Here is a 144,179-nt window from a genome sequence, read left to right on the forward strand (position 1 = left end):
CTTTTTTAGCTCGTTGTAAATTCTGGATATCAGCCCTTTGTCAGACGGGTAGGCTGCAAAAATTTTTTCCCATTGTGTTGGTTGCCGATTCACTCTATTGACTGTTTCTTTTGCTGTGCAGAAGCTGTGGAGTTTGATTAGGTCCCATTTGTCTATTTTGGCTTTTGTTGCCAATGCTTTTGGTGTTTTGGTCATGAAGTCCTTGCCTACGCCTATGTCCTGAATGGTTTTGCCTAGGTTTCCTTCTAGTGTTTTTATGGTGTTAGGTCTTATGTTTAAGTCTTTAATCCATCTGGAGTCAATTTTAGTGTAAGGTGTCAGGAAGGGGTCCAGTTTCTGCTTTCTGCATATGGCTAGCCAGTTTTCCCAACACCACTTATTGAACAGGGAATCCTTTCCCCATTGCTTGTTTTTATCAGGTTTGTCAAAGATCAGGTGGTTGTAGATATGTTGTGTTGCCTCCGACGCCTCTGTTCTGTTCCATTGGTCTATATCTCTGTTTTGGTACCAGTACCATGCTGTTTTGATTACTGTGGCCTTGTAGTAGAGTTTGATGTCTGGTAGTGTGATGCCTCCTGCTTTGTTCTTTTTGCTTAGAATTGACTTGGCTATGCGGGCTCTCTTTTGGTTCCATATGAAGTTTAAGGTGGTTTTTTCCAGTTCTGTGAAGAAGGTCATTGGTAGCTTGATGGGGATAGCATTGAATCTGTATATTACTTTGGGCAGTATGGCCATTTTCACGACATTAATTCTTCCTAACCATGAACATGGAATGTTTCTCCATCTGTTTGTGTCCTCTCTTATTTCGTTGAGCAGTGATTTGTAGTTCTCCTTGAAGAGGTCCTTTACATTCCTTGTTAGTTGTATTCCTAGGTATTTTATTCTCTTTGTAGCAATTGTGAATGGCAGTTCGTTCTTGATTTGGCTCTCTTTAAGTCTGTTATTGGTGTATAGGAACGCTTGTGATTTTTGCACATTGATTTTGTATCCTGAGACTTTGCTGAAGTTGCTTATCAGTTTCAGGAGATTTTGGGCTGAGGTCATAGGGTCTTCTAGATATACAATCATGTCGTCTGCAAATAGAGACAATTTGACTTCCTCCTTTCCTAATTGAATACCCTTTATTTCTTTTTCTTGCCTGATTGCTCTGGCTAGAACTTCCAGTACTATATTGAATAGGAGTGGTGAGAGAGGGCATCCTTGTCTAGTGCCAGATTTCAAAGGGAATGCTTCCAGTTTTTGCCCGTTCAGTATGATATTGGCTGTCGGTTTGTCGTAAATAGCTTTTATTATTTTGAGATACGTTCCATCGATACCTAGTTTATTGAGGGTTTTTAGCATAAAGGGCTGTTGAATTTTGTCGAAGGCCTTCTCTGCATCAATTGAGATAATCATGTGGTTTTTGTCTTTGGTTCTGTTTATGTGGTGAATTACATTTATAGACTTGCGTATATTGAACCAGCCTTGCATCCCCGGGATGAATCCTACTTGATCATGGTGGATAAGCTTTTTGATGTGCTGTTGTAATCGGCTTGCCATTATTTTATTGAAGATTTTTGCATCTATGTTCATCATGGATATTGGCCTGTAGTTTTCTTTTCTTGTTGAGTCTCTGCCAGGTTTTGGTATTAGGATGATGTTGGTCTCATAAAATGATTTGGGAAGGATTCCCTCTTTTTGGATTATTTGGAATAGTTTCAGTAGGAATGGTATCAGTTCCTCTTTGTATGTCTGGTAGAATTCGGCTGTGAACCCATCTGGGCCTGGGCTTTTTTTGGGTGGTAGGCTCTTAATTGCTGCCTCGACTTCAGACCTTGTTATTGGTCTATTCAGGGTTTCGACTTCTTCCTGGTTTAGGCTTGGCAGGAGGCAGCTGTCCAGGAATTTATCCATTTCCTCCAGGTTTTCTAATTTATGTGCATAGAGTTGTTTGTAATAATCTCTGATGATGGTTTGAATTTCTGTGGAATCTGTGGTGATATCCCCTTTGTCATTTTTTATTGCATCTATTTGATTATTCTCTCTTTTCTTTTTTATTAGTCTGGCTAGTGGTCTGTCTATTTTGTTGATCTTTTCAAAAAACCAGCTCCTGGATTTATTGATTTTTTGAAGGGTTTTTCGTGTCTCTATCTCCTTCAATTCTGCTTTGATCTTAGTTATTTCTTGTCTTCTGCTAGGTTTTGAGTTTTTTTGATCTTGCTCCTCTAGCTCTTTCAATTTTGACGATAGGGTGTCAATTTTAGATCTCTCCTTTCTTCTCATGTGGGCACTTATTGCTATATATTTTCCTCTAGAGACTGCTTTAAATGTGTCCCAGAGATTCTGGTATGTGGTGTCTTCATTCTCGTTGGTTTCGAAGAACGTCTTTATTTCTGCCTTCATTTCATTGTTTATCCAGTCAACATTCAGGAGAAAGTTGTTCATTTTCCATGAGGCTGTGCGGTTCTGGGTTGGTTTCTGAATTCTGAGTTCTAACTTGATTGCACTGTGGTCTGAGAGACTGTTTGTTATGGTTTCCGTTCTTTTGCATTTGCTGAGGAGTGATTTACTTCCAATTATGTGGTCAATTTTAGAGTAGGTGTGATGTGGTGCTGAGAAGAATGTATATTCTGTGGATTTGGGGTGGAGAGTTCTGTAAATGTCTATTAGGTTTGCTTGTTCCAGGTCTGAGTTCAAGTCCTGGATATCCTTGTTAATTTTCTGTCTCGTTGATCTGTCTAATATTGACAGTGGTGTGTTGAAGTCTCCCACTATTATTGTGTGGGAGTCTAAGTCTCTTTGTAAGTCTTTAAGAACTTGCCTTATGTATCTGGGTGCTCCTGTATTAGGTGCATATATATTTAGGATCGTTAGCTCTTCTTGCTGCATTGATCCTTTTACCATTATATAATGTCCTTCTTTGTCTCTTTTGATCTTTGTTGCTTTAAAGTCTATTTTATCAGAGATGAGAATTGCAACTCCTGCTTTTTTTTGCTCTCCATTTGCTTGGTAAATCTTCCTCCATCCCTTTATTTTGAGCCTTTGTGTATCCTTGCATGCGAGATGGGTTTCCTGGATACAGCACACTGATGGGTTTTGGCTTTTTATCCAATTTGCCAGTCTGTGTCTTTTGATTGGGGCATTTAGTCCGTTTACATTTAGGGTTAATATTGTTATGTGTGAATTCAATCCTGTCATTTTGGTGCTAGGTGGCTGTTTTGCCCTTTGGTTGATGCAGATTCTTCATTGTGTTGATGCTCTTTACCTTTTCGTGTGTTTTTGGAGTGGCTGGTACTGGTTGTTCTTTTCTATGTGTAGTGCCTCCTTCAGGAGCTCTTGTAGAGCTGGTCTGGTGGTGATGAACTCTCTGAGTTCTTGCTTGTTCACAAAGGATTTTATTTTTCCTTCACTTATGAAGCTTAGTTTGGCTGGATACGAAATTCTGGGTTGAAAGTTCTTTTCCTTAAGGATGTTGAATATCGGCCCCCACTCTCTTCTGGCCTGTAGGGTTTCTGCTGAGAGATCTGCAGTGAGTCTGATGGGCTTCCCTTTGTGGGTAACCCGACCTTTCTCTCTGGCTGCCCTTAGTATTTTCTCCTTCATTTCAACCCTGGTGAATCTGATGATTATGTGTCTTGGGGTTGCTCTTCTAGAGGAGTATCTTTGTGGTGTTCTCTGTATTTCCTGGACTTGAATCTCGGCCTGCCTTGTTAGGTTGGGGAAGTTTTCCTGGATAATATCCTGAAGAGTATTTTCCAGCTTGGATGCATTCTCTTCGTCACATTCAGGTACACCTATCAAACGTAGATTAGGTCTTTTCACATAGTCCCATATTTCTTGTTGACTCTGTTCATTCCTTTTTACTCTGTTTTCTCTAATCTTGCCTTCTCGTTTTATTTCATTGAGTTGATCTTCGACCTCTGATATCCTTTCTTCTGCTTGGTCAATTCGGCTGTTGAAACTTGTGCATGCTTCACGAAGTTCTCGTGTTGTGTTTTTCAGCTCCATCAATTCGCTCATATTCCTCTCTAAGTTGTCCATTCTCGTTAGCATTTCGTCAAGTCTTTTTTCAAGGTTCTTAGTTTCTTTGCATTGGGTTAGAACATGTTCTTTTAGCTCACGGAAGTTTCTTATTATCCACTTTCTGAAAGCTGATTCTGTCATTTCATCACACTCATTCTCCATCCAGTCTTGTTCCCTTGCTGGTGAGGAGTTGTGATCCCTTGTAGGAGGAGAAGTGTTCTGGTTTTGGGTGTTTTCATCCTTTTTGCGCTGGTTTCTTCCCATCTTTGTGGATTTATCCACCTGTTGACTTTGTAGTTGTTGTCTTTCTGATTTTGGTAATTTTAAGTCTGCTGTGGCAGAACTCATAAACCCCCTGCTCTTCCCCCCAGGTGTTCTGTCCCAGGGAGTTACGGTTTTATGATGTTCCCCTGTGCGGTTGCTGTTTTCCCTGCCCACAAGGTGGCAGCCTAGTCACACTCAGGTTGCAGAGGCTTCGCTAAGCTGCTGTGGGCTCCACCCAGCTTCCGTGTGAACTTCTGGGTGTAGTTAGAACTGCTTCCGCTATGTTGGCCCGCCCCTGTAGTGACGGAGTCTCTGTGGTGGCGGATTGCCTTGGTAGAGAACAGCAGGGTGCCTATGGAGAACGCCCCTCCTCCACAGAGCTGGACCGTCCCAGTTTCAGTTGTGTTTCAGGTCTTCTTGCTGGGTAAGAGGGGACACCGTCTCATCTGATCTGCCTCCGGTGCCGCTGCGTTGGCTAAAGCCGCGGCTCTGAGATTCGTGGCGCTGGCCTGGCTCCCCGTTTCAGCTCCCCTTGCTGGCTTATAGGGGACTCAGACTCTCTCACTTTGTACAGTGAGCGGTTGCCTCAGGGTGCCGGCCCAGCGGCTGCACCGTTCAAGCCAGCGGCGCCAGCGGCGCTGGCGACCCGTGTGGCTTCTCTGCGTGTGAATCTCCTGGTCTGTGGGCAGTAAAAATCAGTCTGGAAATACGGCGTCCACTCACCCTCTGTGTTTTCTCTCGGAGCTGCATTCCCGAGTTCCTCCTAAGCGGCCATCTTGGATCTCCCGGATAAAATGTTCTATAAATGTTTGTTAGGTCCATTTTTTTTTTTTTTTTAAGTTCGGAGGTATATGTGCAAGATGTGCAGGCTTGTTACATAGGTAAATGTGTGCCATGGTGATTTGCTGCACAGATTATCCCATCACCTAGGTATTAAGCCCAGTGTCCATTAGCTATTCTTCTTGATGAACTCCCTTTCCCCTCACCCATCCAACAGGGCCCAGTGTGTGTTGTTCCCTGCAATGTGTCCATGTGTTTTCATCATTCAGCTCTCACTTATAAGTGAGAACATGTGGTATTCAGTTTTCTGTTCCTGTGTCAGTTTGCTGAGGATAATGGCTTCCAACTCCATGCCTGGGTCCATTTGGTTTAAAGTGCAGTTTAAATCCAAAGCTGCTTTGTCTTCTGTCTAAATGATCTGTCTAATTGGAGTCTATCTCCCTTTTGAACTAATAATATTTGCTTTATATATCTTGGTGCTCTAGTGTTGGGTGCATATATATTTAGAATTTTTGTAACATTTTGCTAATTGATCTATTTAACACAATATTATAATCCTCTTGTCACTTTTTTTTTTTAACTGTTACCTTTTTTTTCTTTTAAACAGTTTCTTTTTTGTACTTTAGGTTCTGGGGTACATGTACAGATCATGTAGGATTGTTGCATAGGTACATACATGGCAACGTGGTTTGCTGCCTCCATCCCTCAGTCACCCACATCTGGTATTTCTCTCCATGTTATCTATCCTCAACCTCTCCACCTCTTGCTATCCCTGCCCTAGCCCCCCAAATAGACCCAAGTGTGTGGTGCTCCCCTCCCTGTGTCCATGTGTTCTCATTGTTCAACACACACCTATGAGTGAGAACATGCAGTGTTTGATTTTCTGTTCTTGTGTCAGTTTTGCTGAGAATGATTTCCAGATTGATCCATGTCCCTGCAAAGTACATGAAATCATCATTTTTTATGGCAATATAGTATTCCATGGGGTATATGTGCCACAGTTTCCTTGTCCAGTCTATCATCGTTGGGCATTTGGGTTGTTTCCAGGTCTTTGTTATTGTAAACAGTGCCACAAATGAACATACATGTGCATGTGTCTTTACAATAGAACAATTTGTAATCCTTTGGGTATATACCCAGTAATGGGATTGCTGGATCAAATGGAATTTCTATTTCTAGACACTTGAGGAATCACCACACTGTCTTCCACAATGGTTGAACTAATTTACACTCCCACCAACAGTGTAAAAGTGCTCCTATTTCTCCACATCCTCCCCAGCATCTGTTGTCTCCAGATTTTTTAATGACCACCATTCTAAATGGCGTGAGATGGTATCTCAATATGGTTTTGATTTGTATTTCTCTAATGGCCAGTGATAATGAGAATTTTTTCATATGTTTGCTGGCCTCATATATGTCTTCTTTTGAAAAGTGTCTGTTCATATCCTTTGCCTATTTTCAATGAGTTTGTTGTTTTTCTTCTTGTAAATCTGTTTTAGTACTTTGTAGATTCTGGATATTAGCCCTTTGTCAGATGGGTAGATTGCAAAATTTTTTCCCCATTCTTTTGGTTGCCAGTTCACTCTAATGATTGTTTCTTTTGCTGTACAGAAGCTCTGGAGTTTAATTATATCCCATTTGCCTATTTTGGTCTTCGTTGCCAATGTTTTGGTGTTTTAGTCATGAAGTCCTTGCCTATGCCTATGTCCTGAATGGTTTTGCCTAGGTTTTCTTCTAGGGTTTTTATGGTGTTAGGTCTTATGTTTAAGTCTTTAATCCATCTGGAGTTAATTTTAGTGTAAGGTGTCAGGAAGGGGTCCCAGTTTCTGCTTTCTGCACATGGCTATCTAGTTTTCCCAATGCCATTTATTAAACAGGGAATCCTTTCCCCATTGCTTGTTTTTGTCAGGTTTGCCAAAGATCAGATGGTTTTAGATTTGTGACGTTGCCTCTGAGGCCTCTATTCTGTTCCATTGGTCCATTCTGGTAACAGTACCATGTTGTTTTGATTACTGTAGCCTCGTAGTATAGTTTGAAGTCAGGTAGTGTGACGCCTCCAGCTTTGTTATTTTTGCTTAGGATTGTCTTGGCTGTGCAGGCTCTGTTTTGGTTCCATATGAAGTTTAAGAATTTTTTTCCAGTTCTGTGAAGAAAGTCATTGGTAGCTTGATGGAGATAGCGTTGAATCTACAAATTACTTTGGGCCATATGGCTATTTTCACAATATTGATTCTTCTTAACCATGAGCATGGAATGTTTTTCCATCTGTGTTCTCTCTTATTTTCTTGAGCAGTGCTTTGTAGTTCTCCTTGAAGAAGTCCCTTACATCCTTTGTTAGTTGTATTCCTAGGTATTTTATTATCTTTGTAGCAATTGTGAATGGGAGTTAGCTCTTGATTTGGCTCTTTGGTAGTCTGTTATTGGTGTATAGGAATGCCTGTGATTTCTGCACATTGATTTTGTATACTGAGACTTTGCTGAAGTTGCTTAAAAGGTTCAGGAGATTTTGGGCTGAGAGAGGGCATCCTTGTCTAGTGCCAACTTTTTGATATGCTGTTGCAATTGGTTTGCCACTATTTTATTGAAGATTTTTGCATCTATGTTCATCATGGATATTGGCCTGAAGTTTTCTTTTTTTGTTGAGTCTTTGCCAGGTTTTGGTATCAGGATGATGTTGGTCTCATAAAATGATTTGGGAAGGATTCCCTCTTTATGTATTGTTTGGAATAGTTTAACAAGGAGTGGTACCAGCTCCTCTTTGTATGTCTGGTAGAATTCAGCTGTGAACCCATCTGGACATGGGTTTTTTTGGTTGGTAGGCTATTAATTGCTGCCTTAACTTCAGCCTTTGTTATTGGTCTATTCATGGTTTCGACTTCTTCCTGGTTTAGGCTTGGGAGGGTGCATGTGTCCAGGAATTTATCCATTTCTTCCAGGTTTACTGGTTTATGTGCATAGAGTTGTCTGTAGTAATCCCTGATGGTAGTTTGTATTTCTGTGGAATCGGTGGTGATATCCCTTTATTGTTTTTTATTGCATCTATTTGATTTTTCTCTCTTTTCTCTTTTATTAATCTGGATTGCAGTCTGTCTATTTTGTTGATCTTTTCAAAAAATAAGCTCCTGGATTTATTAATTTTTTGAAGGGTTTTTTGTGTCCCTATCTTCTTCAGTTCTGCTCTGATCTTAGTTATTTCTTGTCTTCTGCTAACTTTTGAGTGTTTTTTGACCTTGTTCCTCTAACTCTTTCAATTTTGATGATAGATTTTAGATCTTTCCTCCCTTCTCATGTGGGCATTTATTGCTATAAATTTTCCTCTAGACACTGCTTTAAATGTGTCCCAGAGATTCTGATACGTTGTGTCTTTGTTCTCGTTGGTTTTGAAGAACATCTTTATTTCTGCCTTTATTTCATTGTTTATCCACTTGACATTCAGGAGCCAGTTGTTCGTTTTTCATGAAGTTGTGTGGTTCTGAGTTAGTTTCTTAATCCTGAGTTCTAATTTGATTGCAGTGTGGTCTGAGAGACTGTTTGTTATGATTTCCATTGTTTTGCATTTGCTGAAGAGTGATTTACTTCCAATTATGTGTTCAGTTTTAGGGTAGGTGTGATGTGGTGCTGAGAAAAATGTATATTCTGTCAATTTGGGGTGGAGAGTTCTGTAGATGTCTATTAGGTCTGCTTGTTCCAGATCTGAGTTCAAGTCCTGGATATCCTTGTTAATTTTCTGTCTCATTGATCTGCCTAATATTGACAGTGGGGAGTTAAAATCTCCCACTATTAATGGGTGAGAGTCTAAGTCTCTTTGTAGGTCATTAAGAACTTGCTGTATGTATCCGGGTGCTCCTGTATTGGGTGCGTATATATTTAGGATTGTTAGCTCTTCTTGTTGCATTGATTCTTTTACCATTATGTAATGCCGTTCCTTGTCTCTTTTGATCTTCGTTGGTTTAAAGTTCATTTTATCAGAGACTAGGATTGCAGCTCCTGCTTTTTTGTTGTTGTTGTTCTCCATTTGCTTAGTAAGTCTTCCTCCATCTCTTTATTTTGAGCCTATGTGTGTCCTTGTACGTGAGACAGATTTCCTGAATATGGCACACCAATGGGCCTTGAATTTTTATCCAATTTGCCAGTCTGTGTCTTTTGATGGGGTATTTAGCCCATTTACATTTAAGGTTAATATTGTTATGTGTGAATTTGATCCTGCCATTTTGATGCTAGCTGGTTATTTTGCCCATTTGTTGATGCGGTTTCTTCATTGTGTTGATGGTCCTTACCATTTGGAACATTTTTGGAGTGGCTGGTGCTGGTTGTTCCTTTCCATGTTTAGTGCTTCTTTCAGGAGCTCTTGAAAGGCAGGCCTGGTGGTGATGAAATCTCTTAGCAATTGCTTGTCCGTAAAGGATTTTATTTCTCCTTCGCTTATGAAGCTTAGTTTGGCTGGATATGAAATTCTAGGTTGAAAGTTCTTTTCTTTAAGGATGTTGAATATTGGCCCCCACTCTCTTCTGGCTTGTAGGATTTCTGCCAGGATATCCACTGTGAGCCAGATGGGCTTCCCTTTGTGGGTAACTCAACCTTTCTCTCTGGCTGCCCTCAACATTTTTTCCTTCCTTTCAACCCTAGTGAATCTGATGATTATGTGCCTTGGGGTTGCTCTTCTTGAGGAATATCTTTGTGGTGTTCTCTGTATTTCCTGGACTTGAATGTTGGCCTGCCTTGCTAGGTTAAGGAAGTATTCCTGGATAATATCCTGAAGAGTGTTTTCCAGCTTGGATTCATTCTCTCTGTCACATTCAGGTAAACCTATCAAATGTAGATTAGGTCTTTTCACATAATCCCATATTTCTTGGAGGCTTTGTTCATTTCTTTTCACTCTTTTTTTCTCTAATCTTGCCTTCTCATTTTATTTCATTGAGTTGATCTTCAATCTCTGGCATCCTTTCTTCTGTTTGGTTGATTTGGCTATTGAAACTTGTGTATACTTCATAAAGTTATTGTGCTGTGTTTTTCAGCTCCATCAAGTTGTTGATGTTCTTCCCTAAGCTGTTTATTCTAGTTAGCATTTCATCTAGCCTTTTTTCAAAGTTCTTAGTTTCTTTGCATTGGGTTAGAACATGTTTCTTTAGCTCAGAGAAGTTTGTTATTACCCATGTTCTGTGGTCTGCTTCTGTCAATTCATCAGACTCATTCTCCATCCAGCTTTGTTCCCTTGCTGGTGAGGAGCTGTTATCCTGTGGAGGAGGAGAGGCATTCTGGTTTTTGGTGTTTTCATCCTTTTTGCACTGGGTTCTTCCCATGTTTGTGGATTTATCTACCTGTGGTCTTTGTAATTGGTGATTTTTGGATGGGGCCTCTGAGTAGGCGTAGTTTTTGTTGATGTTGAAGCTATTTCTTTCCAGTTTTTAGTTTTCCTTGTAACAGTCAGGCCCCTCTGCTGCAGGACTGCTGGAGGTCCACTCCAGACCCTGCTTGCCTGGGAGTCACCTGCAAAGGCTGCAGAACAGTAAGGGTTGCTGCCAGTTTCTTCTTCCATTATCTTCATCCCAGAAGGGTACCCGCCAGATGTCAGCTAGAGTTCTCCTTTATTAGGTGTCTCTTTGGATATACAGGGGTCAGGGAGCAGCTTGAGGAGACAGTCTGTCCCTTATCTGAGCTCAGGTGCTGTGCTAGGAAGCTCCATTGTTCTGTTCAGACCTGCTGGGCAGGTACATTTAAGTCTGCTGCAGTGGAACTCATAACCACCTTTTTTCCAGGTGCTCTGTCTTGGGAACATGGGGCTTTATTTATAAGTTCCTGACATGCTCCTGCTTTTTTTTTTCAGAGATGCCCTGCCCAGCAAGGAGGTAGTCTAGTCACGGTCTGCCAGCAGAGGCATTGCTGAGCTGCCATGGGCTCTGCCCAGCTGCTGTGTAAACTTCCTTGTGATTTTGTTTACAGTGGTACAGTTAGAACTCCCTCGGTAATGACGGTCTGCCTCAGTAACAGTGGACTGCCTCGGTAATGGTGGACTGACTCAGTAGTGTTGGACATCCTTGGTAATGATGGATGCCCTTCCCCTCACAGAGCTGGACTATCACGGGTTGAGCTGCACTTGCTGTGAAACTCTCAATCCTGAGCATTTAAGATTGCTGGTCTTTGTGGGGGTGGGACCCGCCAAACCAGATCACCTGGCTCCCTGCTTTCAGCCCCCTCTTTTTCATTTGAATGGGCCACTCCATCTCCAAGGTGTTCCAGGCACCAGTTGAAATGGCTGTCCAGATTTGTGTGAGTTTTTGTGCAGAAACCTGGGGCATGGTGTAAACAAGCGTGCTGGAAACTTGTGGCACCTTTTGGCCTGGGAATCTCCTGGTCTGTGGGTGGTAAAAACTGCAGAAGAAGCACAGTTTCTGAACCAGAGTGATGGAGTGGATGGAAAAGCCCCTGATGGCCTCCGCTGGGTAGGGAGGGTGGTCCTCTGGGGATTGCACTTCCGGAGTGAGGCAGTGCCCTACCCTGCCTTGGCTCACTCTTCTTGGGCTACACCCACTGTGCAAACAGTCCCATTGAGATGCACCCAGTACCTCATTTGGAAATGTGGTGATCACTCACCCACTGTGTTGCTCTTGCTGGGAACTGCACTCCAGAGCTGTTCCTATTCAGCCATCATCACTCCACTTTTTATTTACTATTATTATTTTTTACTTAAAACCTGTTTTATCTGATGTAAATATATCTAATGTTTGCTTTTGGTTTTTCTTTGTGCAAAGTATTTTTATCCATTCCCTTTACTTTCAGTCTTGTCCTGACTATATGCTGCTTAACAAAAAACTTACTTCATATGTTTCTTTACACATGAAGTAAGTTTTTTGTAAGCAGCATATAGTCAAGTCAGGTTTGTTTTTTAAATCCATTCAGCCAATTTATCTCTTTTAAGCAGGGAATTTAATTCATTTTCATTCAAGGTTACTATTTATAGGTGAGGACTTATTTCTGTCATTAATTGTTTTCTGGTTATTTTGTGTACCATTTTTTCCTTTATTTCTCTTGTGTTGTTTATTATTGAAGTTTGGTGATTTTCTGTAGTGGTAACATTTGAAGTCTTTCTCTGTCTCATTTGTATCTCTGTGAGTTTTACACTGCTAGTGAGTTTTATATTTTTGTGTGTTTACATGAATTTAGATATTGTCCTTTTGCTTCCAGATATAGGACTCCCTTAGCCATTTCTGTTGGACTGTTCTAGTGAAGATAAATTGCCTCAGTTTTAGCTTATCTGGGGAAGACTATTTCTCCTTCATTTTTGAAGGATAGCCTTGTTGTTTTCACTGACAATTTTTTTTTTTTTAACTTTCAGCACTTTTAATATATCATTCCATTCTCTCCTGGCCTGTAAAGTTTCTGCTAAGAATTTGCTGTTTGTCTGATGGGTATTCCCTTTTCTGTGATTTGACACTTTTCCCTTGCTGTTTTTAAGAGTTCTTTCTTTCTCTTTGACTTTCAACAGTTTCACTATAATGTGCATTTTTGGGTTCAGTCTGTCTGAGGTACTTTGTTGTATCTAGATATTTATATCTCTGCAAGACTTGAGAATTTTTCACCTATGATTTTGTTAAATATGTTTTCTGTGCCTTTGTCCATCTCTTCTTCTTATGGAACATTACAATTTGAATATTTGGTCACTTTATGGTGTCCCACATGTCACATGGGGTTTCTATTATTTTTTATTCTTTTTCTTTCTTCCTTTTCTTTTTTTTGTCTGAGTTATTTCAAAAGATTTGTCTTCAAATTCAGAAAGTATTTCTTCTGCTTTAGTCTATTATTGAAGTTATCGATTGTATTTTTATTTTATTTATTGAATTCTTTCATTCCAGAATTTCTGGTTTTGTTTTTCTTTTTTTTCAAATGACATCTATCTCTTTGGTGAATTGCTTATTCACATAATGAATTGTTTTTCCACTTTATTCATATGGTTTATCTGTTTTCTCTGGTATCTCACTGAGCTTCTTTATTATTTTAAATTCTTTTTCATGCATTTCAGTTTTTTCTTTTGTTGTTGGAACCTGCTGCTGGAGAATTATTGTGTTTCTCTGAATGTATCATGTTTTGTTGCTTTTCATGTTTCTTTTGTACTTATGTTTATATCTACTCATCTGTTATAACAGTCACCTCTTTTAATTTTTTGGACTGGCTTTCACAGGTAAAGATTTTTTTCCTGTAGATGTATCTATAGTGTTGGTTGGGTAGGGCACTTTAGCTTTTATTCTGGGTAGATGCATCAGTGTAATCTCTGTATGATTTTTGTGTGTGTGTAGACAGCATCATGTGATTTCTTCAGTGGCTTAGGCTACAGTTGTTAGTGGAGGCTGTCATGAGGCTTTCCTGGGGATGAGGATACCAAATGGACCTGACCTAAGGCCCCAGCAGTGGTGGAAGTAGGCCAACATGCCTTTCCTTGGGTTCCCAAGTGCAGTTTTAGCTGGTTCTGGGGGGACAATTATTGGACCTCGAGGTTGCTTGTTTGTGTACCAGCAATGACAGGGGTGAGTTGGGTGGATGGTCAGGTTCTTGGGCCCCTGGACAGTATGCAATGGCATCAGCAATTGCAGTAGTGGTTGCAGGTCAACCCTTAGGCTTCCAGTCAGCACACATTAGCTTCAACGGTGGCGGCAATGGGCTGAGTGGGCCAGTCCTCCAGCCACTGTGGGATACTGTAGGTGGATACTGGTGGTGGTGGTGGCAACATGCTGGGCAGGCCCATCCTCAGGCCCGTGGAAGGTGTGTGTGTATGTAGTGGTGGTAGGCAGGATATGACAATCCTCATCTGTCTGGACAACATGCTTGGGGACATGGGGGTTTGAGTAGTACATGTGTGGTGGTCTTGTCCGCCAGCCCCTGATGATGTGCTCAGGCACAGCCTATGGTGGGCAGGGTGGAATGATTTCTAGTCCTCTTGGATAGATGCTTGCATGCTGGCAGCAGGCAGTCTGGGCCTGTTATGAGGCCCCTTTATGGTGAAGGCACATATCAGAAGTGGCAGGCAGGGCTGGTTGATCCCCAGACCCGCAGATGGCACATTCAGGGAGTGGAGGGAGCTGTGTCAGGTAGAACCAGTCTGTCTTCAAGTCACTGAATAGTGCACACAGGAGCAACCTGTGGTAGCTGTGTTTGGGCATTCTTCAGGCTTCTGTATGACACTGCATGGTTGGATGCTAGCAGCAGGCAGACTGGGCCTGTGTTAGGCCCCCAGATGGTGCATGCATATGTCAGATATGACAGGTAAGGCAGGTTGATCCCCAGGGCCCTGAACACTCAGGCACTGTAGGGGGTAGCACAGGGCAGGCTAAGCCTGTTGTCAGGTACCCCGATGGTGCACATGGGCCAGTCTGTGGTGGGCAGAGCAAGGCAATCTCTAGGCACCTAGTGGTGGTGGCAGTGAGCAGAGTAAGGCTGTCCTCAGACCCCAGGATGGCATTTGGGCAGGTCAGTCCCCGGGCTCACTGCAGGCATGTGCAGGTGCATGGCAGCCCCACTACTGGGGGTAAGGGAGAGCAGAGTTGCTGTCAGTGGCCATGGCCTCAGGTTCTGGGAGTGCCCAGTTTAGCTCTTTTTGTCCTGGAGGCAGCTTCTCTAGTGCACTATGCTGCCCATTTTCTTGGGTGTAGGACACTGTGGGCTAGAGTGCCAGGAAGCTGGCCACACTGCTGGGTCTAGCCAGCATTGTGCCACTGTAGTTCTCCAGGCAGTCTTGGGAGGGTGTCAGTGGAGCTCCATGAATGTGGAGATGCAGGGATTGTTGGGTCCCAGGGCAGGATGCAGTCTGGTGGGGGCTGGGCTCTCAAAATGGCACGGTGCTGCAGCCGCTTGGGGTTTTTGTTTGTTGGTTTTTGTTTTTGAGACAAAGTCTCATTCTGTTGTTAAGTCTGGAGTGTAGTGGTGCAGTTATGGCTCCCTGCAACTCAAGCAATCCTCCCACTTCAGCTTTCCAAATAACTGGGATTACAGGTGCAGACCATCACATCTTATTAATTTTTGTACTTTTTGTAGAGATGGGGTTTTGCCATTTTCCCACACTACTCTCAAACTCCTGGGCTCAAGCAATCTGCCCACCTCAGCCTCTCAAAGTGCTGGAATTATAGGGATAAGCCACTGTGCCTGGCCTGCTGCTTGGGTTTTGAGGGATATCTGGTACCCAGCACAAACTATCTGTCTTGAACAATGCTGTGATATGGACCTTAGGAAGTTCCCTACTCTAGTCTCAGGGCCTGTGAGGGCTGAGGGGCTTTCCTGTGGCTAGCATTGTAGGAGTTCATGGTGAGAATGTGGACCACTGGGAGTCTCTCACTTGCCCTTTTGATGCATTTCCTGGCTCCCAGCTGATGCCAGCTGGACCAGCTGCCTTACTTCTATTTCCTTCCATGCCTCAGATGTTCCCTGTCATTTTCCTAATTAATTCCAGTGTTCTCTCATAGACATGCTATTTGATGTGTGATTATCTACTTGCTGTTTAGGTCCTTCCTTTAGGAGGAGGTGAGTGCCTGGTACTTCTATGAGCCATCTTGAAGCCACGCCTCCTGTATCAGGTATTTTTAAATGTTGCTGTTTTAACCCTATAATTCTACCTCCAGAAATTTATCTTATGGAAATAATCAGAGACAGGACAAAGTATTATAAATGTTTACAAAAAATGAAAATCTGAAATTAATAATCATTGTATAACTATATGGTAGAACATTTTATAGTTATTAAAATTTATGTTTTTGAAAAATTAATGATATTATAAAATGATTATAATTTAATGTCATATGCAAATAAAAAATTAGACATGATTCTGAATGTAAAAAAGACATGCAAGTAAAATGAACTAACAGTAAACAATGGTAACCGGTATATAAATTTATGGATGGTTTTGGTTTTCTTCTTTACATTTTGCTGCATTTTCCAAGTTTTCTACAGTGAGAATAAATTAATTTTGCGAGTGTGTGTGTGTGTGTGTGTGTGTGTGTGTATTTAAAGAGTGAATGGGAAATAAAGATTTAGAGACATATATTATTAATTATTCCTTGGAATATCTTGGCTCTTAAACAGAAGAAAGATGAGAGTTATAATTAGTGAGAAATTTAAAATCAAAGGAAATTACCTCTCTTTTCCTGTCTCCCCTTTCCTCTCTTCTCCCCATCTCTTTCTTTTTTAATGATAGGAGAGGTTTCTCTACTTTACAGTAAATAGAAAAGAGGATGAAAATACAGAATCAAAAAATAAATTAAGGAAGAAGTTCCCAGTGGAGACAAGAATCAGATAAAGAATGCTGCAAAAAGAATTAGCTTGGAATACATTCACTGAATAAATGAATAAATAAATAAACAGATGAAAAATGCCAAGCTGTAAAATGGTTATCTAGCCATCACTAAAAGGAAAAGGAGAGACGAGTACATTTCTTTTCTGATCAGAGTAACAACATTGGATATAGAGAAATAATTGTTGACTTCATTTTTAAACTGATATTGCAAAAATGGTTCATATTTGAACCACAGTATTATTCCTAAATACTAATTGTTATAAAAATAGCAAGGAGATACAACAGAACAAATTAATTTGTAAGTCTTCTTTTTAGCACAAAATTTAATTAGACTCCATTTACAAATGTTCATTTCATACCAAGGATGTGACTTGGAGAATGCTGGCACTTATCCAGATGATTCTGGAAGCCAAAACCACACTTACTCTTATGGAAGGTAATCTTTTGGTGGTTGGGGTTCTGAATTTTCCAGATAATTTGCATAAACTAGAAAACTGTTAAGTATGTTACTTTTTAAATAGAGACTGAGGTTTCTTTTTTCCTTTTAAAAAATGACATTCAGTGGGCACTTATTCTTGATGTTTTAAAATTGTAATTTATTCATACAAGATTCCAAAAATAGTTACAGTTCCAAAATTTGCTATTCATTTGATTTGTGCATATAGGCTACTAACCTTTAAAAATGTAGCTAAATGTATATTTGATATTTCATATTTTTTCAATTCCTTCCCCTCTAAAGACTTGAAATTTAAATATAAAATAATTAAAGCTACTTAACTGTAAAAATATTCTATTTACTCATTTATTCATTCAACAAATATTTATTGAGCTTCTGTAATGTGCAAGTTTCACAAAAGTAGATGTCATGTTCTTATTCACATACTAATTATTAAGGATAACCCTCATTTAAGTGTACGTTTGCAGACTAACAATGAAAAATAAGTAAATCTTTGTAAATTAGTGAATGAGATTGAGAAATAAATGGTTTCATTTGGGAGGTATAGCCAATAGGGCACTGCCTCTGTTGGGTCTCTATGGGGTCCTTTTTCAGCTATGACAGCCATTAAATGAAAGAATCAAAATAAGCCAAATTTGGAAGTAGATTTGTCAATTGCTGTGTCACAGAGTATTAAACTAAGATTTTAAAAAATGATATGGTATAGTAAAGCAAATTTTTCTAACATGATAATATCTTATCGACAATTAGGAATATATGTTTAGTAATATATTTAAAGTATTGTTATCAAATAAATCTAAAATGTAAAATCTTACCATTTGGATTTTTAATTTTTTGTGAATACTCTTAATATATGTAATAAATAGGATAGTAATCCATATATAGTCAAATACATACATGTACATATTATGTTGGGGAGGTATAATGATGTGGTATAGTTTTAATGAGATGTGTTATCAGTGCCCTTTGAGGGAAACTTCCCCCACAGTGAGCTGATGGAGGCCCATGCCAGTGAAGGTCATGAGGATGGAGGAGAGGGAACAGATGTCAGAAATATTTAGGAGGTGAAGGGATAGGACTCGTGATATTCCTCTAAAAATGTACACTGGATCATGTCCATTACCTGCTCCTTATTAAAATTCTTAGCATAAAGAGAATAGAGTCCAAACAAGGGTTATGTCCTCAGGGAAGTCTTCCTTGATTCCTAGGTCAGCATATGGTCCTCTGTTCCTCTTACAGAGTCATGCTCCTTTTTGCAGAGCACTTATCTCCACCTGTAACTTGTACATTCACTGGCAAGATCATTTGAATAGTATCGGTCTCTCACTCTAACTCCAAGCTTCAGGAAAGACTAGCAGAAGTCCTGGCACTTAGTAAATGTTACTCGAAAGAGTGAATTAATTAGATGTGAAGAGTGAGGGGGATGAGCCATATACCCCCATCCTTTTAGCTTGAGCAACTGTACCCATGGTGGTGGCATTTCCCAATATGGGGTTTATGGGAAGAGAAGAGGGCTTGAGTTGGGAAAAAAAAATGCAATGAGTTCAATTTTGGAAATGTTACATTTAAATCAAAAACTTTGAACATTTTATTTTAGGAACACTTAAATATATAAATAACTATAAATATATATCAATAGAAGACAATCAATTCTAAATCTTGTTAAATTACCTTTGTGATTATCAAATAGCTTCAAATGCCTAAAATATAGCCTTTCAAAATCAAGCATACTGAATATTATGTGGTGTTTCTTATTTTAAGAACAATCATGTAGAATGAAAGTTTATTTTAGTAAAGCATGTTACTCCACTCAAGTAATGAATAGAATTCTTCCTCCTAAATACTGCCAGCAGAAAAAGAAATTTTTTTAAATGCTTCTTCCCAAAAGGTACCTTTTTAGAAGAAAAGACAAAAACCATGTTTCTGCCAACTAAGATCTTAGCATGACACAGCACCCCAAGAGTGTGCCTTGAACATCGTGGGATGATTCTGCTCTGGTCCTTACCTGAGAGCTCATACTATGCATTTGTGACTTGTTTCAGATATTTCTGTCTTCTGATCTTGTTTTCTCATCTGCATCCTCACTTTGCTTGATGCCTTTCATCACTCCTGCTATCGACTGTATTTCTCCTGGTCTTGGATGAAGATACTTTATCCAGCTATATTGCCTTTGGATGTCCACTTATAAATGGGAAAGTAAGGATTATTACACAGGATCAGAACTAAGGAACAGTCAGCCCTGTATCCTGTTTTTCAAAGTATCTCTAAGGGCTTATGGAAGTGTTACAGCTCTCCTCAAGCCTAGTCATCTGCATATTTAATTTGGACTGTCATTTATGAATTTATGTTATACTTGCTTTGGAGAAACATTTTAAACATGCTTTTTACCTTTACTTGACTTATTCCAAAGCCTGTGCTTGTAGATCCTGTGTTATTAGGAAATTTCTTTGTGCATTATTTTTAGGGTGTAGAGTCCCAGAGGTGACACCAATGGTATCTAAGTTCTTTCTACTTATTGCCAAACTGATTTCCACTAATAATAATTATTAGTGACTGAGTACTTAAGATATGTTAATTATTTTTAATGCTTTACATGTATTAACATATATATTTCACAAAGCCTTATGAGGTAGGTATTATTGTTTATTTCCATTTTAAATATGAAGAAACTGAGGCATAGAGAAGCAACTTGCCCAAGGTAACAAAGCTAATAGGCTGTAAGAGCCAAGATTAGAACTCAGCAAATCTGGCACTGGAGCCCACATTCTTAACCCCTAAATTGGCTACCTCACAAAAAGTCATACCAATTTATATTGCCACCATTAGTAAATACCAATACTCCAAATGCCATACTCCATTTTGGAACATTTCAACTTCTTAATTAAAACATTCTTATAGATTTAAAACTTATCTTTCTCACCTTAAAGTTAAGATTGAGAGTTGAAGTGGAGGCCTAACTATTCTTTAATACCTTCTTTCTCCTCATTTTCACAGTAGGAGAAATGGGAGTAGAGATGTGGGCTTAATAGCTGTTTCAGCATGAAGTGAACATAATAGAATACTTCGTGCCTATAAACTTGGACTTTGAAACGTCATTGCCCATTTTTATTCCTGCAAAGTGTGCAAAATATTAAGAGATACCATTTATTGGGCACTTATTATATACCAATCATTGTGCTTAGGTACTCTGTAGGCATTGAGTCATTTGATCACCAGATGGGTATCTGTATTAGTCCATTCTTGCATTGCTATTAAAAAAAGCCTGAGACTGGGTAATTTATAAAGAAAAGAAGTTTAACTGGCTCACAGGTCTGCAGGCTGTACAGGAAACATGGCAGCATCTGCTTCTGGAAAAGCCTCAGGAAGCTTTAACTCATAGCAGAAGGCAAAGCAGGATCAGGCATTTCACATGGTGAAAGCAGGAGCCAGAGAGTGAGAACAACCAGATTGCTGGAGAACTCAACTATCATGAGGAAAGCACACAAGGGGATGGTGCTAAACCATGAATCAGAAAGCCACCCCCATGATCCAATCACCTTCCAGCAGGCCCTACCTCCAGCATTAGGAATTACATTTCAATATGAGATTTGGGTGGGGATACACATTAACTCCACTCCCAGCTTTCCTAACAGATAAAAAATAAATAAGTGACCTTACAAATACGACTCAGGCCAAAATCAGAGACAGCAGACATTTTTAAAGAGTCTCGGGCTGGGCATGGTGGTTCAGGCCTATAATCCTAGCATTTTGGGATGCCAAGGCGGGAGGATGGCTTGAGGCCAGAAGGTTGAGAGCAGTCTAGGAAACAAAGTGAGAATCTGTTTCTAAAATAATAGAATAAAAAATAGCCAATCATAGTGACACGTACCTGTAGTCCCAGCTACTCAGGAAGCTGAAGTGGGAGGATCCCCCGATTCCAGAAATTTGAAATTTGCAGTGAGCTATTATGATTGGACCACTGCACTCCAACCTGGAGAACAGAATGAAATACTGTCTCTAAAAGTAATTAACTAATAAGATAATAAAAAACAATTTTGTTCTGGGATTTTAGTTTAACTTCAGTTTAGAATCAGTGGGGGTATTTGACCTCTTGCCGGAACCAATTATCAATCTGGTGAGGCAGAATGTTCATTTCAATGATGGAAGAGGTGACAGTAGCCCCCGACACAGTGCTACCTACCAAGGAGCATTAGGGTGCACAGTGCCATGTATCTGCATAAGGCTGGCCAAGACAATTTGGGAGCTCTTTTCATTGCAAATGTACTTTTTGCTCTGGCCACTTTGCTAACTTCTAGTGTCAAAATATTGTCATCTGTGGATGAGATTCAGAGAACATCAAGGATGATAAAAAGAGTTAATTAGGCAAAGAAATGTGAAAGTGAAGGAAAACCAATAATCTTAAAGACCTTTTGTTGCTTAGAGTAGACTCTATAAACAGGAATAAAAGACTGCAGAATAAACAATTTATTTTCTAGTGAGACTGGATTTGTTCACCTGACGGCTGCACTGTTTCTGTTACAAGTAGGAGATATGTAGGACACTTGTTCTGAGATAACCTCACCAGCTGACTTTCGTACCTTTTCATCATTGTTAAAAATCAGATTTTCCAATGACAGTCCTTTACAGATTTTTAAAAAACACTATATTCAGAAAATAGTTTTGATCCTATTACCCAAAAATTCTTATGCAAGAATACTACTGGTATCAAGCCAGATGTATTTGGAAAGCCTTGAAAACCCATGCAGGAAAGCACATAGTCTCTGTAGCCGCACAGCTGGTGGTGGCCCCTTCTTCAGCTGTCCTACTGGGAAACCCAGGTGGAGTGCAAGTGCAACCCAGGTGAGTACAGGGTGAAGCTGGGATGAGAGCAGATGTGGCTTTAAGTTCAGGCTGAATCCTCTTTGGGGTATCATTGATCTTTCTTCACAAAGCTGCCCCACCTTCTTAGAACCATACAAAAAAGAGCTATGGGGTTACCAGAAAACTCCCAGGTGACCTAAAGTTATCCAATTCTCCTTTCATAGTACAAATTCTTTCCCTAGCCCCATTTTCAGAGCATATACAGAATTTTCTCAGTTCTATACGGCAGCCTGCAATCAAACCTGATAATGTGTCCTAAATACCTTAAAAACATATTGAGTAATCTGTTCAAATGGGAAAGGTCCACAAACAACATTAGATACTATCAACAAGGCCCTTGGACCTCACAAGGCTATTATTGAGAAAACTAACTCCCTGGACTCTACTGAAACAGGACAGTGGTTCCTATCCAGAGGCAGAGTGACCCGAGACCCTTTCCATCTGCTAACCCTCCAAAGATGGTTATTCCAGAATCAGGGAACATTTTAGATCCAGCCACAGAAAACCAGCTTAGCAGTTAGCTCTGGATGCAAGATTTGGATGTGCCAATTAGAGCTGTGTGGACTTAGGATAAATTCTCTAACCTTTGAGTCAGGGATTAGGATAGTCTGCCCTATTAGGAATGTCATGAGAATTAAATGAGAGACCATCTGTGAAGTGCTTAATCTGCTGCTTGTCTCTCAGTAAGCACAAAGCGAATAGAGGAATCATCCAGACATCCCTGGCCTCAATTTAAGACCACAGTAGTCTCCATATTGACGTTTACTCTGGTTCTAGGTTGTCAGCTAAAATCCAGGGGAGGGGGGAAGATCCTTCAAACTCTAGACCCAAGAATGTCCGATTGCAAATGGTTGTAGCACCACTGTAAAGACTGAGAAGGGATTTTGAATTCAGACCTGAATGGGAATCTCTTCTCCTTCACTAATTGCTGTCTTAGACGAACATGGTCAGTTCAACCTTTTAACTTGTTTGCTTGTTTATACAAAGAGAATAATATCTAGTTAAGGGGTTGAAAGGTTTACCCTGTAAAGTCCTTAGCACAATAGCTACCATATCATAGGAGCTCAGTTCATAACTACTGAATCCAATCGAAAAAGTGCTAAATAACTGCAGTCTTTTTTGTATATAGAAACAAGCAGGTAAGTTAAAACTGGGACCAAAAGATAAACTTGGATCAGATAATCTTCAAACACCGATGAATACACACATTCTGCCTTTAATAAGGTAAATGTTCCAACAAGCCTATTAAGCTATGGCTCACAGTTCATCTACTTCACCTATTCAGATTTCTTACCCTATTCATAAGAATTGTGCCAGGTAAGGTGCACACTACTTAAAATTATTAATTTTACACTAAATTAGCTTCCTCCAATAAGGTAGAAAAAAACAACTTTTTGATAACCTATAGAATACTGCTATGTTGTGTGTACCTTTTCCCCCCACCTTTTTTTTCCTCCAAATTTAGAAAACAGGATTAGGACAAAAGCTAAGCAGGTGAGGGAAGCAGTGTCAGAGGAAGAAATTGAATGCAGGTGTGTCTGAGCTAGGCTACCTGTGTTTTTGCCCTGTTTGCTGTGAACTTTCAGTTTCTCAGGATTACTCAAGAGCATGCCTTCTAAAGAGGATTTTCAGGAAGCCACTGTTGAACTAATAAAGGCCATTTACTGCCATTAGAAGGAGATAACAGGTTTAGTCCGTGATGAGTTTCAAATTAGGTTATCACTTTGCTTTTCCAGTGGTGATGAAAAAGCAAAATTCACTCCAATACAGTGGCTACTCTCTGCTTGAAACGCTCCAGGTACTTTTTGAATTATGATTCACCTTCCTTTTCCTGTGTTGATGAACCATGAACATGAGACTGAACCATCCCGGAGGTCAGCAAAAAGCTCGCGCTTCCACCCCGCAAATTCGCTCTGTAATGACAGTCTAATTGGCTGAAGCGCAGGTGGGATTTCCTGTCGCCATTTTAAGAAGACACAACTCCTATGCAAGGAAATGCCCAGCCAGTGAAAGGGGGCTGTGTCTGACACAAAGAGTAAGCGGGAAAAAAAAAAAGGGAACCAGGCCCAGTTGCCCCCGCTCCCCTCTATCCCGCTCCCTCGTCCCCCGGACTTGAAGTGCCCCAGCTCCGTTAACCTGGACGCTCCAGGTCCTTCGGGCGGAACCAAGTGGGGTCACCAAGCCCTCCAAGACTTAGCCCCCTCCTCTTCGCGCCTAGACAGGTGCTCTCTCGGCGCTCAACAAATCCTCTTGGTCGCTTCACACTCAGCCCCCAAAGCAGAGCTCCACAGGGCAGACCTCAGGGAGGGCTCGCCAGGTCTGCGGGTGCTGGATCCGGAAGAGGAGAGGTGCCTCCCGTTCAGGTTAGGGACAAAGGGTTTCCAAAGGTGCCCGAGATCCGAGCTCCGAGCTCTCCCTGCCACTTCGGTCCCCTTCCCGCCAACCCGGGCCATCTGCGGGCCGTCCCCAGCGCCAACCCTCCGCTCCAACGCTACGCGTAGTCCCGGGCGCTGCCCGCGGCTCTCGGGGCTGCGCTCGGACCCGCCACTCCGGCGGCCATCCTCATGCAGCTCTCCTTCCCACAATGCAACTCCCTCGCTCCTTCGGCCCCAGCGGGGCTCTGGAGTACCCAAAACGCAGGCCCCAGCCGAACGCACAGCCCTCCTGTCCTCCGCCAGTGTCCCTTTAGCGGCCTCACCCCCATCCCTAAGGGCTCGCATTTTCCAGCTGCCTCCGCAGCTGGGTTCCGAGCACGCCGCCGGGCCCTAGGAGGGCGAGGGCAGGTGCCAGGCGGCGCGCAGCCTTCTCTCCCAGTGCCACCTTCCGTGCGCCGGGCACACGCGCGCCCCGCAACCCCTCCCTCACCCTTTCCCCGATGCTCAGTCTCCGCCAGTCGCGGTCGCTGCATCGTCAGGGAGCGGCGAGAGGGAGGCAGCAAGGCGCGGCCGCCAGCAGTGACACCATGTGACGGGCACGGCTCAGTGACACGCAGCTTTGGTTAAAGAGCGGGCGCACAGGAGGGGAGGAGACGGCGCGCGGGACGGGGAGGAATGGCCTGACTGTCCCCGTTCAACCATCACAAGCCATGGTTGCGGAAGGGCGACGTGCCCCCCAGTAGGAGAATGACTCCGATTCGTGACCCTCAGCGCCCGTGCTTGTCGCTGTAAGTGCGGGGCCGGAGAGTAGAGTGTGAGTGGGGGTTGCTGGTGAGGGGAGGTTCTGATGCAATCGGCCCCGAAAGGAGAAGAGCCGGGCGAGCGCGGACTGGGGCAGCCACGCCACTCTGCCTGAAGGTCGCCAGGAGCCTCCGCCCTTCACCTTCCTCGGAAATTCGCCAGGCCACGCCAAGCTCCCTGCCCAGCCCTCACTAACGGGGGCCACCTTTTCCCGGCCGCCGCAGCCAGACTTTGACACAAAGGACATCAAACTGCCGAGGGTGAAAATCCCGGAAGGGCGGACACCTTCACATCGCCTTTCGCCACCTTTCCCCTTATTTCCGGAGGTAAGGTGCTTTTCAGTTCCTGGGAGGGCTGGGAGAGCGGCGGGGGGATGTTTAGATGTGGGAGAAAACGGTAACGTAGAAATCATCCCTGCGGGCGTGAAAGCAGGGAGAGCACGGCTGTGCCCGAAGCGTTTGGATGCTGCTTTTAGGAGAAGAAAAGTCCAGGTCCCCTGTATTTCCCGAACGCACGCGGTAGCGCGAGGAAGCGCCAGGGCCCCCTAGTTCACCTTTGCGTGGGCTATGGCTTACTTTTTGGTTTGTTTTCCTGTGGCTTTGGTCTGTTTCTCCGTGGCTGTGGCAGCGTGTGGGACTAAATCTGGTTCAATTTTTACAAGGGCCAGAACGACGCAGGTCTGGAGCGAGAGCGCAGCTTACTCGAGGCGCGACCGTGTTCTAGGAGTGTTTGAATCCCCGACCTTTGGGGGAAACTTCCTGTGTCCGCAAGGCCCAGAGGAGAGTGTGTGATGTCCCAGGGGTGCTGCGTGCGGCCGGCTGGGTAGCCGCCGCGGAGCACCGGTAAACGGGAGCACGTTTGCCATCCCTCCTGGTGCTCTACCCCTCTGTAACGCGGGGAAATAGGAGGGCGCGGGGAGAAATTACTAAGGAATGCTTGCAGTGACTCACTGTCCTTTCCTGCCCTGAAAAGGTTTTTTTCTGAAATGCAGAGCGTGGCAGAGGATAGGAGTAGTTTTTTTCGAGAGCCGGAATCTGCTGGAGCCAGCGAACAAAAGGCCACCTCCTGCGCGGGCTTGGTCTCAGACTGTGCTCGCTTCTAGTCCAACCTCCTCCCCATCCCCCGGCACCTAGATAGCGTCCCTAAACATTGCCACAGAGGCCTTTAAACGCGTGGGTAGGTGTTGGGAGGAGAGCGCACCTTCGCCCTTGTGCGAGCTCCTTGCCCCCTAAATTATTTACCTCCCGGCGCATGGGGCTCCTCAGCACCTACTGGCACCCTGCAGGTTACCGGGTTGCCTGGGCACCGATTCCCTGACAAATAGCCCGCCGGGGGTTTGTGCTGAACTGTAGTCAGAGAAGGCATAAGTGCATATGGCAGCAAAAGGAATTTCGCGGTATCCGCGTCACGCCGTTCCCAGTGTCTTTCACAGGCTGCCTTGGTCTGGGGAAGGTGGTGCTACAATTGAGAGTCCTTTGTCTTGCTCTGCGGCGCGGACCGGGTGTTTTAACAACCCTCTTTCTCCGTTAGAAACCTAACTGCCGCCAGGATCACGTACTTTCTCAGAGGAATCCACAGTGATGTGTGTAGTAAAAGTGAAAAAAGACGCCTCTGCTAGGAAACGGTATTCATTTGCGTTTGGAAGGGGTTTTGACATCTCTGCAGTGGGTTTTTACATTTTTCAATATAAAGGGGAGGAGGAACATAAATTTATGGTTTGCAGAATGCACGGCCCAGCGAGGGTGTAATTTGTCTCCTTGATAAAAGAAACTGTGCAGCAACTCGTGCTTTTTCTGACGTCAGAAGGACAACGGAAATAAAACCTGAGCTCGGTGCATGGCTGGCCTCGTTGTCAAACATCTCATGCCCGTTTGGTACTCCTGAAATCTTGCAAAACCGTCAGTTCCGGGGTACTGATCTGGCATAGACCCTGTGGATTTTGGTTCGACCCCAGCCTCAAAATAGCCTTGCTCTTTAGAGTCACTTGAGTTCTCAGTATGGTCGTAAGCAACTGGAAACCAGCCTAGTTTGGTTTGAGGTCTTAATCTTGAGGTTTATTTGCTTTTTTTAAAAATGTAGCCAATAAACATTTTCTACAGAGGGCTTACTGTGTGACTGGCAGCAACTAACAAGATTTATTTCACCTTCTGTGAAGCTTCCGTTCTCGGGGAGAAACAGACTAGATAAATGTAGGCATATAAATTTCAGGTATTCTTAGTGCAATGAAGAAATAAAACCGGATCATGTGATGGGGTAGGATGCCTGAAATAGAGGGACTCACCAGGAGGGCCAGTGTGAGGGGATAACATTTGTCCTGAGACCCGAATGGTGAAAACGGGATCAGCTATTTCCATAATTGAGGGAAGAAGGCCAGCAGAAAGAACAGGAAGAAGGAAAAACAAGTACGTACTGCACTCTTATTTGACTGTAATATAATTGAGCTGATGCGATGAATAGATTTTAAAGATGTTTTGGATTCTTTAAAACTATATGTATGTTGTTTACATATATTTTTTACGATGCTCCATGAATTAAGGCCATTTAATGAAAGGAGCACCATGCTTAGGAGGTCTGACATCTGGCTGTTGCTACTCTTTTCTTTACTCTGAGTGATGCCTGAGGACAAAAACCGATTTTACCCATTGTTCACCTAATCCAGCACATAGTAGCTGCTTAATAAATACTTGTTGGATTGAGAACTTGGTCAAGCCACCTTGTTTATCTCTTTGTGCTATTATTGACCATCCCTTCCTTCTATATCTCATCTGTTCCCTTCTCCTAAGTTTGAAATACTAGAGTCTTTTTCTTCTCTGCTTCTCCTTCTCTTACTGCCTTCCCCACTTCGAGCAGTGACCAGGCCCTTGCAAATACCCCTCACACTTGTCCTCTTGTCTCCATTTCTGCTGCCCAAGTTCAAGTCCCTGTCACCTAACCTAGATTTGTAGACATAGGAAACAGATATAGAGGTGCCTTGAACAATCTAGGGGCAGTGGGGGTGGGCAATGGAGAAAGATACAAGCACAACACATGGTTAACAGTGAAACAGCCAGTTACTGAGGTGGAGCTGCACCCCTGTTGGTTTCCTTCATACCAAGTTGTGCTCCCCTAATTCAATCTCTGTTCTTTCATGAGATTTATATATCTAAAATTCAGTCACATTTTGTTAAAGGATCTTGCTTTAAAAACCTCTGTGGGTTTCCATTGCACACAAGGTCTAAATTCCTTAGCCATACACTTGGGAACCTTCGCAATCTGCCTCCTTACCTCTTTCCAGCTTTTTCTCTTGACATGTTCTTTCTCACAGTTCACCCTATTTCCTCCTTATCACTTTTTTGCTTCAACATCTGTATGGATTGGATTCCAGTCGAGAATGCCTACTGGAATCCTGTATACTTGTGATGGCCTATACCTGATGCCACTTTTCCACGTCTTGGGAGAAGTACTCACTGATCACCTCATTGGCATTTTCATAAGGATTTGTTTATCCTTCACATCTTGCACTGTTGTTACTCCAGATGATGGAAGGTGGTGAATAAGGACTTAGGCTCTGTGTCAAATGTAAATATCAGGCCTCAACTTACTCACCCAGGAACCTTGGGTAAGGTGTTTGGCATCTCTAAGCCTCAGTTTTTTTCATTTGTTAAATGAGATTGATGATGGTGGTGGTAATGTTGGTGGTACCCATTTTACTGAGTTATGGTAAGAATTTAGATAATGGATGTGAAGTATTTGGTACAGTGTTAGCATTCCATATATATTGAATTAAACAAGACTCATCTATCAGAGGAGGGAGAGAAAGTTGATCAGTAAAATTCCCTTTACCTCTGAAATTCTATGACTATGTAATCTTTTAAAAATACTTTTCTGAAAATAATATCTTAATGGAAACTACCTGAATCTTTTTAGTCTCTGGGAAAATATACATCTATGAAAGGTGGTGAGGAGGTGGGGGAAGTATGTATGCAGAAGTACTTTGAAAAACCTGTGATAGACTTCAGAAAAAGACATCTTGTATGCAGAGGTATACAGAGTAATATAATGGACTGTGGAGACTCAGAAAGGGGAGGTTGGAGGGAGGATGCAAGATAAAATGCCACGTATTGGGTACAATGTTTACTACTCGGGTGAGAAGTGCACTAAAATCTCAGATTTCATCACTTTCAGTTCATCCATATAACCCAAAATCACTGATACCCCAAAAGCTACTGAAATAAAAAAATTAAGTAAAATTAAAAGATTAGCTTCAATAACCTAAAAAAAGACACTGACCCTAAATTTAAAATAAAATTCTAAATTTAAAAATATGGTACTTATTTCTGAAAATTGATCCCATTTGTTTTCTAGTGAAAACCTGTGTGTGAGGGTTACTTACTAATAGTAGAGGAGTTCCCCTAACCATGTTACTTTCCCAGTCACTGAATTCCTCTACTATTAGTAAGTAACTGTTTCAAGTGAGGTTACAATGTGCCTTTGCCAATAACTAGCTGGGTACCCTTGAACAACTCATTTCACATTTTTATGCCTCATTTTCTCATCTGTCCAATGCTAATAATAGCATCAGAGCTGCCTACCTCTCTGAGTTGTGAAGATACAATGAGAGCAAAGCTGAGAAAGTCCTTGAACGAGTTTAAAAAAACTATTCAAGCTGATAGTCATCTGGCGTTAAGCACACTGCTAGTCTGCAGAATCAGGTGGTGGTTTCAGATTATAAGTGAGTCTCAGACAAGAGTTCACATTAGACTCATCTAGGATCTTTTAAAAGCTATCAATGCCAAGACGTCATCTCCCGAAATTCAAATTTAGTTGGCTTGGGATCGAGCCCAGATATGGGAGCTTGAAAAAAATTGGGTGATTTTGGTATATAGTGGTTTAGATTTAAAGCAAGGAAAACAAAACAAAATCAGAACTTAAATGAGGACCTCCAAATGTTACTTGAAAAAGTCTTAATAGTGTGAAATTATGAGGCTGACTGACATTTGCCCTGATTTTACTAAACTAACCATTTGTTGACATCATGGAACCACAGCCTCAGGTTACAGTTTATAACCTGGATTTTCCCAGGCATATAAAGAAGCCTGTTCAGTGATACAGCTAGAGCCACATGAAGAATTAATGTGTGGATCTCAGTTTCCATCTCTTAGGAATGACAAAGGTTGGAAAAGAAAGAGACAATTGAAAGGAAAAAGAAAGGGATAGGCTATGGACCAAGGTATAGAAGAAAGGAGCTCTGAGCAGGAGACAGGCAGGGCAGAGCACAGAGAAAATGCTGTTTGATTTATTAAACTGGATTTCTTTAGGTTGCAAAATGGTGGCTAGAGGGCCAAATTAAGCCTGTGGGCATATTTTATATGACTTACACTTTCTTTTAATATTATTTGAAATTAGCTGCCAACTTTTAAATATCAGAATTTCACTTAAAATTTTGATTTCTGGCATTTTTTGAAAACAAACAAACAAACAAACAAAATCAAAAGACCTGGCTCATTCCTCACACTAAGTGGAGGGAAATAGATGGGACTTGAGTTCTCTAGTTCCTTATGCCCAGTCTGCTTTGTCCATTTATCTTGCCTACCTGAGCACTGGCTGCTTTTGTTTTAACTTTTATTCTAAATCCGGGGATCTTAACACTGGCTGCACATAAGAATGCTCTCCCCTGGAAAGCATTTAAAATACCGATGCTTGGATCCCGTCCTATACCAATGAAGTCAGAGACTGTTGTGTGTTTAGTGTCCCCTTATCGGTTTTATTTTTCTTAAAGCTCCCCAGTTGGTTCCAATGTCCTGTCAGTACTGAGGACTATTGGCCTACTAAGGCAACTATTCAAGAGATTTGTCTACAAGTCTGCCTTCTTATCTTTGGAAGTGATCCATAAAGAAATAGTGTATAGAATCATTAATTCAGAGGACTTTAGAATTGGGAGAGATCTTTGAGGGAGCAGCCATTAATCCAATCTTATTTTAAGGAGGGGAGACAGAGAGAGAAAGGAAAGAAGAAAAAAATTGTTCTGGGACTATAACCATCATCTAGTATTGAATTATATAGTGTCTTTTATTACATTTTCTCTATTCAAATAAAAGTCTGTTTTTTAAGGTTTCTTTTTACAAATGATCCTCTTTACATCCACCACTTTGTCATGCTTTAAAGTTCTCATTATTCCTGTTTTTCCTTGAATGTTTTGTTAGGAGTCATAATTTAGCTAGGGCTTAAAAACAAATATACAAAACTGTATCCATTGCTTTTTAGTACAATAGCAATCCTTGATCAGAAATATCCTTAGAACAAAAAACATATATATGCAAAGAAAGGAATTTTTCTCAAGGGCTGAAATATTCCAGGCTGTTTCCAACTACATGAGTTTTTAGTAATTATTTAAATCCATTAATTTTCAATTGATGAAAAAGATTTTTAATTTTGTTGGTATTCACACTACTCACATCCTCTCACTGTTGTAATCAATTAAAATTCAATTCTTTTGGTGTCTTTTTTAAAAATGTAATATACAGTATGTCCTCCTATATCCAGTTACAGGTTGACTTCATTAACGTTAGAGTTTATTGATATTTTGTGCCTTAAATAAATTGGAGTAGTTTCAAATTTCTGAAATATAGATCGGTTAGTGACCAACAGCATTACTGGTCATGTTGGTAACAGACGTTTTAAAGATCGTATGGGAACCTGAAGACAAGAGGAATTATGGAGCTCTTGTAAGAGCAGGTGTTGGGATCCTGTTAAGATAGGATGCAGTGGGCAATTTGTCCAAGGAAGTTAGTGGCCCATCTCCATGCCCCATGAAGAGAGGGTTCATACGCATCCCCTGTGAGCTTCTTGTAACACAGGGCTTCTTGCCCTTCACACTATTGACATTTGGGGCCAGATAACTCAGTTGTGGATGGCTGTCCTGTGCCCTGTATGATGTTCAGCAGCCTTTCTCTGGCCTTTCCCTTCTAGACGTCTGCAGCACCCCCTCACTTATTGTAACCAAAATGTCTCCAGGCATTGCTAAATACCTCCTGGGGGCAGGGAGAGGGACATAATTGTCTCCAGTTGAGAGCCACTTCTTTAATACAACTCTTTCCCTGGGCTTTTAGAAATCATGCCAAGAATTCTTAAACATTCCAGGCATAGTGGCTGGGACAGTAATGATAAATAGCTTCCATTTATATAGTACTTTACAATATTAAATGTATTTTTACATAAATCCCACATGCCCAGATCAAATGTAAATGAAATTAGGTAGTAAACTTAATGAAAACAATGAGGTAGGTCTATCCACATTGCTTCATGTTCCCATTTTTGTTTTGTTTTCCATGGGAAGATGGTGTTTGTGATGTTCACTGAATATGTTGTCTACAGCAGGTGATCATAGCTTTCTTTTTAAATTTAGTCCTCATTTTCATTGTCAGCACATGTTTATTGTCACCATGTACTAGACCTTTGAGGTATATGGTCCTTGTCCCAAGGAACTGAAATTGTAAATAAAAAGATTACTAAAATATTGGAGCCTTTGCTATAAGTCAGTGAGTAATCTACACAAAACTGCTCAAAGAATTCATCACAGGTAAACAGTCAAGCATGAGTTAGTCATTGGAAAAGGGCATCACAGAAGAGTTGGCTTGAATTTTTTTAAAAAGGCAAGCAAGCTGGGCTTTGAAAAAAAGGTCATACTTTGGTTAGCATAGGCTTCATGGGAAGGTGGAGAGAGTGTGTCCAGGACCAGGGAAATGGCATAAACAAGCAGAAAACTGTGTAAAAGTAGACCCATGGCAGAAATGGAAAGTTCAGAAGGAATGTAGTGGGAGCATAAATTAAAGAGAAAGCTGTCTGAGGTTATAGTGATTAGACCTCATCCTATAGACATTAGGAACAGTTATAATTGGCAAGGCAGAAAGAGAAATATCCAAGACACACATTTTCAGGAAGAATCTGCTCCTATAGGTGGGAGAGGGCAAGAGGCAGGAGGTAGCCTGGAGGAGAGGGACTGTGGCAAAGTTCAGGCTGTGAAACTAAGGAACAAGGGGAACGGAAGGGACTTTGTGAAGGAATGTTGGCAGGACTTGGCAACTGATTAGATATGAAGTTGTATGAAAGTGATACCCAAGTTTCAAGTCTGAGTGACAAGAAGAATGAAGCTTATCTTTAACAGAAATAGAATGCTGGCATGTGAGGTCAGGTGATGCGTTCTGCTTTAGGCATGTGAAGTTTGAGGTAATGACAACCATCCTCATGGAGCAGTCCAGAAGGCAGTGGGAGTCTGAAACGAATTTATGGAAATGTTTCTGAGAAGAAAAGAACCTGAGAGATCACCTCTCCCTTATGACCTCTCATTTTACAGATGAAGAGACATGTGATGTGTTACGTGGCATGATCATGATCAAGTTGATTTATGAGGGAGATCCTATTTCATAATGCAAAGGAATTCTAGTTTTATAAAATGAAAAAGACTGGGAAGAAAGATCTGAAAGATGCCTTTGTGTAATGAAACTTGACACTACAGGCTTGAAGCCCTAAAAAGAAAGAATTTGGCATGTGTGGAGCAGGAAGAGTGGAGGCCCAAAGAGCTACTTCTACACAGAAAGTTGGGAGGAGGGATCTGGCAGAGGAGACCAAGAAGCAGCTCTTGGGAGGATGCAGTGTGGAGTTATTTGGGAGAGGTCAGAAAACAGGAACGATGGTCATAGTAACTTACAAGACACAGACACTGTTCTAAGTTCTGCACATAGACCCAAGTCATGGAATCTTTATGACTGTGTCAGATGGGTATTGCTTTAAATCCATTTTACAGGTGAGCAAACTGAGGCAAAGAGTGGTTAATCTTTTTGCCTGGGGCTACACAGCTCCTAAGTGGTGGAGCCAGAATTTACTAATCAGGCATGATTTTAGGGGAATGGTGGCAGGAGTAAGTAGCTTAGAGACTGCTGGCAGTAAAGAGAGGGGTGTGGTGATAGTTCAAGTTTCTAGACAGAGTTATGTTCCAGATAAAGAGCTCTGAGAATGAGCTGACGTCAAGAAGTCAGGGAAGGCAGAGAGAGAAAGTAGAGATACAAGGTCCTAGCAGAGGAGCCAGGACCTTAAGCACAGGTTAAATCATTAACCTTGGGCAAGAAAAGAGAAAAACCACTTATTTGTCTGAGACTGCTCACTAGCTTCCCAGGTTTTTCACTACCAAAGGCCATTTTTATTATTCCCCACCTTCCAAGAGCTGCAGGTTTTCAAAGATTTTGATTATCAGTTTTAAGCTTTTAATTAGAATATAAATTATATCCAATGCAATGTCCAGATATTAAGTATACTGTTTAATGAGTTTTGAGTATTGACTTTAATATATTAATTCATTTCCCATTTTTATTACTCAAAGGTATAGAAAATTGCCAATCAAAATTCAGGATTATCATCACGTTAATATAGTCTTGCTAAGAGTATGGATACTTGACCTTTTAGTTAACCTGTTTAGCCTGTTTGAGGCCTTTTGAAATATAGATCCATATTAGTTCATAGATCTGTATCACTATCACCTATGAACCCTAAGAATCCAAGAACCCCAAGTGGGGAAACAGACACAATCAGTTATAGGACTAGCTGGTCCGGAATTATAGTACCATTGTTGACCTTAGGCTTAACACTTTCTTTCTCTGCTTCAAAAATTGTTTTTAAGGTGTGCAACATGATGTTCTGGTATTCATATGCATGATAACATGGTTAGTAGAGTCAAGAAAATTAATATATCCATCATCTCACATGGTCGCTTCTTTTTTTGTGGCAAGAGCATCTAAAATCCACTCTTTTAGCAAAAATCCCAAATATACAACACAATATTACAGGTTGAGCATCACTAATCTAAAAATTCAAGACCCTGGCTGGGCACGGTGGCTCATGCCTGTAATCCCAGCACTTTGGGAGTCTGAGGCAGGTGGATCATCTGAGGTTAGGAGTTCAAGACCAGCCTGGCCAACATGGTGAAACCTGTCTCTACTAAAAATACAAAAATTAGTTGGGCATGGTGGTGTGTGCCTGTAATTCCAGCTACTCAGGAGGGCAAAGCAGGAGAATCTCTTGAACCTGGGAGGCGGAAGGTGCAGTTAGTGGAGATCTCGTCACTGCACTCCAGTCTGGGGGACAGAGCGAGACTCCATCTCAATAAATAAATAAATAAATACATTTTTTAAAAGTCTAAAACCCACAATGCTCCAAAACTTAAAACCTTTTGAGCACTGACATGATGCCACAAGTAGAACATTTTACACCTAACGTCCTGTGATAGGTCACAGTCAAAATGCAGTGAAAACTTTATCTTATGGACAAAATTATGAAAAATATTATGTAAAATTACCTTGAGGGTATGTTTGTAAGGTGTATATGAAACAAATGAATTTCAAGTTTGGACTTGGGTCTCATACCCAAGATATAATATGTATGCAAATATTCCAAAATTCAAAATATCCAAAATCTGAACTACTTCTGTCAGAGGCAAGTGAACCACAGCAACTCCATCTTAAATAGGAGCTGGGTAAAATGAGGCTGAGATGTACTGGGCTGGATTCCCAGACGGTTAAGGCATTCTAAATCACAGAATGAGATAGGAGGTCAGTACAAAATACAGGTCATAAAGACCTTGCTGATAAAACAGGTTTCAGTAAAGAAGCTGGCTAAAACCCACCAAAACCAAGATGGTGATGAGAATGACCTCTGGTCGTCCTCACTGCTGCACTCCTGCCAGCGCCATGACAGCTTACAAATGCCATGGCAACATTAGGAAGTTACCCTATATGGTCTAAAAATGGGACACATGAAGAACGTACCCCTTGTTTAGCATATCATAGGAAAATAACCATAATGAGCAACCAGCAGCCCTAAGACTGCTCTGACTATGAAGTAGCCATTCTTTTATTTTTTTACTTTCTTAATAAACTTGCTTTCACTTTATGGGCTCACCCTGAATTCTTTCTTGTGCAAGATCTAAGAACCCTCCTCTGGGGTCTGGATTGGGACCCTTTTCCTATAACATCTTTTTGGCAACCACAAAGGGGCTATAGTGCAGAAACCCCCAGTTAAGTGTTGGGGTCCTGTAACATCTTTCTGGCGACCGTGGAAGCGACTATAGTGAGGAAACCCCGCACCCAAAAGTTAACTTTGGGTAAGTGGGTCCTGTAACAACTGGCAACCACTGAAGCAACTATAGTGAGGAAACCCCCAACCCAAAAGCTAACTTTGGGTAAGTGGTAAGGGCTGGTAACATTTTTCTGGCAAACCCCAAAGGTACAATACTGAAGAAGCCCTACAACCCAAAGGTAATAGACTGCAGTACTGATCAGCTGACTTTGGGTAAGTGGGGGCGGGGGGGTACCCAGGTAATGAACAGGATTGGGTTAGAGGCCCAACTTAAGAGAATTAGAGTCTCTCCTAAGAGAGAGAGGGTTAAAGCCTCCTCTCAGTAAAAGACAAGGACACTTGACCAACTTTGGCTTAGAGGCCCAACTTAGGAGGCTTAGAAATCCTCCTAAGATTTAGGGGGTTATAAGTCCCTCTCAGTAAAGTCCTTCTTGGCTAAGAATGGGCTTGGTATTACAGCATGTTAACTGCTATTCTCTTTGGGGTAATCTGCCTTCCAGTCCCTGCTGATGGCTGTGGGTGACAGGATTATGCATGTTCAAAATCGTGGGACATGGAGAGCTTTTTCTTAACTAAAAGGGGAAACTTGAGAGCTGATGGGACTGCTGCAAAAGATCTCTTGTCGACTGACAAGCAGGTACCTGAACTTTTCAGTGATGCTGCAGTGGGTGGGTCTTTTTCTGGCCTCCCTGAGCATTTCACCTTCTCTACCCTGCCACAGGCAATGCTTTTCTCTCTCTCCTTTCCATTTCTTATCTTTTCCGTTACTCAGGGTGACCATCTTACCCAGAGACCACATGTTGAAACTCTTGGTTGGAGGTTGGGTTAACAATGATGGGGGCAAGTTTGAGCCTTGCCAGTTTGATATTGGGTGTTAAGCAGAGTGGCTAATATCTATGTTTTGTCACATATATTTTGCTCTGGCCAGAATGGAAAAAGATAAATTTCCTTTGTGTTGTGGCTTGGCCCTTAGGGCTGTGATGCAGCCAGCCAGGTCTGAGGGAGGGGGAACCCAGAAACCTGGCAAGCTGGCAATAGGGCAAGAATTTCTTACCAGTCAGACTTCTGGTCTCTCTCTCCCTCTCTGTGGGTGTGGTTGTGGGTGCACGCAAACTTGATGAGGTTTCCTTCTGGTCAGTCACCTTGGGAGCTTGACCTTGTAACCATGTGGCAGTACTCTCCCTTGGTCTCTGCCATCACAATGGCAGCCCAGGTTCAAGATTCAATTCCTGGCTTAGAGGGATGATTATTTATCTTCTGTCTATGTATTTATATGTATTATGTGTGTGTAAAATAAAAGAACTTTAATTAATTGGTTTAATAATAATGAACTTAAATATTTTGTCAGAAAAGTAAAAAGTGTCATGCCTTTTAGTTCATGTGATTTAAGTAATCTTTGGGAAATAAAAATAGTTTTAAAGATTGTTGGTAAAATAAAGACATTTTGTCTAAATTATGCAGGTCAGATATTAAGTTTGCTAAATGCTTTAAGGGCATAAACTGCTTCTTTGACTTTCGAAAATTGTTCAATTTACCTACTTTGGAGCATTAGATTCTAGATAAGTTCAGAGACATGTGGAGTTAGCCACACCCCCAGCTATGCTGGAAAAAGCCAGCCCTTATCTGCACTTCCATGTACTATCCTAGGCTCCACACCTACTACATAATTAAAATCCTGAACTTACCAAGGTTTTCATCAAAAGTAAAAGTTGCTAAGAGTTAACATTGTAACATTTAATTAAGACTACTGACAAAACGGTTCTACATGCAAAGTGTGTAAGAAAAGCGAAATGTGTTTTTGGTGAAAGATGATAGGAAGGTATGGGAATGTGGATTTTTCTTGCCCAAATTAAAGGGTTAATGATTGTTTTAAGTAAGATAGAATAATGCTGAAGGTTAAGAAAGTTATGGAAAGTTTGTAAAAAATTAATCTTGTAAAAAAATATTGTATATGTGGACATGGGCAAAAATTAAAGGGGTATTATTCAGTTTTTTGATAAGTTAAACATTGGAATAAAAGCACAACTGTTTTTCTTAGAGCAAAACCTGCTTATGATCTGCTCTTTAACAAAAATTTGTAAAGGGTTATAAAAGGTTTATGAAAATCTTACCTTATGGTCAAACTGATTAAATGCATTTATCTAGAAGGTTTCATTAAGAATTGGGTTTGACTGGCCAGGCATGATGGCTTATGCCTGTAATCCCAGCACTTTGGGAGGCCGAGGCAGGCAGATCACGAGGTCAAGAGATTGAGACTATCCTGGCCAACATGGTTGAAACCCCGTCTCTACTGAAAATACAGGCATTAGCTGGGTGTGGTGGTGTGTGCCTGTAGTTGCAGCTACTAGGGAGGCTGAGGCAGGAAAATCCCTTGAACCCTGGAGGCAGAGGTTGCAGTGAGCTGAGATCACACCACTGCACTCCAGCCTGGCGATAGAGGGAGACTCTGGGGAGGGATAACATTAGGAGAAATACCTAATGTAGATGACGAGGGGATGGATGCAGCAAACTACCATAGCACATGTATACCTATGTAACAAACCTGCATGACCTGCACATGTACCCCAGAACTTAAAGTATAATTAAAGAAAAAGAAATTATTTCAGCATTGAAAAAAACAGAATTGGGTTTGACATCAATAATGCACTAATGCAACAGTGACATTTGGTTTATTTGCTATAAAAGTTATGTAGGAAGCATTATCAAATATAAAATGGTGTTTGGTTTTCTTTGGGCTATATTTGTATAAATATGTTATTGGTATGTGTTCCAGAATATGGGAAACTTCTATAATTCTGATATAACTTAGTGTATGTTATTAATATTATAATTGTTACATAAAATCATTGTGTGCCACAGAGGTAACCCAAATTTTCTAGCCAATTGTGGCTTTAATAGTGGCTGTTCTAAAAGATTTTGTTATCCACAGACAATTATTGTCTGGTTTTAATCCTCTTTAAAATGTGGTTTTATAATCAGCTATAGGACTTTGACAGAGGTTCTTAAATGCAAGTTTCTGATACCTTTGGAAATTGTGATATTAGAGTAGAAGAAAATACTTTCAGAACTCTCATAGAGGCTGAAATGTTCATGAATATCGAGTAGAACAGGAGTTAATTAAATTAACTGAAACAATAGAATACTAAAGTAATATTTTGACTTTGCTTAAAATGTTGCTGACCCTTTGTTTTGTTTTTCAGAGTCAAGGAAACTTTTCTTTTGAGCTATTTACAGCTATTTTTGAGCTATTTGTATTTATATGCAAAAGTATACTCCTCTGAACAAAATTTGGAGTATGTTTGTTTCTCTCTACCTGATTTTTCCAGAATCTGGAAACTATCTGTGAGTATTCTTAATTTATAGCAATATAGTTGTTTGCATAAGTGCAATAAGAATCTGTTTTCTTTTGTAACAGGACACACCTGGAGATACTGGTTATTTTACCAAGCTTTGACTGGAATGACGTGCTTTCCTTTAAGGAATCAAACTTGACTTGTAAAGCCAATAAAAGCCCTTTGGGGAATTGGCCTCATACTTGCCTACACAGTCCCTATATGGGATTTATAACCTGTGGTAAGAATGTCACTTTCTAACAGGTCCAGGAGTCCCAAGTTATCTTGGGACCTCAAAAGGAGAGAAATTTACCCAATTCACAGGTATTTGAGGGTCAAACCCATTGCAAGTCTTGGCTATAAAAAAGTCTTATCTGAGATATCTTCTATGGAGCAGAGTTCCATCAAAGCCCAATTACAAAAGGCTTATGTGAAAAATAATTATTCTTGCTGCACTTTATACAAAAAATCAGGCCAAGTATAATAAAGCAAATCAGTGTTACTATGATTTGTCTTTAGTTAAAAATGGGAAACTGGAGAGAGAAACTATGTTTCAAGAACTATGGTACACTTGTTATTAAATTCTAGTCTCATCAGTTGTTTTTAAGTTTGTTTCTGCAATTTAGGCTAACCTTGCTTATTCCTGTGAACCAACCAGTGATCTCTAGCTGCTGCTCAGAAGAAACAAGAGGGATGGATAATGTAAAAATCTAGATAAATATTCTAATTCTGGACACACTGCAATCATCTAGCAACACCATATCAGCTTGGTTCCAACAGTTGCTCAGTTCAGGGAAAGCCTTATAATTTTGTTTACTTGATAATTTTACTTATTTTGCTTTACTCTCATGGAATACATTGCTATGGTACTCTGTATAGGAATAAGGATAAGCTTACTCAATGTTTTCTTGAATTAAACATTAATATTTACACTATTAATATTCCAAACATCACTTTTTGTCAGAACTTAAGTCATGAATGTCCTTCTCCATACTGATGCTTTCTGAATGAGCTCTTCTCTACCCTGAATAATTAGGCAGGCATATCATCGCCCCTATTCAGTCTGAGGAAGTTACAGAAGATGGATCTTTGTCCCTCTGCAACCCTTAGGATTAAGGGTTCTCTTATAAAAGGGAGGGGGGTATGTCAGAGCCATGTGAATGAGAGCAACTCCATCTTAAATAGGAGCTGGGTAAAATGAGGCTGAGGCCCACTGAGCTGCATTTCCAATCGGTTAAAGCATTCTAAGTCACAGAATGAATTAGGAGGTTAGCACAAAGTGCAGGTCATCATGAAGACCTTAATGAAAACAGGTTGCAGTAAAGAAGCTGGCTATAACCCACCAAAACCAAGATGGTAATGAGAGTGACCTCTAGTCTTCCTCACTGCTACACTCCCACAAGTGCCATGACAGTTTACAAATGTCATGGCAATGTCAGGAAGTTATCCTATATGGTCTAAAAAGGGTAGGCATGGATAACCCACTCTTTGTTTGGCATGTCATCAAGAAATAACCATAAAAATTGTCAACCAGCAGCCCTCAGGGATGCTCTGTTTATGGAGTAGCCATTCTTTTATTCCTTTACTGTCTTAATAAACTTGGTTTTGCTTTGCACTGTGGGCTTGCCCTGAATTCTTTTTTGGATGAGATCCAAGAACCTCCTTTTGCGGTCTGAATCAGTACCCCTTTCCTGTAACACTTTTGGTCCCAAGCATTTTTGATAAGGAATACTCAAACTGTATTAACTATAATCCTCATGTTGTACCCCTAGACTTGTTCATCCCACATACCTGCAACTTTATATCCTTTCACCTACATCTCCACATTTCCTCCCCAAACTCTTTGTAACAACTGTTTTATCTATGTCTGTGTATTAGACTTCTTTTTTAAAAAGATACCATGTATACATGAGATCATGCAGTATTTTTCTTTCTATCTCTGACTTATTTTACTTACCATAAGGTCCTCCAGATTCATCCATGTTGTGGCAAATGAGAGGATCCCTTTCTTTCTTAAGGTTGAATAATACTCTATTTTATATGTGCCTGTGTTTCTTTATCCATTCACATCAATGGGCACATAGGTTGTTTCCATATCTTGGCTATTGTGAATAATGCTGCAATGAACATGGGAGTATACATGTCTTTATGAGATGGTGATTTCATTTATATCCAGAAGTGGGATTACTGGGTCATATGAACAAGTAAAGTTGTACTTTTAATTTTGTTAGGAAACTTCATACTGTTTTCTACAATGGCTGCACCAATCTACCTTCTCTCCAACAGTGTACAAAGATTCCCTTTTCTCCATACCCTTGCCAACACTTGATATCTCTTGACTTTTGATAATGGCTGTCCTAAGAGCTGTGAGGTGATAGCTTATTGTGGTATTGATTTGCATTTTCCTGATGGTTAATAATGTTCAGCACCTTTTTCACACACTTCTTGGCCATTTTTATGTCTTCTTTGGAGAAATGTCTATTAATACTTTCTCAAAATCACTGACCTAGCTTTCATAGATTCTCAGGAGTTGAGCTAGGAGAGGTCTGATTATATTAGTTCTTCATAATAAAAAACCAATGATGATTCATGACAAGTATTAAAATTAAGTGTATGTGGCAGGATATGTAGTATTATTTAAAAATTTTTGTTATATTTTTAGGTTTCATAGCGATGTCGTGGTATTGTTTAAGAAAGAGGCTCTTGCCTTTCAGAGATTCATGCTGAAATATTTACAGATGATATGATATCGGGGACCTGCTGCAAAATAATTCTAGGTGATGATGGGCATAAAAAATCCAAAAAGACAGGCCTGAATTGATAATTGAAGTTGGTATATGGGGATTCATTATACCATTGTCTACCCTTACATATGTTTAAAATTTCCAGTAATAGAAAAAATTTAAGGGAGAAATAAAATTAAGGATATCAGTCAGGATTTAGTTTCATTTAACAGAAATCTGTTTATGCTAAGGAAAACAGATTTAACACAGGGAATTCAGTGTCTACAAATTTGTTAAAATTATTGGCAGTGCAGGCTCTAGGCTGGGCCTCTAGAAATAATTAGCATAACAACATATTCAACTCACTTGCTAAGGTTAAATGCTATCTGTGCCTCCTTCAAGAAGTCAGGAAATCAGGAAGCCATTAGCTCAAGGCATGCTCCAGAAACACATCACTTGAGCCAAATCTGATGATCAAAAATCATAACCACAACTGTTGACTATAGGGCCACCTGCTGCTGCAGCACCTGCTAGAATCATACGAGCAAAATGGATGCCTTGCTCTGGCCACCAGCACTCTTTCACTGGTGGAATCTAAATTATATCTAGAACCCTAGCTGCAAGGGAGTGTGGGAAATACAGTTTTCAACTTTCTATCCTTTGTAGAACTGGACTAAAAAGAGGTGGGAACAAATATTGAGTGCATCAGTCCACCACAAAGTGTTAGCAATTAGGCTGTCAGTACCGTCCCTGGTATAAGGAAAGCCTTCCCTCTCCCCCAGTCTAATATTACCTGTTTTTAGACACAGTTCAGATCCTATCTCTTTCTTAAATTAAACCTTACCTGATCTCATTGGTCTCATTGATTTCTCCACCTTTCTACTTTCTTTTCCTCTTTCCTTCCTTGCTTCCTTCTCTCCTTCATGCATGTATGCACTATGTAGATACGTGTATCTCTGAAATCCTTCTGGACTTATTATTCATTCTGCCCTGTAGTTTGGTCTACATCATGCAAATATTTTGAGGTACAGTGTCATTTTAGATGGGTTTGTCTTGCTTGCTTAAATAGGCTCTAAGTGACTTAAGGCCAGATAAGTTTCTTTGTGTATCCTCTCCTCTGATATATAACACCATGCAGTATAAATAGCAAGATTATGTATTTTACATTGGTTCTTTTAATAAAATGTACCAATAAGCATAACAAGAAATTGATGCCTTCCTTAAGTACCTCACAAGATTGTGGTAAGAATCAGAAATATTCTGTGCTAAATTGTCATTTGTAACCTATTATAAATGTTGACAGATAGTAATTATGGTTGTGTTAACACCAAGACCTTCACATGATGACCCTAGTCTGCCTTTTAATTAATCATATAGGCTGATGATTATTTCTCTCTTTCAGTGAAACTATAGTTCTTTGTTTCTTGAACTCAATCTGCACTTCCCGCCTCTGTGCCATTGACCATGTTCTCCCTCCACTGAAAAGTCTCAGCTCAGGCCCCATTTCCATCTGTCAATCTCCTCTCCACTAAGCAGTCTGAATGTAGAGCAATAACTGGTTAGATGTCAGTTTCTGGCAGAGTTAACCAAGCATCAACAGTAATGGTGTAGACTTGTGCTTGTTGACATAACTCAAGATAGGAAATAATATCTTGTTAAGTGAAAAAAATGTTTTAAAAACTCAATGTTAGGTATAATTTCCATTTTTTGTAAATATGTATATATTTTTATTTGTGCTCATTCTTTCATTAAACAGATATTTATTGAGTGTCTACTGTGTGCCAGGCACTATATCTGTGCATAGAAAAACCGTGGAAGGCCATACAGCGATACATATACAGTGATCGTCTCTGCTTGCTGAGATAACAGGTGAACTTTTTTTTTGCTTGTTTTATTCCATTTGAAAAATTGTATTTTCTAACTTTTCTACCAAATTATATTAATTCATTTATTCATTTTTAAAATAAATAAATTAGCATTTATTAATAAAGAACTAATCTTTTTTAAAAGAACCACTTCTGTTCTTCAAAATGCTTACAATATAATACTCAATGAAAAAGTAGGTTAAAAACAATCTAAAATCACCAATGCTAAATTTAAAAAAGAGAAGGAAGAGGAGCTAGAGAAAAGAAAGGAGAAGGAAAATGGAAGAAAAAAAGGAAGGAAAAGCTTAACAGCAGCCCATTTGGGCATTTGGGAGTGGCAGTATTTCTTTTACAATATCTGTTCTAAAGATCCTACAATCGCTTCTCGGCCTTTTGGCTAAGATCAAGTGTAAAGATCCTACAGTGAGTATGTGTTACCTTTACTTATTTTTTGAGACAGCATCTCACTCTGTTGCCCAGGCTGGAGCACAGTGGCATGATTACACCTCAGTGGAGCCTTGACCTCCCCAGGCTTAGGTGATTCTCCCACCACAGCCTCCCAAGTAGCTGGGACCACAGGCACGTGCTACACACCCAGCTAACTTTTTTTTTCTTTTTTTTTTTTTTTATAGAGAAGAGATTTGACATGTTGTGTCATATTCTTGGGCTTAAGCGATCCGCCTGGATGTCCCAAAGTGTTGGAATTACAAATGTGAGCCACCATACCCAGCCATTGTATTACTTTTAGTATTAGGAAAAAAATTTTTCAGGGTCCAATCCAAATGTGACTTTTCTCTGAAGCTGCCTGAGATCCCTGCATTTAACATTTTTCAACCCCTTTCTTTTTTTTTTGTTTTTTTAAATTGCATTTTAGGTTTTGGGGTACATGTGAAGAACATGCAAGATTGTTGCATAGGTACACACATGGCAGTGTGATTTGCTGCCTTCCTCTGCTTCACCTATATCTGGCATTTCTCCCTATGCTATCTCTCCCCAACTCCCCACCCCTCGCTGTCCCTCCCCTATTTCCCCCCGACAGACCCCAGTGTGTGATGCTCCCCTCCCTGTGTCTATGTGTTCTCATTGTTCAACACCTACCTATGAGTGAGAACATGTGGTATTTGATTTTCTGCTCTTGTGTCAGTTTGCTGAGAATGATGGTTTCCAGGTTCATCCATGTCCCTACAAAGGACACAAACTCATCGTTTTTTATGACTGCATAGTATTCCATGGTGTATATGTGCCACATTTTCCCTGTACAGTCTATCATCAATGGGCATTTGGGTTGGTTCCAAGTCTTTGCTATTGTGAACTGTGCTGCAATGAACATTCATGTGCATGTATCCTTATAGTAGAACGATTTATAATATATACCCAATAATGGGATATATTGTATATATATCCAATAATGGGATTGCTGGGTCAAATGGAATTTCTATTTCTAGGTCCTTGAGGAATCGCCACACTGTCTTCCACAATGGTTGAACTAATTTACACTCCCACCAACAGTGTAAAAGTGTTCCTATTTCTCCACATCCTCTCCAGCATCTGTTGTCTCCAGATTTTTTAATGATCGCCATTCTAACTGGCGTGAGATGGTATCTCAATGTAGTTTTGATTTCCATTTCTCTAATGACCAGTAATGATGAGCATTTTTATCATATGTTTGTTGGCCTCATATATGTCTTCTTTTGTAAATTCAAACTTTTTCAATCCCTTCATCACTTAGTACTAAATAAATATATGATAAATTGAATTGATACTATTTTTTCAAGTGTAGCCTCGTCGATGGGTGCCATTAATTTTGTTAATTTTTCCTTTCAATTTCCATTTTGATTTTCAAGAACAAGTTAGGTTTCAGAGATGTTATTTAATAATAATAAAAATGTATTCTTTGTGATTAATTTGTAATGGTATTTGCATAATACTGACCTAATTTTAGTGGCTAAGACTTCATCTATTGTTTTTATTCTTCTGACTTTTCTATTTTTCACTAGTTTTATGTGTGTGTGTGTGTGTCTGTGTGATATGCATACACACACTCACACATATATACAGACATGTATTTTTAATATGAAAATTTAAACAGTAGACTTGAGTTCTATTATTAGTCAATCCTTTCTCACCACAGAAAATTTTTGTCTGCTGCCCTATTTCCTTCCATTTCGCAGAGAAAAGTCTCCTTAACCCAGATTGGAAATGCCATCCACTGAATTAACTTTCTATCAGCCCTGTAATATCACTTCAGTAGCCTGTGATGTAGTCACACAAGAGGGAGTCAGTGTGGCAAGACTTTTAGAAATTACCCAGTCTAGCCCATCTGGACAGCTTTCATCAAAGAGGGCCAAGGGATAAGAGTGGGGCTTAACCATTTTAATTCATTTCAGCTTTTGCAAAATAAAGCAGATGGTAAAACACCACCACTGCATGAAGGTACTAGAAACAATCACAGATGGGCCAGTCTCTAGCACCACCACTGTGGTTAGAGGAATCAGCCTCAGACCAGGAGTCATAGGGCTCAAATCTCCCTGCCTGGCTCTCCTCCATCTTGAGGAGGTCCCCTACCCTGAAGAAAAGATGAGGTTCCTATAACCTGAAATATTAGAAACATGTGTATGTTGTGGCACATTAGAGGATCCTGAAACCAGGGCAGTTTTATTCTAGATAGGAGACTGTGTGAATGAAAATAATAATGTGTGGCCTGGCTATGGAAAGAGGAAAAGAGAAGGATGCCTGGAAAAGTTATTATTCTAGAGTACTTTCTGTAGGTCTTCAAAATAATAGAAATTAGTAAGATGCTTCTTGAGATACTACTTAGTTGGGCACATTGGGGTTTGACCCTTAACTAGGCTACAGCCTTCTTACAGAATTTAGGATCAGACAAAATACAAAACATTGTCCAAGGGGATTGGCTAATGACATTTAAAAAAAAAAAAAAACCAGCTAATTGACATTCTACTTCATGACATGGTCCCCATCACTTTGCTGAGAGTATCACAGTGAGGCTCCTGATGCATTATAGGCCTTGCTTTTGAAGTTGCATTTGCCTCTGTGGCCATTGCTTTTTAGATGAGACTGGGCATGTTCAGGATGGTATGGCTGTTGACAAGCCATCTGCTTTTTAATTTGTGAGGCTGCTATGCCCCCAAAATTTTTTTCCTCCCTGCTTACTATGGGTGATCCCTCAGAAATTTAAACCACAGTCATCCATATGGGAGAAAATGTGAACTCTGGAAGTTTTTCATTTCTGATGAGTAATATAGTAGCAGTTGGATTAAACCAAATCCTTTGAGTATGAGTTTTTAATTCCCTAATTCCCTGACATAAAGTGATTTCATTGAAGAGATTGGTTTAATCTCTTGCAGTTGATGGATAAACTACGTGCAAAATTTCAAAACACAAATTTGTTGTTTGCTGGTTGACTACCAGGTTGGGTACTTGATCCCCGGTGATGCCATTTATTGAGGATTTGCATTTTTTTAAAGCTGGGATTGCTAAACTAAAGGTGCTTTTGTGTCTGTGCAGTTTGTACCCAGCTATATGTGTGCTCTGTGATCTGACATATTAAAATAACTGAATTGTTTTTATTTTAAAAACACTGCTTCAGGCCGGGCTCAGTGGCTCACGCCTGTAATCCCAACACTTTGGGAGGCTGACCGAGGTGGGAGGATCACCTGAGATCGGGAGTTTGAGACCACCCTGTCCATGGGGAAACCTGAGTGTGGTGGTGCATGCCTGTAATCCCAGCTACCTGGGAGGCTGAGGCAGGAGAATCGCTTGAACCTGGGAGGTGGAGGTTGCAGTGAGCTGAGATCGCGCCATTGCACTCCAGCCTGGGCGACAAGAGCAAAACAACATCTCAAAAAAAAAAAAAAAATCACTGCTTCATAAAAGAGAATCTCTGTTACCTACAGCTAACATGATATTCCTATAAATCTGATCACTAAGATTATGGGACATGGTTCACTGTATAGTTAAAAATGGAGGGCAATTTATAAAAGGCATAAAATTTAGGTACACCTACATAACTTGGTAGACAAAGATTGCTTTAATGCCTCTAGTAGTAACATGTAAAAGTTGTATAGTCAGTAAATTAACTACTCGTTTACTTATGGTAATTTATTTTTAATCAGTAGCATTTTCATATGTTTATTTTTTTATTTTGCTATATTTTAGGGGTGTCAAGCTTCCATTTTTGCTATCTCCTTCTAAATACACTCAGAACAGGAGAAATTTGGACTAATTTTCGAACTACAGATACTTTCTAATCATGATGCATTTCAAAAGTGGACTCGAATTAACTGAGTTGCAAAATATGACAGTGCCTGAGGATGATAACATTAGCAATGATTCCAATGATTTCACCGAAGTAGAAAATGGTCAAATAAACAGGTGAGTATTTCTCCACTAACACTTCCTGTCCAGTGACAGAAATGGCTCATGGCTCACTCCTGTAATCCCAGCACTTTGGGAGGCCAAGGCAGGCAGATCATTCAACATCAGGAGTTCAAGACCAGCTTGGCCCACATGTTGAAACCCCCTCTCTACTAAAAATACAAAATAAATTAGCCAGTGGTGGCTCATGCCTGTAGTCTCAGCTACTCAGGAGGCTGAGGCAGGAGAATGCTTGAACCCAGGAGGCAGAGGTTGCAGATTGTGCCATTGCACTCCAGCCTGGGCAACAGAGCGAAACTCTGTCTAAAAAAAAAAAAAAAAAAGAAAGAAAGAAAGAGGGCTGGGCGCGGTGGCTCACGCCTGTAATCCCAGCACTTTGGGAGGCCGAGGCAAGTGGATCACGAGGTCAAGAGATCGAGACCATCCCGGTCAACATGGTGAAACCCCGTCTCTACTAAAAATACAAAAAATTAGCTGGGCATGGTGGCACGTGCCTGTAATCCCAGCTACTCGGGAGGCTGAGGCAGGAGAATTGCCTGAACTCGGGAGGCAGAGGTTGCGGTGAGCCGAGATCGCGCCATTGCACTCCAGCCTGGGTAACAAGAGCGAAACTCTGTCTCAAAAAATAAAAGAAAGAAAGAAAGAAAAAGAAATGGCTCTAAAAATTATTCTGGTTTTTAGTTATTCTGTTGAATTATTCATTACTAAAGTTATGTTCCATTTGAAGATACAATTTGAATTTCTTATGTGACATCTGTTGGGTATAGTCTGCAATAGCAGATGAAGCAAATAGGAAAGTAATTTATTCATCTTTTAAAATCTTTCAATTGAGACTAATAAAAATGTATGAATACATTGAACCCCAACCAAGCTCTGTGTTATGAATTAAACAGAGTATTGGAATTTCACTGCATGCCATATCAAAATGTGTACTACAGTCATCTGTTCATATTTTAATCAAGAAATGGTCAACGTTGCATTTTACAATGAGTCTGTGTTAAAACTACAGGTGTGGCCGGGCGCGGTGGCTCAAGCCTGTAATCCCAGCACTTTGGGAGGCCGAGGCGGGTGGATCACGAGGTCAAGAGATCGAGACCATCCTGGTCAACATGGTGAAACCCCGTCTCTACTAATACAAAAAAAAATTAGCTGGGCATGGTGGCGCGTGCCTGTAATCCCAGCTACTCAGGAGGCTGAGGCAGGAGAATTGCCTGAACCCAGGAGGCGGAGATTGCGGTGAGCCGAGATCGCGCCATTGCGCTCCAGCCTGGGTATCAAGAGCGAAACTCCGTCTCAAAAAAAAAAAAAAAAAAAAAAAAAAAAACTACAGGTGTATCATCCTTATAAGCATCATTTGTAGTGTGGATTGTAAATAATAATAATGGTTGAGCCCAAATGACTCTATGAGGAACTATAATAGAGACATAGTATATAAAAGAAAAGGAGAAGGAAAGAGACCACTACTGAGGGGAGAAGCAATGGGGAAGAAGTAGAGGGTCAGGGTAGGAAGAGTGCTGGTCCGGAAGCTCTGGCCACTAGCTGTGACCTCAGGCAAGTCCTTCCAACCCTTAGGTCTTTCTTGCTTATGTTGCAAGAGTAGAACCAAATGTCTTTTTACAAAAGTGATTTAGGACATTCTTAGACTCACTGATTGTCTAGCTGGCTTAGCAGGAAGCCCTCCAGCTTGGGAGTTAGTGTCACAGCCTCCTAAAAGATTAGGAGAAGAGAGTGGTATATGCAGGACTATTAGAACACCTACAATGTTACACTTTGGGAGGGTCAAAGGAAATTGCAATGGGGGAGGATAAGAACATTATGCCAACTAACCAGGCATCTTTGTAGAAATCATTTCTGATAGTCTACATTCTGATAAAGTGTGTGATTAAAAGCCCAGCATAGCATTTAGCTGCCATCATTTATTAATACATATGTTCAGAAGTTCCAGCCCTGTCTCTCCTTTCTTCCTCCTTTAAATGTTCTTAGAGGTTAAGTCCCCAACTCAGACACTTTTCCTCATTATTATCCAACTATGGTCAACTGTGATGTGTCTTACTATGGGACTCAAGTGTACTTACTTTTTTCACAATTTTTTGAGTAACTATGAATAATAATTACCATTTGTTGAGTGCCAGGTATTTTACATATGTTACCACATATCCTTATAACCAGCATGCAAAGCAAATATTTTGCAAATGAGAAAAATGTAAAATTTCCATTTACAAATAAGGAAACTAAGGTTCAGAGAAAGAAAATAACTTACCCAAGGGTACACACAGGTCTGTCTAAAACTTATGTATTTCTACTTTACCCTCCTCCGTCTGATTATAATGCTTGCGCATTGGTAAAAAGCTAGTCTTTAATAGTTCTATTAAATGCTACCAGGGCCATTTTATGTGCTGTACTCCTGGAAGGTTCAGTAGTCCCTGCTGACCTCCACTGAACAGTGGAAGGAATTCTCACCATTTCACAAGTAGGAAATTGTGGTTTTATAAAATTATCAAAGCAATCCATTATCAAAGCATTCCAAACTTCAAGGGCCTTAAAGGTGGGAATCATTTATAATAGTCAGTTTAGAATCTAAACTTGATTTTTAAAAGTGTTACTTACTAAAAATGTCTAGTTTTTAAGATGATTACCACTTGCAGTAGATGGAGAGAGATCCATTCTCACCCACGACTTAGGCACTTGCCTGGATGAGCTCACTTCCCTGTAGGCTCCAACCAGGGCAAGCGTTGGTACAGACAGAGGTCTGTTGGGTTTTGGTTCCTCTATTGCAAATGTAGTATGATGAGTTTATTTTTTTCTTTATTTCCCCTCTTTCTCTGACTGAGTTCATGACTGTTTTTTCATTTCTGGCTCTAAGACAATTAAATTAAAAAAAAATGTTACAGCATGAAGCTAATAAAGAAAAAGACCCTTGCCAATTTTACTGAAGGTCTCCATTGGGTGGTCTGGCTTACTGTATTGGCATATTTTTTTTTTCAGTTTTTTTTAAATTTATTTTTTTATTTTTTATTTTTATTTTTATTGCATTTTAGGTTTTGGGGTACATGTGAAGAACATGCAAGATTGTTGCACAGGTGCATACGTGGCAGTGTGATTTGCTGCCTTCCTCCCCTTCAACTATATGTGGCATTTCTCCCCATGCTATCTCTCCCCAACTCCCCACCCGCCGCTGTCCCTCCCCTATTTCCCCCCAACAGACCCCAGTGTGTAGTGCTCCCCTCCCTGTGTCCATGTATTCTCATTGTTCAACACCTGTGTATTGGCATATTTTAGTAGTCCATGATTCCTGTAAAAACTACACCTAAATACCCCTTATTCTCCCTGCAACTTTCTCAAACTTGTGAAAAGTCCAATTATATGAATCTAAGAAAACTACTTCTCCCCAAACAGTAAACTTTTAGGCAACAGTGCCTCTTTTTAGGAAGCTAGAGAAAATGCTGAAAACAAACATTGATACTGTGTTACCTGGCATCTAGCTGATAGCTCTGCTCTGCCTGGAAACTCCGCAATTAGATACAATAAGAATTATTTTAAAATATCCATTAGACCAGTGCTGCCAATGTTTTAATGTGTCTTTGAAACACTTGGAAACTTTGTTAAAATGCAGATTCTGATTCAGTTAGTCTGGGGTAGGGCCTGTGATTCTGATTTCTAGCAAATTCCCAGGTGATGCCCATAACTGCTGGTCCATGGACCAAACTTTGAGTAGAAAGCTCTAGATTTTTCCTATAAATGTGAACTTCTTGAGAGAAAGGACTGTCTTAATCATCTTTATATTCCTTCTGCCTATGCTAGTGTCTAGGCAGAGTGAACTGCCTATCCTAGTGTCTAGGCAATCTCTACAGGGTGGACATTACAAATTATGTGTTGACTCAGAGAGAGACAGAGAGAGAGAGAGAGAGTAGTTAAGTACATGGCTTTGGATTTAGACTTGTATTGAATCTTGGCTCTATCAGAGATCTTATGTGATCTTGTTTTCTGAGCCTCAATCTCATCCCTTTAAGATAGGGATAATAATAATAATAATAATACCTTATCTCATGAGATTGTTGGGGAATATTTAATGCAATATTATCTGTAGGTTAAGAACACAGGCTCTGCACTTAGCCTGCTTATGTTCAAACCCTGCCACAACAGTTAGTCCATTTATGCCTAGTGTTCCATTATTGGAACACTAAGCTTGTGGGAGTTATTTATATCCTACTGCTTAAGGTCATTGCCAAAGTCTGATATTTCACACCAAAAAATTTGCAACCTCTGGCATAAATGGCTTAATAGTAATGTAACTTTGGACAAGTTACTTAATTTCTCCAAACTGGGCTAAAAATAATACCAACCACATGTAATTATTTGTGAAAATAAATGAGAAAACCCACGTAAAGTACTTGATGTCTGGCAATAGTAAGCCTCTTAGTATGAGAAAAGTCTATCAGTAAAATTGCAGTCCTCTTTCTTTGGCAAGCACTTCTTTCTTCTCCACCTCAAGAAGCAATAATATTGCTCTAAGTTTTGGATGATTGCTGATTATTGTCACCTTAAATTTGGTGAAACATTAGTAGATTATACTAGGTGTACCCAGACAAATATGCATATATTTTAATATTTATCTGTTATTGTTATTTTTGTATAGTTATTGCTGTTATGACCTAGGAACTATTTAACAAGATTTAAGATTATTTTATTAAGATTTGTTTTTAAAAGAATTTGAGGCAACTATTGTCACTACACCCTGAATCCACTTGTCTTTCTATATCTTTTGGAGTTTGTGGGCTAAATTTTTATCACTTGAGAGGATCCTTGAAAACTTATCCCTCTTCTTCTTCTATTTTTCTATATCTTAGGGAAGAAGATTTCATAACTTCTTCCTATATTCAATTTTCATGTCAGAAAATTCTTCTCTTGCTTTCATTTCTCCTGTTACAATTAAAGTCTTTTTTTTCCTTATTTACAGTGGAATTTGTCCACCAGTAAGCCTTTGCTTACCTCTCAGTCTTCTCTTTAGATTCCTGTTTCTTCAATTTTCCCTTTTCATGTTCTCCAATCTCTTTGTTCTTCTCTTTCTTTTTTTTTCTTCTCCTATCTAATAGAATGTTAGCGTTTCAGGGAAAGAAGTAGGAAAGGTCATTTAAGTTCAACTACTTATCTCTTTTATGTTATGAATCCTCAGATGAAACAGTATAATCTAGTAAGAACTGATTGGTAGAGATTAAAACAGGAAGATTATCTTTCTGTTGTACAACTCATCCTTAATTAGATTGTTGCTGCTGATTTGTTTCTGGTTTTAAATAACAGCTTTCTGTTGCTTGCCTTTCGTCACACTGTACCTCAGTATAACAGCTTACATCATTTTTTAAGGCTTTGTTCAGGGTCACCCAATCACCCATTGTAGGGTTTATTTGTTTTGTTTTGTTCACAGAGCAATTGGCTACCTAACGGTTAATAAAATTCTGTTTTATGGATACAGACTCACTCAGTGAGAACTCTTTTTTAATACCTTTATCATCCTGAGACCACATGTCAAAGGCACCTTCTTCCATAGCACATTTTAAGTCAATGAAGAGAAATATTACATCAATTTTATTGCCAGAGATTGTGCTTTTTAACAAGCAAATGCATCTTTTAAATGGTGAGATAACAGAAACTTGTGATAAGCTGCTTAACCTAGTTATTTTGAATGGAATTTTCTATTACAAAAGGTTGGTTTTATATATTTTTAAATGTATAGAAATGCAAAGCAAAGATTTAAAGACTTAAAGAGAAGAAAAAGGTGAAACACCATAAAGAGATTCGGAGGCTTTAAATACTTCATTCTTATCGAGCTAAATTTCCCTGCAGCTTAAGCGACTCCCTAATTTCTAAACAGAAGATGCATATTCAGTTGGTGGAGAGCTCCTCTGAGTTGCTAATATGTGGGTAGGTACACATTAGAAGGAGCTGAGAGACAGCTCTGGACAACCACAATGCAAGATGAGTTCAGTATTGATAGTATACAGTACAGATAAAGAAATAAGTAGGTCAGAGTCCAAAAACTCCAAACCAGAGTGTGGAAGACTTGTGGATGATGAGGGTTTTGAACTGATAGGAAAAGATTGGCTGAGAGGAAGAAAGAGGACCTCCTCAAGGGAAAGTGAATTCCTACTGCCATCTTGCTTTTTATTCTCTGCTCTCAGAATGCACTGGTCTTATCTCAGCCCTCAGCTCCTCTCAGGAGGAGCAGGGGGAGCTAAGATTGGAATACTGAGGCAAAATCAAATTAAGCAGTACCTGGAATTGCAGGGTGAGGAATTTGTGCTTGAAGTTTATTCAGTGGGGGAGCCAGTGGAGATTTTTGGGAAAAACCTATTAAGTCTTGTTGCAGAAAATGGACTGAAAGAGAGAATTGAGGAGGCACTCTACAAATAATGTGTTTTAATGTGCTCTCTAATGGTTATTCATTGAAACAGCTCTGTCAGTCAGTATCATTATTCTCATTCTGCAGAAGTTCTGCAGGAAACAGCTGGCAGTCATACAGGGACTTTATCTGCTTCAACTGCACAATGTTTGACCTGACTGAATGTACCCTCATGTCACAGTGCCTGTATCTCTTTCTTCTCTGCTCACCTATACTTTGCCACCAACCCCAGGGAGTATTACCAGGCCTGGAATTTAGATCTGCCATAACAGGCAGTTTATTGGTGGTTTGTTTGGTTTGTTTGAAAATGTTCACACTTTTCTTTTAATTTAAATATAATAGAAATTCTCTCTGGAAAACAAGTCCACAAGAAAGGCAAAGGGAGACTGCTGGATAGACTTGGTAGAATTGAGTTGGTTATTAAAATTAGCCAGATTAGGTCAAGCACAGTGACTCACACCTGTAATCCCAGTACTTTGGGAGGTGAGGCCAGAAGAATCACTGGAGCCCAGGAGTTCGAGACCAGCCTGGGCAACACAGCAAGACTCCATCCCTACACAATTAAAAAAAAAATTAGCTAGGTGTGGTGATGTGTGCCTGTTGTCCCAGCTACTTGGGAGGCTGAGGCAGGAAGATTGCTTGAGTCTAGGAGCTCCAGGTAACAGTGAGCTATGATTGTGTCACTGCACTCCAGCTTGGGCAACAAAGCAAGAACTTGTCTCTAAAATAATAATAATAATAAAATTAGCCTGATTAAATACAGTTGGCTGTCCATATCCTTGGGTTCTGCATCTGCAGATTCAACTGAGGATTAAAAATATTTGGAAAACAAACACAAATTGACAATACAACAATTAAAAATGCAAATTTTAAAACATGGTATAACAACTATTTACATAGCATTTGTATTAGGTATTATAAGTAGTCTAGAGAGGACTATTTCTCAGGCTTCTGTCTTTTAGTTTTCTCTGGCTAATCCCAGTTAATGCTGGTTTTTTCCTTTTCTGGACTCTTCACCTCATCTTAATCTGCACAGCCTGATGTTCCTATACTGGTGTTAGCTGGTATGGTCTCTCCTTACTCACAATGTCAGCTCCTATGTTTCAGGAGACCAAGGTTTTTCTTCCACATCCTTTTGATCCCTAGTAGGTCCTAACCAAAAGCAGTGTCCACAGATTGTAAAGCTTATACCAAGTGATACTCCCAGAGTAAGTTTGTAGTAAGTACATTGCATAACTTTAGTATATCCTGATGAAATAACACAAATTTGGAGAAATAATGCCTGAAAGAACCAGATCACTTGGATTAAAGTTGAAAAACATAGATGAATTAAAATGAACATCAATGATACATGTTTCATCAAAAAATACTTTCCTATGAAATACAGCATCATTGAAAAAAGTATATGAGGCCGGGCACAGTGGCTCATGCCTGTAATCCCAACAGTTTGGGAGGCCAGGAGTTCAAGACCAGCCTGGATGACAAGCAAAACCATGTCTCTAATAAAAATATAAAAATTAGCTGGGTGTGGTGGTGCACAGCTGTAATCCCAGCTACTTGTGAGGGTAAGGCACTAGAATCACTGAGCCAGGGAAGTGGATATTGTACCATTGCACTCCCGCCTGGGTGACTAAGTCTCTGTCTCAAAAAAAAAAAAAGGTATACGAAAATATAATATACAGCTTAAATATGCATGCTTCATTAAACTAGTCCAGTTCAAGTGGTTTTACATTTATTAATGAAAAATTCACTGTCATTAGTTGTAACCATGATCAGGTAATTGAATTTCCAGACCTAGAAGAGTCACAAAGCATCCCTAACATATCTTACTAATACATGCAGCAGTTTGCCTATGCATGGACTTTTAATTTAATTTTATATTTTTATAGATTTAGGAGGTACAGGTGCAGTTGTGTTATACAAATATATTATGTAGTGGTAAAGTTTGGGCTTTTAAAATAGTAAACATTGTACCCAGTGGATAGTATTTCATCCCCTGCTCCCTCCCACCTTCCCACCTTTTGGAGTCTCCAGTGTCTACTTTTCACTGTTTGCGTCCACATGGACCTATTGTTTAGCTCCCACTTATAAGTAAGAACATTCAGGTTTTGACTTTCTGTTTCTGAATCATTTCATATAAGCCTTCAGCTCTATCCATGTTGCTGCAAAAGACATGATTTTATTGTTTTTTATGGTGAAATAGTATTCTGTGGTATATATCTACACTATATTTTCTTTATCCAGTCATCTCTTGATGGACACTTAGGTTGATTCCATGACTTTGCTAAAGTGAATAGTACTGCGATAAATATATGAATTCAGGTATCTTTTTGATATAATAGTTTCCTTTCCTTTGGGTAGATACCCAGTAGTAGGATTGCTAGACGGAATGGTAGATCTATTTTTATTCTTTGAGGAATCTCCATGCTGTTTTCCATAGAGATTGTATTTATTTAAGTCCCTACCAATGGTGTGTAAGCGTTCCTTTTTTTCCACATCCTTGCCAACATCTGTTGTTGGATTTCCTTTGACAAAATCATTTGTTTTCTAATCACAAATTTTTTAAAATTAAATATTTAGGCTATAAAGTTTTGATATTCACCCTGAATGTAAGTGGTGGTTCTTAAAGCATTTTAAATTCTTACTTCTATGTTTGTACATCATTTACTCCATGTAGCCTGTCTGAATTGCTGCCATCTCAAGTCCCATTTCCCCGATGGAGAGGAATATCTAACATCTATTGCTGTTACTCTGTGCTAGGTGCTGATGTTTAACATGTGCTCTCTCATTTAATTCTCTAAATAACTTGGTAAGATAATGTAATAGTGTTAACTTCTGTTTCCCAGATGAGGAAACTTAGGTAGTATGCTCAGGCCCTCCAAGATAGTGAGGATTTGAAATCAAGTTCTAAGTTCCTTGCTTTCTTAAAGCCCTGGCTCTGACCCTAACCATGGACCATGTTCCCCTCTCCCCACCATAATTTCCTAGTCTGAACTCCCATAACCTCCTACTTGCATCATTTATTACATACCCCTAGGTTTCCCCAATGCCTGTTCCAGTGACTTGCATATAGCAGATGCTGAAGGAATATTTGATGGTGAAACAGTTGTTTTCTTTTCTGCAAGGGAGAGGGAATTCCTGTTTAATAATTTTGTAGTCCAAGAACCTGAGCTCAAAAGAAAACCTGCTTCTAGTATCCTTTTAAATGCCAGGTTTATAGTAGTCTTGATATTATCTAATTTTCTACTAGAGGAAAAACTATACAAAAATTAATTTGTGTTATATATATAGTATTTAAATTTATTGTTAAAATGATTCAAAATGCATAGCTGTTTTTGACTTATGGTTGTCTTTTATTTCATCTGAAGATGAGCACAGATTATTGGCATTGTTTTGTACTAGGTAGAGTGAAGGATATAAAAATGAATGAGGCAAGGTGCCTGCCCTTGGGGCACTTAGAGTTTATTTGGTAAAACGGGAATGTGTACAACTCATACTGGCAAAAAAAAAAAAAAAAAAAAAAAAAGCTGGAGGCAGTTGGTGGTTGAATAGGGCTGTAAACTCTTAGAGAGCTGACGGGTAACTGTTCATGTATGTTTTGGTGAGTAATAAATCATTTAGTCAAGATGTCAAGCTTCAAATCATTATCATAAGGTTAAATATGTTATGCATATCTTTACAGCAAGTTTATTTCTGATCGTGAAAGTAGAAGAAGTCTCACAAACAGCCATTTGGAAAAAAAGAAATGTGATGAATATGTAAGTATCATTATAATGAAGTATTTTTTTAATCATATAAATTGGGACAGATCTTTTTAATTCAAGTAGCATAATACCAAAAGAAGCATAATTACCTGTATTCACCAAGATATTCCTCATACCTAATGTATTTTCTCTTGAAACCCATTAAAGGAAATAACTAGATCACTAAGAAAGGATTTTCTTGAATTTTATTTCCATATTGATTCCTGAGAGTGCATTAAAGGCTTTGGCTTGATGAACTTTCTTGGGGATTATTTTCCTTAGTGTCAATGTTTGTTTCTTTATTCAGATTCCAGGTACAACCTCCTTAGGCATGTCTGTTTTTAACCTAAGCAACGCCATTATGGGCAGTGGGATTTTGGGACTTGCCTTTGCCCTGGCAAACACTGGAATCCTGCTTTTTCTGTGAGTATTGACGTGCCAGTACTTTCCATTTTAAAAGTGAACTTTTCGTATGTTTCTGTTATTACATAGAAGAAATGTGAAATATTTATAAATAGTTTTTTTTTTATTAACTTGGCTAAGTTACGAGTACATACTTTGATATTTATTGCTTCAGTGATTTTCCAAAATGTACCTAATGCTTACAACAAAGAAGGAGAAAATCTTTTTATTAATCAAAAATACTGGAATAAGCATTTGTAAAAAGGATTAAAACATTAGGAAATAACTTTTTTTGATATTTTTGGAGTCTACCTGTTACTTTAAATCTCAGTTAAAATATTAAGAGGTGTTTAACTCCCACCAGTCACCACTTTGGCATTTGGATTGCTGTGAAGTGTGTACTACATTGAAGGGCAATTACAAATTTGTTTGTAATAAATACTCAAGAAGTATAGAAATTTTCAGTGTTTTGAAGATGAGAAATTAGCATGTACTTTCCCATTGAGATTCAATGAAAAGAAAATGGGCAATTTTCTTTTTAAATCACTTTATCTCAAACTCAAATAACTTTATCTCAACAGTTTGAGATAAAGTTATTTAAAAAGAACTTTACATGGGACTTTCTAAAATGTATGGAGAGCTTATTTTTAGTTGGAACAAGATTAAGACAGATGATAGAATTCGTGCTAAGAAATTTCTCACCCAGCCTGATTCCCTCTCAAGCGTCACATGAGTGTCAGTGGTGAGGTGAGGGAGAAAGCACTTCTCCCAGGATCTTGCCTTTTTTTCCTTGACTGGAAACTCATGCTCTTCATTGGCCTGGCTAGATAGTCCTTGTTGCCATGTCCTTTTGACAGGAGCATCATTTTCTTAGAAGCAGTGACCGAAATGGTTACTAATCCTACAAACTGTGGATAACCTTTCAAAAACGCATCAAAAATATTACAAAAAACACATCAAAAACGCAGAAGAATATTACTGCCCATCCCATTATTCCGGGAACAGAAATGTCCATCCACGCTGCCCTGTGTTAGGCATTAATATTCTTTTGTGTGTAAACTAACATGTCTTTTCCAAAATTAACAGACTGTGTAAGATGGTGAATTTGATACACTGTCTTCCATATTGTCAGCCTAATTCAGAGAACCTAACTCTAGCCTCCACTGCCATCCTGAATGCATCTTTCTAAGTTGCCTTTGCTGCTTGAACTGAGTGCCAGGTTTTAGGATAATATGGCAGAATTGCATAACATATTTCTATGGTGATTTTTTTTTTTTTGGTATATGTGAAATTCTGACTCTCTGAGGACAGTAGATAGCTTGAGGAGCTACACTTCTGGTTTTCAGTGTATTTACATGACACACCTGAGTGCTAGTCCCAACTCCTAAGTGGCTATGTAGTTTTTTTTTAAAATTGCATTTTAGGGTACATGTGAAGAACATGCAATATTGTTGCATAGATACACACATGGCAGTGTGATTTGCTGCCTTCCTGCCCATCACCTATATCTGGCATTTCTCCCCATGCTAGTAGTTTTAAGCAAGTTTCTTAGTCATTCTGAGCTTCAGTTTCTTCCTCTTCAAAAAAAGGAAATTGTGCAAGAAAAATTTAAGAACCAGGCCAACCTCCAAAACACTATGATTCTGTGACTATTTTCTGTCATTCCAAAGCTGGGAATATGTTCAGTTCAGAATGTGTATTACATTGATTTTTTAAAGTTACTATAATATATCAACTTATAAGTTAACCTAGAGTAAAAAGTCAATTCTTTGATGATTTTAACAACAGTAACAATCATCAGTAACTCTCATAGCTCTCACTTTGTGCTAGGCACTACTCCAAGTGTTTTATGCAGAATCCTTAACAATAATTCTATGAAGTAGCTGCTATTGTTAGTTTCCTGTTTCACAGATGGAAACTGAGGCATAGAGGGTAACTTTAATTAGGGAATCTCTCTTGATCACCCTTCTGGGGATTTCCTTTACCTCTCTTTTTTTGCTAGATCCATTGTTTCCTATATTCCATTTATTCCTCTTTCTGGATTTACTTATTGCTGTTATCGCTCAGAAAAGGTGACTGAAAATAAAATTTTTGAGACCTTTATGTCTGAAAAATATTTTTATTCTACTTTTACCTTTGATTTGTAGTTTGGCTGGATATAGAACTTTATACTAGAAATAATTTTCCTTCAGAATTTTGAAGGTATTGCTCTATTTCCTTCTAGCTTTTTTCTATTGTGAAGTCCTATATGCTTCTGATTCCTGATCTTTTATGTATAGTCAGGTTTTGTTAGTTTATTTTTTTTTTCCTGGAAACTTGTCACATCTCTTAGTTTCCAATATCTTGCAGTTTCACAATAATGTGCCTTGATGTGGGCCTGTTTTCATCACTTGTGTCAGGCACTGGCTGCATTCTTTTCTTTTAGAAATCCATGGCCTTGGCCTTGGCCAGGCACGGTGACTCACACCTGTAATCCCAACACTTTGAGGGGCAGGTGGATCACCTGAGTTTAGGAGTTTCAGACCAGCCTGGCCAGTCTGGCCAATGTGGTGAAACGCTGTCTCTACTAAAAATACAAAAAATTAGCCAGGCATGGTGGCAGGTGCCTGTAATCCCAGCTACTCTGGAGGCTGAGGCAGGAGAATCACTTGAACCTGGGAGGTGGAGGTTGCAGAGAGCTGAGATTGCGCCACTGCACTTCAGCCTAAGCAACAAGAGGGAAACCAAAAGAAAAAAAAGAGAAAGAAATCTGGGGCCTTCAGTTTGGGGAATTCTTTTTATATTATTGTGTTGATGGATTACTCCCTTCTGTTGTTCTTTGCTGTCTCTGGAACTACTACCCCCAGATTTTGGACCTTCTGTACTGGTCCTCTAGTTTTTTAATCTTTCCTTTATTTTCATTTCTATAATGTTTCACTGTAATTGTTAGGATATGTCCTCAAATTTTCCCCTCTTTATTGAATGTTTTTTGTCAGTTACTATTTTTTATTTATAGGAGTCTGAAAACTCTAAGAATGTTCTTTTTTAATATTATTTTGGTTCTGTTTTATAGTTTCATTGTCTTCTCTGAGGATTCTAATGATAGTTTTTTCTCCATTATGAAAAATTTCAAACATAAAGTAGAGAGAATAGTAGAAAAAGATTTCTATGTTTCCTTCCTTCTATGGATGGTTGCTTTAGTCAATTCCCACCAAGATTGTCTTGAAGCAAATCTCAACTATTTTATTATTTCATCCCTAAATATATTAGTATATATGTATAAAATATAAGGACTCTTTTAACTCAATATGTCATACCTAGAAACAAGTCAACAACAGTTCCCTAATATCATAAAATATATAATCAGTATTTAAATTGCTCTGATCATGTTATGTTTTTAAACAGCTGGGTTGTTCAAATCAGTATTCAAATAAGGTTCATACAATGCAATTGGTTGATACATGTTTTAAGTCTTTTAAAATTTATATTTTCCCATTTCTCTCCTTTTATTTGGTGCCATTTATTTAAGAAACTGTGCCATTTGTGTAAAGTTTTCCACAATCTGGATTTTGCTGTTTGCATCCCTGAGTTACAAGCTGATTTTTGTTTGTTTTGGGCTCTTTCACTTTAGACTCTTTTCTCAGATGTCAGATGGGTCTTCTTTGTCTGCTACCTTCAAGAATGGGGAAAAACAAGGCTGATTTGAGCCTGGCAAACATGAATGGGGCTCATTCACAATAGCTTCACTTAGGATGCTCTCGAGCCCTTTACTTGGGAACCACCAGGGTCAGTTTGTCTAGGACCCTCCTCTTTGGCTGTTCAGATCACCCAGAGAAGAGCTTCCAATCCCCTGTTCTGGGGAGCTGGACCTCACTACCATCCTTCTGGGAACCAACTGGAGGAAAGGGCTGGAATGATTATCCCAATTGACATGTGTTCACCCAGTTCCCAGTTTTCATTAGAGTATGAAAACTTCCTCACAAATTGTGCCTAATCTCTCACCTAGAAACATACATTTTATACTTTCCAGAGAACATATCTTCAGATTGTTGCCAGGATGGGAGCGGACCAACCACTCAGCTTCATAGAGTAGAACCTGGTCTAGGGAATCTAGCTATTTCTTGAAAGAAGTTCAACAGAGCCTCACTATTTTAGCTCATCCCTTTCATTGTCCCCTACTTTCAGTCATGCCAGCAGTGCCTTTTAGAGATTCTGTGAGGTAAACTGAGTTGGTCTTGGCTTTTTCCACTGTCAATTTATGGTTCAGTTCTGTCTGCTTTCCAGCTTTCAAAATTTCATTATTTTCTACTCTTATGTTCTATCCTAGAAGCTTTATGGCTTAAAGAAGAATTAAATCTTTTTATTGGGAGATCAAGGGAGCAGGAGTAAGTTCTTGTATTCAATTTGCTACTCCTGGAATTCAATTGATTTTTAACTATACTGGCTGAGGAATAACTGATCTCCTATCTCATGACACTTTAGTGTCTAATTAAAGTGGGGAATTGGAAAAATTTGATTTTATAGTTGAAGGAAGATTTCTCCTGGATGAAACTATCATAGATCATTTAGTTATTTGCAAGATGCATGGATAACAAGTGCAACACACCAAGACCTCAGGCTGAAGCTCATGAAGTTCGTTGTACAAAGACTCAAATTTTAAGTTTCTTACTAAACTTAGGACTCTCCTACCTCAGGACAAGGACTCACTCTGGTGACTGTTGTAAAACCAGCTGTTCCTACAGCTGCTCAAAGCCAAGAAGCAGTTGGCAGGATTAAGATATTTTATCTGGTACAGGGCTCCATTCCAGACTCACATTGGCCAACACAGGAAAGGAGTCCAAGACTGTCCAGGCTTCTTTGGACCAGCAGCTGGGAAGGCTCCTCGGTGTCTCCCTGAGGCTGGGCATGGAGCCTTCTCTGGGGTCCTCTGGAAACTTGTTGGTGTGATTTCTTTTTCTTGGATGAGGTTGCGGCTCATTTTTTTGACCTACTTATAATGGCTGTCCTCCCTGTTTAACACACTCTAATTCAGTTAGATTCAGTGAGTCCTGCCCTTTTGTAAGAATGGTGCTGGATTTTGCATTTTCCTGAATTCTGAGGATGCTGGTGGGGACTCTGGATTTATCATTGTTCTGCAGATATATATGCTCTACAGGGAACAAAGTGGGGCTGGACCCTGAGGCTGCAAGTCAAGGATGTACTGAGGCACAAGTATCTCAGAGTAAAGAGTTCTTGTTGAACTGTTTTCCTGGGAGTGAGGACCCTAATAAAAGGCAATAGATGCTGAAGAAATTTCCTGCCACCATAACTTCCTCTTTATTTGAGTTTTCCCCATAGCTCCTTCATAGCAGAAGCAGGGATTAAAAATCAATATTGACATAGAAGAATAGTAGATTTTATTTTGTTATATTTTCTAAAGATTTCTAGTAAAGGCAGACATTTTATAGGAAATTAATGTCTAGAACACATCTCTTCACATTACTAGGTAAGTGTGATGTTTATTACACTACCCAGAATCTGATAAAACAATGAATGCTTTTTATTTTTCCATAACTTCTTAACATGTATTGTTACTTTAATAATGTAGTCATTAAGTTGAAAGCCATGAAAAGTGAAGGTAGAATTCATGCCACTTTTGAGATACCAGTTTATTATTAACACCGAGTTTGTGAACAATCTCTTTGAAATGTTAATTGTGAAACAACAGTACAATGTGTGTAAAACAACAGTTTAAATTTTATTTGGTTGACTATAATTTCAGACCTTTTGGATTCTTGTTTTCCATTTTCTATCTGATTTGTGTTGTGGTTGTGGGAATGAAAAAGATAATTTATCTAAAAACAGACTTTGAAAAGTGGCATGCAAGAAGACTTTTATTAGTACTAATGCATAGAGCTGCTATGAGGAATAAATGAGTGGGATGTGTGTGTGTATGTATGTGAATATGAGAGAGAAAGAGAGATAGAGAGACTAATAGTAGTGTGTGGTATGCAGTACATACTGTGTAGTAGGTATTTGTTAAAATACTACAGTTAGTATTAGGTAGTCACTAAATAATGGTTAACATTTATTGTACAGTATCTATATATGCTACCCTTTCTTAATCCCTACCAACAACATTATGAGGTAGGTATTAGCCCCATTTTACTGATAAAGTAACTGTAAAATAAGGCTTAATAACTTACCTGTGATCACACATTAGAAGGTAGGGGAGCCAGGGTCCCATCCAGGCTTGCTTGATTCTAGAGCCATGTGATCTAAAACACTATACTGCCTTTGGTGATGCCTTCTTCAGACACCAAACTTGCATTATTAGTATGCAACTTGAGAAAAACGTTATTATTATCAATGGATGCTTGCAAGTTGGTACTTCCCTTTTACTTTCCAAAATAATGGAGCTTTAAAATCACCTTATGAAATCAGTCAGTGTTCCTGAATTATCTTGCTAGTGTTCCACCAATAACCATCCCCTCTACTGTCATGAAAACAGCTTGGCAATATCAAGTGTACCGAACTGTGGACCAGGGATGTCAGGTTCCTGTTCACAACAAGTAAAATGTATGCCTAAAGTATATTGCAAAACAATAAACCTCTCAGCTGCTTCATATTTGTCATGTGGGTTCCTGCATGTGCAATTTAAGATTTCCCACTGCTTTCAGGAGCCCTTGAACTCAATTCCTTTCAAAGAAGTAACTAAACATTTTGTTATTAAGAATTAAACACGAAGTAATAGCAAAATCAAATAATTCCAATCTAACTCTAGGAAACTTGTTAAATAATCATGGTACTTTCATAAAATAGAATATTAGGCTACTATTTAAAAGAGTAGAATAGATTTATATGGACAGGTGAGGAAAAATTTCCTAGATTGTAGCTGGGAACATAGTGTGTAACACTGTGTTTCTGTGTAACATAGTATTATTAATACTGTGTAGCACAGTACTATTACATGAACACAAACTGAATATTGGGTGGAAGTAAGCACGGAAGGAGGATGTGTCTATATGTATACATTATATAGCCCAGAATATGTGGGGAGGGTACATAAGAAAACTGTTGACATTGGTTACTTCTGGAGAGTGAGAAAGGGTCTAGGTGGAGTAGAGAGGGAAAGCTTAGACTCTTTAAATTTATTTTTATCATGTGCATTTAGAGGAAAAAAAACTATTTAGAAAAAAATTGTTTTTTGAAGAACTTAACACCAGTGCAATAAGACTTTTTCCTTTTCCTTTTACCTAGTAAAAACCTGATAAAGAAAATTTATTTTTGGTGTAGACAGTTAGACCATGAGAGCGAGCATGAAGACTCTGTCAATGCTGTGCCACTTGTTCCAGACTGTGTTTTCAACCTCTTCTCCCTTCAGATGACCTCAGCTTCTGCCACACTAATCTTCCCTTTTCTGTAGCAGCTGCCTGCCTTGAAATCGTTATCTTGGTCTTTCCACCAGCGCACCCCTACCCAGTCTCATCTCTGTCTTCTGAATCTTCATGGTCCTGGAAGGCCTAGATCAGATGTTATCTCCTCCAAAACTGCTCGTCTAATCCTCCCAGGTGGAAGGAAAATCTCTCTTCCTTTTCTTTCAGTGTAATTTTTATCTTTTTAACAGTAAGTATCACTTCCATTATTTAGGCATACATTTTACCTTCCCAATTGAACACTGAGCCCTACAAGGGCGGGATTAATGCCAAATTCTTTCTTGTTGAAATAATCCTCCTCCTCGTAACAAGATCTAGAACAGTGTTTGCACTGCTTCTCAGTAAAGTCTTACTGAAATTAGTGAATGGATATGTAAGAATTAGATTTTGCAAAATCAGAAACAAGGCTTTAGGGCAAAACAGTGGCTCTCATGATTGGTGCAAATTTATCAGGGAGGAAAAAAATCAACTGAAAGGTTTAGTTCACCGTCAAACTTTTAGTAGGCTGTGGAAATGTGGTGATAACAATCACAAAGTCAGGATGGGACTGGCTGCTCATTATTTACTTTCCTAGGAATGCCTCCTTCATTTGAAACTTTAAAATAGTTCTGAGACTGCTAAGAAATACTAGATGAGGTTGGTGTTGCAAAACAGCATTTGTTGTTGAATTGCTTGAAAGGTCTTTTAGGTTGACTGACTGCACCATAGACTATGCCATGGTAACCTCTGTGACCTGCACATACACTCCAGATGAGTTCCTGAAGCTAGAAAGTGTGAAGTAACTGGAAAACCACAAAAAGGAGAATGATCAACCCCTGAGGCATCTAATTAACTTTGAGATATTCTTCTATTTTTCCTTTTTCCTGCCTCAACTGATAAGGTAACTAGACTTTGTAACTGACCTTCCTCATCTGACAGGTCAACCTCGTGACTCCAGACCCTATGACCCCCTCCCAGCTTGCAAAAACTGCCCCGAACTGTAACTTCTGTAACTTTCCACTGCCTACCCCAAACCTATAAAACCAACTCCTATCCCACCGCCCTCCACTGACTCTCTTTTTGGACTCAGCCCACCCACACCCGGGTGAATAAACAGCTATGTTGCTCACACAAAGCCTGTTTGGGGGGGGTCTCTTCATTCAAAGCACGCGTTTAACATTTGGTGCCGAAACCCGGGACAAGGGTACTCCTTTGGGAGACCTATCCCCTGTCCCCGCTCCCACTCTGGGAAGAGATCCACCTGAGACCTCAACACATGAGACCAGACTAGCAGCTCACACTTAGCATGTCGAACAGCTCTCTCACCATCTTCAGATTGGATAAGCAGTCTCTCTCTCTCCCTCTTTCCTTCTCTTTTCCTTTAGAGAAAGGAGAAAAGTCTCTCCCTGTTTCTCTCTTTTCCTTTAAATGCTTCTCCTTCTAAGTAGAGAAAAGGAGGCAAGTCTCAGAGACAAGTCCCCCTCTCTTAGTAGAGGCAAAGGAGACACTCTTTATCTGTGCCCTCAAAACCTCCGATGTCGGTCATGGAGTCGAGAAGTCAGTCTTCCCTTGGTGTCTGGTCAATCGTGGGGACACCTGCCTTGATCACTCACCCACGTTACAGCTGAGGAATCAGTCAGGGATGCCTACTGAAAACCCTGGTAGCTGCTCGCTCCTTCTTCTCGTTTCTACTCCTTTCCTTGAAACTTATCTCCATCGCTGTGGGCAATATTCTGCCCTCTATTCCTCTGTCTTCACCTCTAGGCTCGTCCTAAAAAAACCTAAAACCTTTTCAACTGTTGTCCAATCTGAAACCTAAACTTCTCTTTTTTTTTTTTTTTTTTTTTAATGTAACACGGCCTGGCCTCGATACAAATTAGACAATGGTTCCAAATGGCCAGAAAATGGCATTTTCAATTCTTCTATTCTGCGAGACCTAAACAATTTTTGTCAACAAATGGGCAAATTGTCTAAGGTGCCCAACATCCAGGCAGTTTTTTACACTCCAGTCCCTCCCTAATCTCTGCTTTCAATGCAACCTGTCCCAAATTTTCCTTCTCTCCCTTCTGCCTGCCCCTCCTCCCTCTGCTGGTGACCCAGAATCCTCCTTGTCCATCGACCCTTCTGACCTTTCTCCTCCCTGCCTGCCTGAACCAGACCCCAATCCAGGCCCTAAACCCCAAGAGCCACCCTCCTCTTCCTCTGCCCACAACCCACCTCCTTATGCCCCTACTGCCACCTCTCCACCTCATACCTGGTCCAGCTTACAGTTTAGTCCCACCGCTAACTCCTCTGCCCCTGCCCAAAAATTCCCCTTTCAAGAGGTGGCTGGAGCTGAAGGCATAATTAGGATGCACATTCTTTCTCTTTATTCAAACTTTCCCAAATCGGCTCCTTTTCATCAGATCCTCTGATACTTAATCCAGTCCTATAATCTCACCTGGAGTGACTTAAATGTCATCCTTACTTCTACTCTCACCCCTGAAGCCCTGACATTAAAAAGTTACAGAAATTAGAATCTGGTCCTCAAACCCTACAACAGGAATTAATCAACCTCGCCTTCAAGGTGTTCAATAATAGCAAAGGGGCTGCCTGGTGGCAGCACATCTCAGAACTACAGATGCTTGCCTCTGCTGTAAGACAAACCCCAGCCACACCATTGGCTCATAAAGACTTCAAAGTACCCAGACTGCAGCATTCAGAGGCCCTCCTGGACCTTGCTTCAAGTGTCAGAAACCTGGCCACTGGGCCAAGAAATGCTCGCAGCCCAGGATTCCTCCTAAGCTGTGTCCCGTCTGTGCAGGGCCCCACGGAAAGTTGGACTGCCCAACTCAAACCGCTGTCACTAAGGCTCCAGGAGCCCAACCCCAAGGCCCTCAGGCCGACTCTTCCTGATACTGGCTTAGCGGCTGAAGTTCTTATACCATGCCTGAACATCTTGGAGGCCCCCTGGACCATCAAGGACACCAAGCTTCAGGTAACTCTTATGGTGGAGGGTAAGTCCATCCCCTTCTTAATACAAGGACCACCGATTCCACGCTACCTTCTTTTCAAGGACCTGTCTCCTTGGCCTCCATAACTGTTGTGGGAATTGATGGCAAGGCTTCCAGGCCTTTCAAAACTCCCTAAGTCTGGTGTCAATAAGGCCAGCACTCCTTTCCACATTCTTTCCTAATCATCCCCACTTGTCCAGTTCCCCTGTTAGGCCGACATCCTAACAAAATTGTCTGCCTCCTTAACTGTTCCTGGGCTACAGCCACACGTCATCGCCACCCTCTTCCCCGAACCTATACCTCCCTCAATAGCTCCCCTTATGTCCCCCTGCCTTAACCCTAGGGTGCAGGATACCACCTCCCTATCTCTTGCTACAAGTCATTCAAAAAACCTAACCAACCTCATCCTGTCCAGCGCCAGTACCCCATCTCAGCACAAGCCTTAAAAGGCCTGAAGTCTGTTATTACTCATTTACTACAATATGGCCTTTTAGTTCCCACTAACACTCCTTACAATTCCTGTATTCTACCTGTCCAAAAACCAGACAAATCCAACAGACTAGTCCAAGACCTCCGCCTCATTAATCAGATTATATTTCCCATCCATCCTGTTGTACCAAACCCTTATACCCTCCTGTCTTCCATACCCGTTTCCACTATTCCATTGAGCTGAAAGACTCCTCTTTCACCATCCCCTTACACCCCTCTTCTCAGCCTCTTTTCACCTTTACTTGGACTGACCTCGACACCCACCAGTCCCAGCAGTTAACCTGTACCACTCTTCCCCAAGGTTTCCAAGATAGCCCTCATTACTTTTGTCAAGCCCTTTCCCAGGATACTTTTGCTTCTGTATAACAGGTTTTGCCCTCCTAACCAAACCACTTTATAAACTTACAAAAGGAAACTTAGCTGACCCCATAGACCCCAAATCCTTCCCCCATTCTACCTTTTGTTCTCTAAAGAAAGCCTTAGAAACAGCCCCTACACTAGCATTCCCCAACTCCTTCCAACCCTTTTCCCTTAGCACAGTAGAAATAAAAGGCTGCGCAGTCGGGGTTCTTACACACGAGTCAGGCCCACGACCAGTTACCTTCTTGTCTAAACAGCTTGACCTCACAGTCCTAGGCTGGCCATCATGTTTACGTGCCACAGCTGTAATACTCCTAGAATCCCTTTAAAGTATAGGCTACACCCCACTTAACCCTCTACAGCTCTCACAACCTTGAAAGTTTAATTTCCTCTTCACACCTTACACACATACTATCCGCCCCTCACCTCCTCCAACTCTATTCACTATTCATTGAAACACCCACAGTAACCATTGCTCTTGGTCTGGACTTTAACCCAGCCTTTCACTTAATACCCAGCACAAACCCTGAACCCCATGACTGTATCTCCCTAATCCATACAGCATCCTCCCCATTTCTCCATATTTCTCTTTCCTATTCCAGACCCAGGCCACACATGGTTTGTTGGTGGCAGTTCTTCAAAGCCCAGTCGGTTGACACTGGCCAAAGCTTGTTATGCTGTTATATCCCACTCATCTATTATCGAGGCTGCCATACTCCCCACTCCACCACTTCTCAGCAAGCTGAGCTAATTGCCTTAACCCATGCTCTAACTCTTGCCAAAGGACTACGTTTCAATATCTATACTAACTCTAAATACGCCTTCCACATCCTACATCACTATGCTGCCATATGGGCAGAAAAAGGTTTTCTCACTGCACAGGGATCCTCTATTATCAGTGCCCCCTTAATAAAGGCCCTTCTTAAGGCTGTTCTCCTCCCAGCCAAGGCTGGAGTTATCCACTACAGAGAACTCCAAAAACCATCAGATCCCATTGCCCAAGGAAATGCCTTAGGCAACAAAACAGCCAAAGAAGCGGTGAACACCCCAGTATCTTTCCTACAAGGCCAGTATTTTTCCTTCTCATCTATCTCCCTTACCTATTCTTCCTCCAAAAACTCACTTTGCCAGTCGCTTCCTACACAAGGCAAATGGTTCTTACACCATGGGAAGTTCCTCCTCCCTGCCTCACAAGCTCACTCTGTTTTCTCATCCTTTCATAACCATTTCCATGTAAAGTACGAGCCCCTGACTCGTCTTTAAAACCCCTTCTTTCTTTTCCATCATGGACATCCATTCTCAAAACAATCACATCTCAATGTTCTAGCTGTCACTCTACTGCTCTTCAGGGCTTTCTCAGACCCCCTCCTTTTTCTACACATCAGGCCCATGGATATTTCCCTACGCAAGATTGGCAAATAAACTTCAAGTTTTGCCTAGGTAGGCATTTACCCTGTCTCTCACTCCATCCTTGGCTGCCCTCCCTTTGTTCATCATACTCTCCTCCAGACCCCTCTTCCTGCCTGCTTATACCTAGCCTTGCTAATAAAGATGAATGATTGCCTCTCCTATCAAACCCCACTACAACCTTTAACAGCTGCAGCCCTTGCTGGTTCCCTTGGCATGTGGATCCAAGGCCCCAGCCCCCTCAGAACACTTTCTATTTTCAGTTTACACTTTCAGTTTGTCTAAGCCAAGGACTTTTTTTTCTCTGTGGTTCTTCTTACATCTGCCTTCCTACCAACTGGATAGGCATTTGTATCCTAGTTTTCTTTACTCCCAAAATTCAGCTTGCCAACAGAGATGAAAGCCTCCCTGTCCCTCTTGTGGTCCTGACATGACACAAGCAGATTACTCCATTGATCCCCTTACTTGTAGGGTTACTCGGTACAGGCATAGCAGGCCTTACCACTTCAATTGTCACTTTCCGTAGCCTCTCTAATGATTTCTCTGCTAGCATTGTAGAATTAATTCAATCATTATCCCTTCTTCAAGCTCAACTAAATTCCCTAGCTGCAGTTTTTCTCCAAAACCACAGAGGTCTTGATTTACTGACTGCTGAAAAAGGAAGTCTTTGCCTATTCCTAAATGAAGAATATTGTTTTTATGTAGATCTGTCCAGCCTTGTATATGATGCCATCAATAGATTAAAAGACAGAGCCCAAAAGCTTGCTAATCAGGCAAATGGTTATTCTGGACCTGGCTGGACTCACTGGACACTCTCTAACTGGGTGTTATGGCTTCTTCCAGTCCTTAGTCCTCTGATATCTAACTTTCTTCTTCTCTTGTTTGGACCCTGTGTTTTCAGATTAATCTCTCAATTCCTACAAAATTGTATACAAGTGATAACTGTCAGTCAATATGACAAATGCTCCTTCTAACAACCCCACATTATCACCCCTTGCCCTGAGATCTCCCAGCAGTCTAAATTCTTTCCTATTTTTAGGTTTCTGTGCCGCCCCCAATGCTGCTCAGAGAAGCCCTGAGAAACATCGCCTCATCACCCCTCTGTGCTGGCCTTCCTAATATTCCACTGCCCTTCACTTTTCATTTCTTTTCCTTTATATTACTAATATAAAAAAAAAAAACAGGAAAAACATGGACTATGCCATGGTAACCTCTGTGACCTGCATGTACACTCCAGATGAGTTCCTGGAACTAGAAAGTCTGAAGTAACTGGAAAACCACAAAAAGAATAATCAACCCCAATGGTGCCTAATTAACTTTGAGACATTCTTCTATTGTTCCTTATTCCCGCCTCAACTGATAAGGCAACTGGACTCTGTAACTGACCTTCCTCAACTGATAGGTCAACCTCGTGACTGCAGACCCTATGACCCCCTCCCAGCTTGCAAAAACTGCCCTGAACTGTAACTTCTGTAACTTTCCACTGCCTACCCCAAACCTACAAAACCAACTCCTATCCCACCACCCTCTGCTGACTCTCTTTTTGGACTCAGCCCACCTGCACCCAGGTGAATAAACAACCATGTTGCTCACACAAAGCCTGTTTGGGGGGGTCTCTTTGTTCAGAGCACACGTTTAACATTACTATTTGGGAAAAGGACAGTGGTGATTGTCATTGTCAGTTATAGCAATTACCTTCTCTTTGGTGGATTATTTACGTAATTGTAGGTGAATCCTCTGGCTTTCTCTCCCTCCCTGTCTCTCTGTCTGTCTCTCAATATTTGCCTTTGTGGACCATTTGTAATTATTCTATCATCAAAACAATGCACCATTGTATTTGGCTATGATTCATGTTTACAAACAAACCAGTAAAACCCTTTCCAGTAAGGATAAGTCTAAAAATATGAGTGTCTCTGCAAACTGGGATTAGACTACCAGGTCCCTTGTCTCTTTAAATTTCATGTTTTACCACTGAGCCTACATAGAGGTAAATAGAAATAGAACTATAGACCCATCAACATATTGCCCTAACTCCTTGTTCACACATTATAGAAATTTGATCATTATTATCCCATCACAAAAATAGTCTTCTCATTCTATCAGGAGAATTATATTCTTAACCAGCTGCACCAGCATCACTTTCTGATTCTCTAAATATTTTTCAGCAAATTCCACTAAGTAACAGTGAGATTGCAGTGTACCTTTATAATACTCTGCCTGTTCTTGAACTGTCATTGCTTTACTACTTTATGTATATTCCAAAAAGTTTGAATGACACCTACCAAGATAATAATTTTGCTCTCAGTAGCAACGAAGATGGTCTGTGTGTTATTTATCAAGTTATTCCTTATAAATGGTAAGTCATCTCCTCTGTGCGTTCCTAAGTGAGCAGTTCTTTGCCTCTTTAGGAAGGACCAAACTGAACCTTGTGATCTAGAGACAGAGCAGTTAAGAGGAAGTCAATAAGGAAACTCTGCTTTTCTGGATGATCCTAGGAGGTCCATGGGGCTAGTCACATTCATCCTTCCTCTGGTCAATCGGTTTCTTGTTTTTAAAATTCTTTCAGTTATAGTTACAGTTCCTTAGAAATGATTTGAAGAGAAAATTGTCCTTTGGCTGGGAGCAAAAATCATTGGCATCAGAGTCTCTTGTTTGGGAGTAATAACCCGGGAGAGGGAGAAATGGCACATTCAGGCTTGCCAACATTTGAAATACATGGAAAAAGGACAGTGGCAGTGCCATTGAACTCTATTGAAATCCACTGCGTTAAGAAGCTTTTCAGAAATAGGGAAATGGGAAAGTGGTTAGTGTTGTGCTAACAGCGAGTGCCTATTTTGTAAACAGAAAGAGCTGGCATGAGTAGGAGATGGGTCCCACCCATTGTTTTTAAAAGTTGAGCAGCTGTTGCTAGTTTATGAGACACCTGTGATGCGTCTGATAAGGGGGTTCCAAGAATTCAATTCTCTTGGCCCCAGAGAGGTAGGGGTGTGTGTGTGTGTGAGTGTATGTGTGTGTGCATGCACGCATGTGCGTGCATGGCCAGTGAACAAGAGTATATACACTTCATTCACTCAGTCCTATTTATGCTGAGTTACATCAGGTGCCTTGGTGCTATCCAAGGACAACAGTGTGACCTGTATTTTGGTACAGTGTATTTTTCTTAGCCTGCAACAGACAACTATACTGGCTATGGTTTTAACAGCATTATTCACTTCCATGATTCGTAGAATGCCTTCTCTGTTCACTCATCTGGTTTACAGTAGGCCAGGTGCATGTTAGCACAGTAGAGCAGGTTAAATATGGTGCAGAGTTGGATTTTCAAGGTTAACTTGACAATTACTACTCACAGAGTGGTAGTTGGTTTAATTGGAATACAGCTCCTTTGTGGGTCAGTTAGTTTTGCTTTGTTCTCTGGCCACAGACTTCACATTATGTCAGGCACATGATATCAAAGATGTGCATCTATATCAGGGGTCAGCAAAGGACAGCCTACAGACCAAAGCCACCCGCAGCTTCCTTTTGTGTGGCTAGCTAGGTAAGAGTGACTTTTAATTTTATAAAGGAGTTTAAAAAAGAAAAGATAGTTATAAAGTATACATTGTTCCATGGGATCTTTATAACAACCCTGTTTATCACCCCCATTTTATAGATAAAGAAACTGAAACCACCTTTGCAAAATTATGACCAAGGAAATTATGACAGTGAAGAAGTAAGACCTAACGAACTCCATCTTGCTTCTAACCCTTAAGATGTCCTTGTTCATTCCTGGGCGTAGGCTGAACTAACTTTGGGAAGGAATTCAGTTCATGGTTTGACTTTGAACCAAAATTGATAATAGCCCTTTCCCAAAAAGACCCCCTTCTTGCCTGAGGTCCAGTCTGCCTTTGCAGGACTAACACATTAGCTGCAAGATTAGAAATTACAGTTTAGGGGTCATGCAGCCTCTGGCTCCAAGAGTCTGAACCTTCCCAAATTTCTCCTGGGGATAACATCATTATTTAAAACCTAAGATCAGTGCTTGCAATGTTTTGGAGAGCTGTACTTAATGGATCAGCTGACACCACCCAGACTGGTAATCTGGCCTAACCAATTCTACCATCACACCCAGGAACAGAAGACAGCAGAAAAGTCTCACTTTGACCCCCTATGATTTCATATCCAGCCTAACCAATCATCACTCCCCACTTCCCAAGCCTCTACCTGCCAAATTATCTTTAAAGAACTCTGATCCCCGAATGCTCTGGGAAACTGATTTGAGTAATAATAAAACTCTGGTCTACCGCACAGCGGCTCTGTGTGAATTACTCTTTCTCCATTGCAATTCCCCTGTCTTGATAAATTGGTTCTGTCAAGGCAGTGGGCAAGGTGAACCCACTGGGCAATTACAAAACTAAAATTAACAGAAGCTAAGTAACTTGCCCAAGATGACTGACGTCTGTGGGGAGGAGAGCAACAAGTCCATTGGCTGCTCCTCTTAAACCTCCTATTTCTCCTTAAATGTGCTTTGTTACCACAAAAACAGAATGGAAAAATATGAATGAAGCTCCCAATCCACCTTTCTACTGGAACAAAAGTCCAAATACCCACTGAGAACAGCATATATTTTTATTTCAACAGTCATATGGGATTTTTCTGTCACTCAAGAGTTAACATCTTTTGAGTATGGTAAAGAATAAGGATCTAGGTTTAAGGAGAAGAAAAATGAGTTGTCTTTGTGGAATGGGAGAAGAGGAACGAGGACACATCGAGAGTGTCAAGAGTTATAAGTGGAGTGCCCACAAAACCCACAGCCCTCTACCCACTATAGGTTAAAAACAGGAAGTGGTAGTAGAACATGGCTCTCTTTCTTACTGGTACAACTTCCTCATTTAAGCTCAGACCTCTTTAACTTTTTTTTTTTTTTTTACAAAGAACCAACTAAACTAAAATTTTATTTTTACCAGCATACTTCTTTTAAATTCCTCTTTCTTTTTAGGATTATATTAGATACTATTTGAATTGGCCATCAGCAATGCATATTTCTTTTTCTAGACAAAACAAAATACCTAACTGACAGTGAGGCTAATTTAAGAGAAGGTTTGCACCAAAGAACTTAGATTTATCTACAAGGAAAGAAATGGAAGGAACTGTACAAATAATTGCTCTCCACCTGTTTCCTGCATGGCCTTTTAAAACCACCTGTTTAATTCCCTAATCTAATTTGTAAGCATTATACGCGATCACATGCTACAAGGTCACCGTGTGCTGGTTTTCTGAGAATTTTGAAATTTGGTCAGAATTTAGTCACTAAGAAATCCACTTTGGGACTGAATAATTATATGTTTCTACTCCTTTCTGTAAGTATTTTGTGAGCTTCTTAATGAAACAAAGACTCTATTAATGAGCTTCGGAGTTAAACAAATGCAACTCTCCCCTAAAAATGGGTTAAAATAAGAATTCTGTCACTTGAAAAGTTCTTTATATTTTTATTATAAAACTAAGATAATCATTAAACCATTTTGAAAATGCATAAAATAAATAAAATAAAGTATAAAGAAATCACTCAAAGTCTCTCTGTTCAGTGTTCAGGCTCACCTTAGATAAACTCTGATTTTTAAAATCTTAGAATGAAGTACATTGAAATGTTAGGTCTCATTTTTTAGTGTTATTCCTCTCTGGATGTTTGACTTTGACAGACAATGCAGCATGATGGGTAGGGACTCTGGAGTCATACTACCAGGATTTGAGAGCTCTGACAATAGCTGTGTGACCTTAGGCAAAATACTTAACCTTCCAGGGCTTCCATTACCTTATCTGTAAAATAAGGATAGTAATAGTACTACCCATAGTGAAGTGTTTTTAAAAGTGCTTAGCATGGGCCTGACATATAGTGAATACCCCAACATTTGATATGATTAATTATCAATGAAGTGTTTTGTTAATTATATTGAATCCCCTTAAGGTAAATTAAAGAGCTATAAAACTCATTTTCATATAAAAGATTATTTTTAATTTTTCAAAATATTTAACATTTTCATATGAATTTAGGGACTCAGAACACCTTGTCCCTCTCTCTGCACTTTTGGGCCTGCCTCTTTCCATTTGAGCTCTCATTAAATAAAGGAGTCTTCTTCTATGTCTCTTTCCTCTTCACTTTAGTCTCCACTGGCATGGCTTCCCCAGGCCACAAACCACTATTCCTGTCCTCAAGGCAGGACTGAGAGCCTCTGGTCCTTCACTTAAATGCTCTACTTATGCCCTATTTCCTGTTTCTACTGGCTGTCTGTCACACTGGCCTGGAAAACCCCTGAAGCTGAGCTTTCCAACAACATAAACAAGGTGACACTAAACTCTTGGTCTTCATTCTTAGTAGGGTCCTCCCCATCACCCAGCTCCTCCATCATTTTCAGCTAGTGTTCTAGTCTCTTCAACAGTGTTTTCAAATCTTTACACAGGTATTTCTCTTAGAATAATTGGGGGTAGGATGGAGAAGCAGGGAGAGTTGACAGAGGTGAAAAATGAACAGGAAAGTTCAGGGTGAAGATGAAGGAGGGTTGAGATCTTTCAGAAAGGTTGACAGGAAGTTAAAGGTAGAAAAGGGTAAGGGAGAGGCCAGCAACAGCAAAAAAGAGTGGAGAAGGATGGTTAGGCTAGCCCAGAACCAATGCATTTCCTATGGTTTGTCTAAGTCCCTTGTCCTGGATTTAAAAATTTTTGTAAATACTCTGCCTCAACCAGCAGTATGTCTGTTAGTTTTGGAGTGAGGGCTGTGGGTTAGTAGGAGACAGTGATAGATCAAAGGAGGACTAGTAATAAAGACCACTTTTACTCCAGCTTAAGGAGTTTTTATATGTACTATCCTGCTTGTTTAATTGAGGATGGTAAAAGTTTTATACTTCTAACTGGATTTAGAAGAGGAAGAATTAGAGGTTTAGTAAGGATCCCTTTTGGGATCTTCTTGCTCTAGATCTTCTTGCTCTAGATCTTCTCCTCAAAGTTGAACATAAGTCTGAACTATCAACATCTCAACAGCCCTATTACCAATTGCTGAGCTGTAGTCCTTACTTAAGGACTCCTTTTGGAAGGAGTGAAACATGGGGGAGGGGAGGCTGAAACTAATGTTTAAATATATATCCTGACAAGCAAATAATGCTTGAGGTGGGCAGATCACCTGAGGTCAGGAGTTCGAGATCAGCCTGGCCAATGTGATGAAATCTATCTCTACTAAAAAATATAAAAATTAGCCTGGTGTGGTGGCACGCACCTGTAATCCCAGCTATTTGGAAGGCTAAGGCAGTAGGATCTCTTGAACCTGGGATGTGGAGGTTGCAGTGAGCAAAGATCACGCCACTGCCCTCCAACCTGGGTAACAGAGCGAGACTGTCTCAAGAAAAAACAAAAGAAGTAATGCTTGAAGGAGTCAACTAAAAGAAGTAGACAAGACCTCACTTTTCACACTGGAAGCTAGTCAGCATCCCACAGCAATGAGAATGATTCAGCTCTAAGTGCTTTTCTTCACTGCCACCTTATCTGGGTAGCCATGGGGTCTGTGTTTACAGGTAACTCAGCTGCAGTGTTGGCACAGCATCTCAAGGCAGACAATGTGGTGGGTGATACAACAGCACAGTGCAGTGAGAAACAGAAAGAACTGGGATGTATATGCCACAGGGCCAGAGCTCAGGGTTTTCAGTCTTGCTGCTCTAAGTGAGGTCAGTGGACCAGTAGCAGCAGCAGCATCTGGCAGCTTGTTAGAAATGCTGTATCTCGGGTCCCAACCCCATGACCTGATCCGTTTTAACAAGATCCTTATTCGCACACACATTAAAGTTTGAGAATAGCTGCTTTCAAGTTTGCAAGGGAGAATCATGCTAGGGAGGGCTGGTAATGATTTTCTCTTCTTTTGGGAGGAATGGGTACTGGAGGAGTTGAAAGCAGTCAGCTGCATGGCAGCCCCAAACACCCCCATCTGAACTATTTCTGGATCTGAAGCAGTAGCGGCTGCTTTACCTCCACCCCTACCAAAGGCTCTGATGCTGTGTTGGAAGGATGTCCTATGATTTGTTGCTGTGTAGCTAGGCTTTTAAAATATAATCTTATCTCCCTTAAAGTGTCCTGAGGTTGGTTTTTGTTGTTGGTTGGGTTTTTTTTTCGGGGGGAGGTTTGGGTTTTGGGTTTTGGGGTATACTTTATATACAATAAAATTCTCCAATTTAAAGGGTGAGATTTGTTAAGTTTACCCAAATACAGTTGTGAAATCACCATCACAACCACGGTATAGAACATTTCAATCACATTAAATGTTTTGGTTTTATTTGTTGTCACAGCTTTCCACTTTATTAGCATATAGTAATTTTAAATATGAAATTAATAACAACATTATTCATATAATCTTTGGGTAAATTTTGGAAAACCAAATAATTACAATCCTGTTAATATGATTCAAAACAATGACAAACAACGTTTATTAAATAGATGTTTAGATGTTCATTATTTAAAAGATGGGTCAAAATTTTCTTGCAGCAAAAAGAATAAATATATCTAGGACTACTGTCAGAAATCTTTTCCTTTCTTTTTCTCTTCATGCCACTTTGTCTAAGATACTATCAGAAATCTTTTTAAAAATCATGGATATCACAAATATCCTCAGAAAATTAGAAATAGGCTAATTTAATTCCAACTTTCACAAATAGCAAAAAGTAGATGCCAGGCAATAGTGTAAAGAAAATTATTAATCAGCTTGTGAATGTGCAATGACTGCAGAAAAGATTGCTCTGTAGAGGCCAACAGAGTGTTTCTAGATAGCTAATAAACTAATATCTTTTGAGTTAAGAGTGAGCTAAGTAGATCACGAGACTATCTTAATAGAGGGAATCTTGATTTTAGTTAAGATATTTGGCATAGTCTCACATCACTTGCCAATGAGGTTCTAATGTTTGTAAATGCACTTATTCTCAGCAAAGACTGTTATGTGTGTGTTTGATGCTGACTGTAAATAGGTGAATAGGTCAATTAAACTGTCATGGCCTGTCTTACAGTCTAGTGATGGAGACACATAATAAAGCATTAAAATAAAAAGATTACTTTGGCTGCTGGGTAGAAGATGGATGTGAGGAGGCAAGACAAGGGAGATAAGTAAAGATGATCACAGTTATCCAGAAATTAAAGACAATAGCTCACACTAGAGTGGGGTCAGTGGAGATGGGGAAAATGACTATGGATTTGGGATAAATTTTGGGGGTAGAAATGATAGGACACTTGCCAATGAACTAGATATAAAGGGTGAAGGAATAGGTGAGAGATAAGGATGACTTCCAGGCTTCAAGCAGTTGGCTGAACAATGGGCCATTTCCAGATGGTCTTATTCAAAGTTGATGCCAGTGACTTGGATGAAGGTACACTCAAGATATGAAGTTGGATGCAGTGGTTGAAATGTAAGTAAAAAGGATCAACAATTTAAGAAGAGATCATGAGACTTGAAAGATAAAATGTAATGGAAATAAATATAGGTCTTGCACTTAGCTTCAAAAACAAACAAAAAAAAGTACAGAAGATAGAATCATGAAGACAGCCTAGTAGCACTCATACCAGAAGCTCAAAAAATGAAAAGTGTGTGGGGGTTGCTGTAAAAATGAATTCCAAAATAGATTGCCTTGAAAGTAGAAAGATGTCCGACTCAGAGAAATTAAAAATCCTGTCATGCTTTGCGCTATTTGGATCAAATCGGATGTTATAGCATTGGGTTCATCTCAGTATACAGCCTTTAAAAAGGATGGTTGAGGAACTGGACCATGACTGAGATGTAAACAGCCCAAACACTTCATCACAAGATGAACAGTTCAAAGAACTAAAGGTGTTTGAGTTAAAAAGCACAATCTTAAAATGAGCATCCTCCGGACTGTTAGGTAGGAGAGGTGTTAGATTTCAAGTAGAGTCTAATAGGTCCAGAAAGTAAAATGAGGACCCAAGGAAAGAAGTAGCAATAGTGATTTCAGCTCAGCCACAGTTACAAAGCACAGAACTTTACAGAAATGAATGGGTTGCATAATGTGTCCCCTTTTAAAAGACACTTTGCAGACCTTGATGCCAGTGTGTTGGCATGGAGCATAGCGGTTTCCTGTCCTGGGTGAAAAGCCTGTGCTGAACTAGATCCTCTCTGAAAGTCTCTCCCTGCTTCAGGAGTCTAGAATTCTAGGTTTCTTCTCAGGAGACTCAAAAATCTACAGGATGTCCTGCACTACATCTTTCAAAATGTTGCTGACACAAAGACTCTTGAAGGTTCCTGACCACATTCTTCACCATTCTAACTCTCCTGCCACACCTTCCCCATGACCTATGTACAGTTACATGCTCTAGATCTTCTCCTCAAAGTTGCACCTAAGTCTGAACTATCAACATCTCAACAGCCCTATTACCAATTGCTGAGCTGTAGTCCTTACTCAAGTATGCCTTTTTCAGCAACCAGTTTTTGCCCCACCCGTATTAATACTTGTGGTTGATGGTTAACAACATTGAAGCTTAAATTATATCCAGATGAAATTTTAAAAAGGAATCACTAGTGTTCCTCAGTGGTAGCACAGGAATCCCAGCATGTGTTTCTCTTCAGGAAACCATAATTATATGTACATATACTACCTGGACTTTAAGGGGCATAATCATGCTCTAAACAGAAGTGTCCAATACATACTCTCCAGTTATTCCTCTTTCCTCTTTCTCTTAGATGTCATGGTCTCCGTGTCTCAAGACATCTATGATTTGATTTTCTAACCCATTAGAGTCATTTAGACAACATATTGCTTCTTTGTAAGAATCTGAACAAAGAGGTGTACTTTTCTAAATTTTAATCCTATTAATGCCAGATTCTGGTATAGTCTAAAGTATTCTTAGAATTTTACTTTTACAGTTTGCCTCTTAGTGATCTGATAGGAAAGGAGGTTTTACTTTATATTAGTTTTCAGTCTTGGAAGAGGTCTACACTTCAGAAGGGACTAAGAAGAGAGTCTTTGCTAATCATACAGTTAAAGACAAAAGCCATCAGACTCTTAGTACTCTTAGTACTCTGGGGTGCAATGTTATGTCTCTTAAACATGGGAGAAGAGGTTGTTTTCATCACTGTAGGAGCACCTCATTCTGTTGTGTTTATGTAGGGGGAAGATGATAAGTGAACACTACTAAAATCTTCCCTAATCGACACTTTTCTCCTACTTGAAAAAAGAGGGATAGCAGTTTCTGATGCTCAAAGGGCCAGATGCCAGCTGAGCATCATCTACAAAGAGATTCAACACACAGAATGTGTTAAGACACAACCATTTGCAAGAACCACATGGTTCAAGGGGCTACTGACTGAGGGAACACAGCAAATGTTTCCTTAGAATGTTTCTTTTGCTAATAAATACTGAGTTCTCCAGGGTTAAGGCCTTTTGTAAATCATTATGTAGATATTCATAATTATGCCCTCCTCCTAGGCACATAGTTTGTACAAGTTCATACTCTTTATACGTTAGCCTTGGGACCATGGGAAAATCCTTTTGGTCACTTTTGGTCCCAGCAGAGTAGACCCAACAGGGCACATGGTCACTCCAGATTAGCACCTGACTCATCCTAAGATGCCACCCATTTTATCCCCACTAGGAAGCCTGCGCTCTTCTGTGCGACATGGAAATCCTCTAGGACCTGTCACATGTATGTGTAGAAATGGCTACTTAGTGTGTGTCCCTCAAAACATGAGTGAACTCTGCAAGAAACTCAAAGCTTGCTTCTATGTAAAATAATGCTTATCTTATCTGATGGAAACAAAATCATGCCACAATTAGGTTCTGTATTTTATTCTGTGGCAGAGCATATCAAATCATGTTCTGTTACATATCTCAGAACTACTGGGTTGGTTAATAAATGCTTGCTCTTCATTTCTTACATCCTTCAACCTGAAGAGATAATAATTAGTCCATTTTGATGCTGATGATAAAGTCATATCTGGGACTGGGTAATTCATAAAGAAAAAGAGGGTTAAAGAACTCACAGTTCCATGTGGCTGCGGAGGCCTCACAATCATGGCAGAAGGTAAAAGCCATGTCTTACTTGCCTGTGGATGAGAGAGAATTGAGAGATAAGCGAAAGGGGTTTCCCCTTATTTAAAAAACCATCAGATCTTGTTAGACTTATTCACTACCACAGGAACAGTATGGGGGAAACCAACCCCATGATTCAATTATCTCCCACCGGATCCCTCTCATAACACATGGGAATTATGGGAGCTACAATTCAAGATGAGATTTGGGTGGGTACACAGCCAAACAACCATATCAGTCTGCCTCCTCACTCAAGGATTTTGGAGAAGTAAGTATAGATCTGAATGCACTTCCTTACCAATCATATCTTAACCTAAATTCCCCTTTACTGGCAGATCAGTTGGGCCTTTAACCAAAGTGTTAGGTCTTCTGTTCTTTCTCCTAGTGTTTGTTTTGCCTTTGCTGAGCTCTGCCCCTATTTTGTTTGCTGGCCAGTTTCTGCCAGTCCATCTGTTCTGCTGTTGACCGTTCTGTACTCCTGGTTTATCTCCTCATGGCTGCCCCATATGTGGGAGAAGCAAAATGCTACAGGATCAGAGACAGCTGAGAAGCAGTCATTCTGCCTGGGGCCAGGGAAGGCAATTGAGGAGGTGGCATCTGAGCTGGGGCCTTGAGCAGCCTTCAACAGGTGTGCTGGGAGGGGAAAGGGCCAGGAGGAGGCAGCCCACGCAGAGCGAACTGCATGATGTGCCAAGTGCCTCTCAACAGCACTTGGTGAAAAAATAATTGCCTTTAATGACTCAAACATAGAGTCAATTGCAGTAATGTATTGTTCTGGGGATATATTTTCCCACATCAGGAAGTGAACGGTTTCAATTGGGGACTGGATTTTTTTTTCTTCTTTTTAATAAATAGGCTTTATTCTCAGTTATCATGTCTGTTTTAACCAAATGTTTCAGAAATCATCTGTATAATCTCCCACATTATTTTAACTGCACTTTTCCTTGAGAAGAGTTTGATAATGAGCCAGATGTACTAAAACAAAAACATGAATTCATCATTCAAAAAAGTCTTTTCATTATACTTGATTGTCAGATTTTCCCACTAGTTAGCAAAGAGTGCTTATTTATCTAAGAGGAACCAGGTGCAAAAAAAAGTGAATTACATTAGTGGCCTAATATATAGATTTTAAGATAGCCATGAAGTAATAGATGAAAAGAGCCCAGACATCATTTGGCTTGTATCTTTATATTATGGGCAATGAATCCAGAGATGGGAAATGTTAAGCAAGTTGCCCAAAGTCAGGTGGTCATTCTCCTAAGGTCACTGCCAGCCTTCCCCTTTACCCCTCCCATCCCATTCTCACACTCTCTCATCCAGATGTAACAGAGATTACATCATTTACTACAAAAGCTTTCTTTCATAATGTTGTTTTAAAGTCATCTCAACCGAAATGTTCCCAGAGAGCTATTTGGGCTTTGAATTACGTAAAGAATTTGAACTGTTACTCAGATTCTAATGAGCACTTCTTTATTTGGTAGGACATTTTTACTGTGGATTTTAAAACAGGGATGACTAATAGGTTCCAAAATTTGGATACTATTAACAAATAGTGTTAACTATACAAATAAACCTTTGCCCTTCTAAAATGTAAAGTCAGAATATATTCTTTTCTAGTTATTACAACAAGATTTATTTTCTTTGTTTTAGGGTACTTTTGACTTCAGTGACATTGCTGTCTATATATTCAATAAACCTCCTACTGATCTGTTCAAAAGAAACAGGTAAGCTGAGAATATGTTTGATTTTGTAAAAACCAGGGTGAATTATTTTTATGGTGACATTATGAACAAATGATGCTCTCTCTGTACAACAATTTGACTATTAAAAAGAAAGACTGGGGCTGGGTGCAGTGGCTCACTCCTGTAATCCCAGAACTTTGGGAGGCTGAGGCAGATGGATCTTGAGGTTGGGAGATCAAGACCATCCTGGTCAACATGGTGAAACCCCTTCTCTACCAAAAATACAAAAAATTAGCTGGGCATGGTGGTGCCTGCCTGTAGTCCTAGCTACTCAGGAGGCTGAGGCAGGAGAATCACTTGAACATGGGAGGTGGAGGCTGCAGTGAACTGAGATCATGCCACTGCACTCCAGCCTGGGCAACAGAGCAATACTCTGTCTCAAAAGAAAAAAAGAAAGAAAGAAAGAAAGAAAGACTACTTTGACCTAGAGTAATTGGAAGAGCTTTGGAAATTTGTCTAGAGAAACAGTTGCAGCACTATATAAATTAAATTGGCATGGACAATGAGCAAATAATGTTGTCACTTAAAGTGAACCCTCCATTATACCTTTTTTCTAGTTTAAAATGACTTCATTTTAAAAGCTTCAGTTTTTCCTTAGTTCTTTATATATCCAGAGCAAAGATCCCATGTTTTTATATTATAGCTTCCAAGGTTTTGAAAGTAAACAGACCTTTCATTCTCTTGTGCCTATTCCAAGGAGAAAATGTTACTCCTGAGGCACTGTGGGAGTGAGCAAGCTATGAAGAGCCTTCAAGTACTCTGGGCAGTGTAATACCTGAAGTGTTTATTTTCTATTTCTGGGACACTGGATTATGTTTGTAATTCTTTGACTTTTACATTAGCTGAAACCACATTGGCCAACTATTATTGTATATACATGACTCAGTTTAACTGGAACATTTTGTAATAAACTGAGGAGCTGACCATTGTCTAGTTTAAACACCAGTCTTTTGAGAGATTAAACAAAGGTTTAATTATAGCCTGTCACATATTGCTCTCTGTGAACCTTTTGAAAATATGGACTGAACAGTTATAAAGAAATATAAACACTTTTTAAAAAATAAATGGTTTAGAATTTTAGTAGTTATTGAGATGAGCTAGTTGCTCATCAAATTTTGCTACAGATGAAATATACTTTCGACAGATTAGTCTTCTGCTCTCTTTTGGGAGTTGCGTGTATTTGAACTACATTTTATGAATGATTACATTTCATATGTCATGGCTATTAAAATGTTTCCAAGCTTGTTATTACATTTAGAACATGGAGGCATTGATGGGATGTTATTAAGATAATTCCTTGTTAGCCTAATCAGTTAAGGTAGTTAATTCAAAAGGAATCTTTTTGCCTCAACTTTTAGGATCTTTTTAAATCAAATATGTATATTAATGGTATCTACTAGATCTGAGAAAAATATCACAGAGGGAATTTCCCCTTTGTGAGATAGAGGTAGTTAAAAATAAGCCTTATGACCTAATAGTTAATCGTAACGCTTTGTTAGCCAACTTGAAAAAGGAGAAATGATGGTTGCGTCTGACATTTTAAAATATCAAGAGTTGTTTTATAATGAGGATGCCTTAACCCCTGCAAAGCCAAGAAGACTATTTGTGTGAGTTTGAGAAAGGCACACAATAATTTGGGGAACAGTCAACAGAGTGACAAAATCTTGACTATTTTTAACTTTCTGAACCCTGTCATTTTTTGTTTTCTCAAATTTGATTTTTAAATAGGCTGCATGGTATATGAAAAGCTGGGGGAACAAGTTTTTGGCACCACAGGGAAGTTCGTAATCTTTGGAGCCACCTCTCTTCAGAACACTGGAGGTAAAAAGAACATGCTTTTCTATACATAACTTGAAACTAATTCTGGTGGTTGAGTGGCCGCATGAATTTTAACATAATTCAAACAGTTATCATCCTCATTGCTAAAATGGCACAGGAAAAGTAAAGCAGAGACAGCAGTCACTTATTTAAAGCCACAAATCCTGCTGGAGTAGCTAAAGTTCTTGACGGTTGGTCTAAGAACAGGCTGATAACTTTTAATATAGCTTGTAACTTAAGTCTTCATATCTTCTTTCTAAAAATGTTCTCATTTTCTTCCAGCAATGCTGAGCTACCTCTTCATAGTAAAAAATGAACTACCCTCTGCCATAAAGTTTCTAATGGGAAAGGAAGAGGCATTTTCGTAAGTTATAGACCATTTTTTAACGGTATAATTAAAATGTTTTTAATTTAAATATGGGCTAACCAAAATTCTTGCTTTATGAATATTGCAGAAAGTTTTTCCTAGGATGTTTTTTGTTTGTTTGTTGTTTCAACAGTAAATTTCTTTGGGGCTATATAAATGAAAGAAGCAGGGAGAGCCATTTGAATATGAACATTTGAAAAGTAGATTTATCTGTTATGCTGTGAGCGGTTGACACTGCATTTTCGCAAGAGCCTGAAATCTATATCCAGTTTCTGTGAAATAGAACAGATATGGAGTATTTTTAACACAAAAGTGGAACATGCAAAAAAAATTAAGACCCTAGCCTCTTGCTTAAAGAAGGGACATAGCATTTTGGGAGCAAAATTTACATGAGCCAACCTCATTAAAGATGTAGCTAACCCTGGAAAATGTTGCAGCTACATTTGGCACAATTGTGTTTTGACTCTGTCTTGTTTAACAGTTCTTGTCTGTCTTAGTTTCTCTGTTTTCTTTCAAGGGAGAATCGTAGAAGCCAGAGTTTCTAGTGTTCTCAGGATTCAAGGTCAAATCCAAGGGATCAGGGAGAGAGAAATGCCTACCTGTGGTGACTTGTTTCTCGCTGATACTAGCCCAGCAAAACAAAAAGGAGCTTTCTCTTTAAATAATTGATAAGACAAGTTGTAATCTGACAGAATGCAATGTATACATTCAGCTTTGAAACCATGTAAATAATTCGAAGGAATGCCACATTTAGCCAATGGGAAAGGAAAAGAAAACAATATTCCTTCTTCCATTACGTGGGAGTGAAGCTGTAGTAAATAAGTAGTGGTTGGGTTGAAGTGTTTGGATAAGACCTGAATAATGATTTTAAAAATTAATGGATATAGTAAAAATTAATAAAAAGTTTACATTGGAGAGGACAAAAGTCACTTTCTAAAAAAATATAACCTAACCACTTAAATGCGTTTCAGAGCCTGGTACGTGGATGGCCGAGTTCTGGTGGTAATAGTTACCTTTGGCATAATTCTCCCTCTGTGTCTCTTGAAGAACTTAGGTAAGGATAGACTTTGTTTTTATAGTATTCTGCAGTGCTCAAGTGAATCAGAAACTGAATAAAAATGGACAGTATTGCCCTCTGCTTCTCCTCTGCATGCACTTAAAGATTAGTGATGCACTTAATGATAAATTGTAAGTATTAATCAGGCCTAACTTTAATATGGGATAAAAACAATAGTCAGTGTGTGACCTCCTAAACAATCCCTCTACTGAGCTGTGGAGGGGAAAGGAAGGTTCTAGGGCCAGGACAAACGGGGCTATTTTCAATAGTAGAACTTCTATGCTACTCTAAGAAAGGTCCAGAAAATGGAATTCTCCCTGTATGAAGTCTTAAATACCCTAATTATTTAGGTAAATACATTTTCAAATCTAGTATGGAGACAGCTGCCTAGATTTTAAGCCCTAAGTATTATGAATCATGCATAAATTTAGTCTAACCAGACTCAATTATTTCTTTCTCAAGCAGGAGAGAGAAATCAAAAGTCAGAAGTGGTGGATAATCTCCAAGTCATATCCATTTGGCTTTGATCTACTACTTGTTTTTATGCTTGTGTTTGGAAACAAGAATGCCTGATGTTAGGGAAATTTTATACATTGAATAATGTGGCCAGACTGCCATCCAGTCAAAAACCTGTAAAATGTATTTACTTTAATTCTGGACTAATTCAAACAGAAGTTTGGCTAAAAGTTCTTCAAACAATAATTATGAGCCACAGTTTTTTGTTTTGCTTTGGATATAATGTATCAGACCTCTGTATAAACCTCACAGAACAGCTCCAGAGGTCTGATACATTATATCCAAACTTATTTTCTGGTTTCTGCATCTGTGTTTTCTGTACCTATAGAGGTTGCTCTTTTCAGTTAAGTAGAGAAAGGCTCTTCCCCAGGGATGAGAATAATGCAGTACCGAAATGCTACTTAACTCTACCTTTTTGGAGGTCACGGTGGCAGTTGGAGTCTCCCAGGCATTCTAGAAATTCGCTTTATCTATTCTCTCATATGGGGAGAAAAGTATTATAATTGACATTCAGTATGCACACAATAAGTGCATAACTGAAGGGATCAAGGAGTAAATGGGTTTGCCCATAGGTTTCCATCAGAGTCCACCAGCACAGACTTATGGCAAAAATTGGAAGGCTGTTTTCCGCTGGATTCTGGGAATCTGTGTTCTCTAGTGTGCCAGGGAGAGTTGGAAGCAAAGCACATAATGTAATGTTTTTATTCAGAGCCCCATTTTTTGCCAAATAAAGTAGCACTGTCAAATAATAAATCTTGTATTCACTTGGGCATGTGTGTTTATTGTTGGAGCTCTAAAATATGCTTGAAATAACGCACTGAAATAAATGAGGTGATGAATTTGAAGTAATAAGAGTTTATGATGGTAGCTCCAAATTTTTAAAAAACAGAAAAAAAGAAATAATTTATTTTTTACTCTTTTTTTTTAAAGGGTATCTTGGCTATACTAGTGGATTTTCCTTGAGCTGCATGGTTTTTTTTCTAATAGTGGTAAGTGCTGATTGAAATGGCTGGTTTGGCTTTGTGATAGTACTATTCATTATTTGGCTTTACTAAAGTCTATATTGTTTCTACTATACTTCTTAATACCAGGTTATTTACAAGAAATTTCAAATTCCCTGCATTGTTCCAGAGCTAAACTCAACAATAAGCGCTAATTCAACAAATGCTGACATGTGTACGCCAAAATATGTTACCTTCAATTCAAAGGTAAGTTTCCTGATCCTTTGCAGATAAAAGGATTGGGATTTTTAAAGGAGCACTTTTATTAAGAGTATTCTATTTCTTATACTTGTAATTGCATTACATGGTACCATTGCTTCCAGATTACACAATCTATGTAGAGATCCTTGAGAAATATACAAATATTATATTTTACACTCTCTCTCTTACCCTTAAGCATTCTCTGTCAAAATCCCATTCTGGATAATGGTCTCAGCTCTTCCTGTGTAGAGGACTGGTTGATGCTTTAAAAACAGATTAATAACATCCTTAGCCCCCTGTTTCTTATATGGTGATGACAGAAGGGAATAATGCAGACTTCCTCAGCTTGCCCAGCTGAAATATAGATGCCACCATAAACTGGGACTTAGAAAACCCTCATACTATTAAAATATTGTTGATACTATGGGAAACAGGATTATGGAGTCAGTCAGGGTTGGATTTGAATCCTCAGGCAAGTCACCCAACCCCTTGAGTAAAAATAAGTGTTCTGTTCTGTATCTTACAAGGTTTTGTTAGAATGTCCCCGGCATAGTGCATCAGCAGAGTTAGGGCATAAGATAGGTTAGTTTTCCTTCCTTCCCCCCACCTCTTTTTGCATAGGAAATTAGATTGAGTTTAAGAGTTTCAAACAGCCTTATCTAAGAAAACTAAATAGATCACAATCTCTCTCTTTCTTTCTGATTGTAAGAATACAGCCAAAGTAGTGCAATGTGAAACAGATTTTCTTTTCAGAGGGTATCTTTTAAGTCTGATTCAATGCAGCTGACATAGAGCAAAGAGCAGTTAACTAGAGGTGGGAGTGCTGGGCCAGTCGCCTGACCTGTTGGAGGGAGCCAGGAGAACAGCCACGGTCTGCCTACTGCTCACTGCTCAGGACTGCTGTGGAGATCCAACGAGCTATCCTAGGAAGAGTGCCATGTAACTGGCTCATGCTGTATAAACAGGGGATGTTGTACACTTGGAGTACATAAAATACGCCGTAGGTGAGCCAAATCCAAAGTCCCTCTGTGACGAGTGGCTAATGGCTCAAGCTAGATAAACTCTCTTAGAAAAGCTGCTTCTATTTTAGAGATCAAAACCCTCCTAATAACTGAATAATCCAGGGATTCTCAAGAGCTGTCAGATAAAAAGACAGCTTAGAAATACTGGAGCTGTGTCATTTTTATGGTAAAAGTGTTTTTTTTCCCTAATGTCTGTTCTTTTCTCTCAAATAGACCGTGTATGCTTTACCAACCATTGCATTTGCATTTGTCTGCCACCCATCAGTCCTGCCAATTTACAGTGAGCTTAAAGAGTAAGAAATTTGTTTAATTTATCTTAATCGTTTTACATCCCCTCATTAATAGGCAAATATAGAATTAAAATAAACAGACTTGTCTAATGAACCTTGGTGGATTCATCACCCAGCTTCAACATTTACTCACATTCTGCCATTCTTGAACAAGTATTGTATTTTAAGAAACAAGAAAGCATGAATAATCAGAAACTTCAATATTTTGTGGGGCCATAAATACAGAAAGGAGTCAACCATGTGGGCTTTTTCATTAATTTGGTTTTTCAAATACTGTATCACCGAGGAGAGTTTAAGTATTTGTGTTGCTTTCCATTACGTATGCATATTTTGCAAGTGGGTGATAATCTTCAGATTTATCTATAAACGGCTAAATACATTGTCTCTGATTTGGCTGTTGGTTTGGGTGAAAAGGCTAGTAAATCAGACAATAAGAAATCAATGTTAAGACCACAAACTAGGAAAAAAGAATACTGCTGTTTAATTTTAACTATTAAGAAAATTCTATGGATTTATTGATTTATTTTTGATTGCTTGTTTTGAGAAAATTAAGCCCTCCTTATAAACTTCATGTGTTCTCTTTTTAGCCTACAGTTATCAAACATATACAAAAATAGTCACCATGGTGTAATCTTAAAAACTTAAAGCAGATAGACAATATTGGTATTTATTTCCATTTTGAAACAAAGTTGATGTGATTTAGCATTGAATTCACTCATTTTTTTTTCATATTTAATTGATACATGGCTAAATTTTAAACCATCTACTCTATGTATATATATGTCACTCCTAGTGATCCTCTAAAATTTAAATATATCTTTGACATCTTTTAATAGTTCAGCTTTTAGTTTTAGTTTTTAATTTTCTGAAGTGTATACTTCTCAAGTTTTCTTTACTTGTTTTTTTTTTTTTTTTTTTGAGACAGAGTCTTGCTTTGTCACCCAGGCTGGTGTGCAATAGGGTGATTTCAGCTCACTTCAGCCTCAACTTCCAAGGTCAAGCAATCCTCTCACCTCATCCTCCAAGGTAGCTGGAATTATAGGCACATACCTCCAAGCCCAGCTAATTTTTGTATTTTCTGTAGACACAGAGTTTCACCATGTTGCCCAGGCTGGTCTTAAACTCCTGAGCTCAGGTGATTAGCCTGCCTCCCAAAGTGCTGGGATTACAGGCATGAGCTGCCGTGCCTAGCCTACATCTCAATTTTTCTTATTTTCCATACTCCCATGGCATCCCAGATTCCTTGCTATGACACAGTCAAATGTTATGACTATCTGTGGTCTGTTATTGAATACAAGTCTTGCAGATTAATTATTTGGGCAGTTAAATAAACTTAGAGGGTCATCCCAACCCCAGAGTGAACTTGACCGAAGAGATAGAGCCCTTCATCATCCCAGCTGTGAACTCTTGGACACTCGGTGCTCTGGAGACCTACAGACTTCCAGGTGTATCCCTGAGGCCACCCAACAGGAAAATCAGAACCTAAAACAGCAGCTTTAGAGACAGAACACCTGAGGTCACGTTCCAGCTCTGCCACTAATCTCTGGAGCTAGGAGAACAGCATTGATTTTTTTTTTTTCTGCCTTTTTTCCTTTGCCCAGCTAGTGTGGAGATAATATCAAGCACAAATATTTAAAAAAATGCTGTCTGCCCTTCAGATGAGAACTTGATATTCTTTTAAAAGAATGGGGAAGAACACTTAAGGGAGTGTAGTTCCATGGGTCTCACTCTCAATACCAATTCAGTATAAAAGAGTTTACTTTAAACTGGCATAACTGCCAGGGGTAACTTCACCTATTCAGATCTGCCCTAATCTGATAGCAGCAAAGTTAAATCAGTATTCTTCAGTGTTAACATTGCCACTTAAATTCAGTGATATGATGTTTAATTGTTAAAAATTTTTTTTTTTCAGCCGATCACAGAAAAAAATGCAGATGGTTTCAAACATCTCCTTTTTTGCCATGTTTGTTATGTACTTCTTGACTGCCATTTTTGGCTACTTGACATTCTATGGTAAGTAATTTCTGCTGGTACATAAATATAAATATTTGTAAACAAATTAGTAAAAATAAGTATTGAAATAACTTTTAACGTGAAAGGTAAAGAAAGCAACAAAGCTACTCATTGGTTTCTCTAGTTTTTTCTTCTGCTTAAAGCAATTGTGATGTTTCCTTTATTATTCATGCAGACTGCAGAATAAAATAATCACTAAAACAATATAATCTTTTTATCCTAACAGTGTCCTTAAAGGAAATTGCATTTTAGAATCATGCTACCTTTACTGAGGAAAGTTTAAAACTACATCAGAGAAGGCTTTCCTAATTGACACTGCAAATTAGGTCAGATTCCATTAATAGAATAGAGAGACAGAGACAGATGCTGAAAGTGAGAAAGAGCAGAGTGCTACACTCATGACACTCTGAGTTAATTAAAAATGAAACTCCTAATTGTTCACTGGAAGTTGGAGCCGAGCCTTGCAAAGATCCAAAGGAATGACATAGAAATTTTTAAAAATGAAATCTGAAAAAGCGATCAAGATTTCATATGTAACTTTTACTGACCCGGAATGAATACTTTACTGGCTTTTACTGCTTCTTCATCCTCTCCTATTCAAATTATCCTGAAGCTTTATTTAATATCTTTCATTATCTTTATAATTGTGTACCTAATTTAAATATATATGCATGTATTTCACCATCTTTTCTACTAAATAATAATTCTTTGGGACTTTTTTCCATAAACACAAATGTCTCAAAATTAAACACATTTAAAATTTATTAATTCAGCCTGGAGAAAAAGGCTACTCTGATTATACAGATGTTATTATTATTGTTTTCACAAGCAATAGAGAATACCATTGTCTAATGAATTCATAAATACCTTATTTAATTTTTGCATAAAATTGGTGTTGCTAAGGTGGATGCAGAGTTTCAGGGCTGGGGTGGATACAGGGAGAGAGAGGGGGAGAGCTTCATGTTAGTTAAAGTCTCACTGTTTTCTTGTTCAAGCTATGATTTTTCTTTGTAAATGAATTATTTTTCACATAGAATAGAATACCAAACACTTTTATTACTCTTGAGTTAGAGAAAAAGGCTCAGCTATTTTTAAGTGGTTGGTTAGTTTGAATTAAGGAAATTAGAACTAGTGAGATTTGTATTATAACTTATGATTCTTTTTTGGAAACTGAGACCAAGCTCTATGGTACAGATTAGCATTTGAATTCCATGCGGAGAACCTTGAGATTGGTGCAGTGAGAAGCCCTTGCAGGAGACAGGAGGGGAAATTATCTCTTGTCAAAAGAGTGAGCAGTTTCATACTCTACGTGACTGCCATTCTAGCTTTGTTAGTCTTTGAAATAACATTTTCTGAAGTTCTGAGTTGAGAAAAAGTTCAAAGTAGTACATAAGGCCAAGTGTGGCGGCTTGCACCTATAATCCCAACACTTTGGAAGGCTAAGGTAGGTGGATAGCTTGAGCCCAGAAGTTTGAGACTAGCTTGGGCAACATAATGAGACCCCTGTCTCTACAAAAACAAAATACAAAAATGAGCTGGGCATGGTGGCACACACCTATAGTCCTAGCTACTTGCAGGGCTGAGGCAGGAGGAACACTTGAGCCCATGAAGCAGAGGTTGCAGTGAGCCAAGATAGCACTACTGAAACCACACTCCAGCCTGGGAGATAGAGCAAGACCCTGTCTCAAACACACACACACACACACACACACACACACAGTAGTATATAAAGACTATTTTTTTTTTTTTTTACAAGAACAACATGCATGGAAAAAAGGAATTATTTCCTGGTGGTGAAATATCAGCTAGTGCCTCTGCTGCTTGGCCACTTGAAGTTGACTTAACAAGAGAAGAGTGTAAAACAGGCTCCAATGTGGCTTGCAGGCACCTCCCGCCCCCTGTCCCCCAGCAAGTCTGTGGCAGTTTAGTGTGGTTTGAAGAGTAGAGGGAAAGTCTAGATTAAGAGCAGCTTTGCACTTCAACTGTATGTTTCATTTTCAAGGCCAATGTGCCCTTAGGTTTAATTTAGTCTAAATTAAGCATTCCCACTCCATGTAGCTTCTTCTAGAGATTAAATTCCTTTGCTAAGTCGCATATGCACAGTAGAGCATGTCTCACGTACAGATTTTTCTTTCCAACTTAATTAATTGTTTTAATAGACATTTCAAAGCATTGCTTTTCTTTCCCTTTAATTTACAAATTCTTTGTTGTTCAGAAAAACTATGTACTCTGTCTCCTTTTAAAACCCTCTTACTTTTCCATCATTTCAGACAATGTTCAGTCAGATCTCCTTCACAAGTACCAGAGTAAAGATGACATTCTCATCCTGACAGTGCGGCTGGCTGTCATTGTCGCTGTGATCCTCACAGTGCCGGTGTTATTTTTCACAGTGAGTAAAGGCCTTGGTGCAATATGAGAAAAGCTGAGGTCTTGGCTTTCCTCCTGCCTGCAGGAGCCTGTTCCAGAGAAAGCCTGCCCCAGGTAACTTTCCTGGGTTATTGAAACTGCATCTGGAAATGATCCCAAGACTCTGTTCAGGCTCTTTGAAAAGCAAGTGGCATTCAGTGCATCAGGGAGCCTCTGATGCAATGAATCTTCATTCTAATTAATCTGTCCCTGTTATTTACAAAGAAATGACAATAGAATGTTCAAATCTCAGTCAGACATGAAGAGAGAATATAAAAAGAAGGGAAATGAACACTCAAGTCTTAGATAAACCAAAAACAGAAATACCACCCCCCACAAGAAAACGCTACTATTCATAAATAAAAATATTTTCCCTCTTCAGTTAAGACCCTGTACTTCCAAAACTGTTAAGCTATCTATAAATTCACTAGGCATCACAAAACATTTCACAAATTTGTGTACACCAATAAATCAGTTACTCTGCTGAGAAATGTCAGTGTTGGCATGCTGTAGGCACTTACAGAATCTTTGTTTTCTTTTCTGGCAGGTTCGTTCATCTTTATTTGAACTGGCTAAGAAAACAAAGTTTAATTTATGCCGTCATATCGTGGTTACCTGCATACTCTTGGTTATTATCAACTTGTTGGTGATCTTCATACCCTCCATGAAAGATATTTTTGGAGTCGTAGGTATGGCTTCATGACTGTGCTTATCATTCTACAATAGCTGTTTGGAGTGAAAATTTCACAATAGCAATGCTAAACTTTCTCTTTTTTCTTATTTTACAGGAGTTACATCTGCTAATATGCTTATTTTTATTCTTCCTTCATCTCTTTATTTAAAAATCACAGACCAGGATGGAGATAAAGGAACTCAAAGAATTTGGGTATGTCTCTTGCCGGCCACTCTAACTTTTCTGATTAGTTTTCCATTTAAATTTACCAAATAAATAGTTCACCTCTCTATCAAGACTACTTTCAGTTGCCCTGAAGGGAGGCAGAAGCCCTGTAGCTTTCCTACTTAGGAGAGATTTAAAATATATCAGAATCTTCTCCTGTCCCTGCAAATATCTTTTCTGGTTTTACTCTCATTGTGCCTCAGCTTTTGTTCTGATCTAGTGCGTGGCCAGTCAGAAGAATGGACATTCATCCTCCTGTGTCTCTATAGGACAGTGTCTAGTCTTTAGCAAGAGAGGAAGTCACAAAGGACTTGCAGATATTATGTAGTCTACTGTTTCCATATGATTTCTAGTCATGTAACCCCTCCCTACAGCCCAAGGAACATGCAATGCCTTAATTAAAATGTCTGCGTTAAAGAATCTATTTATTATTTGACAGATATGCTTTGGAACAACAGACCTGGATTCAAAACCTACCTTTCTATATTAGGATTCTTGTTTCCAGGTCTGGTGAAATTCAAGGGCATCTTGAAGGTGGTGTACTTGGAAACAGTGAGGGAAGCAGGGGTGAAGTGGCTGCTATCTGAGTCCCTTTTGGAGTTCCATTTTGCTTGGCCTTGGAGAAGGCTTCTCAGCTGCCCCCCAGCTAGTGTAAGCACTGAAATTATACCTATTACCTGAGTCAAAAGATCCAGATGAGAGGTGTAGGCACGAGGGTCATCCCTGTGCATTTAGGAGAAGCAGCACTGATGCTCATAGAGCATCCAGTTCCCCAACATGATCACCCCTGTAACCTTAATTCCCAAATCCTTCCAGCCTTGCCTGTAGGGGCTTCATGAGGACAGAGAGAAAGGAGCAGTCACTCTGGCACAACAGGACAATATATTCAGTTTAAATTTGAAAATGGTGGAGGCCTGCTGCACATGAATTCTGAGCCTCTCTAAACCTGGTCCCATAATGAAACTAGTAGTAGTGTCTGCCAAATGGCATTAGACAAGGGCTCCATCTTAGGGACCACTGGGAGTTAGACTGGACCCAGGATGGCATGCCACATGCAGCCATCTCAAGCCCCAATTCGCTCCTCTCCTTCTCTAGCTCTTTTTCCTCCTCCAGTTTCCAGTCTAGGCCCATTGGCTCTCAGAATGCATCATCCTTCTCCCTGTAGAGCTCTCAATGAACATGCTCCAGCCCAAGGAATCTTGTGTTCTTTGGATTTTGGATTTAGTAATCTGTATTAGTCTGTTCTCACACTGCTAATAAAGAAATACCCTAGATTGGGTAATTTATAAAGGAAAGAGGTTTAATTGACTCACAGTTCCACATGGCTGAGGAGGCCTCACAATCAAAGCAGAGGGTGAAGGAGGAACAAAGTCACATCTTACATGGCAGCAGGCAGAGAGCCTGTACGGGGAATTCCCCTTTATCAAACCATCAAATCTCATGAGATTTATTCACTATCACTAGCACAGCATGGGAAAGACGCACCCCCAGGGTTCAATTACCTCCCACTGGGTCCCTCCCATGACACATGGGAATTATGGGAGCTATAATTCAAGATGGATTTGGTTAGGGACACAGCCAAACCATATAATCATCTGTTTACCTATGGCCTTCATCAGCCTTTCAGGTAACTTAGTTTTTGACACCTGTTTCCTATTTAACTTGATCAAATCTATTTTACTTTCACATGTTTTTTCTCACTTTTTCAAACAGAAATGTTTGCTTGCCAGTGATAAGCTAGGTTGGTAGATAATGAATAACAAAATGATCTGGATATTTTCTAAGGCCTTTTCCCCCGCTTTGGTTGTAATCTTAATTTGAGAGAAGCCATAAGGATACCCAGTCATTTGTAGAATGGATACATACAATTGAAGTGAATATGGAGTCAAAGAACGGGGCGTAGAAGACTACTCTGCTTAGCTTATTTTTTTCTATGTTCCCATCTTTGTAGAATCAGATTGATACAATTTTTAGAAAGAGTCTCACAGTTCAGCCATGGTTGTAACAAACTCCAAATACCAGAGGATACAAAGGGAGAGGGAAACAGTTCTATTTTTTTTCCCCAGGTACATGTGGAAAATTTTTGCTGCACTGAAAATAACCCTTGCCTTTCTGTTGCTATAGGCTGCTCTTTTCTTGGGCCTGGGGGTGTTGTTCTCCTTGGTCAGCATTCCCTTGGTCATCTATGACTGGGCCTGCTCATCGAGTAGTGATGAAGGCCACTGAGACCAGCCGAGAAAAAGAAATATTCCTGTTGTCTGCTCAGTCAAGTCCCCACACATCAGCAATCTCTCATCACTTCTTTTGCAAGTTTACAGAAGCAAACAGAAATGTACAGGATACTTAAAATGGAATAACACTTTGGTTCCAAAACAGAGACATGTTTCTATAATGCTTCATGTCCCTCCAAGATCTGGGATCAATTTAGGGATTGTGAATTTTTTTTTCAAATTTCATACAATCATATTTCCCAGTACTTTTCACAATCAGTTTTTACCCATCTAATTCTATGTTTTGTGGCTTTGTGTTCTCTTAGAACTTTGAAAACATGATAAGCAATCATGTTTATTTATTATACATCCAGATTCTGAAATAATTTTCCTACTGATGTTCAGCTCACACTATCTGTACCTTTTTAGAAGAGAAAATAATCTTGAATTGTATATATTTATTTTGCTTTACAGAAAAAAAAATGGTTTCGTAAATAATTTGCCTATTTTGGTTAACATAGCACACAGAGATAATCATCTGAAAGTTATAGGGCACTGCCACTGCTGAATCAGAGTATGCCCAATATTTGAGGTGGCTCTGATCGCCTGGCAGCTGAGCTCAGGCAGTCCAGTGGCCTAGCTGGTACCACATCCCATTCACATCCAGAGACATTCTCTGGCAAGTGTTCTCAGCTGAAAAGTGGTTGGGGATGATTCTTACCTTGGTAATTAAATGAAGCTACACATCTGGGTAATCTAGTAAATGAAGTATTGTTTCCCTCTTGGCAACTTGTGTCAGAGTTACTCTGGTCTGAGTCAACTTTCAATGGGGAAGACCAATGGAACCTACTGCAAAAAGATTGTCCAAAATGCTTAAGAAAATACTCCTCTGATGCATTTAGCCTTCATTCCAATACCTGTCTTGTTGAAGGGAGAAAAATGTTTTAGTACATCGTAGGCCAATCAGCTTTTATTCATGCCCACCAGCTAGTTGCACAGAGAATCATGTGTACCTAACTAAGGATGATCTAGGATAAGTAACTCCTGTTTTATATTGAGTATTTTAGGGAAGTCTTTAAAAGACTTGTTTTATATCTATAAATCTAGGTTATTACGAATACAAGATATTTGTACCTTAAATAAGCCTCATTTCTATTTCTTCTTTGTTAATTCTCCATCTAGAGTCTTGCGGGAAAAAAAAAAAAATCCTCAGAGATAGTCTTTGAGAAGAGTTTTGACAGAATCACTGGGTACTTGAAAACATATAAGCAATCATGTTTGTTTATTTTTTAAATATTCAGATTCCAAAATAATTTTCCTTCCTCCAGATGAGGAAGACAAGGGGGTCTCAGTGTCTGTGCTGTCTCCTTTTCTCTTCCCCAACCAAGGAGTGTGCCATTACTGCCCATCCCAACTGATCCATGCAGGAGGACAGAGGTGCCTGGTACTCTTACCCAGTCCCTCTCCTAAAGGGAGCACAAGGAAACTGTGAAGAGACTGAAAAAGAAGAGAGTTTGTAGCTGAAAAAGGAATGGGGATAGCAAGGAAACCCAGAACTGCATTCCCCTAAGTGGGACCATCCCCTGTGATTGGATTGTTCATAGTTTACATACGGTGAGAAATATGCATGCCCTGTGATCTGGTCTCTTGAAACAGGACATATTTCCTCTATATTCTGGTTGAATTTTCCAAACACATAAGTTCACTGAGCACAGATTTCTTATCCAGAGATAAGAAGAATCTAATTGCAGACTGTTGGCAGAGTTTCCAGGCACTTAGCCGTGTTCCCTTCCTGACTCAAATCCCCAAAGGCCTTCACTCTCACTGAGAATCACACGGAACTGTCTCTGCCCTTTACAGACTAATGTCCCATAGATAAGGCAGGCATTGAAGCACCTGTCATGATCCTCTTGCAGAGAGAATGAAAGGTTATTTCCTGCATTGCATCATCATAGCTTTTAATATAATGCTACAGAATTATATCCACATTAGGTCAGAGTTCAGATATTTAGATATGAATACCTAACCTAGCCATATCCACAGCCATCTCTGTCCTTTTCAGCAATGTTTTCCATATCATATTAGCAATGACAGAAACAGAACAAACCAAGATTCAGTCGGTTCTTGGGAGCTTGTCTAGAGCACCAAGTAATGAAATAGTCAGGTAGTGGGATGACCTTACCTTTGAAAATACGTTAATTTAGTTTGCAAGCTATATTATGCTACTTTCTATTTTCCTCATTACTTTATAGCAATTCATTTTACACTCACAAAGTCAATTTAGAACATTATTATTAACTGGAATATGTAGTCATATTTTTGGGCCTCTGGACTTCATGTGTCAATATAAGGAATATTTACTTAAAATACATTTATTTAGAGGAGGCACACGGTTGTTGATGTGTGTGATAAACACACATATTTTAAAAAACCTTTGTATGTTTATCTAAATTTGTTGTTGACTGAATATAATAGACTGTACCGTAATTTGTTAAATATCAATGATTAGTTACATCCTTTGTGTGGGATTAGCTGTAAAGTGTACTGCTCTTATTCTTGTTCAGAATAGTGAACTGGTAGCCAAAAATACATGTATCACAAATGTTAGGTCGAATTTAAAGAGCACAGTCAAGTGCTATGGAAGATTTTCTGCTAAATTAGTAGATTAAAGAATACTATACCTTAGCCATGGGGAGCAGCACGTTTTCCCTTGGTAGGTAGGATCTCTATACTAGTGAACAGTGCCAGTTTCACACTTTGGATTTAGAACTGTTCTCTAGTTATTGTAACACAGAATACTGTCAATCCCTAATTTACTTAATGTTACTTATTGGAAGTGGGACTGGTGAAACACACACAGGGGGGAAATCTACTCTGTTTAGGCACAGGCAGTCCCAGTGTATAAAGAGATCATATTCCAAAAAGTTGTCAGTTGGTTGTTTGCAACCTGGAATGTATTTTCCTTTACAGACCAGGTTATCTATGGTGGTTAGTCCCCTAGACCAGCTGAAAAAGATGATTAAACCCATAGTTTAGCTGAAAGTGAATAATGTAATAGGTTTGCCAAAGAATCTAACCATCAAATATAACATTGTTTCCAGGAGGGTGTCTGTTCAGAGTTGCCTGTTAGTAGAATCTGGACTGTCCATCCCAGCCACATACCACCCACGGACAGTGGGGGTAGAGATGCCACCGGACTACAGGTGACTAGAGTGGCCTGAAACAGGGTGTCCAGCAAAAATTGGGAGGAATGAGTCCATGACTGCCAGAGAGCCTGGTGATAAGAGGAGGGTGAAGGAGGGTGATGGGGCCTCTTGTGGGTCAGAAACCTCCAGGGACATCGCTCACTTGGTTCCTCTGCTGTTGTCCAGAGGGTTCAGGTTTGTTCTGCCTGTTTCTGTTTGTCTGACTTTTGGCTCCTATGGTTCATCTCCTGCCCTGCCTACCACAGAAAAGGTTGCTGGTGCACAGCTTCTCTCATGTACCAGTCGTTGAGGTCAGTGCACAGCATTTTTAATGTTTTTAGTGCTAGTAACTATGTTTTAACTTTTGAGGAATAAGCTGGGAGGTTAGAAAAAAAGAAAAAAGAGAAACAAAAGCTCTCCTCCATTTCCTTTTCTACATTTACAGACCCTGTTGAGAAAAAGACCCAGAAGGGTGATGGGGATAGGGCTTGTGGCACACACAGTGTTGTGGTAAGTTTCCTCAGTGTTTTGGAGAGCACCCTAAGACTGTCACCCTGGAACTGACTGCTTTCTGGAGATTGATTCATGCCTCTAAGCCAGTGGTTCTCAAAATGTGGCCCCCAGACCAGTAGCATCAGCATCATCGGGGACCTCATTAGAATGCAGATTCTGAGCCCCGCACCCCCAATCCAGACACGGTCAAGTCAGAAGCTCTCAGCGTGGGGCTTAGCAGGTTATTCTGAAGTGCATCAAGTTTGAGAACCACACTAAGCCAATGAGTCTCCCTTTTTCTTCCCATTAGTCCTACCTCACAAGATGATTCCTAGGACTCATGGGGCAAGACACAGGAGCCAGGATTATAGGGAGAGGAGGAAAGGACCCTGGTTGCAGGGATCTCTGCAATGGCAAGAAAGCAAGTGAATCCAGCACTGCCACCTGGTCTTCCCGCTCTGGTTGAAAATACCAGTGCAGGTGCACATTCCTAAACACAGGCTGCCTGCACTCAGTGTTCCCTAGGGCTGAGGCATGATAATATTTTATTTTATTAAAGCTGTGAGGAAATGAAAGTGAGGCTTTGGTGGGGGTGGGGTGGTGGTGAGAGAAATTAAAAGAAAAGACCCTTTGTAAATGCAGACTTAGAAGAAATACTGAATTTGTGTCAGAAGTAAGTTCTCCAGTGTTTGTGTTGTGTGATGATAATCCTGTTCTCCTTTTAAAGCGAATTCTCTACTGAAAGGTCTGCTCTGTTTAAGGAGCTACAAACTACTCTCAAAAGAACGAAATGCTGAGTTCCAATTCAGTGGGGCACAGTGTTGGACTATGGCACATTTAGTTGGAGTAGGAAGGAGGTCAGAAATATTGGATTTTATGCCTTAGAGCAAAACCTATTAGAGTATCTCTCAGTTTATCAATTTAAATGGCTTTAGGCTTAGAGGGGATATAAACTTTGAGATTATAATTCTCCCATTCAAATTCACAGCAAACACCTAACCACTTTTAAAACAAAGAAGACACAGGCCATCATTTAGCAATACTAATACATGATTTTCCTTCGGGATGGCAGGTCTGAGAATCCTTTAGCAACAGGACATACTTCCCCTAAATTACAGTGAATTATTTATAATGATATAAGGCTTTCAGATACAAACTGAAGACGGGGTGGCTAACAACTAAAAACTATCACTAAATCTAAAAGAGAAAGTGCTTGCAAAATATGTAAAGTTCACAAGGTGCAGACATCTCCTTCTTTAGGCTTTTCTCTAAGGAAGGGCTATGAAATTCGGCCCATCTGTATACAGGCTCGAATTTAGGTTTTTTAAAGGAAGAATCTATGCAGCTGAGGCTTATTGCAGGAAAATACTTCATTTGTATGTAAATATATTGTAAATAAATAGGAGGCTGTATATTTTTGCAGTTGTTGATCCACACTGAAATAGAAGTCTCTAGGATCTGCATATAAACAATAAATGTTTCCTAGATATTAGTGGTTTTGTTTGGGAATTAGAAAAATTTACATTCCCTCCCAGGTTACATAGTTCTCTCAATGTAAAGTTGGAACCTAAAACCCTACTTAACTATTTAGAAAAAGAAATGTCTGAGAAATAGTTCCATTGATTTCTTATGCTGGCATTAAGATCAAATGAGGAATATTTAGACACAAATCCTTGTCATATAGAAACAGATATATCCAAAATGACAAATTGTTTCTTCATAATGGTCTTCCATTGTTAAAATTGGTACCACTATATAGTATTTATGAAAACAAGTTGGGGAGAAGAATGTTTTTTTCCACAATTGAATTGCTGTATTTTTCAAACTTTGGGATTCTATGAAAGGGGGGAGGGAGAACCTGAATATTAATTATGAGCACAAATTTGCAGGAAAGGAAACAAAGAACCATTATTTTATCACACTTTGAAAGTCTTGCATGTTTGCCTTTTATTTTAGTGTTGACGCCAACATAGACTGTCTTAGGTAATTTTTTCCCCAAACACTTGAATCTTGATCGTTGATATGTAATCCACTCTCTAGAGTCCAGTGTACTTTAGACTTCATCTGAGTCCAGTACATCTAGCACACCACTGTTTTATTAATGTAAAAACCTTGTAAATGAATTTCAGATGGGTGATTTAAGTGAGTCACAAGTCACAAAAGTTTGCTATTCATAGTTAATCAAATAGAACTGGGTTTTTTTTTCTTCAGGGTGTGGTGTAAATAAAGAAATGTAAGAAGTTCTGTTCTATAACTGCTCTGTTAACATAGTTTTTAAACATTAAAAAATGTGAACTAAAAGTATTTACAAATGTTGTGTTGTGCTTTTGCGATGTGATACTAAAATGGGCAGTGGAGTACTATATATGCTATTCAGGATTGCTGGAGAAGGGTTTGTACACATTTGTCAGTGTTCTAGATGATAGAAGTTTATATATTTAAGCACCCTAATATAAGTATTTTAAAAAATACTTCTTATAGAAATCTATCTGGTCTGAAACATATACCACATTTCTCCATTCTTCATAATTAGAGTAGATTGGCCATAATATTTTCTTTTTTAAGTCAAGTTTACCTTTATAAGTATTAATTTCTGTCCTATGTTGTAGGAAGGAGTTGAGTCTTCCTCTACCCACACTGCTGCCACCTATAAAATAGGACATTCTATCAACACTTCATTTCTCAGGAACTATTGAGGCAAAGCTAGTGCAGCCTTGCCTTTTCTTTATCTATCACCAGCATCTTAGAAAGGCTTTACCAGACCAGCAGGATGGCCAGAGTCTGACATGCAAGTTCTTCTTGTGGACAGGGCTAGCATAGGAATACCCTGGGTCTTTTACAGTGTGGCTACGGATGAAGACCCTTTTGATGAACTCCTCTGGACTGCCCAGGTGACAGCAGCCCATTGTACAGGACCTTGGTGGCACACATGTAAAACTCAAAGTAGAAACCTAGGGCATGGGAGTCCAAGTCATGTTCTCCAATCTAACTTCATTAGGAATAAAGCTGATATTTTTATTCTTATGTGCCTCCTATGCCTACTTCTTAATTGATCAAAACCCCAGGGCAAAGGGTGTGAGTGAGTAATTATCACTTTTAAACTCAAGCAGTGGTAAAAGTTAAAGACTATTGAGAATATGAGCGAATTGTGTTCCGAATCAAAAGGACCAGTCCTGCAGCACCTTTGATAGTTCTGACTTCTTCCTTCTACTCTCCCTCCATGAGTGTTTGCTAATACTATTCTGTTCTATCCTTTTTGACACAGAATTATCAGGGAAGAGTTATTCTCCCCCATGGAATAAACTATGGGCTTGTATTAGTCAGGGCTCTCCAGAGGGACAGAACTAATAGAATATATGTATATGAGAAAGGGAGTTTATTACGGAGAGTTGGCTCACATAATCACAAGGTGAAGTCCCACAATAGGCTGTCTGCAAGCTGGGGAAGAAAGAAGCCAGTGGTTACTCAGTCCAAGTTCAAAACCCTCAAAAGCAGGTAAGCCAACAGCATAGTCTTCAATCTGTGGCCAAAGGCCAGAGAACCATGGCAAACCACTGGTATAAGTCTCAGAGTCTAAAAGCCAAAGAACCTGGAGTCTGATGTCCAAGGGCAGGAGGAATGGAAGGAAGCATCCACCATGGGAGAAAGATGAAAGCCAGAAGACTCAGCAAGTCAACTTAGCCCACCTTCTGCCTGCTTTGTTCTAGCCATGCTGGCAGCTGATTGGATGGAGCCCACCCACATTGAGGACTGCTCTTCCTCTCCCAGTCCACTGACTCAAATGTCAGTCTCCTCTGGCAACACGCTTGCAGACACGTCCAGAAACAACACTTTACCAGCTATCTAGGTGTCCTTCAGTCCAATCAAGTTGACACCTAATATTAACCATCATGGGGCTTAATGATAATTTTGCAACTCAGATGTCTTGTTTTCTTTCTAGATTTATAATTGTGTTCTGCCTACTTTGGAAAGGTTGGATGAACCCAAATAACTAGGCCAATTTTTGAATATCAATTTTTAAAAATCTTTTATTAGTTTACATTTTAGACTAATCTAAGTTGGTAGAATAATCTGCTCATTAGGAGAGTCAGTACAACATCAAAATAAAACCTGCCAAATTATCCAAATGTATTATAACACTATAGCACTAAAACAGACTTGATCTGGGCACAAATAAATAAATCATTGTAGTGAATGCATAAATGACCCAAATAATGCCAGAAAGGTGGGCTTTCAAATCAATGGGGAAAATAAAGGTTACTTGATAAATGATGAGAAAAAATACCTAGTTTTTGAAGAAAATAAAACCAGATCTCTATATTACCCCTTATGTCTAAAGAGAATTTAGATATATTAAAGACTTTAAACAACACATGGATAAATATATCTATTTTTATAAGCATGAAACCATGCCTCAAAGTATGCATCAAAAATTTATTTAGCTTATTAAGGAACAAGTAATATTTTAAAAATTGGTCCAAAGGAGAATTCAAAGAATAGATACATATATCAGCAATCAGAAATGCTAAAATGAATTTGCTAATAGATGCAAAATTGGCCTGTCCACAGGGGGAAATTTTATTGCATCTTAACCAGACAGAATTATTTTGTATCTCTGGACAATAATCATTTCCATCTCTGTCAGTTTTCTACAATTTAGATGGTATAAAGCTCAAAGACCAAAAAATGGGGTGCGGGGCAAAATTCTTATAGAATCATATAACCCAGAAGCAGCATCTAATATTTCATTGAAAGTATGCCTACCCAGTAATCTTTTTTAACTCTTTTAAAGTCTTTCCAATTTTCCTAACAACTTCCCTCTTTGTGACTATAAAAATCTCAAAGATTGTTCTTGGTCATAAAAAGAATGGTCTCATTAGGCTTGGCCTGATTATTTGCATGGGTGTGGCAAGAGTGTTAACCAACCACATAGGCGTCCTTGAGTTTGCTTTGCAAATCTAGAGCTATGCAGTATTGAACAGCTACTGGAACCACAGAAGTGCACTTTTAAAAGTCTCTATGGGGTGACAGGGCAGTGGGTTGAGGGGGAAAAATTCTCCATCTTTTGCTAGCTCAAGATTAGGAAAGCAAGCCCAAGAGACTCCACCATATTCACCTATACTATCTATAGATTTGAATGAATTCATCTCTACTTGAGTTCCCCCAAATTTACTAAGGCTCCTGGCCTGCCAGGAAGTGGTCTTTGTCACCACCCATCATAATGGGATCCTGTAGACCAGTTTTAGTACTAGGCTATAGGTTACAACCCTAGAACGTTGGTACTAAGTCAGGATTTTGTAAGCATTTACTACGGAAGTAAAATTAACCTTTGTTCCTTGGAGTTGTTTGACATATCTGTTAAATGACCAATATCCTCACATATGATCTTCCAAGTAAGGCCACGGTGACACATTCAATTTTGTCCAGTTATGTACCGGGAAAGAAAAAGACTCTTGTTGAACCTATGCAAATAACTACATTGCTGTGAGAAAGGTAACTCAGTTGCAGTGTTTAAACTCCGGGTGGGGGAGAGTTCAGTGAGAAGGAGGAAAGAAATGTTTAGTTAACATCTGCCATGCACATTGCTGCAACAACAGCAGAGTATACTGAATTGTTGTAGACTGAAGATAGCTGAAGAAGAAAGAGAAATGGCTTCCTTATATATCCAGCAAATACAGGCTTAAAACAACATCAACACAACCACAGTAAAAATTTTTCTCATCCGCTCATTCTGCCCTTTGTAATTTTATTTTGCTGAATTTTGGATTAGCATTTCTGTATTCAGAAAGCCATGTGCTTATGCCTTAAAAAGACTCCTGTAAATTCACATTCATTACACAGGTACAGACTGAAAGCTGTCTGAATACCATCAGCTCAGGGTTTGTACCCGAATCTCTATTCTTTGAATAGACTTCGATAGTTTAAAGTACTTGGAGCAGTCCTTTTCCATGAGACTCTGAGGCTGTCTTTCTTTGCTAAAGAACCAGATTTTGCCTTGTAGTTAATAGCAGAGACTAAGGAAAGTTTCAGGAAACAGAGACCTATTTGATAATAAGACCAAAAGGTTGTAGTTAATCTACCTCAGTAACTAATAGTTATCCATTATATCTTAGGTATTCTTCTTGATAACCTTGAAGTTATGTGGTATTCCACTGAAAGATCACCTAATAATCTGTTTTGCCCATTTAAAAGTCCTTCACAATTTTTCTGTTGCAATATGTATATCTATATCTTATATAGATAATATGTTGGAAACTTGATACTTGATACATCAACACAACCACAGTAAAAATTTTTCTCATCCGCTCATTCTGCCCTTTGTAATTTTATTTTGCTGAATTTTGGATTAGCATTTCTGTATTCAGAAAGCCATGTGCTTATGCCTTAAAAAGACTCCTGTAAATTCACATTCATTACACAGGTACAGACTGAAAGCTGTCTGAATACCATCAGCTCAGGGTTTGTACCCGAATCTCTATTCTTTGAATAGACTTCGATAGTTTAAAGTACTTGGAGCAGTCCTTTTCCATGAGACTCTGAGGCTGTCTTTCTTTGCTAAAGAACCAGATTTTGCCTTGTAGTTAATAGCAGAGACTAAGGAAAGTTTCAGGAAACAGAGACCTATTTGATAATAAGACCAAAAGGTTGTAGTTAATCTACCTCAGTAACTAATAGTTATCCATTATATCTTAGGTATTCTTCTTGATAACCTTGAAGTTATGTGGTATTCCACTGAAAGATCACCTAATAATCTGTTTTGCCCATTTAAAAGTCCTTCACAATTTTTCTGTTGCAATATGTATATCTATATCTTATATAGATAATATGTTGGAGTGCAGAAGACCTTTCTTGTTACAAAACATAGGAGCCACAGAGGAAGTAATTGATCAATAAATATTTCAAAACGCTATATGACATACAATAGTGCTAACATGCAAACAATCTGAAAATCCAAATGGGATACAAAACTAACATTTTGCCACGCACATGTTGCAATTAATGGGACCTGCCTCTTTAATTTGAGGTTCAAATTATTCAAAGTATTCCCCTGGCCAAATTTCCAGGATGCCTAACACGTTTTCTTTCCCACTTCCAAATTGTGCAAGAACCCAGAGGTGTCTGCTTCCAAACTCCAGGCAAAGAGAGAACTGGTGAATGTAATCAGTTCACAGCAGGTTTCCTTCCCACCTCAGTCACTTCCATCACTGCCACATGATGTCCCTGTCGAACACTGGCCCTGTGCAATCTGTTAAATCTGTGTCTGCTGCGGCAATCATGTTCTCACAGGTCCACAACTTGAGGAGGGCTGAAGCAGTGGAGGAAGGTTGACCCCAATTCACACAGTGCTATGGTAGCTGTCACTTTCAGAGCCCCAGCAAGGAATAGCTCCTCAGTTTGCCCGCAGCTGGCTCCCAATCCATGGCCTCCAGGCTGTCTGGCTCAGGAGAGACTTTTGTTTACAGCTGCACACTGTGTTAAAACCAATCCTCTCCCTTTCCCCCAACCCATGGGAGTTGAAACTTGATACTGATTCCAGGTTCTATACCTGATATCCTCATGGTGAGTTTCCCTGCAGAGCTCTTAGGACTGTTTCCTGCTCCTTCGACAATCATCTTAATCCACAAGTGAAGTATGAAAAGTAGCAAAGCCCGAAAGGGAAAAAATTGAGTAGGAGACAATATTATCCTCCCAGGAGCTGTCCTAGTGCCTCTGCAAATTTGCCTGACTCGATAATCTTTGGTGCAGAAACATCTGACCTGGGGCACTCATGTTAAACTACAGAAACACTGTCACATCCTTCCTTTGGAGTGATGGTTGCCTGATTGGCTCCTTCCTTAAAAATCCCCTTTTCAAGGAAAACTGGCTCCTATTCAGAATGCAAGGGCCATTAGACTTTTCTCTTGTATAAAAGTGACTAATTGTCTTCACAAAGAAGCACTTAGAAGCTTCTTAAAGTTTCCCTAAGTTTGTTATGTTTCCCTTGGCTACATAACGTAAAGCTAATCTCCTTAATAAATGAAGAGCTTCTAAAAATCACTAAGAAGGAAAAAAAATAAGCTGTAGAAATATAAAAAAGGGGCTACCAGTAAAATAAATTAAAAAAAAAAAGCATTTGAGATGTGTTCAATCTAACACTCTCTTAAATCAATACATTCAAATTAGAATATCTATATGATACCTTTTTATTTCTTTTTCATATTGACAAAGACTAAAATGGTTGCTTTCATAGTTCTGGTAAGGATATAAGAAACAGGCATTTGTATATGCAGTTGGTGGGAATGTAAACTGTTGCAACCTTTTTGGGGAGAGCAATTGCTAATATCTATAAATATTGTAAATGCTCTTTACTTTTGTCCCATCAATTCTGTGTCTGAATTTTTCTAACTCACAAGAAGGTATAAGAACATATGAACAATAGGCTGTCAGATTCTCGTCTTGTCTCTTTATCTCAATTCATATTCCAGCCTCTCTTCTTTTATGTTTCTGTAGTCTTCCTAGCTGTTTCTTCACCACTTCTCTTTTCTCAATAAGCTCTTCAACAGTCTTCCCCAAATAAACCCAGCCCCAGCCCTGTTTTCCATATTCAAGCTCTTAGCCCGGCTCCCTACCACAGATAGAAACTAGAGATGATATTTGACCATATGCATCAGAACATATTAATTGGTAAATCCCTATTCAACCCCAGTTTGTTTCCTCGTAGCCAGTTTCAAAATGATAGTAGTAGTTTTTATGAATTTTATGAATTTAGGACAGCTTTAAAAAATAATTATGCTAGGGCCCTCCCTCAGACCAATTAAATCATAATCTCTAGTGGTATAGTCAGAGGTATTTTCAAAACCTTCCAGGGTGGAAGCTGGGAGGACATAGAGGATCAGGAAAAACAACTAATGGCTTAATACCTGGGTGACAGTGTAATCTGTACAACAAATCCACATGATACAAGTTTACCTGTATAACAAACCTGCACATGTACACCTGAATTAAAAAGTTAAATTAAAAAATATATATATTAAAAAAATTATTCCAAACTTAAGATGAAGAGAGGATATAATAATAAACTGGGAAATTAGTTACCAATCCTAGCCAAGGATTATTTAATTATCTAGAGGAATGTACATTTGTTTGTTTTTTATCAGATTTTTTTTACCAGATTTTTATCTGATAGAGATGCAAATGATATTTGCTCAGTAGAAAAATAACTTCAAAGGTTTGTATCTAATTTAACAATCTTATTCTATTATTCTATTATTTCTATATGCCTAAAAACATCCAGATCTTCCAAATTCTCTTTTTTCTTTTTCTTTGAGACAGGGTAAAACTCTGTCACCCAGTCTGGAGTGCAGTGGCTAGAATATGGCTGCTAACTGCAGTTCTGACTTTCCGGGCTCAAGTGATCCTTCTACCTCAGCCCCTTGAGTAGCTTGGACCACAGGCACACACCAGCACACCCGGCTAAATTTTTTGTGTAAGGACAGGGTCTTACTATGTTGCCCAGGCTGGTCTTGAACCCTTGGCCTTAAGTGATCCTCCTGCCTCTGCCTCACAAAGTGCTGGAATTATATGCGCAAAACACTACACCTGACCTCAAAATGTTCTTTGAACCGGTTTTACCGTCTTACTTCAGATTGCCTGTATGTGGTCTTTGTCTTATTATTTTTATTAAGAATATGATCAGCCAGGTGCAGTGGCTCATGCTTGTAATCCCTACACTTTGGGAGGCTGAGGCGGGAGGATCACTTGAGCCCAGGAGTTCGAGACCAGCCTGGGGAACAAAGTGAGACCCTGTCCCTACAAAATTACGTACTTTTTAATTAGCCTGGCATGGTGGCATGTACGTGTAGTCCTAGCTACACAGGTGGCCAAGGCAGGAGGATGGCTTAAGCCTAGAAGGTTGAAGTTGCAGTGAGTTGTGTTCACATTATTGCACTCCAGACTGGGCAACAGAGTGAGACTTTGTCTCGAAAAAAAAGGAAAAAAAAGAATGCTACTAATAGGATGTGAAATTCCTATCTCTGTTGTGATATTTTATGTTGTTATACTTGCTTTCCCCCTGATATTATCTTTGATCATCAGCCTTTTATTTTGTTCATGATATAGGTACCCTGGACATACAGTAATTTTTTTATACATTCTTGATGGCAAAAAATGTCTTATATGAAGATAAACATTGCAATTCCAACTTTCAGAAACACTAGGCAGGCTAAATAAAACGTGTCTGAGAGCAGGCCAGGCCCCGACCACCAGTTGGTGACTTTTTCTTCAGTCAGTCACATTGGAAGCACACTAGATCTGTATGAACAGCTCAGCACTTGGAAATCAGGCATCAGAAAAAGTGTTATATATCATCCCTACCTTTTGAAAGGATAGCTCTTCTAAGTAGTTTAGAAGCAGTCCTTTCTGCCTGGGGAAGCTGCTTGCTTTAACCTTTCAAACATCAAAGTTTTTATTTGATGTAAAAGTTTATTTTCCTGTGGAATTCTGATGGTTTGGAACAGAATGAAGGAAAGAGTTAGATCTACTTTCCATTAATAGTTTTCAAAGACCCTTTTGACAGTCAAACGTCCTTATTCCTGTATCTGTTCCTTGAGAGATTTTCGGTCTAACTCACTCTGTGATGTATGTGCTGGGTATTTAGCATTTCCTCTCTTACTTAACCTGTGACTGGCAGGTGTAAATGGCACAGCAGCCCTGTCACTGATGGGGACAGTGTGGAGATGTGTTTGCGTGTCTGCACCACTCCCCCATGGGATGGGCCAGTTTCCCTTTGGGTTTTGCTGGATACTGCATCCTTCCTTGTGTGGCTCCCTCCTTTCCCAGCTTCACTCCCTGATCCTCTGTGAATTCATACTGGGAACATTTTCTAATAATCACTTTCGCATACATTCTGTCTTGGGATTTGTTTCTGGGAAACCCAACCTAATACGTTAAATGTGCCCACAGTACCTATAGGTTATATTTGAAATGATCATTTTCCCTCTATTGTTCTGAGCATTCTTTAAAAAATAAAATGAAATCCTGGTTTATTTGTTTGTTCTTGTTTTTTTTTTTTTTAGTGTGGGGTTGGGGAAGACCTTAGCTAAGTTCCGTGGACCTTCTTCCCCTTGTCCACTATCAAACAAATAGATAATACCCCTTTTGGAATAAAATGGCCCTATCAATCTCCCAAGGTTATTTCTCTGAATGACATAACCACATAAACCATATAAACAGCATATTCTGTCTGCAGTGTCTATTCACCTGAGACCTAGCATGGGATTTCCAAACTGTTCTCAGTAACACCCCATAGTTCCCCTCTCAGACTTCTCTGAAAACTCTTGCAGACCACATCCTCTTTTCAAATAATGCTCTCAGGGGACACTCACTGCATTGTGTGTGTGTGCTGTGTGGAATGAATGGCAAATACTTTATTACCTTCACATTTGAAATGACCAACTAAATCACTGATTCTTCGAGTAGCAGGTCAGCAAGTCATATCATGTGATTGTTCACAATTCTTCCAGGGCTCCATGACTTCCCATATCACTCAGAAAAAAAGCTTCCCCAGATGGTCTTCTCATGATCTCTTCCTCCCACATCCTGAAACCTCCTACCCCGGCCACCACCACCACCACCTCAAACTGGCCTTGTTCCTGCAACATACCGAACAGACTCTAACCTCAGGACCTCTTGTGCTTGCTATTCCCTCTGCTGTCATCTTCTTCCCACGCTTATCCACATAGAAATTATTCTCACTGCCCTCAGGTCTCTTCTCAGATGTCACCTTCTCACTAACACCCTCTCAGAGCATTTCATAGAAAATAACAACTCACCTACCCATCGTGCTCATACTTCACTCCCTATATCCTTTCTCTTGCTTTATTATTACTATTTTTTTAGTTAACTCTTGTCTTCATCTGAAATGCTTTAGTTTGCTTAGTGATTTGTTTATAGTCTATGCCTCCCTAGAAGTAAACTCTATGAGGGTAGGGTTTATTTTGTTCACTGCTGTCTCTCAACACCTGGAACAGGGTAAGTGTTCAAATGAATACTTGAGTGAATAAATAAATGAAAGAATTTACGTTAAGTCATACTTCATCTTTAAAGTGGAATAATTAGACACAGGATTCAACATTATGTTTTCAGATTTTTCTTTCCCTTTAAAATTGTTTAATTTAATTAAAAATATATTTCTTCATAGGGGTTTCAAAAATTATAGGCTCCTCCTTGCAACAAGTCAAACATTACAGAGATGCATTAAGAAATGACTCATAATCTTCTGTCTTACTATCCCACTCACTGAAATAATCCAAATTAATACCCTTTCCCCCAGTGCTTGCGTAGTAAAACATATCTACCTAGAGACACATAGATATAGGGTTGGCTTTGTTTGTCTTTAGAATATTAGACTGATACTAAATACCACAAATACGGCTTTTAGCCTGGTGGTTACACAAATGGATTCTAAAGTCAGATTGGTTGGATTCAAATTTGTTGGATCAGCAATCTCAGACATGTTATTTGATGCCTGGTTTTGCCTTTGTAATATGAAATTAATAAGAGAAGCTTTCCATAAAGTTGCTATGCGAAGTAAATGACATTAATTAAAACAACAGCAACAACTTAAAATAGTATATACCATGTTTAAGCATAAGTAAATTATCTGATTCTTTTCCCACTTAATAGATTTTGGATATGCCTCTGAAACAGTACCTACAGATTTAATTCATTCTAGGAATACTTGCATAGCATTCCCCAGTATGGATAATCCAGGGATATAATTTTTTTCAATCTCTTCTCTATTGAGAGAATACAGATTTTTATAGTTTTAACAAGTACACACAGTGCTGCAACAAATGTCCTCACCATAGGTGCTTGTAAATTGCTTCATTGTTTCTCTAAATATCCCAAAAGATCTCATAAAATCCTAAAAGTGAGATTGCTTTTGGGATTCAAAAGGTCTATGCTTATTTAACTTTAATAGAAATTACCAAATCACTTTTAAAAACTATTAGTAATAATTTACAAACCCACAAATAATAAATATTTGTCCCTTTTCTTGCACCCTCACCCATACTAAATGCTGAGACACTTCTAAAGTTTTGCTTAGTGATGACAAAAACATGGAATCTTGTTTTCGTTTTATTTGAAAATTTTAAACCATGACTGATCGTTGCTTCATGTGTTTACTGGCAGTTCTCATTTCCTTTCCTATGAAACGTCTCTTCATGTTCTTTATCCATGGTTCAGTAGGATTGTCTCTTTTTTTTTAACTCAATTTGTATAAGTGGAACAAAGGAATACTTGCTTTTGTTTGTTAGTTTGAATTTTTGTTTTTTGAGGCAGGGTCTCACCCTGTCATCCATGCTGAAGTGCATTGGAGCAATGATAACTCACTGCAACCTCAAGCTCCTGGGCTCAAGTGATCCTCTTGCTTCAACCTCCCAAATGCTGGGACCACAGGCACATACCAACATTCCTGACAAGAACGCTTGTTTATTATATGTGTTACAAAATATTTTTTCCCTAGTCTACTGTGTTTGGTTTTGAAATCTGCAATATCTCTTGCATTCTTTTATTTTATGTTTTCATGTAGCCAAATTTATCTATTCTTACTTTAGGGTTTGGGGTTTTCTGTATGTCTTGTTTTTGTAAAGAAATTCTTAGTATTAAGTAATAAGAATATCTTCCTAAAATTTCATCTGAGATTATTATCTTGTTTATAATACTGAAGATCTTCAATCCATCTGAAAAATATTTTTGCATGTAGATGAGGTGAAGACATCACTTTTATTATAGATAGATGGATAACTGAGTCAGCACCATTTATTATATAAGCCACTCTTTGCCTGTTTATTGATCAAGTTCTCAAGTATATTTCTATCTGTTTCTTGGCTTCCTAGTCTAGCCTTCTTACTAATTTTTCTAGTCCTGCGCTAATACTTTCTGGATTACAGACACTTTACATTGTTTCAATAATTGATACAGCAAGTATCTCTCAACCTTTCTTTTAAAAAAATTATTGGTCACTTTTAAATACATAATTTTCTTTCTTGGTGCTAAAATAATTTTTTGCAAGTTTTTAAAGCTTATTGGGATGCAGCTAGACATGGAAATACATTAATCTTGTTTATTTGGGAAAAAGAGACATTTTTCTTCTGTTGAATCTTCACCCCATCTAAAACATGACATGTCTCTCAGTGTATGTAGATGCTATTTTATATCTTTAGTCTGCTTCATATAGTTTCTATACCTTTCTTTTAAAATTTATTCCTAAGAATTGTGTAGTTTTTGTCACAATTATAAACTGAATATTTTTCTCCTTATCCATTTCTAACTGCTTATCAGTGGATTCTAGATTCTTTACGTTATTATGCCAGGTAGAAGAAGTATCTTACTTATTTACAGCCTTGTCAGCTTACCACCAGCATTCTTCTTTCCTTTAAAAGTTGCCATTATTGGGCCGGGCGCGGTGGCTTATGCCTGTAATCCCAGCACTTTGGGAGGCCGAGGCGGGTGGATCACGAGGTCAAGAGATCGAGACCATCCTGGTCAACATGGTGAAACCCCGTCTCTACTAAAAATACAAAAAATTAGCTGGGCATGGTGGCGCGTGCCTGTAATCCCAGCTACTCAGGAGGCTGAGGCAGGAGAATTGCCTGAACCCAGGAGGCGGAGGTTGCGGTGAGCCGAGATCGCGCCATTACACTCCAGCCTGGGTAACAAGAGCGAAACTCCGTCTCAAAAAAAAAAAAAAAGTTGCCATTATTCTAAGTCTAAACACTTACAGTAAGTTTGAAAAGCTATATCTGCTTTATATATAACTCATATGATTTTCCCTCGTGAGAAAGTTTAACAGAGGGCCGGGAGCTGTGGCTCATGTTTGTAATCCCAAAACTTTGGGAAACCAAGGCAGGAGTTTGAGACCAATCTGGACAACATGACCCATCTCTACTAAAAAATACAAAAATTAGCTAGGCATAGTGGCACATCCCAACTATTTGGGAGGCTGAGGCACAAGAATAGCTTGAACCCAGGAGGCAGAGGTTGCAGTGAGCCAATGAGCCAAGATCACACCACTGCACTCCAGCTGGGGGGACAGAGCAAGACTCCATCTCAAAAAAAAAAAAAAAAAAAGAAAGAAAGAAAAATTTAACAGAGTACTTAGTTTTTACCTATGAACCAAAAAGGTATTTTACAAATATTTATGAGAAGAAACTCAAGGAATGCAGGATTTGGAGTTGGACATAGGATTACTTTATATCACACAACGTGGTTAAAAAGACTGTTGTGTAACTAGCACCTGTCACTTTGCTGTGTCCATTTATGGATTCCCCTTCAGTAGTATTTTTATAACTCAGCCCCCTAATTCAAGCCATAATGGCCTCAGCAGCAAAAGCAGATGGGAAGGTAAAGAGATTCAGAATGAGGACTGGCTCTTGGGGGAGGCCATCCAGCTGCCCAGTTGAGTGGAGGTTCTGGAGGCCCAAAGGGACTGCCATACCGGCTTCAGGGATGATGGCCTTCTGTCAGAGCTAGGGATTCCAAAAGGAAAGTGGCTAGGTTCCTTGTAGTGATCAAACTGGAACAGAAAGTCAGTAGCAATTCCTAGGTCAGGATGACCATACGCATTGGCGAGGAATCTTTTCCAAAGATAGTGGGGACACAGTCAGCTACACTGGACCTCAAGGCAAGTCTCCAGTCCTAGAAGGGACAAGAGTACTCAAAAAGGTACTGATTGTAACTTAGAAACCAAGGCTGAGGCAAAAGCCAGTGCCACCGACTGAGGCAGCAAGCAGGTAGAGTAACACCAGGATCTGACAACACGGTGGACTGGGAGTAATTCCAGGGCACAAAGGCCTCCGTATGCCATCAGATCCTGGGTCTGACCTCTTAGTTCCTTGACCTCACCTCCTTCAGTGACTTTGTCCTCCATGCTAGTCATTCCCTTGCATCATAATATCTAGACCTTGTCATCACCAACAACTGCAACTCCTCCATAATCTCAGTTCCATATATCCTACTTTCTGACCACCACTTCCTGTCTGTATAGCTTACTCCTTCTGTTCCCTGAATGCTAGCTCTCTTTCATTTTTACCAGATGACAAGTTCTCTACATTCTCACTGCCCCTTATGCCTTTTATGTCCTTTTCACTTCGTTATCCAGATTAAATCCTACAGACAATTATTACACAGGAATACCTTGTTTTACAACACTTCCTTTTATTGCACTTAGCAGATAGTGCACTTTTTACGTACTGAAGATTCGTGGCAATTCTGCCTTGAGCAAGGCTATCAGCACCATTTTTTCAAAAGCATGTGTTCACTTAGTGTCTCTGAGTCACATTTCGGTAATTCTTCTATTATTTCATACTTTTTCAATATTATTACATATGTTACAGTGATGTCTGGTTACTGATCTTTATTTTACGATTGTAATTGTTTTGGGACACCACAAACTGCACGCATTTGAGACAAGTATACTTAATTGATTAATGTGTGTGTTTTGACTGTTCTACCAACTAGCTGTTCCCGTTTCTTTCCCTCTCCTCGGGCCTCCCTCTTCCCTGAGACACAACAATATTGAAATTAGGCCAATTAATAACCGAACCTCTAAGTGTTCAAGTGAAAGGAAGAGTTGTGTGTCTCTCCCTTCAACCCATAGTTAGAAATGATTAAGCTCATTCAGGAAGGTATGTTGACAGCCAAGATAGGCTGAAAGCTAGGCTTCTTGCACCAAACAGCCAAGCTGTGAATGCCAAGGTATAGTTCTTGAAGGAAATTTAAAGTGCTACTCCAGTGAACACACAAATGATAAGAAAGTGAAACACCTCATTGCTGACAGAGAGAAAATTTTAGTGGTCTGGATAGATCAAACCAATCATCACATTCTCTTAAGCCAAAGCCTAATCCAGAGAAAGGCCCTGACTCTCTTCAATTCTAAGAAGGCTGAGATAGGTGAGGAAGATGCAGAAGAAAAGTCTGAAGGTATCAGAGGTTAGTTCATGAGGTTTAAGGGAAAAGGCTATCTCCCTACAATAAAAGAGCAAGGTGAAACAACAAGTGCTGATGGAGAAGCTGCAGCAAGTTATCAGAAGATCTAGTTAAGATCATTGATGAAATTGGCTATACTGAACAACACATTTTCAGTGTTGACCAAACAGCCTTCTATTGGAAGAAGATGCCATGTGAGATTTTCATAGCTAGAGAGGAGAAGTCAACGCCTGACTTCAAAACTTCAAAGGACAGGCCAACTCTCTTGTTAGAGGCTAATGCAGCTGGTGACTTTAAGTTGAAGCCAATGTTCATTGAACATTCTGAAAATCTGAGGGACCTTAAGAATTATGCTAAATCTACTCTGCCTATGCTCTATAAATGGAACATCAAAGCCTGGATGACAGCACTTTTGTTTATAGCTTGGTTTACTGAATATTTTAAGCCCACTGTTGAGACCTACCACTCAAATGAAGACTCCTTTCAAAATAGTACTGCTTATTGCCAGAGTACCTGGTCACCCATGAGCTCTGAGGGAGATTTACAAGAAGATGAATTTCTTTTCATGCTGCTAACACACCATCTATTCTGCAGCCCATGGATCAAGGAGTCATTTTGACTTTTAGGTCTTCTGATTTAAAAATATATTTCATAAAACTATAGCTTCCATAGATAGTGATTCCATGGATACATATGGGCAAAGTAAATTGAAAATTTTCTGGAAAGGATGCACAATTCTAGATGTCATTTAGAACATTTGTGATTCATGGGAGGAAGTTAAAATAGTAACATTAACAGGAGTTTGGAAGAAGTTGATTACAACCTTCATGGATGGCTTTGGGGGGTTTAAGACTTCAGTGGAGGAGTAACTACAGATGTGGTGGAAAAAGTAAGATAAGTGGACCCTGAAGATGTGGCTGAATTGCTACAATCTCATGATAAAACTTGAACAGATAAGGAGGTACTTCACATGGATGTGCAAAGAAAGTGGTTTCTTGAAATAGAATCTATTCATGGTGAAGGTGCCATGAATATAGTTGAAATGATGACAAAGAATTTAGAGTAGAGTATTTCACAAACTTAATTGATAAAGCAATGGCAGGGTTTGACAGTACTGACTCTAACTTTGAAAGTTCTACTGTGGGGAAAATGCTATCAAACACCATCGCTTGCTACAGAGAAATCTTTTCTGAAAGGAAGAGTCAATCAGTGAAGCAAACTTTATTTTTGTCTTATTTTAATAAATTGCCACAGCCACCCTGATCTTCCTCAACAGCCGTGCTAATCAGTCAGCAGCCATCAACACTAAAGCAAGATCTTCTACCAGCAAAAAGGTTACAACTAGCTCAGATGTTTGCTAGCATTTTTTAGCAGTTATTTTTCAATTAAGGTATGCACATTTTTTAAGACTTGATGATATCACACACTTCCTAGATTATAGTATAGTGTAAGCTTCCACATGTACTGAAAACCAAAAAATTCATATGACTCACTTTATTGTGATATTTGCTTTATTGTGGTGGTCTGGAACTGAACCCACGGTATCCCTGAGGTATGCCTCTAATCACCTCTTGCATACTTGCATATAGCTCCCTTTCCCCTCTTTCATTTCATTGTACTCATTTGGCAAAAGCACAACTCGTGTCAGACTGGATATTCTCTGCTCGCTCTTCTATATTCTCTCTCTATCCTTCTTTGCTCTGTGCCCTAGGAGGCTGCCTTTTATAGATGTCTTAACAAGATTCTCCCTCCTTTAGCAATTAGTTAGGTTCAGCCAATGAGAGGGACCACTAGGAGCATGGAGAGCAGGAGAAAGAGAGGTAGGAGCATTGATCTTCTGATCTTCACAGTCAGGCTGAAGTTTAGCAATGGCTGAGTTTCTCTAAGACCACAGATCTGAATGAGGGACCTTTCTTCGACAGCTGCACTTGTCATAGGGTTCTGATAACTACTCGTACCCTTTTAGCCTTGAGGTGGTAATGTCTCCCATAACTCTGGGGTGCTTCACCATCCTCGTGGGCTCCCCTATCACAGCCCTTACCTTCAATAATTGTCTCTTCATTAGATTCTCTTCAGTTAACTAATCTTGAAAGTGTCTTTTCTTTCCTCCCTGGATTAAATCCAATTTTCAGCTACTCTGTGCCTGCTCCTGTGCATCTAAATATGGCTGGAGAAAAACTATAACCTCCTAATGAGTTGTAGTTAAAATTTATGACAGGAAGTATCACTGGGCTCCTAATGCCTACAGGCAATGACCCCACATATATCAAGTTCATTCATTCTACTACTGTCTTAAAAACCTATTTCACATCTTCTTCTCTCTTCTTAAACCCCAACATTTCATCCCATCTTCACTCTCAACAGATGATTTTATTTCCTACTTTCCTAAAAAAATTAGAGCAATCAGAAGACCACCTCGCCCAACTCATACCATCTAATGTACCTAACAAGCAGCCTTATCTCCCACATACTCAGGCTTTCTCTTTGGTACCACAGATGATCTATTCATACTCTATAAAGTATTACAACACCTCCCTTATTCTCTACTGTTTCAGCTGTTTTCCTTGTATTTCATTTGAACCCATTACATGTTGTTAATTATAATGCTCAAATCTTGGGCCTTGACCTATTAGCAGCTTTTGATGCTCTCCCACTTCCATAATACTCTCTAAACATACCACATTCTTGGTTTTCCTCCCACTTCAGCCTCACAAATATCTGGGACTACAGGCATGCACCACCATACCCAGCGGTTTTTTTTTTTTTTACATTTTTGTAGAGACAGGGTCTTGCTATGTTGCCCAGGCTGCTCTCTAACTCCTGGGCTTAAGTGATCCCCCCACATCAACCTTCCAAAGTGCTGGGATTAAAGGTGTGCGTCACCATGCTCAGCCTAGAATGCTTTTTCCATAAATATTATCTGGCTACCTTCCTCTCATCCTTTTAATCCTTGCACAGTTCTCATGCTCTCAATAAGACTTACCCTGACCATTCTATGTAATAATGCAACTTATGCATACACAGACACACACACACACACACACACACACACACACACATCCTTATCTCTATTTTGTCATTTTCTCAGAGAGCTTACCACTTTAATTATAAATATCGTTTGTTATCTATCTTGTTTTCTGAAATATAAGCTCTACAAGAAGAGGAGGGATCCTTCTGTTTTGTTCACTGATATATTTCTAGTGCCTGGCACAGTTCCTGGTACATAGTAGGCACTCAAATACTGAGTGGTACTAAAATATTGAATAAATAGAAGGTAAACTCAATATTAAATCCTGCAGGTATGGAGGAGGAATCTAAGTCTGTTCATATCCTGCTTATCTCAGACAAAATGGGATCAAGGACCAGGTCAGAACTTACAGAGAGAGTCTTCCTGGGTAGGTTTGGATAGCAGTCTAGCCAAGGTGGAGGAAGGTTTACAGAAAGGGAAAAAAGACCAGCAGATCCTTCCAATCTTGGAACAGTGTAAGGCTCAGCTGAGAAGACCCTTGTTCATGCTGGTTGGAATTTATACATATATATATTTGGGGTGGAGAGTTCTGTAGATGTCTATTAGGTTTGCTTGGTCTAGGTCTGAGTTCAAGTCCTGGATATCCTTGTTAATTTTCTGTCTCCTTGATCTGTCTAATATTGACAGTGGAGTGTTAAAGTGTCCCACTATTACTGTGTGGGAGTCTAAGTCACTTTGTAGGTCATTAAGAACTTTCTTTATGTATCTGGGTGCTCCTGTATTGGGCACATATATATTTAGGATTGTTAGCTCTTCTTGTTGCATTGATCCTTTTACCATTATGTAATGCCCTTCATTGTCTATTTTGATCTTTGTTTGTTTAAAGTCTATTTTATCAGAGACTAGGATTGCAACTCCTGCTTGTGTTTGCTCTCCATTTTCTTGGTAGATCTTCCTCCATCCCTTTATTTTGAGCCTATGTGTATCCTTGCATGTGAGATGGGTTTCCTGGATACAGTACACCAATGGGTTTTGACTTTTTATCCAATTTGCCAGTCTGTGTCTTTTGATTGGGGCATTTAGCCCATTTACATTTAAGGTTAATATTGTTATGTGTGAATTTGATCCTGCCATTTTGATGCTAGCTGGTTGTTTTGCCCATTAGTTGATGCAGTTTCTTCATTGTGTCAATACTCTTTACCATTTGATATGTTTTTGGAGTGGCTGGTACTGGTTGTTCCTTTCTATGGTTAGTGCTTCTTTCAGGAGCTCTTGTAAAGCAGGCCTGGTGGTGATGAAATCTCTCAGCAATTGCTTGTTTATAAAGGATTTTATTTCTCCTTCACTTATGAAGCTTAGTTTGGCTGGATATGAAATTCTAGGTTGAAAGTTCTTTTTTTTTTTTTTTTGAAAGAAAGAAAGAAAGAAAAAGAATAAAGAAGAGGAGGAAAAAGGAAGAGAGAGAGAGAGAATGGGAGTATTGCTTTCTTGCCCAGGATAGAATGCAGTTTAGTAATGGGTATTGAAAACCTCTTTTATACCAATAATTATACTTGATGTAAACAGGAAGGAATAAGGGAAGAAAATAACAAATGAGCAGCCAACCAATATTTCATTTAAACCTATGAAATGCTATGCGATTACTGAGGAGTGATTTACTTCCAATTATGTAGTCACTTATGGAATAGGTGTGAGATGGTAATGTATGTTTTATGTATTTGAAGTGGAGAGTTCTATAAATGTTTATTAAGTTTACTTGTTCCGGGTCTGAGTTCAAGTCCTGGATGTCCTTGTTAATTTTCTGTCTGTTGATCTATAAAATCGTTAGCTCTTCTTGTTACATTGATTCTTTTGCCATTATGCAATGTCCTTCTTTGCCTCTTTTGCTCTTTGTTGTTTTAAAGTCTACTTTATCAGAGGCGAGAATTGTATCTCCTGCTTTTTATTTATTTGTTTATTTTTACTCTCTGATTGGTTGATAAATCTTCCTCCTTCTCTTTGTTTTGAGTCTTTGTGTATCGTTGCATGTGAGATGGGTCTGGAAGCAGCATACCAATGGGTTTTGGCTTTTTATCCGATTAGAATATATATAACTTTAATACTGGCATTTGATGCTAGATGGCTGTTTTGTCCATTAGTTAGTGTAAATTTTTCGTTGTGTTAATGTTCTTTTCTTTTTGATATATTTTTGGAAAGGCTGATATTGGTTGTTCCTTTATATGTATAGTGCTTCTTTCAGAAGCTCTTGTAAAGCAGGCCTGGTGGTGGTGAACTCTCTAAGTACTTGTTTGTTCGCAAAGGATTTAATTTTTCCTTCGATTATAAAGCTTAGTTTGGCTGGATAGGAAATTCTGGGTTGCAAGTTCTTTTCTTTAAGGATGTTAAATATTGGTCCCCACTCTTTTCTGGCTTGTAGGGTTTCTGCAGAGAGATCCACTGTGAGTCTGATGGACTTCCCTTTGTGGGTAACCCAACCTTTCTCTCTGGCTGCCCTTAGCATTTTTTCCTTCATTTCAACCCTGGTGAAGCTGACGATTATGTGCCTTGGGGTTGCTCTTCTTTAGGAATATCTTTGTGGTGTTCTCTGTATTTCCTGGACTTGAATGTGGCCTGCCTTGCTAGACTGGGGACGTTCTCCTGGAGAATATCCTGAAGAGTGTTTTCCAGCTTGGATTCATTCTCTCTGTCACTTTCAGGTACACCTATCAAATGTAGATTAGGTCTTTTCACATAATCTCATATTTCTTGGAGGCTTTGTTCATTTCTTTTCACTCTTTTTTCTCTAATCTTGCCTTCTCGTTTTATTTCATTGAGTTGATCTTCAATCTCTGATATTCTTTCTTCTGCTTGGTCAATTTGGCTATTGAAACTTGTGTATGCTTCGCAAAGTTCGCGTGTTGTATTTTTCAGCTCCATCAATTCATTTATATTCCTCTCTAAGCTGTTTATTCTTGTTAGCATTTCGTCAAACCTTTTTTCAAGGTTCTTAGTTTCTTTTCATTGGATTAGAACATGATCTTTTAGCTCAGAGAAGTTTGTTATTCCCCACCTTCTGAAGCTTGTTTCTGTCAATTCGTCAGACTCATTCTCCATCCAGCCTTGTTCCCTTGCTGGTGAGGAGTTGTGATCCCTTGGAGGAGGAGAGGCATTCTGGTTTTGGCTCTTTTCATCTTTTTTGTGCTAGTTTCTTCCCATCTTTGCGGATTTCACTATCTGTGGTCTTTGTGGTTGGCGATTTTCAGATGGGGTCTCTGAGTGGACGTCCTTTTTGTTGCTGATGAAGTTATTTCTTTCTGTTTCTTAGTTTTCCTTCTAACAATCAGGACCCCCTGCTGTAGGACTGCTGGAGGTCCACTCCAGAACTTGCTTGCCTGGGGATCACCTGCAGTGGCTACAGAACAGTAAGTGTTGCTGCCAGTTTCTTCTGTTATCTTTGTCCCAGAAGGATACCCGCCAGATGTCAGCCTGAGCTCTCCTTTATGAGGTGTCTCTTTGGTTATATGGGGGTCGGGGAGCTGCTTGAGGAGACAGTCTGTCCGTTATAGGAGCTCAATTGCTGATCTGTGAGCTACGTTGTTCTGTTCAGAGCTGCTGGGTAGGTACATTTAAGTCTGCTGCAGCGGAACTCATATCTGCCTTTTTTTCCCAGGTGCTCTGTCCCAGGAAGGTGGGGCTTTATTTATAAGTTCCTGTCATTCTGCTGCCTTTTTTCAGAGATACCCTGCCCAGAGAGGAGGTAGCCTAGTCACAGTCTGCCAGCAGAGGCATTGCTGAGCTGCCGTGGGCTCTGCCCAGCTGCTGTATGAACTTCCTTGCAGTTTTGTTTATAGGGATATAGTTAGAACTGCCTCAGTAATGGCAGACTGTCTCTATAATGACGGATTGCCTCGGTAATGGTGGACTGCCTCAGTAATTTTGGACTGCCCAGTAGTGGTGGACTGTCTTGGTAATGGCGGATGCCCTTTCCCCCACAGAGCTGGACCATCCTGGGTCCAGCTGTGCTTGCTGTGAAACTCTCAATCCAGAGCGTTTCAGATTGCTGGTCTTTGTGGGAGTGGGACTAGCTAAACCAGATCACCTGGCTCCCTGCTTCAGCCCCCTTCTTTTCAGTTGAATGGGCAACTCTGTCTCCCAGGTATTCCAGTTGCCAGTTGAAATGGCACCCAGATTTGTGTGAATTTTTGTGGTGAGACCTGCTGCATCGGCTGAAACAGTCACACTGGAGACTCATGGTGCTTTCTGCCCAGGAATCTCCTGGTCTGTGGGCAGTAAAAGTTCATTTGGAAATGCGGTGATCACTCACCCTCTGCATTTTCGCTGGGAACTGCAATCCAGAGCTGTTCCTATTTGGCTATCTTGGATCCTCCCTGTTGCTGGCTGGAATTTTAAGAGTTCTTCAAGATCCAATTGTGGAGAAAGTAATAGGTAATAAGGTACTAGGGTTTATTCACTGATGTGACTAGAGAAAACTTTTGCTAATGGTAAGATAAGCATCTCAACATGTATTTGCATAAGATATTCAGGAATACAGAAATCATGGGGTGTGTGCGTGCACATATGTGTGTATAGAGTGTTTTTGCTCCCACCTTTTCCTGAATGTAGCTTATATATTCCAGAAGGAATGAGACAATATGCAAGCCCCAGACCAAAGATGAGTTCCAGAGAGTCTCTTTTCAGGCTTGTCTGCCCAACCCTTTATGAAGTTTCACTCCTTGAGGAAATCCAGCCTGTTAACCAGCATCTACAGATATTAATCTGTACTAGTATAGCTCAATATCTTTTAAAATATGGCCTGTGGCTCACCTGGATCAGAATAGTTGGGCATCTCTGACAAAAATGTAAATTGCTGAATCCTCCTCAGATCTATTAAATCACAGGATAGGATGAGGAATCTGCATACTCAAGAAGCTCCCTAGATAATTCTGGCACGTACAAAAGGTTGGGAATCATTGCTAGAGATGGAGGGATATGCTTTGCCTTACTTTCATTGGTCTATACTATTTCATCTTTTATTCTATGTCTCATCCTTTTTTCATTTCACATTCTGAAAGCATAAAAGATGACTTTCTTTATTATAAAAATTATCCATCTTTGGGATTAATTGGGAAATTACAGATAAAGTTTACTTGATTCAGTGATTCCTGTGACTCATTTCCTCTCCTTCATGTATTTTTAGGTGAGTGATAAGAAGCACCAACCCATATCCTAACAAGGCACACAAATTCCCCTTTTCTCCCAGTGAGGCTTTTTTTGAACTTTTAAACTGCCTTGTCCCCAGCTCTAGACCAACAATTCCTTCTAAGTTAAGGACTGCTTTCCAGAGAAAGTGGAAAGTTTCATAACAAAGACAGGAACTGAGCAGAATTTGAGGCTAAAATATTCCCTCTGAATATCCATTAACCCAAGACCAAATTGCAGTAGGCAGACTATCATCTGTAGCATCATTCATGATTTAGAACAATGCACTCATGAGCTGCAATCTGTAGCTGTGCTTTCCTTGCAGAACAACCCACTGTCTGGTACCAAACAGGTATAAAGTCATATCTAAGAGGTTCCCCAAACAGTTATCATAATTTGATTTTAGCAAATAATCAGACGATCTTAAGATCTTCTAGATTATTTATTTATTTATTCAGAGACAGAGTCTTGCTCTGCCACCCAGGCTGGAGTGCAATGGCACCATCTCATCTTACCACAACCTCCACCTCCTGGGTTTAAGTGATTCTCCTGCCTCAGCCTCCCAAGTAGCTGGAATTACAGGCATGCATTACCACTACTGGCTAATTTTGTATTTTTAGTAGAGACGGGATTTCACTATGTTGGCCAGGCTAGTCTCGAACTCCTGACCTCATGATCTGCCCACCTCGGTTTCCCAAAGTGCTGGGATTACAGGAGTGAGCCACCGCGCATGGCCCTTCTAGATTATTTCTTAAAGGGAAATTCAATGGAGGAAATTTAGGTAACAGAATACCTATCCTTCCAACTTCTCTCTAAAACAAAATGATTTGGCTTTTATCAAAGGAGACATCAAAGCAAGCTCTTTTTGCCCAGTTCACTTCCTTTATCGTGGAAGCTGAAGAGAATTCAGCAGACACTAGGATAATTTCAAAAGACTTTTTTTTGCTGTTGAGTTATCTTGCTTTTCAAATGATACCTCAAATCCCCAACAATCGAGTGGAATTCCAGAAACATTTAAAAGAACAGAAAACTTTCAACACACCCTGTCTCTTCAGAACCCAGTTGCTTTTAGAAAGAATAATTCTCTTTATCAGTATTTTAGAAGGATATATCACAATGTTTGTCATTTTGAAATTTCTATAATTTTGTATTTCTTTTTACGTTTCAGTTCTCAAAATAATACTGTAAAAATGGCTATTTTTTTTCAATTTTCCCATCTTTGTGGGGGAAAGGGGAGGCATACTATTTAAATTCATTAACTCTAGGCTAGAACCTCATAACAGTATTTGCTAGAGAGGAATTTGTTAAGGAGGGTCCAACTTACACGGCAAGTAGGTGAAAGGAAGCATTAATTGATGAAAGAGGCTGTCCTCATTGGGCATGTTCCCCTATAATCAGTGCTGCAACACTGCCTCCGAGCAAAGCCTTATATCAGACCTCCACACAAAATGGAAATAAGATGGGAAACAGGTCTTACATCCTTGCCAAAGAGGCATCCAGTATGCCCTGCCTTGAAGTGAACTGGCTTGGATTCTTGTACTCCTTTGGATAGTAGTCCTTAGGTAGGTAGAGTAGGAAGCAGAGCTCCATTCTTGGGGTGGAGGACCAGCCTGAACAAAGCAGTATGTCAGGACCTCCCACCAGTAGATGAGGCTTCAGGAAGTGGGCTGTCTTTCAGAGAGATTTAGTGTCTTAGGCAGGTAGAGACTTCCCCAGTCAGTTCTATGGGCACTAGTCCCATGTCTGATGGGAAGCAAAGCTAGACTCTGGAGAGAGAGAGAGGGAGAGAGAGAGAGAGAGAGTGTGTGTGTGTGTGTGTGTGTATGTCTGTGTGTCTCTCTGTGTGTGTATAATGTCGATTCTTGTTCCAGGATTCCCCACAAGGCCCAAGGACAAATGGATTGTCTAGGAGAATTTGTAAGGAGGTAGAAACATGGCTCTGGACTCAGACTGACCTTGATTGGAATCCTGCCTCTGCTACTTAATAGCTAAGTAACATTGGGCAGGTTTCCTTAATCTTTCAGTCTCAGTTTCTGCAAACCATAAAGTGGGAATAAGTCATCCCATAGAATGGCTGTAAGGAATAATTATACTGGATAGCATATTGTAGATTTTCTAGCATAGTATCTGTCACATAGCTAAGCCTGCAATAAGGTCCCCTATTAACATTAAGATTTTCTTATCTGTGACATATTCCATGCTTCCTTTGAATTCATGGAAGAAAGTAGTGAGAAAACTCTACTCAGCAAGTACAAAATCATTGTTCAGATCAGATCTGAGGGCAGCATAAAAGCTAAAAGAATGTTGTAGTTAGAGAGTCCAAATGTAACCTTAGCTTCTGAATTCCCTAAGGGGCTACTCAAGGTAAAGCTGTTACAGAGAGTTTGTGATTAAACCATTGGATAAAAGCCAGACATATTGCGTGCTTGAAAACGGAGTTATTTTCACAAGGGTAATTGCCAGAGACCAATGCAGTCAAGAGTCAAAGCAGGGTAGATTCTCATCAGAAACATGTGCCCACAGCAAAGACTCTTGGCAGAGGACACAGAGCATTAGGCTGTGACATCAGACTTTTGGGCTGCTGAGCTATATAAGCAATCCCAGCAGAGTGAAAATTTACCAGTAAGAATTCACACTGTGGAAGTTTAAGAATGCCAGGCCCCAAGAAGCATAAAAAATCACATTGCTATGGAACAGCTGGTTCCTTCAGTGCCTGAGACCATTGCCATATTTCATCTTTTTCCATAATAATATATTACTGCTATTAACTTACAGATTCCAGGGCAAGGATCATATGAAAAGTACTAGATGCTGTGCAAATGGCCCCTTATCCATAACTAGAAATTATGTATGTTGTAATTAGTTTGCAATAACTAACACTGCGAGCCCCAACATGAAGAATCTTGGTCTTCACGGCATAAGATGCTTGAGCAGTTTTATGTTATTTTATTTTTTTAACTGTATTTGGCAGCTGTCCAATAATACTTGGAGAGAAGCAGTCCCTTGCCCCCCAGCCACCCGCTTGCTACTCCATTTAGCCTGTTAAAAAAGCTTGTTGAGCAATTAAGGCAGGAACATTGAAACCTTACTCACCTTCAGTCAACCTTTCCTTAATTGGGCAATTAATTTACATACTTCCAGTCCTGACAAAAGAGAAATGCAGTTTTGGCTTTCCAGGAGTGAGATATTAAGATTGTAAGCCATTTATCTGAGTACTGGCTTCTTAGTTACACACATGTAACACAAAAGAAAGATCTACATGCTTGTTTTCATACCTCATCTTTCTTGATTTTTTTTTAGCAAGTGGAAGTTTAAAATCATTGGCTCAAAACACAGAAACACTCTTGATATTTCCATACTATCTTTTTACGATTCCCAGGGTCACCTAGATTTGTGACTCAACAAAAACATAGCCCTCAAAACGGCTATTTGAATGATTATAATTGCACAAATACATCTTTTATTTGAAAGAATAGTGAAGTAAGGCATCATTGGTGACTTGTCCAAACAATTGGTTATACAAGTGTATTTAAAAAGGAAAGCTTTTGTTCACCTTCATATTTTCACATAAAAGGTACTTCTTAAATATCTAAAGTGAATTTGAGGATTGAAAAGTTAAGCCTACTTCATAGATTGGAAACAGTTGTTCTCAAACATCTGTGTGTGTCCAGTGCTGACCCAGGATCTGGTTTTCACTGGCCAGGAAAAAATGAGAAAATTGAGGACATTAAAGTGAGGTTTTTGTTTGTTTGTTTGTTTGCTTGTTTTCATCTATTTGAAAGTATTCAATTGAAAGGGCTGACCTTTTCCTGAGATTTTTTGGTATCTCTCTATCATCTCCATACTTCTTTTAATTTGAATTGTACTTGCCCATGGAATCTAAATGTTGGGAACCACTGCTGGTATGTCTAGAAATATGAGAGCCTGTCCTCTGAGAACTGGCTGAGCTCACGAAATTCATATTGTGCAGGCCACAAAAAAGCTGTCAGATTTAGGTCAATAACAATTTGGCTCAACTAGGTGAAAATAGCTCCAAATGGTGTCCAGTCTTCTACGCTTTCCCTGGTCTAATTAAATCCACTCCCTCCCCAAATTCTGATCATCACAAACTGCTTCCATTTTAAAATATAGGAAATATTGGACTAATCTCATTTATTTGAACCCAAGAAGAGTGAGTAGTAATTGCTGGGTAACCTATGCTGAATCCTATGTGATAGAAATTCCTTCCGTTGTCATTCTTCAGAGATTATTCTATCACATAGGATTCAGAGCTACTCTGGTTGATGGGAACCTTCACAGTGATTCTTTTGGCTAGCTTTTATGCCATAAGAAAGGCAGAGTTCCTGGATCTGACATTCAGAAAATCTTGGTTTTAGGAATTCTAAGGAATGGAGAGCAATGTTTATAAAACAAGAGTACAGAATAAGAGCCTGTGGCAATCTCCTCTTTCCTCATCTTGGGTACCTCAGCCTTTTCTTATATTTTCCTACTACCTACTTTATCCTCCACCAAAGGTCTGACTGAGGCATTATTTAGTGCCATGAATAATAAATTGTTAGTGGCTCTTTGATGCACTCAAAGTACTTGAAGCTAATCATACAGATACACCAGACAAATCAAAATTGAGAAATATTCTACAAAAATAAGTAGCTTGTCATATTCAAAAGTGTCAATGTCATAAAAGTTAAGAAAAGATTTAGAAATATGTTCCAGATTTCAGGAGACAACTAAATGCAATACACAATCTTAGATTGGATTCTAGATCTATAAAAGGCATTGTTGGAACAATAGGTAAACTTGAGTAGATTCTAAGGATTAGGAAACAAATGTATCAGTGATAAGTTTCCTGATTTTGATGGTCATATTGTGGTTATGCAGGAGAAAATTCATGTTTGCAGGAGTTATACTCTAAAGTATTTGTGGATAATGAGGCATCATCTTGGCAATTTAAGCCCAAATGATTGGGAGGTTAGTGATATTTGTATTTTCCTTGCCAAAAAAAATTAACATGTTGTCTTTTTATTTTGTGCTGCTGCAACAGAATACCTGAGCCAGAGTAATCTATTTTTTAAAAAAAGAATTTTATTGGCACACACTTCCAGAGGCTGCAATGTCCAATATCAAGGGGCTGGCATTTGGTGAGGCCTTAATACTATATCATCCCATGATGGAAGGCAGAAAGGCAAGAGGGGGAGAAAGAGAGGAAAGGTGACAGAACTCACCCTTTTATAACAAATCCACTCCAAGATAATGGCCTTAATCCACTCACGAGGCAGAACCTTCATGGCCTAACATTAATGCATTGGGGATCAAGTCCCCAACACATGCTTTTTGGCAAATACATTCAAACCACAGCATTCTGCCCCAGTCCCCAAAACCCACATCCTTTTCACATACAAAATACATTCATTCCATCCCAATAGACCGCAATGTCTTAATTTGTTCCTCCATGAACTCAAAACTTCAAAGCCTAAAGTTTTATCTTAATCAAATTTGGGTGAGACTCAAAGCAAAATTCATCCTGAGGCAAATCCCCCTTCAGCTGTAAGCCATGAAATCAAGCAAGTTATTCACTTTCAAAATACAGTGGCATGGTGTAGACAACCTTATTCCAAAAGAAATAAATGCGCAAGACAGAAGAAGTAGCTGGTCCCAGATAAGTCCAAAATCCAACAAGGTGAACAACATCACATCATAAGGCTCCAGAATAATCTTCTTTGACTCCATGTCCTGCTTTCTGGGCACACTGGGGCAGAGGTTAGGCCCTCAAGGCCTTGGGCAGCCCCAAACCATGGCTCTGCTGGGCTCAGCCCACATAGCAGCTTTCACAGGTTGAAGTCTTTTTTCTGTAGTTTTTCCAGCCTAGCATTGCACACTTGTTGCCCTACAGTTCTGGGGTCTCTACAGCAGCAATGACACCACAGTTTTGCTGGGCATTACCCTATTGGGAGCTCTCAATGGTGGCTCTGCCTCTGTTATAAGACTCTGCCTGAGCTCCTAGGCTGTTCCATATATCCTGTGAAATCTAGGTGAAGGAAACCATGCCTCCATAGCTCTTACATTCTATGAGCTTACAGCAACAGTACCATATGGATGCCAACAAGGTTTACCACTTAGGCCCTCTGGAGCAGTGGCCTAAGTGGTAAACCTTGGCGGCATCCATGTGGTTCTGGGGCCAACTGACCAATAACTGAGGTGACCAAGGAGCACTTCACCAAAATGCAGAGTTCAGAGTTCCCAGGTGACTCCAGGTAGTGAGACCTTGAAGGGTGCCCCAAGGCTCATCCCTTGGAACCATTTTGCCCTCCTAGAGCTTTGGATCTGTGCTGGGAGGGGCAACTTCAAAGATCTCTGAAATGCCATCTGGGTCATTATCCATTGTCTTGATAAACAGCACCTGGCATCCTTCTAGCCCTACTAATCTCTTTATCAAAGGGTCACTTGGTTGCATCCTTGCATGCTTTTTCACTTTTTACGTGGCCAGACTGCAAATTTGTCAAATCTTTATATTCTGTTGCCTTTTTTTATTATAAATTCTTCTCTGATTTATTTCTCTCTTCTCTCATTTTACTGCATGTACTTAAAAGAAGCCACACAGACCTTGGGATATTTTGCTTAGAAATTTCTTCCATCACACACTCTAGTTCACATTCTTCAATTCTGCCTTCCCTAAAGCCCTAGGACATGAACACAATTCAGCCAAGTTCTTTGTCACCACATAACAAGGATGGCCTTTACTCCACTTTCCAATAAGATATTATTATTTGCTGACTGGGACCTCATCAGACTATCAGAATGGCCATTACCATTCATATTTCTACCAACATTCTGATCATGACCACATACGTAATCTCTAAGAAGATTCAGACTTTTCCTATAGTTCTTTTCTTCTGAGCCATCACCAGAATTGTCCTTAATGCTCTCTGCTTACAGTAATACATCCTTTTTCTACCCTGCTCCTCCAATTTCTTCCAGCCTCTGCCAATTACCTAGTCCCAAAACCACTTTCATATTTTCAGATTATTTGCTATAGCAACATTGCACTCCTCCGATACCAATTTTTTGTTTCAGTTCTTTTTGTGCTATGTTATAACAGAATACTGGGACTAGAAAATTTATTTTAAAAAAGAAATTTATTGACTCACATTTCTGGAGGCTGAGAAGTCCAATATCAAGGTGCCAGTGCTGGTAAGGGCTTTTGTGCTGTCATCACACAGAAGAAGGTGAAGGGCAAAGAGGGTAAGTGGGAGAGGAATGGACTAAACTTGTCCTTTTATAACAAAACAACTCCCAAGATAATTGCCTTGATCCATTCTTGGATTAGACCTCATGGTCTAACTACCTCTTTAATGGTCTTACTTCCTAAAACTATTGCATTAAAGATTAAGTTTCCAATACATGCTTTTTGTGGGGACACATCCAAACCATAGTACATGTGATGTTGAGTTGGTGACTTGCTAAGGAGTCTCATACTCACGGATGAATTAAATCTATGATGGGTGAAGGGTTGTAGGGACTATGCAATTATGTATCTAATCCTAGCCTGTGGGCATAGTGACATCAAATAGTCACTCTTAAGCAATGCGACAGCCTCTGTTGGTTGCCTACTCAACTGTCACTCATTCCTATCCTTTCTTTTTAATAGAACCTTGATTTTACTGAGATAAGGGTGTCTGCATCCTTCCTACCTTCAGAAGATAAATTTTTATTGACCTAAGCCAATCATGGTCTAGGCATGAGCATGTAATATGTAATTCTGGCTAAGGATGCATGGAGGCAGGTCTGCTGGGGTACAGGTAAGGATCCTTTAGAGAAAAGTTTTCATTGCTATTAATGGGAGACTCACAGAATGGAGTGACTCCTTTTGTTCTACTTGATGTGGTCATGCCTACATGTGACAACTTAGAATAGCAGCAGTCATTGTGCAACCAATGAGGAGACAAACCTAAGGACAAAATTCAAGACAATGAAGATGACAGAGCAGAAAGATAGAAAAAAAAATCTTCATTCTTGATAATGTGATTAGGCTGCTAAATTAACCAACCCTGTAACCTCCCTATTTTCTGGCTATAATGTGAGATAACACATTTTGCTTACTGTTTAAATATACATATATATTATTGTATGTGAATATATATATTAAATCTCTATTAATTTATAATAATAGTTATCAATTTGGAAGCGGCCTGAGAGATTATCTATATGCTAGTTCAACCCTTTCATTTACATATAAGGAACAGCTTAGATGTGGCATCTTGCCTAAGGCCAAAAGTCAGTGGTTGATGGATTCTAGAATCCTAGTCTTTGGATTCCTTTCTGAGTCAACGGCACTGTTTATTCTTCTAAGGAAAGAAAATAATTCAAAAATTTTAAAGACATTTTGATGGAGGGAAGGGGACATGGGACATCCAGTTTCCTGGTAGAAAGTGACTGATATTTCTTAGAGTGAAAGATGTGTTTAATCATTTTAATGTGGTCTTCTGCCAGGGGAACAACTTCTACACTAGAGACAATCCCTCCCCAAATTCACAGAACTGCTGCAGTGCTCTCACAGGAAACATTTGGATTTCATCTAATTTAAATAAATATGTGGTGATATTTTTTCTTTAAGCATCCACAGGCATTCAGAGAGCTACATATGGATATTTGGGCATTATTTCATAAAGCAAATGTTATAGAAAGAAAGAAATTTTCATTTCTTAGAAAGTGACTGGAATAAAAACATAAAACTGAAAAAATGAAACAACAACAACAAAATGTTATCTAAAATGAAGGCAAAGCTGTTGGCAGTTATATATTGCGTGGCTTTAATATCTGCTTCTTTGTTTGAATCTGAAAAGCAATTCCATCTAAACCATCTGAGTAATGGTTTGCTTAAAATTTTGTACCTTTTCTACAGGTTTTTGTATCTTCATAAATGTAGCACTGTGTTTTACAAAGATAATGGCATTCTTTGGATATTTTGCTTTTCAAATGCAAAGAATGGTGTTGTATACTTTTATACCACTACCCACCATAAATAAATATACCACACCACTATCTTTTTGCTAAGTACATGGCTGATTAATCACTACAGATTAAGTAATCCCAAATTTAAAAACAACAGTTTTTAAAGATTAGTAGAAAGTGTATGTATAATTTATTGTTGTCTTAACAGTTTAATTTGTAAATAAAAGAGTAATTGCAAAAATTTACCTTAAAAAAAATTTTTTTAAAGGATGTTTTCTTTCATGAGAACAGCACCACCATCTGGAACACAATAGTTTGTGCAATGAAAGAATTTATATGGTTTTCATTTTGTTTTCTCTTAGGCAAAGGGGAAGTAATTTGTCTCTTCTTGAAAGGTTTTACAGGCAAAAAATAATGCAAAATTAATATTTTGTTACCAAGTTAAAAATAACTGTATATTTCCTCTCTGACAAGGGATTCATGTAGTTTGTATCCTACAGAAATTAGTTTTAACGGTATCAGCCACTCACATGATTTTTTATAGTCCATGTTATTATAAAATTTACATTTTAACAGGGATTAATTTTATATCCCCTTCCTGGCTATGCATTTTCTCCACAACTAAAAAACAACTACGGTTTCTTTTCTTTAATCTGATGTTAAATAAGTTCAATCTAATTTCTTACTTTTTTTCCAAAAGTAGTGATTAATCAGAGTATATGATTAAAAAAAGGAACCAATCCTCTAAAAATTTAAAAATTCATACAACAGTTTTAAGCACTATACAAGCATATAGAATTACTCTTATCATTATCATATAAATTCAAGGGACCTCTAGCAGTGTAGCATATGTAGATACACATGTGAATGAAATACAGTTCTGTATAGAGGTTTTAATCAACAGTAAATAAAATTATACAAGACTTAAGTTCTTCTAAAATTTAAAATACTATATAATGTTTGTTAAAATACTGCTATTCTCATGAATGGAACAAAGCAATTTATTCAAGAGCCAAAAATCACATCCAACACTCTAAACAATCATTTTCTTGTATTAGGACATTTTAGTCAATTGCTTTATTGCTATTGTTTTTCATAAATGAGCCTTAAAACTGAACTCTCCAATGTTCCATTCAGTTGCCAAAATCAATCTCATCCTGCACTGAGCCATGTGCATCCTCTAAAGTGGAGCCAAGAACAACTGTGTTTCCTGAAAAACAAAGGCAAAGATTCTCCACTATGCCAAATGAACACTACAGACAAACATCCTTTCAGATCTATTCCTAATGCCACTTTTGTATTTCAGTTCTCTAGTCTGTGAATATGTTACCATTCACCTTATTTGACATATTTTCTCCTTTACCATTAACATTCTAAATATACTTAACCTAGTGGCTAACACTGAGCATTTACAGTGTACCAACACTGCTCTAGGTGGCTCAGACACATTCATTCATTCTCATGATAATCCTATGAAGTAGGCACTACTGTTGTGGTCCATGAGATCGGCATGTCTGCTGGGGGTCTCTTGACCAGCAAGAGGGTCCCAATACCTGGAATAGAGAGTGCGCGGAAGAACAGAATGACAGAAAAGAATGAGGTCTGGAGGGCTATATCAGGCCAGGCCCAAGACAGCAGTTTATTCTCGTGCACAAGAGTTTATATATGTTTTTTCATAGAGAGACTGACGTAGGTCCCATTACAAAAGTTTTATCAGGAGGGAACAGAAAATTACAAAGTAAGCAAGGGAAGGGGTAGTATATAGGTTTATCTAAAGGTCGCTGAACACAAAACAAACAAAAGATTATTATCCTATAAAGATTCTTATCCTCTTATCAATAACTACAGTTACAGTAAATAACATCAAGGCAAGCGATAATTTGAGGGGTAGCAATTTTCTAGTAACATGTGAGCAATCACGGGATTTAGTGAATGCAGGTAAACAGAGTCATAAAACCAGCCCAGAACAGGAACTTCAAGAGAGACAATAGTCTCGTAAATGGTCACGCAGGCCTCACCCAGACATGCCATTAGCTCAGTGGATCAAGAATAGGCTTCTGCAAACTCAGGCCTCTATCACTTCCTTCTTTTTTCCTCAGCTCGACTACCCTCAGCGGGGGGAGAATATGTCCGGGCTCTAACTCCGTAATGGTAGAGACACAGAGGGGTCTCTATGCTGGTGGAGTGATCCCCATACACTATTACGTTCCCCATTTTACAGATGAGGAGGCTGAGGTCCAGAGAATTTAAATAAATTTGCCCAGGGTCACACAGCTAATAAGAGGTACATCATGGGTCCCAACACAGATAGTCTGGTTCTCTTATCTTAATTTTAAACATCCATCATCAATAGGATATTGGTTAATACAGAGAAAAAATACCATTAAAAGTGCAGATGCAGGTCTATATGTATTAGTATGGAAAATGACCAGATTTATTTTAAGTAAAAACTCAAGTTGCAAAATAGTATGATTAATAAGATCCTGTTTTATAAAAATATGTATGAGTGGGTACAGAAAAAAGCCTGAAATAATATATATTGTTAAGTGCTAATTGTATTCATCAACAAATAATAAGATTTCAAGTGAGTTTTGCTTTCTTTTTGTGAATTTCTGCATTTTATTATTTTTAAAATGATTAGGCATTACTTTTATAGCACTTTTAAAAATGCTACTTCCATTGGGAAAACCAGAAAAGAAATAGACCTTAAAAAATGAGTATGACAACATCCCCTTTTTCTCCCTGTCATTTAGGTCTGTCAGAAATGTTTGTATATATTTGGTGACATCTTTCTAAATATAAGAGAATGCAGAACTAGGAGGAAAATCTATTTTTATTACAAGTAAATATTTGATATGAGAACTTAACCTCTCAAGTCTAATTTAAATATATTAATCCTAGGGATTTTTTCCCACTAAGATTCAGCAGAAAAATGTTTATAATCTTCTTAATCATCAGTTTTTTTAAAGGTTGCTGACTGGAACAATGATATTTTTGAACAGTGCCATAAATAGGCTTATGAACTACAGGATACAAGGTAAGTCTCACCTTCAAAGACTTAGCTTCTCCACTCAACAAACATCTATTATGCACTGACTCAGTGCCAGGCACAGAGATTACTAAATACATGAAAAAGAGTCTCTACCCTTGAAAGGTTTAAGTTCTAGCAAAAAGTAGACAGTCAAGTAATCACATAGTGTGGTTAACTCTGATAAGTGCTTGTATTAGTTCTTTTTCACAGTGCTATAAAGAAATACCTAAGACTAGGAAATTTTTAAAAGAAAGAGGTTTCATTAACTCACAGTTCTGCCTGGCTGGGGAGACCTCAGGGAACTTACAATCGTGGGGGAAGGTGAAGAAGAAGCAGGAACCTTCTTCACAGGGCAGTAGGAGAGAGAGCAGGGAAACTGCCAAAGACTTTAAAACTATCAGATCTCCTGAAAAATCACTCACTGTCACAAGAACAGCATGGGAGAAACCACCCCCAAGATCCAATCACCTCCCAACAGACCTCTCCCTTGACATGTGGGGATTACAATTCAAGATGAGATTTGGGTGGGGACACAGAGCCAAACCATATCAGCGCTAAATTAGTAGTAAAGAAAATCATAGAGTACAAAGAAAGTCTACCTGGTAAGCAAGTCAAAAAAGGCTTTATAGTGGGGTGGCCCTTGAGCTGGGCCTGGAAAAACAAAAATATTTGCCTTTAGAAAGGAAGAGGGAATGACAAAATATAAGTAGCATTCCAAGGCATAATGAGAGTCAGATGAAAATAACAATGGTTGGAGTGCTCAAAGAGGCTTTTGTAACTTACAAAAGTAATATATCCTCGTTGTAACAAATTAAACAATCCAAAGCATTCAATTAAACAATACAACTTCCCCGAGGAACAGCTGAACAGCCTGATGTGTATCCTTCCACACTTTCTCCATCAAACACAGTACACCTACAAGGGTTTTATTTGTTTAGTTTTGATTTGCTTCACTTTGGCAAATATGGAAACATTCTACTTTTTTTTATTTTTTAGAGAGACAGGGTTTCACCATGTTGGTCAGGCTGGTCTTGAACTCCTGACTTCAGGTGATCCGCCTGCCTTGGCCTCCCAAAGTGCTGGGATTACAGGTGTGAGCCACCGCACCCAGCTGGAAACATTCTACTCACATTATTCAGCAACTTTCTTTTTTTTAAATTTAGCCATCTACCTGAAGATATCTCTGTTGGTCAATGAATATAGATCTGATACATTTTTAAAATAACTGCATAATACTGTATATAGTGGAATCCATTCGATCATTTCCCTATTGTAGAACATTCAGTTTGTTTTTATTCCTTTTTTCCCTCTCAATACAAACAGTGCTTTAATGACCACTTTCTTGTGTGTATCCTAAATTTTGTGTGTGTTTATTTTTATGGGATAAACTTCTTAGTAAGTATTTGTTGAGTCAATTACTATGTGGACTTTAAATACTAATAGACAATGTTAATATTCTTTCAAAAAGCTCCTAGTAATTCATACACCAGTAATGCATGACAGGTCGTTATTTCAGTCAGATTTATTTGTTAAATATATCTGTCTCTCTCTTTAGACAGTGAATCCCTTGAAAGCTTCTCTGGCATTAAATGCCATCACTTTTTAAAGGTTTTGCTAATCTGATGGCTAAAAGATGATATTCAGGAAATTAAAATTTTCCTGGATATCTGGCAAATTAAATAACTTTTCTTATGTTTATTGGACTTTTTGAGTTCTTTTCTGTCAATTTTCTCTTCATTTACTTTGCTCATCTTCCTATTAGATTTTTTATTTGCCTTAGTATTTCGTAGAAGCCCTTTATTTCTCAAATGTAGCACAAATATTTTTCCCAGTCTATAACTTTTATTTTTATTTTGTTTATTTTTTTTAGTCAAGCATACCTTTCTTTTTATGACCTTTGAGCTCCTCTTGAATTTTTTATTCTTAATTTTTCTTAGAGTTTACACTTTTTATCCATCTAGATTTTTAAATATTGTCTGAGGATAATATATAACCTTGATTTATTCTAAAGGCATATCCCATTATGCCAAAATCATGTATTAGATATCCCACCCTTTCCCAGTAAATTGGAATGCTACGTTTTCTATGAACCTATTTCTGAACTCTATTCTATTCCTGTGTTCTATTTACGTATTTTTGTGTCAATGTCATATTTTTTATTGCTGTGGCTTTTATGGCTTAACATGATGGCAGCAGAGTTAAGCATGTGGGCTCTCAAAAGTGAAAGTCTGGGTTTAGATCAGATGCTATCAACTTTGTAATAATCTTGGGCACATTACTTCAATGTCTTCATCTATAAAAAGGGGATAATAACAGTACCTAACCCACAGGGTTGTTATGAATATTGAATGACTAATTCTAATAAAGTGTTCAGAATAGTGCCTGGCTCAGAAGTAGTCTGACAACCAGTGTTAGTTGTAATTATTACATCTGGTAAGGCATGTCACCTTCCACTATTCTTCTTATGTATACTTTTCTTCTTTTTTCTCTGGTTTTGTTTTTTCTGTCCGGTTTTCCCACAAAATTCTTGGGATTCCTATTCTTGTATGTACAGAGTATGTATCTGGAAGAGATTACAACAGACTTGTAACCATGGTTTCCTTAATGGAGGGGAATGGATTGGAACTTCACACAACTGAATTTTTTCACATGTGTATGCATAACATTTTAAAAATCTCTTCTGAGTTTTCTTTTTTATAATACCTTAGTATTCTGATTGAATTGCATTCATATATATTTGTATGTATTCTAAACTGGCTTTGTATCCTTAAGAATCTGAGTGTTATTGAGCACTTAAAGGTAGCTAGGATGCCTGAAGAATGAAAAGCTGTATGAGAAAAGAACATCTGGGCTAGATCTTGAAGGATTAATGGATATTTTTCTGACAGGAGAGAGATGTGAGAGATTCCAGAGTTTGAGAATGGCCTTGCATAGAAACACAGAGATATGAACAAGCACTGCCTGTGAGTGTCAGAGCGCAAGGGGCTAAGAATCCAGGGAGAAGGACCAAGTCCTGGGATGTTAGACAGAATGTGATGGGATGGGAAATGTGCTCGTTTCTTTTCTTCTCCCCAGGGAATTTCAGGTTTTGAAAAAGATAAGGCAGAAGGAAAGACAGAGCCAAGATAGCCAAAACAACACTAAACTGTGGTTTCTGTGAAGACATGGACCAGGCCTGTTCTGCTCAGTACTCTATCCCCGGTTCCTAGAACAGGGCATGTAAGGGCCCCAACAAGTATTTGTGGAATGAATGCATGAAAAGCGCATCCAAAATAGCAGTGACTGTTTTGAGTAGGAAATGAAGGTAAATGATAATGTTGAATATGTTACCAAAACATTAACAGCACATTTAAATAAATAGTAAAAACAGCACAGAGCAAGCTCCTGCAATACTAATGATAAATACGTAATGAATGCTGACTGAATCAATGAATGCATATGAGATAGGCCTGAGAGCATTAGAAAAACTACTTTTTTGAAGGAAACACTTACTCTCCCTTCCAAGTTCCCACTTGAAAACTAATATTTGAAAATGAGTTAAAACTGTGTAACTACAATAATTGAAATGAGATGGAAAAGCAAAATTGAAGGACTTTAGACAGTGGCTAAAAATGCAGAACTAAAGCCTGATGTAGTGGGCCATTTTTGTAATCCCAGCAACTTGAGAGGCTGAGGTGGGAGGATCATTTCAACCTGGGAGAGTTTGGGACAGGTCTGAACAACAAAGCAAGATCTCATCTCTACAAAAATAAAAGAATTAGCTGGGTGTGGTGGTGCACGCCTCTAGTCCTAGCTACTCAGGAGGTTGAGGCAGGAGGATCACATGAGGCAAGGAGGTAGAGGTTGCAGTGAGCTGCATTCCTGCCTGGGCAACAGAAGAGGACTCTTCATCAAAAAAAGAAAAAAAAAATTGGCCAGAGCAAGATCTGTGGAGCAGCTACTTTTTTGGCATATTGTCACCAATACCAGAATGGAGATAACAGGTCAATGACATGAAGAGACTGCTTAGTGTGGTGGAAACAACTTTGGCTTGGAGTCAGGACCTGGGCTCCAGCCCCAGCTTTCACACTCACTAGGAAGTTCTGTTCTCAGTTCCTCCATCTCTAAATGATATCTAAGTTCCCAGCTGGCTCTGATATTCTGTGATTCTAAATCATGAAAATTTTTTTAAAAGGAGAGAAGTTCACAGGCTGGCAATTTAGGGCTAGAACATCACCCATAGGCCATTGCAGTCATTTTAAGGAAACAACAACCTTTAGTCAACAAATATTTATCTGTCTTGTAAGCCTCCATGCACTGTCCAAATGATAGAAAATTAATAAAATGTAATCCCCACTCTTAAGGCATTTTCAATGTAGTAGAAGAAAGGAAAATAAATATCTAGAAATAAATAAAATTCAAGCAGAATGTGGCAAGTACTA

The 144,179-nt window shown here is 39.3% G+C and overlaps 1 protein-coding gene and 1 long non-coding RNA gene across 3 annotated transcripts; one reads left to right on the forward strand and one right to left on the reverse strand.

The window, feature by feature from the left end:
- Positions 1 to 16,624: 16,624 nt before the first annotated feature.
- On the reverse strand, positions 16,625 to 53,358 carry LOC105721865 (uncharacterized). Of its 2 annotated transcripts, none has more exons than XR_010339944.1 (2): positions 53,225 to 53,358; positions 16,625 to 20,748 (listed from the first exon to the last, which is right to left on the reverse strand). It is a non-coding gene; the product is annotated as an uncharacterized LOC105721865 (long non-coding RNA). The 2 variants fall into 2 exon arrangements; XR_010339943.1 differs by lacking the exon at positions 53,225 to 53,358 and adding an exon at positions 24,504 to 24,726.
- SLC38A1 (solute carrier family 38 member 1) lies at positions 39,121 to 99,083 on the forward strand. The gene is made up of 17 exons (XM_012459088.3): positions 39,121 to 39,262; positions 43,732 to 43,844; positions 48,017 to 48,232; positions 58,315 to 58,390; positions 58,683 to 58,798; positions 85,094 to 85,167; positions 86,914 to 87,006; positions 87,286 to 87,367; positions 88,342 to 88,424; positions 89,874 to 89,932; positions 90,035 to 90,151; positions 91,381 to 91,460; positions 93,370 to 93,470; positions 95,741 to 95,859; positions 96,424 to 96,565; positions 96,665 to 96,762; positions 98,899 to 99,083. Exons 3-17 carry the CDS (start codon positions 48,111 to 48,113, stop codon positions 98,998 to 99,000), a joined length of 1,464 nt encoding a protein of 487 aa, XP_012314511.1. The 5' UTR covers positions 39,121 to 39,262; positions 43,732 to 43,844; positions 48,017 to 48,110; the 3' UTR covers positions 99,001 to 99,083.
- Positions 99,084 to 144,179: the final 45,096 nt, after the last annotated feature.

The sequence above is a fragment of the Aotus nancymaae genome, unplaced genomic scaffold (assembly GCF_030222135.1).
Source record: "Aotus nancymaae isolate 86718 unplaced genomic scaffold, 86718_ANA_hifiasm-v0.15.2.pri h1tg000092l, whole genome shotgun sequence".
Lineage (NCBI taxonomy): Eukaryota > Metazoa > Chordata > Mammalia > Primates > Aotidae > Aotus > Aotus nancymaae.

Coding starts and splice junctions, on each gene's coding strand:
- SLC38A1 (XM_012459088.3), top strand. CDS start 48,111: ATGATGCATTTCAAAAGTGGACTCGAATTAACTGAGTTGCAAAATATG. Junction 48,233..58,314: donor GAAAATGGTCAAATAAACAG/GTGAGTATTTCT, acceptor ATATCTTTACAG/CAAGTTTATTTCTGATCGTG. Junction 91,461..93,369: donor ATTTACAGTGAGCTTAAAGA/GTAAGAAATTTG, acceptor TTTTTTTTTCAG/CCGATCACAGAAAAAAATGC.